The 144,179-nt window shown below is 42.0% G+C and overlaps 1 protein-coding gene across 1 annotated transcript; it reads right to left on the reverse strand.

Moving 5' to 3' along the window:
- Positions 1–18,857: 18,857 nt before the first annotated feature.
- TNFRSF21 (TNF receptor superfamily member 21) lies at positions 18,858–87,482 on the reverse strand. Its single transcript, XM_055330679.1, has 6 exons — positions 86,973–87,482; positions 67,177–67,828; positions 65,160–65,654; positions 41,122–41,387; positions 21,584–21,812; positions 18,858–20,304 (listed from the first exon to the last, which is right to left on the reverse strand). The coding sequence occupies exons 1-6, from the start codon at positions 87,060–87,062 to the stop codon at positions 20,075–20,077; spliced, it is 1,962 nt and encodes a 653-aa protein (XP_055186654.1). The 5' UTR covers positions 87,063–87,482; the 3' UTR covers positions 18,858–20,074.
- Positions 87,483–144,179: the final 56,697 nt, after the last annotated feature.

The following is a 144,179-nucleotide window of genomic DNA, read 5'->3' on the forward strand; positions in this document are numbered from 1 at the left end:
TCCTAGGTGTTGGAAATATAATGGGGACATGACTTCTGTGTTTAGATTTAGATGATACAATCAGTGAAAAGAAAACATGGTAAGTACTAATCTAGGAGGAGAGCTGGGCACTATGAGCCGTCATCTGGGGGCTCCTAACTGCACAGGGGCAAGATCTGGGGCATAGGGAAATAGGAAAGGTTTGCCAAGGGAACTGAGCTGAGAACTGAAGCTGAATAAGAATTATTCAGATATAATATGGGGGGAGGGTTGTCATTAATCCAGAAGGAATTGTATGTATACAGACTTGGGACAAGAAAGGATGGCCAGAGAAAAGGGAAATTAGAATAGAAATCAGAAGAAAGGATGAAAAACAAGGTGTTGCAGAAGCCAAAGGATGAGTGAGAAGGCAAGAGCAGACCACAGTTGCAAAGACTAGAGACAAAGACTAGAGTAGTCCATTGGACTCAGAGTGGAAAAAATCACTAGTGACTTGGCCAAGAACTATTTGAGCAAGTGATGTAGGCAAGGCTAGATCACAATGGAGAGAGAAGTGTATGGAAGGTAAGGCACTGGAGATTGGAATTCTAGACAAATCTTTATGGAAATTCAAAACGCACTACATCTTTATGCATTTGCTCATTCTGTACCAATTCCCTCCTGTCCTGCTTCTTTCCCTATTTGGCCTATACCGTTATTCCCAATTCTCTTCCCACTGAAATGCTGGCTCTTTTTCAAGGCCTGGGCTGGAGCCCCAAGTCAGGCTTCCTGCTCAGTGGGGAGTCTGCTTCTCCCTTTCCCTCTGCCCCCTCCAACTCATGTTCTCTCTCTCTCTCTCTCTCTCTCTCTCTCAAATAAATAAATAAAATCTTTTTAAAAATAAAAAAATTAAAAGACCAAATAAAATACTATCATATCTTGAACTTCCCTGTACTCCTGGCAGTTTGATTACTCAGTACTTGCCACATAAATCGTTGCTGCATTAGCAAAGTGTGTTCACGGATCACATGGAATTTCCCTCATACATCTGTTATAGCACTTGCTTCTTACTAACTTGTGGCCCATTTAGTTGCACACACCTGTTTCCCTGACTACATAACTTGATGACGAACTAGTTGTGTATTAGTCATCTTTGAACTTTCATAGTTCCCAAGTAAGTGCACTGGGCACTGCTATCATCTCAATTGAACTCAGTGGACTCTTCTCTCTTGCACTGAGATAAGCACAAGCTATATATGTCATGATCTTTGTTCGGAGAGACAATGATTTTTAATGGTATCTATAATGAGAATGGAAACTCTTAGGATTTGCTAGGGTTATCGTTAATCTCTCAAAATATGTCCACTATTATTCATGTTTTTGCGCATATTCCAAATGCCATAAATCATTATCAGCTTGGTTCTCTGTAGGAATGGATACCCTACAAACCAACTGTCTGATTCAAGTGAAGCAACCCACTCGACTTCTCAGCTCAGAGTACCAAGTCCCCTTTCCTTAATGAGGTTGACTTAGTATTCACACATATCTCTCTATTCAAAGAACAACCCAGAAAATTGTTAAACAAAGCCAAAATAGAAAATTAACATTGTTTATATGTTGGCAAATTGAACACCAATAAAAAATAAATAAAAAAAGTAACATTGAACTTTTGGGTTTCTAAGGACTGAAACCAAAAGAATAAGTCACATTCTTAAATTCAAAGTGCCTGATGATCAATAGGTATGCTAATTTGTGGAAGGCAAGGACAATCATTAGAATGATAGATGTTTTTGTTATCTTATAGAAGAAATACTTTCAAAATCTTTCATAACTTTTAGTGGCAGGGAAATTAAGGTCCAACTAAACTCTGTTTGATGAATACAATTGATAAATTCCATTAAAAATATTTTAGAATTTCTACTAAGCATATTTTATAATTCTTCTGCAACAGAATCTGGAACCTTAATCACCTTCCCTTTCTCAAAGCCCAACTTTTCACTGCACTTCCCAGTACAGAGATAACCAACTCATTCCTAAATCACATCGTAGAATTGGGATTAAGTACAAGATCCATTTCTTCAAAAACCAAAGTTCTGAAGCAACTATGGCAGAATATTAATATCTAACAAAAGTTAGATATTAATAATATCTAACTGAATGAATATCCAGGTTATTGCAATGTTACTCTCTATTCTTTTCTCTTGGTGTGAAATGTTTCATACCTGTAGAATGAGAGAAAAAATATCCATGCAGTCCAAAATTACTGGAGAACCCAATAAATGAAAGAATTTCTTATACTGATTCATAACTATCCCATTTCTCTACTGCTCCATGAATCCTTAGGTCAGAGTCATAGTTTTCAATTTCCAGAAGAAGAAACAAATTTAGTTAAGAGAAACTAAGTGACTCTGGAGAAAGAGAAGGACCAAGCTCAAGTCAGTTAAAAGTCCTGAGGTATCAAAGGACAGGAGGCTGCCTCCAGATACCGAACAGCACAATAGACATTCAATTAGTACTAATTTGATTAATGGGTTGCTTGTTTAACAGGAGCAAGAGCACAGCTCCTTGGAAAAGATGGCATATGTCACCTTCCATTCATCACTGACCATTGCTGCGTTGGCCCAAACTCAGGAGAATCTTGCGTGTGTGACTTCAGTAGTGGTGACAGTTTAATGTGGAGCCAATCATACTCTCAGCGGTCCCTGCATTTATCAAGTGGCTGGCCCAGGGTTATGGGACCGGTAATAGCCTTGGTGCCAAATAAACATTAATTCTCCTATTAATGAATACAAGACCGCAGAACCTAAGGACAAGAAAGAGCAAAATGATCTCCAAAGACATTGGCTTCCAAGCTCCTCCCTCCTTTTGTCAACATTTGTGTGGTGATGAGCATGACTGCATAGTGCTAACTTAGTTGGTGGAAGAGTCCACCAAATAAGAAAGAGAATATGGTGGTCCCAGCACAGCTCTATGATTCTACTGTGTTCTTGAGTTCAATACAGCAGCATTTATTAAGCATTAACATTTATGGACCATCAACAGTAAGACACTACACTGTCTTTTCTTTCTTCCTTTCTCAATCTCATTGTGTTATCTCTCTATCAGTCTCTCTATTAGTCTCTCTCTCTCTCTCTCACACACACACACACACACCTGATATTACTAGCAATTTGTCCTGCCCACAGGAAACCCATGTTCAAAGTCTGTGAGGCATCACTTTGAGCAATTATAGTTACTGGAATGGACAAAGGAAGGCCAATCTCACTCTAAGGCAAGATATTGGCTGAAAAAACAAACCGACCTCTTGTAAATACTCATTTCCTCAAAGTTGTCTTAGGATTACCTAGCAGTGCTAACTTCATAACCAAGTCTCTACAATCAACTGACTGTCCCATGAGAACCTTAGTAGCAACACACACACACATACACACACACACACACACACACACACACACACACACCTTTCCAGAGACAGACTGTTCAGCTTGTCCCCAGCATCCTTGACAGATGCCTCTTCTCTCTCCACTACTATCTCTTATTACCCATGAAACTGCCTCAAACTGACAAATCCAGGCTTGTCACTGACCTCCTCTTTCTAACATGCACACTGGCTCATGTTCTTCTGGGAAATCTCCCTGTGAATACTCCACTTATCAAATCCAACCAATCCTGCAGGTGCATCCTCTGGGAACCTTCCCTGTGCCTATCTGCTCCTCAGCTGAAAGGAGGACTCTTGATGCCTCTCTCCTCCTGGGGATTTACCACTAAACTTTTCTGTAGGGTTGAGGATTGGTACCTGTCTCCCTTAAACAGACTGAACTCTCCTTTCCCCATGAAACCCTGGCTTACACACATCTGAGACAGCACTGAGAATATGCATCTTCTGTTGACTGTTGTTGCTGTGGGCTAAGAACAGCAGAGAAGAGTTTGGCAACTCAAGGGAATGAAGCAGAGCAGAGGGATTAGGCAATGGTGTGACTTAGGGATCACGCAGGCAAACTCAACATAGAATTTCCCTGAACTTTGTCTCAACCAAGGGCCTTAACACTCGCAGGAGGATTAGTGACAAGGGCCACATAATTTGTTCACAGAAGCTTCTTGGGGAAAGTGTAATTGCATTCATCCTTCCTGGAGAGATTGGAGTCAGAGTCACAGGAGGCAAAGCTTGTGTGTAGGTTGGTCAGTGTCGCACACATGTGACTATAGGAGCAGTTTCTACATGGTGGTCATTTTTATGTACCCACACTGGGCAGCCCCAGCCCCAGTAAGCGCTGTGATTCTACCCAGCCCACATGCTGGGAATGGGAAGATGCTCAGGGAATCCTGAAGGCTGGGGATCCTGAAGCACCCCCAAATTGCACCAGTGGAGAAGCAGGACCTGGGGATGCTGTGGAGCCTGGGCCAGGCTCTGGTTGAGCAAGAGTTGCAACTCAGACCCACTCCCAACGTGCCTTGGGGTGGGGCACAAATGCCTGCCGGGAGCCTTCTTTGTCACCCATAAACCACTGCCAGTGAGGGAGAGCGGAGTGATGAGGCTCACCTCTCATTAAGTCCCCAACCCAGGCTTGGCAGTACATAGTGTCTTTCCACACCTTGCCGCTGAGCTGGCAGCACAATTTCTTCTCAGAGCTTCCAGAGGGTTGGAGAAGGCTTAAATAAGTGCAATGAATGAACAGGTGGGAGAAAGGGCCACACAAGAGGAGACAGGGTTATGAGGTGAGCCAAAGAGAAGGCAGGGTCAGCTGTGGCCACATGACCACAAAGGCCCCTGGTTGAGCAATGCATTTTCTCCTCTCTGCAGGAGAGGAAAGCCAGACCAGGCAAGTTCAGGGAGTTGCCTCTGAAAACCTCAGCCTGCCAACCTCTGGTCTGCATCAGCTAGAAATGTCAGGTGAGAGGATAGCAGAGAAGCAAACCTGGTGATACGACGAGTCCCAGAGACGTACATGGAGGTCCCTTAGATAATTCAGCCTTCTTACAAAGACTGCTGTCACCAAACTGGGAGACAAAACTGGGCTAAACCTCAGAATATGGTTTGAAGAATAGTTCCTTCAGGACTTCATGTCAACCCTTGGTCTGAACCTGCCTAAGACCAAGTCATCTTGTGCCTCAGCCAGCCTAATCCTCCTGAAAATGCTTACATCTCACCCCTCCCTGGATCAGAGCACTCCCCTGGCTCCATACCATCTCTTGCTTCAAGTCTAAACTGCTCTGCCCCTGGTCCAGCCCTGCCTCCCTCCCCATCCTTGGCACCCCCCCCACCTGCATGCCCACTTCAGTCAGAACCGACTTGTACTCCTCCCCGTGCTCTCTATGTGCATTTTTCTCTTGCCTCTTTCCCTCTTCTCTTATCTAAAGAAATTCTGTGTTCTCCCCCTGTCTAAAAATGATCCGTCTGTCCATCAAAGTGTGGCTTAGGCTTATTTCTTCCGTGAGTGCTTCTTCTTTACCAATCCACATTGATCTCTCCCTTCTCAAAATGTCATTGTAAAATCCAGCATACCCCAGGGAGTGTCAAAGCTCTGCAGAAAGTTCAGGCTTACCACTGGGGGGATCAAGACTCAAAGCTCCAAATGCCAAGTTGGCTGGGCATGGGTTCACACAGGGTGTCCACTATTCTGCATAGAACCTGGGTGCCCATCAGAAAGACCTGCACAGAGGTACCCAGCAACTCTTGTTGCAAATCCCTACTTTGCTGCCCACTAGCTGCGTGACCTTAGACAAGTCCTTAAATTCTATCAGCCTCCGTCCCTCACTTGTAAAATGCAGAGCACTGTGCCTTCCCCACTGGGTTGTTGTAAGAGCTAAGTATAAATGCTATAAAGTACTGGGCATTGTACAGAGTCCATTGAGTAATCACTAAATGTTTGTTGTTACTGTCATTAGCTTTCTCTACCTCTTCAATGAGCCGTCTTTAGAAAGAAGAAGGGGCATCAGTAATTTCTTAAGATAGCAGTTGACATCTTCCTTTCCCTCTTTGCCCTTTGCCATCATAGCACCACATCTTATAACTGGCAACGTCAAGGACCCCAGACCAAAAATAATTTAGCTATGGGGGAAAAATTACATCTGAGGACTAGCATAGTCATATTTAGCCTAAGGCAATCCAGGTTAAATGAAAGATAGAGAGAGAATTATCCTCTAAACTGGGGGGGGGGGGTTTTCCCTAAAGCCAGTATTTGAGAGTGGGAAGGTTTGAGACCAGATGAGGTAGATATAGGAGCCAGCACATGTAAGGCTGACTTGGACATTTCTTAGTCATTAGATGAATTGGCTTTGGAGTCTGACACCCTAAGTTCAATTCCTCTATCTGCCCCTTACCGCTGTGTGACATTGGACAAGTTACTTAACCTTCTCTGTGCCTTGATTTCCTTATCTAAGGATAGTAGATGAATGAAACCACATAAGAGATATAGCACGGTAGTAGTAAATGTCCCCATATTTTGTGGACGTTTACTATGTAAGAAGTCCAGTGGAGCTGTCATTGGGTGTCAGTGGCACCCAATGACACAAGAAAACGATGTCCATTTCTCAACTAGGAGGCCATTGATAATCCTTACAATCTCTCCCAAAATCATCCCTGAACTTAAGGCCTAGGAAAACCAGGATTCAGGTTAAGGAGGAAACATAGGGGCATTCACATTTATCACAGTAAATATCTTAGACTTCATCAAGTGTCTGACACATTCCACATGTACATTAAGATTTGTTGAAGGCATGTATAAATCTCCAATTAGGATTTAAGTTAGCCTGCTGAATTATTTAACTAGAGCAGAACTCATACTTCCTGATGAGCACTTATTTTGTATTTTTTATTATTAATAATTTACACACAAGTAGAAACGTTTAATAAGCCCCAGTGTACCCATCACCGGTTTTGAGAATAATCAACTCATAGCCAGGCATGTTTCACATACATCCCACTCTCTCCCTGCCCAAACCCAAATTATTTTGAAAGAAATCCCAAACACCATATCACTTCATGATGAGAATATTTTTATGATGAGAAAGGAAAGTGAGAAAGCACACATGGTTTTTACATGAATTTTACTTTTCCTGAAACAAGAGACAGGGCATGGCAAAGAGGAAAATAAGGCACCCAGTTGCCAGGATGGGCAGAAAGTGACTAATTCTACGCCATTTTAATTGCTTCTCCACCATGCATTTATTCCATTTATTCTTTGTCATTGTTGTTATATATGCTGCCCTGTAATTTGTAGCTTTAATAGTCTCACTTGGGTTTGTCTCACCAACTACAATTGAATTGGAAACACCTGCTAGCAAGAGCCACATTTCCTTCTCATTGACTTTAACGTTATATGTTCTAGCGCTCCATATGACATCTGGCCTACCTACTTCCTTCTCTTTTAATATTCTGTCTTCCTCCTAACCTCTTGAAGACTCTTTAACTTTCTATTATTAATTCCATCTATATTTACTGGGTACAGCTCCTGCCATACAGCCAATAAAAATAAGATGGAACCAGCTAGCAGGCCATTGGAGGCTGAGCAGTGGCAGGAAGCTGGCAAGTGCAGCTGAGTCTTCCCAGGGCAAGATGAATTCGCCAACAAAGGAGGAGGTGAGAGGCAATTGAGGATGCAGGAATTCCAGGCAGAGGAAGCAGCCCTGACAAAAGTCTATGAAGGCAATTTGGGGCCAATGTGGGGGACTGCAAAATACATCACTGGAGTGGACAAATAAATTTGAATGGATAGAGGGGAGAATAATGAGGATTGAAAATGTAGAATAAAGCACAGTCCAGTCCTCAGAGGACAGCACTGACTGGATTGGGATGGGAGCTAGTTGGAGTTGGGCTGGTAGGAGAGAGGAGTCCTGTTAAGTTGGAGACAGCCATGAACCATTCCCTAAGCATTTGGATTCAACCTGGAACTTTTCACCTTCTGCAACATCTCCTATGTGAACATGCCCTCCCGGGACTAGCATATCTCTTAGATAGTTTCCTAAAGAAGGATGCCTCCCCCACAAAACATATTTCCCTGATCTAGAACCTATGTGCCAAACTAGGCATATGATTCAAGCATGCACATTTATTTAGTTTGCAAGCATTTGTTTTCTCTGAAGATGTTTTCAAAACTGACAGCGGACCAGACCTTATTATTTTCATATATTTGTTTCACTTGGTGCCACAAAAACAACTGCTAATTGGAACGAAAGGATGGTAATGTAGATAAATTATTTTATTGTGCTTGTTATTAGGTTCACTGTATCTGTAATTGCACCTGTGCAAATATATTTGGAAATATTTGCTTCATAGCACAAGAACTATTTACTCATGTAGCTGAGACTTTGAGCTAGATTCATAGAACTCAAAATGAAATCCAGAGTTGCCATTTGGCAGCTGAATTGGAGTGCATAGATAATCATTGCCACGGAATTATCTATTCTGGCTATCGTCACTGCCCCAATTTGCTTGGCAGTTAAAAATCCCACACTTTGCACTTGAGTGGTTGCACTTGACTGGTTTCAGAGCTCAAGGGCTGGAGGGATGTTTATAAGTTTCAGGGGTCATGAATTTAAATTGCAGGGAAGTATGTGATAGAGAGTTCTGGAGTGAAAGTGTGATTAAGTGACCTCTAATGTTCCTTCCATTTACATAAGTCCCTTGTCCTTGGGCCCCAGATACCTGAAGCTACTACATTTATAATAATTTTATTCTCAAAGTTAACCGAACTTCAGGCAGATGACTCAGTGACCAGTTGGAAAGGTGGACGGGGAAGTTTGACCATTTTGAGATCTAGTTTCATACTTTATGAGATTTAGAACCCTGTTCCAGGGCAATACCAGGTCCCCTGCATCCACACATGACTTCACTTCCACTCATTTGTCCATTTGAGTCAGGGGCTCACTCTCCTGTTTTCCTGATTTGCGGACCATGGTTTTCAGCACCCTGACTGTGTTGTCTTTCTGGGCTTCCGCTTATCATCTCTCACCCTCATCTATAAGCTCAATTGGGCCTCCCAGGGATAGATCTAGTCTTAGAGATGGGCTGTTTGGGGGTACTTGGAGACTACAATCTTTTTTAATGCCCCCAGTCTCAGATCATCACTAGAGTGGATTTTATGCCTATTTCCAAACTTTAAAGGGGCTTCCCACCTGACAAATGCTGCTAGCTTTCGAGATACTAATGTTCTGCTCTCTGGGCCTTGGCTGATCTCCTACTCTTCTGCTCAAAGCACCACTGGATTTGAAACCATGAGGCCTAGAAAATTGTCCCTGTGGCCTACAAATTCTAGATCCCTGGGACACATCCAATCTAGAACCATGCCCCCATATATCTCTCAGCTGTGCTCTCATGTGGACCTTCAGGCCTGGCTTGACACCTTAGCTTGGGCTTGGTTCCCGAGGCTTATCCCAGCCCCTGCCAGCCCAAAGGCTCCACTTGCTCCACTTATGATCCTGGACTTTATTCTGACCAAAGTAAAGGTAAAATCTCTGGCTGTGCCAAAGCCTTGCCTAGTTAAAAGCACCACATTATCACTTTTTAATTGGCTTTGCCTGGTATTGATTTTTTTTTTTTTTCTTCCACGTCCCAAGGCTGGTCTTTGATCCAGAGTTTGACCTGACCATGGTAACAATGACCATTTTATGCCTCTTGCTTCCATGGAACTCTCAGGGCCTCTTTGGCCACCAGGTTATTATCTTACTCCCACAGCTGGCTCACATGTGTTCAGACTTTCCCAGGCTTAACCAACAGCAGCAAAAGGCCCCAATCTTCTGACCCTAAGTCATTGTTTTTTCTAGTATACCACGATGTTATGATCTATCTCAGCATTTTCTAGACTCTGCTCTGTAGAAAATTACTATTCCATGAGACAATAGGCATTTGTAAAACAAGCAAATGAATTCACTAGAAAGCATATGTATATGTGTATTTCATAGTCATGTGAATTTGGAAAATGCTGTGTTAAACAATGTTAAATGGGTTACTTCATTACAAGACTTTTAGGCCCTCTGTAGTGGGCATTGTAATATTCAAGAGGTAGGGGGAGAGAAGCAGAGTGCATAGCTTTTTCCAAATGCATTGGCCTATAGAGTTTTCTTCTGTGGAACATTCTAAACATGTCACCAGGCTTAAGCTCCATTCTTTTAACACTGACCTGAACAAATTTCTCTCAGACTTAACATAAATAAGCAGGGGAGTCAAGATGTCCCTAAAAATTAGAATAAAACTGGAGCCTTATCTTACACCATTCACAAAACCCTACTCAAAACGGAGTAAGATTTAAATATATGACTTGACACTATAAAACTCCTAGAAGAAAACATAGAAGAAAATTTGACAAATTGGTCTTGGCAATGATTTCATGTCTGACACCAAAAGAACAGATAAGAAAAGTAAAAATAGACAAGTGGGGGCACCTGGGTGGCTCAGTTGGTTAAGTGACTGACTCTTGATTTTGGCTCAGGTCACGATCTCAGGATCATGAGATCAAGCCCCACCTAGGGCTCTTCTCTGGGTATGGAGCTTGCCTAGGATTCTCCCCCTGCCTTCCCCCTACTTATACTTGTTCTCTTTCTCTCTTAAAAAAAAAAAAAAAACCATAGAATCAGAGAGTGGAAAAGTGGTTGCCAGGGGCTGGGAGTAGTGAGAAAATTGGGAGTCACTAATCAAGGGGCATAAATTTTAATTAAGCAAAATTAATAAGTTCTAGAGATCTACTGAATACATTGCACCTGTGGTAAATGATACTGTACTGTACACTTAAAAGTGTCATGAACTGCATCAAACTAAAAAGCTTCTTTTTTTAAATATTTTTTTTAATTTTTATTTATTTATGATAGGCACACAGTGAGAGAGAGAGAGAGGCAGAGACACAGGCAGAGGGAGAAGCAGGCTCCATGCACCGGGAGCCCGACGTGGGATTCGATCCCGGGTCTCCAGGATCGTGCCCTGGGCCAAAGGCAGGCGCCAAACCACTGCGCCACCCAGGGATCCCCTAAAAAGCTTCTACACAGAAAAGGAAACAGTCAACAGTGAAAAGAAAACAAATAGGATGGAGGAAAATATTTGCAAACTATTTATCTAGGAAGCAGTTAATTTCCAAAATATATAAAGAACTCCTACAACCTGGTAGCAAAAATACCCTTAAATAGACTAAAGACGTGAATAGACATTTCTCCAAAGAGAACATACAAATGGCGAAGAGTTCTATAAAAAGATGCTCAATGTCACCAATCATCAAAGAAGTGCAAATCAAAACCGCCGTGAGATGCCACCTCAAACCTGTTAGGATGGTTATTATCGAAAAGTTGAAAGAGCTAAATATTGACTAGACCTATTGTGGTGATCAGTTTGCAATATATATAAATATCAAATCATTATGTTGTACACCTGAAACTAACATAATGTAAGTCAATTATACCTCAGTTTTTAAAAAAGGCAAAAGATATCATGTTGTTGAGGATGTGGAGTAAAGGGAATTTTTGTACAGTATTACTAAGAACATAAATTAGTTATAGCTTTTACGGAAAACGGTATGGTTATTCCTCAAGAAATAAAAAATAGAATGACTATATGATCCAGCAATCCCACCTCTGGGACTTTATCAAAAAATAAGTGAAATAAAAAAAATCAGTGAAATCAGGATTTTTTTAAAGATTTTTTTTATTTATTCATGAGAAACACACAGAGAGAGGCAGAGAAGCAGGCCCCATGAAGCGAGCCCAACATGGAACTTGATCCTGGGTCTCCAGGATCAGGCCCTGGGCCGAAGGTGGCACTAAACTGCTGAGCCACCCAGGCATCTCTGAAATTAGGATCTTGAAGAGATACTAGTACCATCATGCTCACTGCAACCCTATTCACAATAGCCAAAACGTGGAAACACATTAAATTTCTACTGAGAGATGGATAAGGAAAATCTGGTATATACGTACAATGGAATATTATTTAGACTTTGAAAAGGAAAGGATTTCTGCCATGTGTGACAACATGGATGAACCTTGAGGACATGATGCCTAAGTGAAATAAGCCAGTCACAGAATGACACTGTATGACTTCACTTATGTGAGGGATCTAAAATACTCAAATTCAGAATCAGAGAGTGGAAAAGTGGTTGCCAGGGGCTGGGAGTAGTGAGAAAATTGGGAGTTACTAATCAAGGGGCATAAATTTTAATTAAGCAAAATTAATAAGTTCTAGAGATCTACTGAATACATTGCACCTATGGTAAATGACACTGTAACTGTACTGTACATTTAAAAATTTGTCATGAGGGTCAATCTCGTGTTTAAGTAACCAACAAATAAAATTTTTAAAAGAATGAAATTATGGCAATTAGGTAGAATGAACATCTGAAACGTAGCAGTTTTTTACTTTAAATTCTTATCTGCATGTTTCCATAACTATAAATTCAGATTTGTACTACTACACATGTACTAGAATGACTAAAATAAAAATACTAAAAATATTGAGGACTAGCAAGGATGCAGAGCTATTGGATCTCTTATATATCATTCTGGGAATACACAATGGACCCACCACTGTGAAAACAGTTTACTGTTTCATCAGTTTACTAATAAAGCTAAAAATACACTTTACATTTTATCTAACAGTCCTACACCTGAGTATTTATCCTAAGGAAATGAAATTTGTTTCTACATAAAGCCTGTACACAAATGGTCCTAGCAGTTTTATTTGTAATCGCCAAAAAACGGAAATACTCCAAATGTTTTCCAATGCATGAATGGTTAAATGCACCAAGGTACATCCCTACCATGGATTACTACTCAACAGTGAAAAAGAACAAAGTCTTCATAGGTGTAACCATTGGGTTAGATGGCAATGGAATTATGCTGTGAAAATAAGTCAGTCTCAGATTTTATCCTGCATGGTTCCATTTATATAACTTTTTAAATGACAAACTGGTGGTGGAAAACAGGCATCAAGGGTCAGAGTGGAGGGGAAGATGTCATTATAAAGAGGCAGCAGGAAGAAGTCTCTTTGTGCTGATAAGCAGTTCTTGGGGGAACCTGAGTGGCTCAGTAGGTTAAGCATCCAACTGTTGATTTTTTTTTAATATTTATTTATTCATGGTAGACAGAGAGAGAGAGAGAGAGGCAGACAACACAAGGCAGAGGGAGAAGCAGGCTCCATGCAGGGAGCCCGAGGTGGGACTGGATCCCAGGTCTCCAGGTTCACGCCCTGGGCTGAAGGCGGCGCCAAACCGCTGAGCCACCCAGGAGTCCCCCAACTGTTGATTTTGACTCAGGTCATGATCTCAGGGTTGAGAGATCCAACCGTGAGACAGGTTCTGTGCTGGCAGAGCCTGCTTAAGATTGTCTTCCTTTCACCCTCCCTCTAGCTCTGCCCCCATCCCACATACTCTCTCAAATAAATAAATAAATAAATAAATAAATAAATAAATAAATAAATAAATCTTTTTTTAAAAAGCAGTTCTGTATTCTGATTATGTAGAGGTTTCATGAATCCACATATGTGATAAAACAACAGTACAATGAACACATCAGAAAAAAATCCCAAAACTAAAGTGCATGTAACACTGGTGTGAATGCAGTGAATGCAGTCTATAGCTTAGTTAATAATATAGTGTGAATGTCAATTTCCTGGTTTGAGTAATACTATGGCTATTAAAGATGTCATCCTGGGGAAGCTAGGCAAAGGGTGGATAGGAACTCCCTATACTACTTTGGAATTTCTTGTGTATCTTAAATTATTTCAAAGTAAAAAAGAAAAAAGAAAAAGAAAAAAATTAACGAGAAAGCCATAAAAAGAAAGAAGAAGAAAGAAAGAAAGAAAGAAAGAAAGAAAGAAAGAAAGAAAGAAAGAAAGACAATTCAGCTTCAACTGAGTCCAGAGGAGAGGCTCTAGAAGGGCAGGCACCTTATTTGTTATTTAGGACTTTGCCTGACTCACTCAGTTCTATAATAGCCTTACTAGCTGTGTGAGGTGGGGGAAGTCACAATCTATCTGTGCATCAGTTTCCCCATCAGCAGGAGGGAAATTCTAACAGTTCCTGCATCATAAGATACAGGTTAAGATTAGAATTGATTATACCAAGTGCTTTGGATACTTTATGGGAGGAGGTGGAGTTCCATGAAGGTACACACACATTTTGTCTTTTGAATATGTGGTAAGTGCACAACAGTCACATGACTGGGCCTCATGTCTCATCCTCATGGTTGGCCAATGTATAAACAATATGAACTCCTTGTTTGAATAATAATGTCTACACCACCTCTGTTTTCCTTCTGGATTGCTTCCCCTTTTCAAACTCATTCCTTTGAAATGTATAGAACTACCACTGTCAGCCTTCTGCTTTTGGTGCAGTTTTCTTTGAAATTAAGACTTCCACTAAAGAACTTCATGATATTTTCCCTTAATTCATATCTGGTTTCTGACTCTCCTAATACTCTTTGTATTTACAGCAATTCGTTTAGATAGATTGGATTATAATGTCCATACATTTGTTTCCTTTCTGACATGTGAACTTGAGGTCAAGGCCTGCATGCTTTCCTTCATTTATTCCACATACAGTAACTGAGTACCTACCACGTCCCCGGCACTGTTCTAAATGCCGAGGATAGAGCAGTGAATAGACAAATGCCCTGATATCAATGGTGGTTACTGTCTTGCATGGAATTCTTCTTTGCATTCTTAGATTCTGGCATAGTGCCTGACCCATACTTGGTGCTTAAATGTGTTTGTGGATGGATGAGTGGAGCGATAAAATAAGCATTTCTGTTGGTGGGTACCCTATATTTAAACAAAATGAGCCAAAATCTAGTGAAAAATAGACTATCCCAATTTCTAAAGAGAATGAGAAAAGGTTGTCATAGGACTATTGGAAATAGTCCTACCTTTTTGCCTCTTCTACCTCCCTCATGAGATTTCCAGTTTGGTGTCTTGCCATGCATAAAACAATAGGTAAGAGAAAACAAGATACCAGTGCAGAACAGAGGTGTCTCCTCTGGAGAGATGAAGAACCACCCAAAGACTCTTAAATCATGACCTTTTTCCTCCTCAATTTAGTAATTACAAATGATTCCTATATTGAGAAGTAGAAAAAAGATTGGCCAGAAAATCGCTGTGATGTTCCATGTCTTTAAATTTCTAAGTTTGAAGTCTCTCCATTTAAATTTTTGCATTAATTAAGTCAGCTTTAGAGCCAAGTCCAGAAAAAGAATCTAAAATCACAGAGGTTGTGGTCGGTGGTGAGTAGAGCAGGATGCTGTCTCCCTTTGCAGATTTACAAAATGCCCCTTAGGACAAAACTATGACTGACATTTTAAATCTGGTTCGTGGAACTCTTACCTTGGTCTTTATGGGTATTCCAAGAGATGCCTTAGAAATATTCTAAAAATAATTTTTATTCATAATTTTTAAAAATTCCAGAATACATGCACATGGTGCAAAACTCAAAAGGCTCCAAAGAACAAATCATGAAAAAAACATGTCCTTCGTTTCCTCTTCCTGTCTCCTGGACAGGCTCTCTCTCTCCCTGGAGGTATCTATTGCGATGTTTTTTATATATCCTTGTAAGGCATTCTATGAATACCTGTATTTTGGAAATAACGAAGACTCTGGCATCCAACATGCTTCACATATTCAACTACTTGAAGTCAAATAGGGTAAAACCTGTTTTGGATCTCTAATTCAAATAATTCTTGTTCAAATCACTAACTTTATTTTCTACTTACTATCAAGAAAAGAGGCAAAATAAGGATCTTGGAACAGTGAAAGAGTGCTGGCAGGGACTAAGGTAACTGGGCTCTGCCATTATGTAGCAAAAATGAGCTTAAATTCCCACCTGAAAAACCGTAAGATTTCTCCATAATGTCCAAGTTTCCTTACAAAGGTAAAAACCAAAATTCTGCTAAACAAGAGATTAATCACATCTCCTTTTCTCAAATCTAGGCTTAAGATAGTTACCTAAGGCATCTACAGTTACAGGACTGTACAATGAGATTAATGCTATCAGAGCCTAGAACAATCTAAGATTCTATGACATAGTGCAGTTAATGACTCATCAGATCTTACTTTATTTTTTGAAAATTGGCAAACTTCAATCAAGTATATACAGACACACAAATCAGAATAACATCACATCCCAAATGTTCTTGAGTAATCATAGCATATACATTATGCTCAAAGCCACGAAGAATTGATTAGTTGCGTCAATTGTTCATCTATGCAATTAAGCTTTAAAATGTCGTCCAATCCATGCTTGGTAGTGTATCAGTTCTTAACAGGTACATAGAATTTTACAGTAGGGATATGGGTCCTAAAGCAAGTCTGTAGAGTTGAGTAGGACTACATATGGCAAAATCACAATTGGAGATTTCCAGGTTAACTCCCTGTTAAGATTCATCTATAAGATCCAGGGTGAGGATCGAGAAGCACTCTCTTCAGAAACTCTTAAACCAGTGGCCATCCAAGCTGGCTACACATCGGCATCTCCTGGAGAGCTTTAAAAAATGCTCATGCCTGGGTCCCAGGCCCTTAGACTGGTATAACTGGTATGGAGGTTAGCCTGGGTACTCGATTTCCCAAAGTTCCCCTGCTGATTTCAATAAGCAACCAGGATCAAGAACCACCAGGATCAAGGCCAGGACTGCCTGACTCTGGAAATCTCTCCAGATTGTCCAAAATTATTTATTTCTCTCATTTGGAGTTGGTGTAATCCTGTCCCATATTAGCACTACTCTGCATAAAACCAAGGCACAGTCGCAGACGACTCAGGGTGATCTAGAGACCAGTAGCACCCACATCACCTAGGTACCCACCCCCCTCAAGAACTGAAACAATCTGCATTTTAATAAGATCCCCAAGTGTTTCGTTTGCTCATTAAAGTTTAAGGAGCATAGCAAAGTGGCCTCAAATTAGACATAGTAACAAACTCCTACATGTTGTGGCAGCCCAGAGTGGCAAGGATCTTGAGCATTTAGCCCAAAATGAGTTTCCAGGGGAAAAAAAAAGGGTATGAGGTGCTGGTTCTCTACTTCATTGCAAATTTTCTGAATCAAACTCTCTGGGAAGTCGCCTTTATAATAGACTGCTCATTCCCATGTGATTATTTTCATGTAAAGTTGAGAATCACTGAAGCATGTCCAACTTTTCCCCAGAGTAGAAGTCATTTTCTCCTTTGAAAAGCAGACTGATCTAATTGTTTAAAAGCTCATCTGCATTTAACCTAAATTGGCCTAGAGCAAACAGTACTACTCTCTAAAGAAAAATAAATTGTCTCTTCCTTAGCCTTGGAAATAATAAGATAGTCTTCCCTCTACCCAAATGATCTTTGTCGTCAGGTTTAGATTTCTCAATTGCTCCTGATTCTGTTTCGTACCCTTCTGGTTATCCTTCCAACCCCCACATCAGGAACCTTCTAGTTCTGCCTAGCCCTCAAAGTAAGGCAGCTCAAACCAGAGAAAACCTCCAAAGTGAAACACATAACATATAAATCAGACTCTAACCCAAACATTATATACATATATTTAATAATGCAGCTTGGGGTTGCTTTTTTTTGGAGGGGGTAGGCTATGTATTATGTTAATTCAATATTAAGCTTCTGTTTAACCACCACTATGTCCCTTTCCCTTGGATCATCCGGAGATGCTACCCCATTCCTATGCTTTCACCTTTATTTACTGAACATAAGTATAAGGCTTTACGTCTAAGCCAAATAAATTTCATCCCTGTGATCTCTGTGTCCACTGCTTCAGCCCAACAAAGGAGCTCTGGTTATCAGTCCTGAGTAAACAGTCTTGGATTCAGATCCAATCTGACCTCTACAACTTTTGTTGTGAGCCTTAAACAAGTTCCTTAGGCTTTATAAGCCTATTCTTCATCTATAGAATGGGTACAATAATAGTACCTAACTTATAAGGTAGTTCTGAGGTTTCATTGAAATAATGTAAAAATCGCTTTGCAAAGTATAAAGCCGCATAAATGGTTAAGAAAATAATAATCCCCAAGCTATGAATAACTTACAAACTTAATAATCATAACTCTGATTTATTTGTTTTCAACTCCCCCAAAATAAGTGGCGTAAGTTTTAAAAACTGAAAAACACACTCTGTGTCCTCCCCTACTATCTCTGACCCATTCTAGTTTGCTTTTCTTCTGCGAAGAGTTTCTGTCTTCTGTTGACAAAAGAGGAAGGGAAACCTGGCCTGAGAACCATAAAAACAAATGCCAGAATGGTTCTCTAGAAACTAGCCACATGGAAGTGGATGAAAGCAGAAAACCCCTTTAATATCCACTCCCATGGGAGTCAAAGTGTTCAGACAGGCCATCTACTTCCAGTTTCTCACTGAAAGAGGAACTCAAAACTGCTGATGCCCTGGCCATTGGAATTTTATAGAGCCAGCGTACCCAAGCTAAGGGGGGTATGTGATCAAATACAAAATACAACATAACGTAAAATAATACATATGATGTGATGTAATATGTCCCATGAACATAAGACTTTATCTTGCCCTATTGCCATGAAAGCCCCTTAAAGTTACTCAGAGGGAATGAAATTTCACATCAAAGCCTGTAAACTGGTATAGACCACCCACGAGTAGTCAACTTCTTAAATGGAAATGAGTAAGAATAGACTCCAGGGTCTGGTCATCATTTCCACCTCTCCACCTCCAAATCCTCATTTCTTAAAATAGGGACAGTCTCCAAAACAGAAGCCTCAGATTTACCCCCAAAAGACCAGGAAATCCTTTATCATCTTTAACACTTGACCATCCTTCCCTGTGAATCTCCAGATACTCCTCCAGACACAAAGCTTTGTTAATTTGCATGATTTACAGATCAGAAATGCTGAGATTTTTAGAATACACACATTTTTTTCCAAAAGACTAATCAAAGAGTTATAACTTGAGCATATACCAGGCAAATAGGAAATACACTCAAACTACTCAAGTAACAAACACCTAATATTTATTAATAAATTAGTACACTTGAAGGCATTTTTCTCATATCAATCCCTCACCATGACCCACAAATCCCACCCACACAAAGGGAGTCCACACCACCTTTGCATTCGAGTCTGCCAACTGAGCATTAGAGAGAGAGCAGGTTTATAAATGGGAGCAGAGTTGCAAATATATCAGACAAGAGTCCTTACAGCTGCAGCCATTTTTAATTAAAGTGATTGAATGACGAAGGAGACCCACCAAGACCAAGGCCTTGAGGCGGATTGGACCTACGGACTACTTATATATAAAAAACAAGACATCGTTTAAAGCAAAGCTGGGCAAATTCCCTATGGAAAAAGGTGCCACTGGCACTCAGTTGGGACTTTCCAAAGTGCAGCAGTATGTTCCAGAACAGCTCAATTCCTAAAAGATGAAGTTCAAGTCCTTTGGTGGCCCAGTTGTCAAGCCACTTAAGTAGCAAGTTCTGATGGCTTGAGGATTTCATGTCTCCAGCCCAGAGCATATTAGCAGAAGAGAAGCACAAGGAATCAGGCATTCTACACGGTGCTCAAGTGAAAACCATACAATCAGCAACAGTGTGGTCAAGTTTCAGCCATGAATATGAACTATACAAGGCATTATTAAAAAGAGAACTCAAAATCTAATTGCATTACAGTAACTCAATGGGGTATTACATTTCTTCAAATCTTAAGAAAATTTGTAAATTACAAACAATAATAAAAATAGTAATAATTAAAAAAAAAAAAAGGAGATGTGGATGTCGAGACATGAAGACTGCTGATAGAATTCACAAGATGCCATTATACTTTTAAGAAGTTAAAAGCCTCACAATCCAGTGTGCAGGGAAAAGCTACACTGCATTTGTGGTATATTAAGTGAATTTAAAGTGCACAGAACAATTTTGAAAACACATAAGAAGTCAAAACAAAGAAAATATGGAACCTAAAAAACTTTAGTGGTGGGCATTTTTCAACAGTTAACACCTTGAGAAGGCTCATAAACTATCTTCCTAGAAGGGTTAAAAAAAGAAAAAAAGAACCCAAAACACTGGCCATATACTCTATTAAACACACACACACACACACACACACACACACGCACACACATCCCCCAAAAAACCAGAAAAATAAAGCCAAAACAAATGAAAAGCCACCCTGCCACTAAATGGAGTAATTTCCAGAGTGCGGTATCCCTCGTTGTTCTACAGTAGGTCGGGAAGGTGGCTATATACAGAGTCCAAGAGGGTCTGACTGGCTTCCTGGCTCTTGACTCCAATAATCTCAAATAGCCGGTCCAGCTTGTCCTCAGCCTGAGGAATCTCTTCAATCACCCGCAGCTCCTCAGGATTCAGAATGTGGAGCATGTCATCAAAAATAGGCTGCAAGTCACAGGGGTCCAGGCGTACCTGCCGCAACACTGTGTCCTTCTTTTCTGCAGGGAGGAGAGGGGAGAGAAGGGGACAGAGGTAAAGGGGCCGAACTGGGGAAAGCCAGGAGAGTTAGGAGGCACAGCTCCCCTCTCCCTAGGCTGTCCACACCCCCCACCCCCACCCTCAAGGTGAGTAAGGGAACCTCTGGCACATTTTCAACAAGACGGAGTTTTTATTTGCACTGCACTTAAGATAACAAACAAGATTTGGCTAATAGAGATCAGACAAAGAACCACTTGTATGGGTTGCTGATTGTCATTAGCATGACTTTTGCCTTGACTTAAAAAGACATCTAGATTCTTCTCCAACTTGGGAGAATGCTGAAATGCTTACAGGAACGTAAAAATCTAAAACAAAACAAAACAAACAGAAAAGCATTCTCCCCATCTGTCCTGTGTTACTAAACAAAGACATCAGTCCACCTTTCCCCTCAAACACTCCAAGCCAATGTAATCTGCTGATCTGACTTTCTAATTACACTGCCCTTGTTTAAAACTAAACTGCTAAGAGCAAAAGCACAGGACTAGGAAAATACGGCTTCCTGGGTCATACCCTTCAATGAGGTGAGGGACAAGAACTTTGATTACTATTATAAAAAGCTTTCTCTAAAATATAACACGTAACATAAAACACAAACTAAAGTATAAATCTTTCATATAAATATAAAATAGACAAAGATAGATAGGCAAAGTATGGAAAATAGGGCATATTTTATAAGCACAGACTGTAACATAACCTAAAACAGCACCCTTTCACTGAAGTATAACTGGAATTACCCAAACTGGGAAATTTCGAGCAAAAATCTGTCATCAATATAGAGCGCATGCTAATCCCTCCCCTGCTATTCAAAACTGCAAGTGGCAAATTATTTACCAAACACGGCAATCCCCAATGTTTAAAACATTGCTATTTGCAACAATTCTTAACAGAGTGAATTTTAATTTGAGTCACTGAAACCTACACTTCTGACTCTCAAGATAGGTTAGACTTTAAATCCTTGGATTCTCTAAACCTGGTAAATAATTTTCAAAATAAACCTGCCAGACTACATTTTATCAGACCTTCCCCGAAACTCCCACGATAGCATCATGAGGATAGAGGGTGACCCGTGCAGGCCCCCGGCCAGACCATCACAGCTAAAGCCCTTGCTGCGTCTCCCAGGCCTGGGGGCTAGGAGAAGGCTTCCCGGGCAGGCCACCCACCTCCACCTGACTCAAACCCCAGGGCTCCTCCGGGACGCCTAAAGAATGCATAACCTCGTGGGCGGCCTGCCAGCCCTACCTTTGGTAATAAAGGAGCCCGTCCTGCTCAGCGCCGACGAGCCGCTGGATGTGGAGTCACAGCGAAGCAGGGGCTCGGACTCATCCACGAAGAAGCCCTTGTTCTTATCCAGCGGGGAAGGCTCCACCGTCAGCAGAGCGGAATTCTCCAGTTTCGTGTTGGGGCTGGGGATGGGGCTCGGGCTAAGGGGGCTGGGGCTCATCGGGAGAGCCAGTTTGTCAGTTTCCAGCTGGGGGAGGAAGCAAACAATGTTTTTTCTTAGCTACTTCAAAAATTATAGAGGAAAAAAACCGAAATCGGGACCCCTTCTCAGGTGCCCTTTTTTGCCCCACGTAATGGCTTATGCATACACTCGGCCGTTCTGACAGGCCGTAGCTTACATTATTGCTAGGCACACACATACACATTTTTTAAAGCCTTCAAAAATAGACGTGGGGCTATGCGAAAGCGTTAGGAATGAGGAAGCATAGACACCAAGCTGTTACCTCACAGGACTAAAACTGGACAAGGGAGTGAAGGGGAAGATCTCCAACTCAAAATATAATTTGATAGGGGCACCTGGTGGCTCAGTCAGCACAGGGGCTGCCTTTGGCTCAGGTCATGATCCTGGGGGGTCCTGAAGCAGGCTCTCCACTGAGCCGGGGTCTGCTTCTCCTTCTGCCCCCCCCCCCGCCCGTGGTCTCTCTTACTTCTCTGTCTCTCAAATAAATAATAAAATCTTTATATTTCAATAGAGCTGGAAAAGGTCTTAGATAGCATCTAGTACATTCCCCTCTGCGTGGGTTGAATTATGTTCCCAAAATTCTTATGTTGAAGTCCTAACTTTCGTGACTTTCTATGTCCCAGAATATAACTCTATGTGGAGATAGGACCAACTAAGTAACTTTAAAAAGTGGTTATTAAGGAATAGTTGAGCCCTACTCCAATCCAATATGACTGATGTCCTTATGAGAAGCCATTAGGACACAGACACACACAGTGGGAAGACCAGATAAAGCCACAGGGTAAAGGCTAGCATCTTCTACAAGCCAAGGAGAGAAGCCTCATGACACCTTTATCTCAAACTTCTAGCCTCCAGAATTGTGACAAAATAAGCTTCTGTTGTTTCGGCTTCCAGTCTGTAGTACTTCATCGCGGTAGCCCTAGCAAACTAATACACCCTCTCTTTACAAGTAAGGAAACTGAGGTCTGGAGAAATGCTGAGACTCCCTTAATTATAGGCTCCCGCCCAGTAAGGGGCAGAACCAGACCCTAGGCAGCCTGACTCCCATTTGAAAGCAGCCAGGTGGCCAGAGCCTACAGGGCAGGGTTCAGGGAGTGTTAATCACCGCTCATTAGAACCCTCATGACTTCACTCACACACACGGACAAAACATTTTCAAGTTCCTCAATCAAGAAGACATTGACCCTCATTTCAAAGTATTGGATTGAATAGTTGTAAAAAGCACAAGGCAAACACAACTGCCTCTTTTACAACCTGCAAGGCCTGAGAAATTCTTACAATTGACTGCAGATTCCAAAGACCACCGATTAGTCTATCGTTCCAACAGCATTTTGCCTCTGTACAACCACCCACACCTCGCTTCTGCTTCCAGTGCAAGTTTAAGACTCGGGTAAAGCATTCCCAGCTGTCCCCTTTCGATCCACAGACGAGTTTTATGTATAGGCTTTAAAATTTATAATTCAATAGTCCCTGGCATGTGCCCCTCCTCTGTGAAAATGCACATGGCCATTCATGCCAATACGCATTTTTTTTATTCACTCAATTAGACAAAGAGCACTTGTCTACACTTTGGTTCTCAGGGACAACATTACATTGGACAGCATGGTCAGTCAATATAGTGCACTGTTCTTGCTTTAAAAAAAGAAATCCCTGCCCACAAATCACATGCCAACAGACTAAGGAGTCCACCCACCCGCTTCCTGAACTTAGTTCAAAACCTTAAATATTTAATTTTTTCCCCACTTTTGCCAAAGAATCCCATCCATGGAAATTAAGTACATGATTGCCAACATCATTCAGAAAGACAGAATGCTACAAGAATGCTCTCTTATAATTAACAATGAGTCAAGTGAATATGAAAATGCCCCTAAGAATGGTTTTAGCGTCGACACAGTGGGGCTAAGAACCATAGCCAAAGCCTGAGATCATGTGACAGTCATCTTTCTAGAAAATCTATTCAGCTACTAAGTATAGGTATCCCTTACTTTATGCAGGATACATAGCAGCCAGCTGCATTCCAGGTTTCTCCAGAGTTATTTGCATTTTTTTCTATAAGAAAACGTTGCTGATAGAAACTTAACTTTTTTCCTCCCTTTACCTTACTATTTATAATATCCATCCAAACTTCATTGCAACATAGCAACTCAAGCACTGTCTGACCTGTGATAGCTCTAATCGGAAATGAAGTCACCGGGATATGTGGAATAAATTAATTCTTTATTGATTCAGCAAGTTCATTGTGGGGTTCACAGCAAATAAAGAATAGCTGTAACAAGATTTAGATATGAAAAGACAAATACTCTAAACAAGAAAGCCAGAGAAGGGTCTCATCCTCTTGCAAAAGCTGTAAGCATAAACTTACCCAAATATTCAAAAAGTAGATTACAGGTGACTTAATTTATTCCTTATACATCTCCGAGCCTTCCAAATTCTCTACAGGGACATATTAACTTTTATAATTATAAAAACAATACATGTTATTTTTAAAAGCAGTTGCCACTGATAAGTATGTTTTCCCTTTGCGAACTTGACAATGTTATGGCTGCTGTGGCTCCTATTTATACGGGTAGCCAAGGAACAGGAGAGTTGGAAGATCACCGACTTGGCTGAGTGCCTCTCTAGACTTCTGTCAAGCATTCACAGGCACAAAAGGGGAACACTGTCCCCCAACTTACTGCAGTGAGGTAGATACAAAGCCTTAAGAGAAAGGCCTCTCAGGAAACGTGGCCAGGGAAGGCAATCGACCCACCAGATAATTAAAGTTCCTTTGCAGAAACCTATAAAATGTCATTCTTGGGGCATCTAGGTGGCTCAGTCGGTTAAGCAGCTGCCTTTGGCTCAGGTTATGATCCCAGGGTCCTGGGATGGAGCCCCACGTCAGGCTCCCTGCTCAATGGGATTCCTGCTTCTCCTTTTCCACTGCCTGTGCTCTCTCAAGTAAATAAAATATTTTTTTTAAAAAAAATATTCTTTTTGCCTTCCAGCCACGAGCTAATCACGCTAACTGGGAAGACTCACTGGGGAAATGAGGTAGAGACGGTAAGAAAGGGGAGGAGGCAGGGATAACGAGGGAGGGAGCTCCCCAAGCAGCCCAAACCAGGTTCTATCGTGTGAACTTCAAGAACATGCAATTTATTTTGGCCAAATGGGCCCCCAAATGTCCTCCTGATCAGCTTCCATGCAAATGCACTCAGTCCTTCCTGATACTGTATTTATTAGTCCCAAGTGAGAGGGAAAGAGAGATAAATGTTTCACCTTAACTCCATGGCTGAGTCACATCTAAAGCTCCACTGCTGACCTGACTGTTCTCCTTTCCGATTACCAGAACCACTGAGCACAAGGAACCAGCCAAATGGATGAGGTAAACAAGGCATTGACTGAAATGTGTGGGCTTGAACATCTCTGGGCTGCAGAGGTTTGCAGCAGCGTTTGTGAGAACAGCGCTTGAACTTGTATTTGGGCTACACTGGAACGAGCCATTTCCAGCTGCGTCCTGGCAATCCTCTGCTCTTACAGGTTCCAAAATACCCACTCAGGGCGCTCAGCTAAATTACAGCCTGAAGCTGAAGCTCAAAAATAAGTCTTCTCTTTTAATACCAAACCGAAAAACACTTTCACCGTTGCCTCGCGCTTCCTAAGGGGATACACTGTGTGGAAGACTGAAATTTTCTTGCCCTGGGGGATGGTGCAGCCATGGATGGTAAAGGAACACCCTTCCAAGCCTTGGTCATGGCAAAAGTGGTTTATAAATGAAACAAGGTCCTAGGACTCCCTTTCTTCCCTGCTACAAGCTAGCAGTTTTCCTAAGCATACTCTGCAAATAGGAATGGCCAGAGAACTCCAGCCTCAGAAGCAATCTTTCCAGCATGCATTGTATGTTCCTCACAGTCAACTCTTAAACCTGAAAGTCATTAATATCCTGGAATTTCACTGCGAGGGAAAAAAGGAAATAGACCTCTAACTAGCTGTGTGGCCTTAGAAAAATCCCTTCCCTCCTTTTACCTGTTTCCTCATTTCTGAGCAAAAAAGATTTAGACCAGGTCATCTCTATTCAACTTGTATCTACTTTATTGTCTGCCCTACTATTGCTATGTCATTCTCTCTGCCACCAACCCACCCACCCCAACTCTCTTTCTCTTTCCAAGTTACCCCCACCACCTGGTTCACTCAACTCAAGTTTACCACTGAGTTATTTTCAATTACTACCCAATTACAAACAATCTCCCTGTGGTTGCACAATCTATTTTCATAAAAGTAATTAACAACTTTGATGCATCAATGACCCCCTGAAATGAAGCATTAATTACCTAGCCGAGATGCTCTTTGCCAATCTGCTAAAATGGTTCAACTTAACCCCTTGGCTCCTGGCACCACCCAGTTGGATTCCCCAAGGCCCCTCTCCCCCCTCCATAGTCAGTTATGCCTGACAGACTCAAGAAGAAGCCTCCTTTACAGTCAAGGATACTTCTTCCACTGAACTTTCCCTCCATACCTCATCCAACACTCAATAAGAAGGGAGAATCCTATGCCACATTTGTGAAATTTTTCATCACTTTAATAATGGTCTTTAAAAGCTCAACTGCTAAATTCAATGAAAACTAATTGCTATTCCATCTGAGTTGGCCAGCTTGTTACTCAGATCCAATAAACAACAGGGACTTTAAGAAATAAACCATTACCAGTATATGTAAAATGATTCAGCATGAAATATAAGTAATCCATTTGCTCTTATGAGCATCATCTGACAGATGAGAAAACTGAGTCTCTAAGAGGTTTGCATAACCTGCCCAAGGTCAGAGTACCAGGATTCAAGATCAGGTCCGTCCACTTTCCAAATGATCCTCCTGGCTGAGCCGTTGTCACTTCTCTGCCTGGACCCACTACGTTTACAGGAAATGTCAACCCCCCGTAAACTCAGTGCAAGCAATAAGCCAGATGGCCACCCTGAGATAAAGATGAAAGATTCCATAAATATCAGATACCTCAACTATGGCCCAATAATTTAGTTTTGTATTTGAAAATATTCCAGGTCCCAATAGACCAGTGACAGTTAAGAGAAACAAACACATTCAATTTCTACTAAAGTTTTATCTCAAAGGAATTACAGTCACAAACAAATATATAACTAAAATGATTTAAGGATTATATTTTCTCAAGCTTGTTTCCCCTGCTCTCCCAGCTGCTCATGATATCAAAATCAAATTAGATTTCATTACCTCCTATAAGTCTAGTAGGTATATAAGACCGGGCTCTGATAAAAGCAAGGGCTATCTCCCTTGCCATGTAAATATCTAGATATCTGAATCTATGCAGTCTCTATGTTTAGAGAACAAGGATGCAGATGGTATAGTAAGGAAAGCTTTGTTACCTGAATCTAGGTAGTGCCAGGATTTCAGATATAAATGAGGGTTCAGATAATGACAGTTACCAACCATCTCTCAAAAAATTATCTGAATCTATTCAATTCCTAAGTTCAGGTAGTAAAGAATATCTGAGAAGTACAATGATTTCTCCCTTAAAAAAATGAAAGAAACACAGGGTGGCCCCTAATTTTAAAAAAAGGAAAAATGGGTAGGAGACAATGAGTTTACTCTTCTAGTGTAAATTCTTATTAAATTCAATTCAGTTGTCTCCCTTTAACTCAGGGCATGATCCTGGAGTCCTTTGATCAAGTCCTGCATCGGGCTTCCTTCAGGGAGCCCTGCTTCTCCCTCTGCCTATGTCTCTGCCTCTCTGTGTGTGTGTCTCTCCTGAATAAATAAATAAAATCTTTTTTAAAAAAAAGATTAAAAAATAAATAAATTCAACTCAGAGAAATAAGTCTTGGCAAGATAATCCAAATTTCCTCAGTACAAACTTTTTTCCAAACAAAAAGAAGAAAAGAACAACACAAGATGTTGATCCCTTAGCCCTCAGAAGAAGTGTTACAGTTTTAAGAAATTTGGAGGGCACTCTTGGAAATGGAAATAAGAATTAGAAATACACATGTGTGTATATAGATAAAGCAAAGATGTTAAAATGTGAACTGACTGTTCAATCTAGGTGGTAAATTTATGGGTGTTTGCTGTACTGTGTTTTCAACTTTTCTTTGTTTCATAAGCCTTATTTTTTATTTGGGAAAATAAATTTTACAAAAGGGCTAAGAGCCAAATAACTATAAGACAAAAATTCCCCAAACTTTTCCTAGGCTTCTGATTCTTTAGTCTGTGTTGTCTTTCCGTCTTTCTTCTCTTGCCACAGGAAAGGGAGACCAGAAGGTGCTTCCATTGCATAAGTAGGGAAAGGGCTAACACATAAATCAAATCATCAGTTGGCAAGTGGACATTGCTGCCCTTATGTGGTCTAGATCCCCCCAGGGTCACTGGAGGTCATAGGATGGAAGCAGAAACAGGAGTGCAATGCCAAGAAGCCCTGCTCAGCTTCCCCGGGAAGTCCTGTGTCACACGCCAGCGGTAGCACAGCTGAGTGGCCACCCAGCCATGCACTGCCCCCGAGAGCTGGGAGCCACAGCAGAGCCTGCAGAATGAAGGAACTCGCCCTCGTGAGGCTCAGAGGATTAACTTGGCCAAAAAATATCAGAACCACTGGGGAATTATTTTAAAAGGCACTTCACACCCACCCTAGTTCTATCCAAGCATAGCATAACGAGAAAGTCTTTTGTACCAACTGCAACCTTACTTAAGACTCTATTTAAACTTTATCCCAGGTTAGCTGGCTAGAGTGTGTTTATCCTTTAACTACCCCAAGCCCAAGTCAAGGCAGTTGCTAGTCTTGTGTGTATGTCATCCATCTATCGTTTATTTCTTTTTTTTAATTTCTTTTTTTATTAATTAATTAATTGGAGAGAGAGACAACTCACGTGCTGGGGGATAGATAGAGAAGCAGGTTCCCCATTGAGCAGGGAGCCTGACATGGGGCTCCATCCCAGGGCCCTAAAGCAGACACTTAACCGCCTGAGCCACCCAGGCGCCCCAATTCTGTTTATTTCTAAGAGTTAAGTTCAAAACTGAATCCCAAAGGCTACAAATCCACCCACATTTAAGTGAAGGTGGCTAATCCTTGCCCTAGGCAAAAGAATTGTTCCTCTCCTGGATGCAGAGGGGAAATGCCACAGGAAGCCACAAGTAGTGCTGGACAAAGCTGCCAGGGCTGGTAAGAACCAGCTGGCTCTGGAGGGAGAAGGAAGGGAGGGTGAGCCCCGCCCAGCCGCTGGCGCATGTGTCTGCAAGCTGTCGGGGCTGCTGACATCAACGGTAATGTTACAGCCCTGAGCTGACTCACAGACCAGCTTTCTCGAAAAAGGAAGTGATGATAGAGTAAGTGGGCTCTCTTGGTTCAGAGCTGGAGCCCACTCACATTCAAACATACTGCTGAACCTTACAAGAGCTCAGCCCCATGGACACACGAGGAGATCATGCTGTTGGAAATGACGTGGGTTTCCCTAAATTTCACTCGCTGAGAACCCACTAGGAAGCCTTTCCCACAAAAAAGCCTTTGAACAATTCTAACCATGAAAAAAAGTTGCATGAATCTTACAAGAAGCTTGCCTTAAGGCGGCGTGGAAGATAGAAAGTAACTTCATAGGAAACTCATGACATGACCTTGAGATAAGAAGGCTCAAGCTCATCTCCATGACTCAAGTGTTTTGAACTTGCTCAATTTGATTAAGTTAGTATTATTTAATAAAAATCACTAGGTGGATGCACGCCATTAGAATTAGAATATACCTGGTACATAATTCCAAAAGTACGAAAGGGGTTACCTTGAAAAATACTTCTCCCTAATTAACCTCTGACTTACAGTACTTGGCTTCTCAGCTTCCCTGCTGGCGGTAACTCTTACCAACTCTTCGTGTCCTCTTCCATACAGTTGATACTTACACCAATAAATAGGTAATATATATTCTCCACCCAATCCCAGCTCTTCTTTATTTTTTACATTTTTTTTACTTTCACTTTTTTTTTTAACACAACATGGCAGCCGAGTGCACCCACTGTTCTGCACCTTGCCTTTTTTTCACTTAAAAACCGTTCTTGAGGTTAGCACATAAATAGCTGGCTTGCTCCTTTGGACAAGTGTGGACTGTCCCTCTGTATGGATGTCCCACAGTGTACAGGACCAGGTCTCTGTTGAAGGGCATTTATGCTGCCACCCCTCTTTTATTACAAATGATGCTACGAGGAATACTTGTACATGCAACATTCTACACACATAAAGGAGGTATGTGGGACTATATGTAGGACATATTCCTGGAAGTGTAGGGTCAGTAGTCAACTGCCATATACTTCGGTAGATAATACCAGATGACTCTCTGTAAGGTTGGACTAATGTACACACACACGTCAACAGATACTGTTCGTCTTTCCCTACACCCTCACAACACAAAAATGGTATCATATCTTCCCACTTCTTATCATCTAAGAAGTTAAAATTGTATTGCAGTGTAGTTTCCATTTTACTTTTTCTTATTCTGAGCAAGGCTAGGTAATCTATATACCTTTAAGAGTCTTCAGTATTTCCTTTTCTGTGAGCTGTCTTGTTCACAGACTGTGCATTTTTCTTTTGGGTCATTGGTCTCTTAATTAATTCCTAAAAGCTCTTCATTTTTTAAGGCCATTAACTCTGTTGCAAACAACTTCTCCTAGTCATTATTCTGTCTTTTGATTTGCCTATGTTTCCTGGCTTGTGCATTTATTGTTAAGTAGTTGAATCTTTCTTGTACGACTTCCATGTTTCCTATCATTGTCAGAAGAGACTTACCTACTGTTGTGAGAATAAAAACAAAAAATAATTTCCCCATGTTTTTTTCTAGTTCTTTTTGGGGGACAAGTCATTTTAATGTTTGGTCATTCCAGACTGTCCCCTGACAAAGCCCAACTGTGGATAAATCAAAATTTCTCTGTGAAAAAAAATATTAATGGGAAAATCAGGAGCAACAGCTGACCCTCCCAAAGAATGAGGAATCAGCGTTTAAAATGTTGAAATCAACTGGCACATAATAAAACCTACTGCTAACCGTGATGAAATTTCTTCCTAGCAAGTGTATCTGCTAATGGCACGTGAGTTATAACAGATCAAGAGACAGTCTCATAAACACAGGATGGCGAAGCTGGGCCCAAACTGGAAGTTATTAAGCTTTATCCAGATAGGAGTATTAGCTTCAAAAATAAATAAAAATATAACCAGCACTGGTAGTTGATGGAGAAAATAAGCTTGTTTTCACAATACTGATTCTAATTTCCGCTCAGTGGATTCTTTGAGAAAGCCAGTGAGGGTGTGGATTAAGGGGTGAAAAGTGTCATCGGCTAATAAATTCGGCCTTTTCTGAACATGGAGACACTGTATCTCAGGAAAAACAATAAAAGCCCACTTTAAGTCCCCAGAATATCCTCTGAAGTGTGGCTCACATACCTATCCCTCCTATAGAACTGTCAGCTTCTTCAGGGAGGATTCCCTATTTGTGTGTTTCATTTTGTGTGTATTTTGTACACATGTGTTTTCATCTAGTATCTCTAGTGTCTGGTACAGGTTCGAAACATAATGAGAGTTCCATTAGTGCTTACTAAATAAGTGGCTTATGTTAATCCATCTTATCCTTAAAGGCAATTTTAAAAAGAAAAAAAATGTGTAAATACACGTTAGGAGAGAGTATCGATCTCAAGACCCAAAATTCTGCTTCTACACTTCTCCTTATAAACTGTACACTCAAACTCAACTATCATATTTGATTAATTCTATGATGTATTTTTTTCACATTTTAACATCTCTCAAATAAGGATATATTTTACAACCATAAATGGTACTGTTTTAATAATTTCCTTAACCATGTATATAACAGTGTATCGTACAATGAACATGTATTTACAACGAAATACAGAAATATGTTTGAATTCTAATACCGACCTATACCTCTCAGGACCATGAAAGCTTGCTAGGTAATCACAGATGTCAAGCACCAGACAAGCATCTGCTGAGTATCTATTGTGTCCCAAGGATACTCAGCAGATGCTTGTTCCCCTTCTCCTTAAAAGTACAGAGGGGTATCATTTGCTCTTGAGTTAAAAAAGGAGAATACAGAATTCAAATTTCAACACTGAAGATAGTAGTAACAATGTGTTGAGCCCCTACTCAATATCAAGTTCAGGATCAGACATTTACACTCATGATCTCCAGTATATACACTCGGTCTAATCCTCCCCAGATCCTTACAAGACAGCTATAAATTTACATTGAAAGTCAAACTGTTGAATCCACCAGTCCCTTCTATTAGTTCTTAGAGATTCAAAGTTCAAACTCTAGCACTTCCATGAAGTGAGACATTGCACCTTTATTCCTCTACTTATAATACTGCACAACAGTGAAAGCTTTCTGAAAAGCTTGAAAACTGAGCAAAACAAAATAAGGTTCTCAGTAAAACAAGTGTTCTTTGCAGAGTCAAAGGCCCGAGAAGATGTTAGTGTGATCAAGTACGTAGGGCTCCACAGGCAGAAACCCAAGGGAAGGGATCCCTGGGTGGCGCAGCGGTTTGGCGCCTGCCTTTGGCCCAGGGCGCGATCCTGGAGACCCAGGATCGAATCCCACATCGGGCTCCCGGTGCATGGAGCCTGCTTCTCCCTCTGCCTGTGTCTCTGCCCCTCTTTCTCTCACTGTGTGCCTATCATAAAAAAAAAAAAAAAGAAACCCAATGGAAAATCTCAGGGATGAGGACCAAAATCCAGTCTTGAAAGAAACTACAGTCTGGTTTTTTTCTTTAAAAATAGCTTTCAAAAAAAATGGCTTTCAAATGGGCAAATATATGTCTGCTATTGTTTTCTATGTATTATTTGGTGGGTCAGTACCCCTGCCTTCTGCTGTAACCTTGTAATTGCCTGTGCACCCTTCTGTTAGAACATCTGCTGATCACATTGAATTGTCATTATTTGCACAAAAGTCTTCAATTTGGTAAATGAGCTAAAGAAAGGCCCAGAGACCACTTTCCTTCTTTACATAGTACCAGACACACAGCTGGTGTCTGACAAGAGGTTGTTGACTAACTGAATGAAACCTTGGGATATGATAATAAGTAGAATGGCTTGAAATGACATTAAAAACCTAAAATCTGGGGCACCTGGGTGACTCAGTTGGTTAAGTGTTTGCTTTCGGCTCAAGTCATGATCCCAGGGTCCTGGGATGGAGCCCTGTGTCTGGCTCCGTGCTCTGTGGGGAGTCTGCTTCTCCCTCTCTCGACCCATTCCCCCTGCTTGTGCTCTCTCTTGCGCACACGCTCTCTCTCTCTCTCTCTCTCTGTCAGGTAAATAAATAAAATCTTAAAAATAAATAAATAAAAATACATTTAAAATAAATAAACCTAAAGGCTTATTCACAGGTCTCCCTTCTTTGTACGATGACCATCCTACACATAAGCACCACTCAATGGACCTGGGCCTATTGCGTGACAGCAATCTCATTTTAAAGTCCCCTTCTCACTATACCAAGGGTTCCCCAGAGCTCACTGCCACACCCAGCAAATCAAGAAACTTGACCTTAAATGATCCCTGAGGCTGTGTGTGGTAACATAGCAGAGGGCAGGCACAAAATACAGGCTAGTTCAGTCAACAGCTTGGGGCCTGGGGGTAATAATCCTCATTTTCTCAGAGATGACCAACTGGCAAATGGAAGACAAAGACAAATTCGAATAGTCAAAAAAACAGCAGTTAAACATACAGCTGGCACTTGCCTCCATTCGCCCTCACTGTATAAAATTTCTGAAAATAGCTTGTCTCAGTCAGACCATAGAGAAGACAGCTGTATCCTGCAGCTGGGAAACCAAAAAAATCAGCAACTGTAGTTCCCTCTGCAGCAGAAGCAGTGGTACTGTCCTTGCCAAGACAGACGGCCCAGTGCTCTCCATGCTCTTGAGATTCTCCCAGTTGATTGTACGGAGCAAAACCATCCAGTCTCCAAACAGTGTCTACTGTAGTTGGGGGAGAGGAGAGGACTGTCTCTGGGACATAGGTCTCCTGCATGGTTTCTAGAAGGGATCAAGAATCTCTAACAAAAGATCATTCTACTATACCACAGCCCACAACAACATTCGTTTCAGGTCCACTAGTTAAATTACAGTGTAGTTTTAATTCTAGCTAATTCAATAGAAAGAGGGAAGGAGTGATAAGATACCCAAATCCCTGCCTGAGTGGTCCCAATTCTCTCTTTTTATTTTTTAAAAGATTTTATTTATTTATTTACGGGGGGGGGGGGGAGTGAGGGAGAGAAAACCTCAAGCAAACTCTGCACAGAGTGTGGAGCCAGACGTGGGGCTCGATCTCACAACCTGAGATCATGACTGAGCCAAAACCAAGAGTCAGACACTTCACTGACTGGGCCACATGATGCCACCCAGCACCAATTCCTTATATTTGTGACAAATCTGGTCAAAGCAGATAGCTGAACATTTCTTTATATTATTAGGCAGTAACACTTCATATTATTTTAAATTATTGTGGTTGTTTTTAATATTATCATTTTTAATATACATAAAATTCCTTTTTCCATCCTTTATCAAAACAAGACAATAAAGGAATACTGAGATTCAAATCACAATTCTGCTGAACCTGGCCAGTAAGTGTCGCTTTATTACCTCACTTTCTTATATTCTCCAGTTTAACAAAACCGTACCTCATTTAATTCTGATAACCACTTGATTTCCCATGTTGAACAGAAAAATCTGAGTCTGAGAAATCATTTGCTCAAGGTTTCCTGTAGATAAAATAAACAAGTCCACCCCCTCCAAGCTGGGGGAAGGAGAGGAGAGGAGAGGAGAGGAGAGGAGAGGAGAGGAGAGGAGAGAGAAGAGAAGAGAAGAGAAGAGAAGAGAAGAGAAGAGAAGAGAAGAGAAGAGAAGAGAAGAGAAGACCTAGAAATTCAGTTGCTCAATTTTGTTACCCTTTTTCTGACAGCCAGTGAGAAAGCAGACTGTTATCTTCAGACATACCATCACCTTTGTTTCTTCACTAGAGAAAACATCCCCAGCCTAGGAACATTTGTTCAGGCAGTGAGGAATAAATATTTACTATCAGCGGGAATTTCCAGTTCTCGGGCACTGAACCCAAATGGCAACCCTGATGCTCAACCGTCCACTTTAACGGTGTTGGAACCGTCCACTTTAACGGTCTTGGAACTGGAAGTAGCCACCCCCCCGACAGTAAGTAACTAACTGCTCAGTGTTAAGGATTTAAAGGATCCATTATGTGTATGAGTTGGAGCTACTTAGGAACATTCTTCCAATTCTCTTGCCTCTAGAGCTGGGGAATAACTACAACTATGAATAATAAACATTCACCAAGTACTTATTGTAGGGCATACTCAACTAATTCTCACAACAGCTCATAGGACAGGCACTATTGGTGTTTCCATTTCCTTAGAAATAAACTGAGGCACAGAGGCCAGGGAACTTGCCAGAATGTTCCCAGAGTGACATGCTGCCAGAATGAATTTAACCTGGTACGCATCTCCACAATGATCCAAGACATCATTGGAGCTGTAATGGAGCTATTTGGAGCTGTAATGGCAGATGAGCCATACATCCAAGACTTCCCTCCTCCCACCCTTGTGGATTTATTCCCATTTAACTATGGAAGTATACAAGTTTCTTCCACTCAACCATAAGCTTCCTTGACAGCACGACTCTTACACTCATCATTGCCAAAAGTGTCTGGTATGATACTGTACACTTAATTTGTTACATAATATATATTCTAACATAGGATCACTTATCCCTTTGCTCTTTCCCAGGGGAAACTTAAATCCAGATACGAAAACATCAAAAGGAAATAACAGTCAAACTAAATTCTCTTTTCCAGCTATCCTTGAAAAACAAAGGACAAGTAATACTATTTATTTATTTATTTATTTAATCAGCACTTTCCAGACACAGAAAAACAGAATTTATCGCTGGAAACCTACACTAAGTATTCTTGAGGCCAAAGAAAAATGATCTCAGGTAGAAGTTGAAGCTGCAGAAAGTAATGAAGAACAACAGAAAAGCTCAAGATGCAGGTTAATCCACATGGATCTTGACTGGATAAAACAATAATAATTATGCCTTTGGGGAGCTAAAAAATGTGTGGTGTTAAAATTCATGACAATAAAAAACATAATGCAAGAGAAGGATAAACAGAATTAAAGTCCCCTAAGGTTCTTGTGCTGTTTGGAAATAGTAAGAAGTACACACCTATGAAATATCTTCCATAATTTAGGTGTGCAAGTTGTAATCTCTATGTGAATCATTAAAAGTAAAGTAAAACACATGTAACTAACAAGCCGAAAGAAGAGGAAAAGTGGAGTAATAAAAAAATACTTGATTAATCCAAAAGAAGGCAAGAAAGAAGAGAAGAAGAAAGAGAGAGAGGACAAATACAAAACAAATAATTGGATAGTAAATTTAAACTCAAATATATGAGGAATTCCATGAGAAATGTAACCACACTCAAATTTTCTAATTAAATGACAAACACTGTCAGACTACATTTTTTGAAACCTTAAATATATGTTACTTACAAAAGACTTTCTTTAAATAAAGCCTCAGTTTAAAAAAAATCAAAATAAAAGGATAGAAAAAAAGAGATAACATACAATTTGGAATGCTGTATTAGGATTTTTAAATAGCTCTGGCAAAGTCCCAATAACTTCCAACTATTGTCCCAATGCTTTGCTGCTTCTACCAAATGCTGATGCCCTGGACAGGAAGACTGCATATGATTCTGGAAGGCTTCAGATGTTGAACTTGAAAAATATGACTCCTACCTCAGATTAAGAAAGGATCAGAATGTGCATGGGGAAACAAACTGGTACAACCAGACAACGGGATATTATTGAGAGCTAAAGACAAATGAGCTATCAAGTGATGTAAGGACATGAGGGAACCCTAGCTGCACATTACTAAGGGAAAGAAGTCAATCTGAAAAGGCTACATACTGCATGATTCCCACTATATGACATTCTGGAAAAGGCAAAACCATGGAGACCATAAAAAGATCAGTGGTTGTCAGTGGTGGGGTAGGAGGGAGGGATAAATAGGCACAGCACAGAGGATTTTTAGGGCAGTCTCAATATTCTGTATGACAGTATAGTGATGGATATATGTCCTCATTACACATTTGTCCAAACCTACAAAATATACAACTTAGTAAGCGCTAAGGCATGGGTCTACAGTGATTATGACTATGTCAATGAAGGTTTGTCTTCAGTAAAAAAAAAAAAAAAAAAAAAAAAAAAAAATGTAGCATTCTGATAAGTGATACTGACAGTGGGAGAGGCTCTGCATATGTTGGAGCAGAAGATATATGGGAAATCTCTGTACCTCCTTCTCAATTTTGTTTTATTCCCCCCTTTTTTTAAAGATTTTCTTTATTTATTCATGAGAGACAGAGATATAGGCAGAGGGAGAAGTAGGCTCCCTGCAGGAAGCCTGATACTGGACTCGATTCCAGGACCCCAGGGTCACGACCTGAGCCAAAGGCAGACACTCAACCACTAAGCCACACAGATGTCCCTCCCAATTTTGTTTTAAACCTAAAACTGCTCTTGAAAACTTAAGTTGTTGTTTTGTTTTGTTTTGTTTTGTTTTTTTTAAAAAAAGGACTCAACAGCATGCCAAAAAGTGAATATTACTATAAAATTTTTTTAATACATAAAAAAAAACTAAAAAAGAAGAAAAAATCAGGCTTTGGATGTGTTTAATTAAAAAATGGCTAATAGGCCACCATGGTTAATAATGGACCAGCTGTTCTTGACAAAGGCAACTAGAAGGCACACTAGGCTAATCCTTTGAGTAGAACATAACGTGGGTGCTCTCAGGTTCATGAATAGGAAAAAAAACATTAACCATTTTCAAACATACACACACAGTCATTTTTACACATTAAGCTTCCATTAACTCCGAGGGCAAAGTCTCAAGTCCCCAGCAGGACCACAATATACAAAGAATACAAATCCATCATAAGTGGAAAGTATAAGTCTCAATTATGCCCCCTGCACTCTGTGTCCTGTTTGACTCAACTAATCTCAGAGATAACCTGCAGACAATTATATACTGTGTGATTAATAAGAGCTGGCAGGCAGAAATCCATGCTCATTGGCTTTTAAAATTAGAGTCAGAGTTGAGTCCACAGTGTTGCTAGACAATAATGGACATTATTAAAACATGGACCGAGGAGCTTATTATTGGCTTCTCAGCCTTCATCATCACACACAGTTTGCATGAGAACCACAGAAAAAGCTCTAGGATGCATTGATCACACTGTTCCTTAAAAAATAAATAACAAAATGGTTATTAGAATCTTGCTGGATATAGATAAGAGGAAAGAACTAAAGGGTACGAGAGTTTGGCACTTGGGGACTACATAGTTTACTTTTTCTTATTCTCTGACTCCATGATTTTTTTTATTATTTATTTATGATAGCTACACAGAGAGAGAGAGAGAGAGAGAGAGAGAGTGAGGCAGAGACATAGGCAGAGAGAGAAGCAGGCTCCATGCACCGGGAGCCCGATGTGGGATTCGATCCTGGGTCTCCAGGATCGCGCCCTGGGCCAAAGGCAGGCGCCAAACCGCTGCGCCACCCAGGGATCCCTGACTCCATGATTTTTGTTAAGAGTCGCTCTCCTTGACATGCAGCCTCCTCCACAGAGTCCTAGGGCCCACCTTTCCCAGCACCTGTGACAGTGCCTGGAATAAAGTAGGTGCTGAATAAACATTTATGGACCTCAACAGGATCATCAGAGAAACATACCAAGGTCATTTGTGATAGTCAATACCCCACCACCATCACCACCACCCCCAAAAAGAGAAGTATCCTGAAGACTATGACCAAATTCTAAATGATTGCTGAGTGTACACAGAAAAATGAGATGTGCAGAAACCAGAAGCAAAGTAAATTTTACCAATTTTTTTCTTTTTTTTTTTTTTTTTGGTGAATCTGACCCAACATCATAAACCTCAGTCGATCTTAACAAGGAAGAATGGATTGCCACACAAACTACTGTCTGCTCTCTCAAAATTGAAATGAAGAGAGAATCCCAATTTAGCAGAAACAAAGCCCTATCTATCCTTTATCTTGTGCCCTTTCAGCTTAGTCATTTGAAAAAATACTTTAAATCACAAAAGTCATGTGTTTTCATGACAGAAAATAATTTTAAAAAATCACTTCTAATCGTAACACCTGGATTTAATAATATAACATTAACATTTATGCTTTCTCATTTTCCTATGTTTATATTTTCCTATGCTCATATTTGTTTTTTTCTAATGAGAAACCACCTCCTTTTCCTTTAAGAATTCATCATAATCATCTTTCCACTTTATCAAATATTCCATTTATCCAAATCCTAACATTACGTCAATCATATTTTACCTTTCTTGTAGGTATCATCAAAAAGATCTAATGGCTTATTCTCCAATATCTGAATCCTTCTTCAGGTCTGCTGCTTGTCCGATCAGCTCTTAAAGTTGACATTCCAAGGAAGCCCATTCACGTTTGCCTCTCAACTCCCTTTATTCAAACTGCAGTCATTTTATTTAATTAGAGATTACACATCCTCCTTTCCTTTCTTCAAATCCCGCTACCTGACGCCTAGTTTTAGTTGTGAGCCACACTTCTTTTAAGATTTTATTTATTCATTCATGAGAGACACACAGAGAGGCAGAGACACAGGCAGAGGGAGAAGCAGGCTCCCTGTGGGGAGCACGATGCAAAACTCCATCCTGTGACTCCAGAATCACGCCCTGAGGCCAAAGGCCAATGCTCAACCACTGAACCACCCAGGTGTCCAGTAAGCCAACATTCTGGTATCATTCTTAGGAAGTCACAAGACACTGGTGTGTGCCTTTAAATGTTTACCACTGCAACTATTCATAAATATTTTTTCGAAATTCCCCATATCAAAGAAGTTAAATATACACCAGGAGTTTAATGACCACTTTTGGCATCGATTAGCACCTATAAATTTTATCCAGTCACTTAAATAAAAGATGCACCTGATGTTTACTTCCATAGTGAAGAAAGACTACACTGTTAGTATAAAAAAATAAAAGAAAAAAAATAAATAAAAGCACTTGGATCTCTTAAATATAGAAAATTGAGAATGGTAGTGAATTAGAGTTGATGGGGTAAAAGTTTCTCTCCAGCTCTTTAGGTAATAAGTTTAGAGCACTGGAAAAATAACACCGACAGAATGGCCTTTTAAATTTTAAGTGGGTTTTATCACTTAAAAAGTCGGTTTTTATCACCGAGACCTCTCGGTGGCCACATTTTCTTTACTTTGGGAATACATTCAGAAACTTTCATCGAAATCTTCTGAGACATATAAGTCAATACTCAAATTTGTACTTAATTCATGGCCTTTCAGGGAAGCATGCTATGATTAAGGAAAAGCTAAATAAAATCAGTTATGTTATGATCATAGCTACCATTTGTAAAACACTTTCAATGCATCGAGTATCCTATATACTTCATTTCTAATCGTAATTAGCCCTATAAGGCTGGCTTACATGTGAGAAAACAGAAGCAGAGAAAGCTGAAGGAACTTGCCCTTGGTCACCCAGCTAATAAGTGTCAGGGCCAGGATTCAAATCTGGTGCTGCTGCCCGGCTCCAAAGCCAAAGCTCAGTGACCAGAGTCTATAAATAAATGACACTCCTAGGTCCCCTTGGTTCCCATCTGATGTACAGGTGGAACAAGCCCAAGAAGGAATGATCAATCCTGCTACCCACTGCTGTCAGCATATCTGGCTGTATGCCTGATGCTAGCTAGATCATACCCCAAACATGATGATTCTCAACTGTGCATCTTAGGGAACTTTTTAAAATACTGATTTTTGGTCCTCCCCTAGAGATTCTGATCTTATTGATCTTCGGGGTAGGGGGGGGTCTAAGTATCAGAATTTTTTTAAAGTTCCTAGTTGAGGGGCACCTGGGTGGCTCAGTCGGTTGAGCGGCTGCCTTCAGCTCAGGTCATGATTCCAAGGAACTGGGATCGCGCCGGGCATTGGGTCCCTGCTCGGCAGGGAGCCTACTTCTCCCTCCCCTCTGCCCCTACCCTCGCTCATGCTCACTCTCTCTCTCAAATAAATAAATAAAATCTTTTAAAAAATTAAAATTAAAAAAATAAAGTTTATAGATGATTCTAATGGACAACCTCTGTGAACCATTGCCCTAGAAGGGGAACGTGTGTGAACCCAAACACCTGGTAGCAGTTTTTTTCCTTATTACGTATACTTGGTAAAATCTGAATACAGAAACCAAAAGGTTAGTTGGAAAGACCAACAACCCAGGTACATTACCTGGGCCGTATCTTCCATCAGCCCCCGAATCTTCTCCACAACATCATTGCGCCGGTGCTGGCGGAGGGCACTGATTAGTTGGGCAAGGCTGGCCTCGGGACCCCGGATGGTCCAGTGCTGCAGAGCTGCGTAGGCCCGCTCATGGTCCGCCGTGTACCCATTGGAGAAAGCAGCCACTTCTCTCTCACTGGCATTGCACAGAAACTGATAGATGTCCTTCCACTGGCTTCCAACTTGGGCTGCTACGAGTTTCAGGATGTCAATCCCTAACCCAGAGAGAAAATAAGATTAAAGACAAACACACACACATACACAAAAAGACAAACACAGGCATGGAAGGAAAGGTCTTTATATATAGCCATTCTGTTCTAATAAACTAAAAAAAGCATGCTCTCCCATAGTTACATGCCAAAGGAATAGACTGCCTTCCGTAAAGCACTTAGCATAGGCAGCCCATCCCGGGGAATAATTAGGTACCCTCCTATAAATTTCACTTCCTGAATGTGGAGCCAAAAAGAAGGAGTAATCCTGGAAGGACAATAAATTGCCCCGATAAAGCTGTTTTGAAAGCCAAACCCAAACAAAATAATCAGTGATTCTTTTATTACTGCTAAAAACAAGTGCCACCAAAGAGAGGCCCCCTAGACTAAAAAAGTGGTGACTTCATGAAATTAAGAAAAAGGTAAGCCATGGATTAAAACTGCAGTGGAGTTGACCCACCACTGTCTGGGTAAAGGATCTTCAGATTCTGGCAATAGTATCCTTCAAGTCAAACAACAGTGTGCCCAGCCATTCCAGCCCAAGGCATTCCTGGCTCTAATTGTATGTTCAACAAGCAAGTTTCTGATCTATTATTCAGTCTTGTAAGTTGACTTGTACAGTTATAACGGAGACAATAACCAAAATGCTAGTATAATAACAATCACTATGATCTCCTAGGTTTTATGTTAAGGCATTAGCTCACGGAACGTCTTTATAAAGCATTAACATTCCAATTGCACAGACAAGACAATAACACCTAGAAAAATTAGATAACTTGCCCAACATCACAAAGGTAGCTGAGTGGAAACAGAACCCAACTTACTGGACAGTGTATTATATTGTCATTCCAGCTTATCAGTCACCTATAAACTCGGTGGATGTGGGTCTGCAGTATGCAGATCTGATGAAAGCAGGGCCAAATGCCAAGTCAAATCTCGAAGCTTGGAAGCTGCAAGCTCAAGATGACAGGGACCGTCTGTGAGGGGCAGCTTTCCCTGAGCAGCACACTCTGGTGTCTTCCTCTTCACAGCACCTTCTCTGTGAATTTATATACTGGCTTTGCCCAAATTGATAAATGGGGTCATACAGAACCTCACAGTATGGGACCTGGCACTTTACCACAACAGGGATGGGTGAATCCTCTCAGCCAATACCCTGTCTCTGAATGGTATTCCATATCCACATGCCCAGATACCAGTTATTAATAGTTAACAATGTCTTTAAAATACTACTTAAAAAAAAAAAGTCATTTCCAAGTGAAGTAGGAAAACAAAAAAACAAAAAACAAAAAACAAAAAAAAAGGAAAAGAAAATAAAGAGGAGCTTCCTGTTACAGAAAATCGAATTTTTCAATTAACTAGAGGTTAACCAGGAGGGAAAAAAATCTGTGTTTGCTCCCATCAGTTTTTGGGCAAAATATTTCTAAAATTAGCTCTCAATTTTTGCCTAAGAAAAGAGCAATACTCATCCCAGAAGTTTCTTTGAAAATGGAGGACCTGCTGTTTCCTCAACATAAATCCTTACTCCACCATGCAAACCTATAAAGACAGATGAGCTGCAAGACTGCATACACATCCTGAATCAACCATCCACAAATGGCTTTTAAAAAATAAGTTCCTAGTAGAAGGCTGCTTTCTTGTCGACTCTGAGTAGAATGCCACATAATGAGGCATTACTGAGCTTCTCACATGATTTTCCCTGGCAGTGTGAAATACACTTGAACCAGTTGCTTTTCAATTTTCATGGCAATGTTTAGCCAGATACAGAGCTTTTGATTTCAAGCAACAGACTCCTCGGGGAAAAAAAAAAAAATTCCATGTCCTACTTAAAAACCCTGCAGGTAATTTTAAGGAGCAAGCCAGCTCTTTGTGATTTGGTAGTTTCTTCCAAATACCAAAACGCGTATTATTTCCTGAATCTTAATTGAGGTTAATTTAACGAAAGCCCGCAGTGTCTTACATGAAAACATGACTGCATTTTCTTGTACATGGGACCTTTGCTTAAATCTTCATAATGCTGATGACAGTGTGGCTTTGGGCAAACCACTAACTGTCATGTCCATTTCCTCATTTGTACAATGGACATACTCACTATGGTCCCTGGGGATGAGCTGATTAACATTTTCTATAGAGTTGATTTATTTTTGGAAGTACCCCATCATTATAAATGTTCCATATACTGAACACTAAAACTTAAGACTAAATGCATTTCTGATGCAAATATACAGCCTCTATAGGGTAATTACAGAGTTTTAAAGGCTCAAACATAACAACAGTTTCCTCTTCCAAAACCGGTTTCCTCTTCATACTTTTCCTTCAGCCACAAAACAAATAAAAAAAAGGAGGAAAAAAGAAAACCACGAAGAATGGATACAATGAGACTTTCCTTCAACTCACATTGACTGGAAGCTAAATTTAAGGTGGGAAACTTTTCTCTGGAGCTAACAAGTTTATTTCTTTTCTTTAAAATTCTGGCATGGTACGCTTAGGAGGGAAAAAAAGAGAGGTCAACAAACTTTTTCTGTAAAGGGCAACAGTAAACATATTAGGTTTGGAGTGCCGCACGCTCTCTTGCAATTCCTGGACTCTTGCAATGTGAGGGTACCCACAGGCAATACAGCATGAGTGTGGCTGTGCTCTAATAAAAAACCTTATTCACAAAACCCAGTAGGGGCCTGAATATGGTGCCCACACTGAAGTTCACCAACCCCTGAAATTGTTGCAGTTTAGAGGGACTGTGGCTAAATTATCAAACGGCATAAAGATTTAGAAAAGCATTTTGTTAAAAGAAACACCCCTACACACACACACACACAGGTGTGTGCAGGCGCACGCATGCGAATACACATACACACACACGAGACAACGCAAGTTTCTACCCCAATTATTAATGCGACATCAGGGTAAGTGAAACGGAGACCAACTCTCTGGCTGACCAAGTGCCCCAGTCACCTGTCCCATCAGAGTTCCAAGTTTTCATCCAGATGTGTTGAATATATCTGACTCACTTAGCTGAAAATGATGCCAAGTCTCTTTTTTCTTAGGTTGAAAAACAACACATCCCTCAACCCACCGAAGCGTTGACAGGGGTATGGAGCTTAACTCTGCTTTTCCTGTGATGTCAGGTCCTAGCGCTCTGAGAATGAAGCTTCCAAAGAAATCGTCACAGGAGTCAAGCAAGCCCTTATCCACCAGATGCTGTTCTTGCCAGGAGCTGTGTGCAAAAAGTTGGCCCTGGCCCCAGGACAGAGCTTTTGAATTTTAAGGTATAGGTTGTGGAAAGATCATGAACTTAGCCATCACAATTTATGGTTTCATGCCATGACTTGTCAGTTGTGTGACCCTGGAAAATGACCACTTCTAAGATTTCAGTATCCACGCCAATAAAATGACAATACCACCTCTCATTCATAGGGTAGGTAAGGCAATGTATGGGACCAGGTAGTAAAACCGGCAAGCCAGGAGCCTGCAAGCACATGGGTTTTGCTTCCTCCGTCCCCTCCATCTCTACACGACAAGTCGTGGGGGCAATGGACCTAAAAGGCGGCAGGGGTTTTGCAGAGACATAGGTTTTAACACCAGGACTGCAGGTACTGAACAATGAAGGCAAGCACCACAGCTCTGGCTCCTGCGCTTTTCAGAATCTCACTGGTACATGTCAGAAGGAGCACCGTCACACAGAAGGGCACCATCCACAGAAAGGCAAATGCCAAAGAAAAAAAACATGCAGGGCGTCCCATCAGTACCCACTGCTGACACCGCCCAGATTTCCTGTCAGGGAACTCAGGAGCAGAGGCATGAGGTCATCGACTGGGCTACTGTGGAAGAAGTGACATTCTCTAGTGCATTCTAAAATCCTGAATTGGATATCATCTGGGTGACAACAGTAATTTGAGGCTCATTTTTTTTAAGTCTCATGTCAGCTCCAGTATGCAAAAAAAAAAAAAAAAAAAAAGAGTTCCACCTCTTCATAAAAACCTGAATCGACCTTTATAATCAGAGAGGGTATTAAAGCTCTTTCCTTTTAGAGAGAAGTATCAGAAATGAGTGCATCATTAAAACCCACATGAAAGCCTCCCTGGACGAGGTATGAAGGACAGTGGTGATGGAGCCAGAGGAAACAAAGGCTGTCTGTAATGCACAACACAGAACCCGGATTCACGCTCTACACCTGGCTTCGCGCAGAATGGGTGCGTGGGAGAGATGAGTAGGTTATAACCTTTGTGATGGTACCAAGTCCTCATCACTTAAAAGACTCAGCAGGGGCACCTGGGTGGCTCAGTCGGTTAAGCGTCTGCCTTCGGCTCAGGTCATGATTCCAGGTCCCTGCCGAGCAGAGAGCTTGCTTCTCCCTCTCCCTCTGCCCCTCCCTCTGCTTGTGCTCTATCTCACTATCTCTGTTGCTATCTCGGCCTCTCTCTCAAATAAATAAAATCTTAAAAAAAAAAAAAAAGACTCAAGCATTCCCACTGCATCTCCCATACTCATGAAATGTAATATCCCTTCTCGTTACTCTTCAAGAAAGAAAGGTAGAGGGACTAATACTGAGATAATCCCCATCAAGGTCATTAATACACAACCTCCTCCCAGGACAGATGACTCCATAGTTCTCCCTATGCCGGTTTCTCTACACACCGCAGTCTCTCCTGTGAGTACACAAAAAAACAGGAGACATGAGCTCAGTATTATCTCCCTTCTACCATCCCCCTAATTCCTGCCCCCAGACATTACTCTCTGTTAGTACGTGCTGTGATCTCAGCTTTACAAACTGCAGGTACAGGGGTGAAGATGGGTACAGCACGTTCAACGTATGTACAGAGCAACATACGTCAAGTTCGAAATCTGAATCAAAGCGTGGCTTTAGCATACCTAGAATTGAGCTTCTTCCCTCCACTACGGTCATGTCCTCGTTGATACCTTTTCTGACCACCTTCTGCCCAAGCCCCAGGTCGACTTGACTACCATTATCCCTAGCCCCTCCCAGAGCGAAGCGCATACTAGGTATACGGTGAACATCTTGAATGCATGAACGAACAAATGAATGAATGACAGCCTTTTTTGACAGCTTTCTCCTCTTGCCTGACCCCCCTTCCCCACCTTTTATCATCTCATTAATCTCTATAACTGCAGCCATTGAGAAACTGAGGAGCCACGTGCCAACACACCCTTGCCATGAAGCCATGCCAGATGTCCTGGGATCACCAATGAGTGGAAGCTGGGCTTCCCAGCATAGGAACCCCGCTCTTAGGCAAGAGCCTCTCCCTCTGGCGCCTCCCTCTTCCCCATGAGGGTGGCCCACCACATCCATGTCAGGAGCCACAGGAAAATCTCCCGGATTCTTCCCCTGCAGGGAGAAGCTGTCTAGACCAAGGTCTGTCTGGCCCAATTACACAGTAAGTGCCTCTAAAAGCAACAAACTCAAAACATGAGCATGTGTTTTGTAGTAACTAGTATATCATAGGATGATTAAAAAATGAGATAGCAACAGGGATCGCTCCCAACACATTACACAGGAAACTGCTTTATCAGTGATTGGGAGCTTAGAATGCCCCAAGTTAAAAACACTCCTTCCCTAGTTGAAGAATAAATGTTAGAGGAACTGCTTAGACTTCATTTTAACCTAAAAAGTGACTTCTGAAGCGGAATTAATCACTATCTTATTGAAGGTTCAGTGGGCAATCATTGTGAGCTCAGATGAATCTCATTAACTACTAAAAAAACCACTGTGCAAAGTGTTCTCATAAAACTAATGATGGACTGTTTACCATGACAAGTTCTATCAAAACAGTAGACAACTCTCCAGATGGAAAAAAGATATCACTGATGCTATGAGGAAAACTAATAACCTTTCATTTCATTCCATGGAGGCAAACAAAAAGCACAAAGCCAAAAATGTCTCCTTCCTCCTGGTCTTAGTCTGTGTTTCACGCTGTTTGCTCATTTATTTATCCAATGAAAAGTTCTTGAGCGGTTATCCCATACATGACACTATTCTAGGCCTCGGAGGCATGGAAAAACACAGAGCAGAACAAAGGCCTTTCCTCGTGAAGCCTGCATTCAATATTTCATGTGAGAAGTAATGAAATATTTAGTGATAGGGATGCCTGGGTGGCTCAGTGGTTGAGCATCTGCCTTTGGCTCAGGTCATGATCCTGGAGTCCTGGGATCGAGTCAGCCTGCTTCTCCCTCTGCCTATATCTCTGTCTCTCTCTCTCTATGTCTCTCATAAATAAATAAATTAAATCTTAAAAAAATAAGAAATATTTAGTGATAGATAGGGAGGTATACTAAAGAGAAAAATAGAGCAAGGGCTGGGGATGCAAGGGTATTTTAGATACAGGGCCTTCTCCCTCAATGTCTGAAAGAAATGAGGTACAACATTTGAATCAAGACCCACAGGTGGTAGGACAGCAAGTCATTCAGGTATGTGAGGGAATGTAACCCCAGGCAGAGAGAACAGCAGGTATGGAGGAAGGAAGGGTGTTGGCACACACAGGGAGGAGCAGAGAAGCTGATGTGGTGAAAGCCAGTGGGCAGGGGGCAGAGTACGGGGGTCATAAGCTAAGAGACAAATGGTGAAAGTGGAGTGCAGACAGATATGGGTCTGTAGGCTGGGACTGTGCATGCAACAAAGAGTCACTGGAGACTTTTAAACAAAGTCTCAATGTCTCAGTCTCGAATGGCACCATCTAACTTACATTTGAACAGGATCATTTGGGCTGTTATGTCAAGAATACATGGAAGGGGCATGAGCAGAAGAGGAGCCACCAGTCGGGAGGCCACAGCAATCATCCAGAGGAGGGGATTGATTGGGTGAGAGAGGTGATGAAAGGAAATCGTCAACTTCTGTATATATTTTGAAGGAAAAGCTGATGGGATTTGCTACTGGGTTTGCTAACTACGGGGTGCGAGGGAAGGGAAGGAGTCACCCTCTGCTCTGGTCTGAGCAACTGGAAGGCTGGAGTGGGCACCTCTTTCTGTAATGGGTGACTGATGTGGAGGTGTCGTTTGGGATTTATACATCCTAGGTGTCGTGCATCTAGACATCCCGGGTCTGTCAAGCAAGGGTAAGGATATTTGCATGTTGCATTCAAGTACAAGATCCAGGCTGGATCTCCGCACTTGGGAACCACCAGCAGATAGACGGTATTGAAAGGTCTGGGTCACCCAGGGAGGGGGCGTGTGCAGGAAGAAAAGAGGTGCAAGTCCTGAGCCCTGGGGCTGTCCACTGTTCACAAGTCAAGTTAAAGAGAAGGAACCAGCCAAAGAGATGGAGAAGGAATAGCCAGGGAAGTGGGAGGAGGACGAGCAGAGAACAGTGTCCTGGCAGCCAAGGTAAGGAAATGTTTGGTGGAAAAGGCCATCAAGCACGTTAAATGTTGCCAATAGGCCAGGCAGAGAAAACTAAACCCAACAGTGCAGTTAGAACCATGTTGTCAGACTCTAAGGAAAAGACGCAAGATGGTGGCTAAGATACTGCCCATAGTTCACGGATTCTAAGACATCCAAATGCGTTATTTGAGTCAATGTCTTTTCATAGCTTGGTTACAGTGGGTATATAAAAAACTGTCACCATCAGTGATGTCTTAGATTTGATAAAATATAGTAAGATTCGGGACACCTGGGTGGCTCAGCGGTTGAGCGTTTGTCTTTGACTCAGGTCATGATCCTGAGGTCCTGGGATCGAGTCCTGCATCAGGCTCCCAGTACGGAGCCTGCTTCTCCCTCTGCCTGTGTCTCTGCCTCTTTCTCTGTGTCTCTCATGAATAAATAAATCAAATCTTTTATATATATATATATATAAGAGTCATTATTTTTTGAACATATAAATTTGAACCCACCTATTTTCTAAAATTCGACATACTGAATATGTCAAATTCTATGCATACCCTGCAATGTCAACAACCAGTTACTCGTCAAGAAAGATCACCAGCAATCTAGAAACAACTCCTCCTTGGCAAAATCTGCTTACGTGACACCTGACCAGGTTGGATCGAAGGGCACTGATTTTAAGGATTTTTTGTTGTTGTTTCTGTTTGTATTTTCATCCTATGTGGGGGAAATGCTCATTTGTTTTTCAATAGCCCAAACAGCTTAAATATAAATGCTGTTAGTTAGATAAACTACAAAATAAAACACGCTGAAAAAAGAAACACCTCCCCCCTAAAAGCCTAGAGGAAGAAGTCATCAGTGGGCGAGCCTGAGGAGGACAGCAGCCGGTGACCCCCAAGGGCAAAAGCCCATCTCTGGCCACTTTGGTCACGAGAAAATGCTTTTTAGGCTACAGTGATAAGAGGTTTTCCTCCTGCCACAGTTCCGTCTGCTGCACAACCCTCAGACGTCCTCAGAGGTTAACCAGAAAGGTGTTGTCTGCTGGAAGTGGCATCGCTAGAAGCAAAGGTGGAAAAGGCAGTGGGGCGAGGGGTTAAGTGGGAAAAAGCCTCTTCCCCTGCTAGAGAATCACTGCAGTAGGGGGCCCTGGGGAATGGAGCAAAGGGCCCAGCAGCCTCCCCCCTGAAACAATCTGCTGCTCCCTTCTGCCCAGCCTCCTGGTGTTTACACTTCAAGTCTACTTCCCATAGGAAATTTGGGCTGACAGAGAGGTGACCGTCTGGAATTTTTAGTCAAGGAGGCTTCAGGCAAAGAAGGAAGGTTTCTTTGGTTGCAGCTGTCTGCTGTCTGGGGCTGAGAAAACCAGCACGTTCCACAGATGCGACTTCCGACTTGCAGGACTCCAGCACCTCTGACTTATCTGTCACAGCCTTTATTTTTAACACAGCCTCCAGAGCCTTGAGGCCACTGGGTATGTGGCTTTAGAATGTTCCCCTTTCAAGCAATCCAAGAAAAAAAAGTAGGAAGTCAATGTGACTTCTATAAAGGACAACTCCTCACTGGCGACAATTTTGTAGTTGTTTTACTTCAGAACAAGCTAGGCTTTGCTAAAGGAAAGAACATTTTCTTTTCTTTTCTTTTTTTAAGATTTTCTGTATTTATTCATGAGAGACACAGGCAGAGGGAGAGGCAGGCTCCCTGCAGGGAACCTGATGTGGGACTCGATCCCAGGACCCCCGCGGGATCACGCCCTGAGCCAAAGGCAGACGCTCAACCGCTGAACCACCCAGGTCCCCCAAACTAACATTTTCTTAATGGAGTATCACACACACACACACACACACACACACACACACACACACACAAAATCAACCATAGAAACCTAGACATTTCTAGCCTCAGGTGATTCATGGGAAATTCAGATTGTAAGAATCACAGGGCAGTATCTAGAGTCAAACTAATGCCCAAGTTTAAAACCAGGCATTGCCACTTCCTAGCTGTGCGACCTGGAGCGAGTTACTCCCTCTAACTCAGTTTCCCCATCTGTAAAATGGTGACTATAGTGGCCTGCCTCCCAGGGTTATAGCAATTAGGTTAATATTTAGAAGATACTTAGAGTAAGATGTGGCGCTCAGTTAGCATGAGAGAAGTCTTTGTTGAAGAAAAGTAAACAAGACTTAATGGGAACAGAAATCTTTCTTGTAAGGTTAGAAAAATAGTTTTCGAGGATCCCTGGGTGGCGCAGGGGTTTAGCGTCTGCCTTTGGCCCAGGGCACGATCCTGGAGACCCGGGATCGAGTCCCACGTCGGGCTCCCGGTGCATGGAGCCTGCTTCTCCCTCTGCCTGTGTCTCTGCCTCTCTCTCTGTGTGACTATCATAAAAAAAAAAAAAAAAAAGGAAAAATAGGTTTCGTAGTGACAGAGCAGCAGGTCATCTTTGCATCTCAGAATCGCTTGACGATCTTGCCTATGTCAATACCAAAAAAAAACAGCCCACAATGTCACTTTAGGGAGTGGACAAGTACTTATTATCAAATTCCTAACACACTTCATTTGTTCTTCTCTGAACACTGCATATAGTAGTTTTCGTAATTCAGTTAAAAATGTTTAAAGTCATTTCCGAAACCTGATGGAAGAGAATATTGATGCTGTTTCAATACACTCGGGGCTCAGCTTCCAGTTACCCAACATCTGTCCCCTAACCATCCACTGCAACCTTCGGGATTTATATCAGAAAACACCATCCCAATTTGACTGCACTGCCATCCCAGTTTGGCTGACTGAATCTTACTGCTTTCCCGGGAAAGAGGAATAAGGGCTGCAGAGCTGGGTTTCCTTCACCACCCCCAGAAAGACCTGACCCACCCACAGGGGGAAGGAAACCACAGTTTGGGAAGAAAGGAAACATATTTCCTAAGCCTAGATCATTGGGATTTGTAAGGACCTAGACCCAAGAGTGTTGTTCCCCAGTAAAACCTAGAGACAATGCAGATGAGAAGGGATAGGTTTTGCCTGTTTGCTAGGTAGGTAATGTGGGATGATGTCATGTATTGCTTTGCTGGAGCGGTGGGTGGTAGAGAGGAGACAGGACGGAAGAAACAAAAATTCTATGACCAGAAATTCTCAACATCTAAAATGTAGCTCGGTTCAAGGACTGTGTCTAAACTTTTCAAATAAGAACACAAGCAAATTATGTCCTGGTTCTGAAGCAGCCCTGTTTCCCCAAAGAACAGCCTTCACATACAGATTAGGGTATCAATCTCATACAAATAAAGTTATGTAATCAACTATGCAAATAAGAGGTTTAACCACCAACCCAGCTGGTCTGCACTTTAACTTCATCTTTGGGTTTCAAGCCTGAGATCCCGAAGCAGTTTAGTTGTGGGTTGTTTTCAACTTCACCGTTCCGTTTCTGCAGCACTGAAGGATAGGGTTTAGAATGGAAGACGTTGGAGATACTTGAATCCCAGACCTTCATCGTACCAGTGAGCACAACTGGGCTGCACAAGCTCCTTCCCTTGGCACAGCTTCCCTCAGCCAACACTGCACCTGCCCCCGCCGAGTATGGTCTGTGCCCCTCTCCCATGGCCCCAGGCTGCACCATCTCCTCAGCAGTGCTCCTCACAGGAGCAGGTGGGAGCGAGCAGAATTTCTTCCTCTCACCCTTGAGAACATCTGACAATCAGATGCCATGTGCCACACAGTCAGTTCCTCTCAAGCTGTCTTTGTACATCAATTAGGCTGAGACATGCTACGGCCAATGTTCTTAGTAGAGGTGTTTTCTCTGCAGCCATTTCTCCTGGCCTATACGACTCATTAAGTCTCACCTCTGATGGAGTTCTACTTGGGTTGAAAATCAGATACAACCGCCCCTCCACCCTGACCTTAGTTCTCCAGGAATGCTTAGTACACCTCAACGTCCTGACCTTTCTATGAGGAAAGAGATGAAGAAAAAAAAGGCGAGCAAGCAGCTTTATCAATATTACATATTATCTCATTTGAGCTTCATAAACAACCCCATGAGACAGGATTATGTCCACATTCCAGATAGGAAAACTGAGAAGAGGTTCAGTAGCTTGGCACAGTTGCCTAGTGAGGGCACAGAGTCAAAATCCAGGTCAATCAGACTCATCCCATCAGCCCTTATGTCTCTGCACCATGACTAAGCAAAGTGTTACCAACCCTGTCTTTCTTGAGTCTTGGTTGCTTCTTTGAACATAAATCTTTTTTTTTTTTTAAAGATTTCATTCATTTATTCATGAGAGACACAGAGAGAGAGAGAGAGGCAGAGACATGGGCAGAGGGAGAAGCAGGCTTCCTGTGGGGAGCCTGATGCAGGACTTGATCCCAGGACCCCGGGATCACACCCTGAACTGAAGGCAGATGCTCAATCACTGAGCCACCCAGGCATCCCTTGGTTGCTTCTTTGAACATAAATCTTTAGAATATGTCTTCCACCAACCCATACTCCCCTTCATGCGGGTCATAGGAAAGGAGACAAATGGAAAGAAAAATCTGCTATAATGATTTGTTTTCAATAGCCTAGGTTTCAGCTGTCTGCCCACACCCCACCCTTCCTCCTCCGACCAATGGAGAGACGCGGGTGAGCAGCAGTGCCGCACACTAGTTACCAGCTCAGAATCCAAGGCTGACTGCCTGAGGGCCAGTCCTGGCTCCCCACGGACTTGAGATGTGACCTGTCAGGTCATGTAATCCTTCTGTGCCTCCGTTCTTAATACGAAAAACGGGCATGACCCTGACATTAGAAGGTCATCATGAGAATTAAAATAAGAGAGTACATATAAATCCCACAGAATGCTGCCTGGCATACAGTAAGCCTTCAATAACCATGAAGTGTCATTTCTCTCTCTTCCCCCAAACTAGTGTGTCAGTAATAAGGCCTTCCACAGGTTCCCTTGGAGCAATTTGCCTATAGAATAATCTTGGACAAGGACATCTGCAAATAAAACTGAGTTGAAGTCTGAGAATGTCAAGAGCAACCAGAAAGGCACTAAATGCCTGAGAGACGGGTTAAGAGAGTGTAAAGAAAGGATAAGTGAAGAGGGGATGATTTTGCCTCTCAAGGTCAAGGTGGGAAGGTTCTGTGTAGACTGTAAGAGCCTTAAGCATTTCTCTACTTTCACCTGCAGCCAAGATCTGATTCATCTCCAGCCATCGGCTCCTTCACCTCCCCTAGTCTGAAATCATCCAATTATGATGGTGGGCAAAGGCAGCCGAGAACCACCATGACCTCTGCCCCCCAACCCTGAATGAGCACCTAGGGACAGCACCATTCCCATGAAGGCAATCCAGGGAGAAACAAGCCAGAGGATGTCCCCCTCCGAAACGAGCCTCCATCTCTTTCTCCCTCATGCCCTCCTCAGTCCCTGAGGCCAAACAGCTAAGAGTTCTTTTGCTCCCCCAGCCTCAGCCCCCAGTAGCCTCACAGGCAAACCACCTCTCCACTCTGTCTTTCAAGAGATGGAGTAATTGCTTTCAAACCACCACACCCTCTGTACTGAGCAGAACCCTGTAGTCCTTTGAGCAGAGAAGCAACATGGGAAATCTAAAAAGCACTGTCCCAGGAGTCAGGAGACTCAGCCCTAGTCTCTTCTCTAACCCTGCTGGCCATGTAACCTTGGGCAAGTCACGGTTCTTCCCTGGGACTCAGTTTTAGCTTCTGTAAAAGGATGGGTTAGGGACACCTGGGTGGTTCAGTGGTTGAGCATCTGCCTTCGGCTCAAGGCGTGATCCCAGGGTCCAGGGATCCAGTCCCACATCAGGCTTCCTGTGAGGACTGCTTCTCTCTCTGCCTATGTTTCTGCTCTGTCTCATGAATAAATTAAAAAAAAAAAAAAGGATGGATGGATTAGAAAATACACACACACACACACACACACACACACACACACACAATTCTCCATGATCTCCAGCTTGCAGCTCTCCCCAAAGAAAACTAAAACAAACACCCTGTATGTTACTAAAGCCTAGTTCTAGGACAGCACCTTGAACTCAGTGTTCACATACATATAATTAAATGAAAAATAACAGAAGTTAAGCAGTTTAATAATGAGTCATGCTTGAAATTTCTTAATCTTTTCTTTCTTTCTTTCCTTCCTTTTTTTTTTTTTTTTTTTGCCTTGGAATGCCTTAAAGGTAAACCTGGCCACAAACAGGTAAAGTTTATCCAGATCCTATTGTCCCCTATTTCAGCCAAAGTACACCTAATTCAGAATCAGGGAGATTGGCCATTGAGTTTCTCTTGAGGAAAATAATTCACCATCTGGACAACAACTCTCACATAGGAGATAATATAGCAAAAGCCCAAACAGAGAGGGAGAAATATGTAAACTAAGATGGAGAATAGCTCCTCTGCAATCTAGTATCTCTCGTAGCAACTTCTTTTCCTAGAAGAAATTCATGGATGTCCTGGCTAAAGACAAATCCTGTGGACAAGAGCTCTTCCTGGATCTCGGAGGGCCAGGCTGGACACCTGTCCTATTCCCCGCAGGTGAAACCGGACTTGAATATTGCTCTCGGGAAGTGAAATAATTCTTTCTGTAACTCCAGCCTTCCACTCTTATATGAGTGACAGTTCCCCCCATCCTCTAGGATTACTGTTAGATTACCTTGTAAAGTTCCAAGCACAAAGTCCCCAATGAATTATAAAGATACATGGATCTGTGGTTCAATGTGTCATTTAAGAACTTCTTTACAGGGGGGAGTAATGCTCACACTAACGAGCTAATAACTAATGAGAATATAGGAGAGCTAAAGAGGGTTTCAGTATAGCGAGTCTGAACCTCTTTATTGATATTTAGCTAGAGGGAGAGGGGGCCCTCATCACATGTATCCTAGAAGCTGCCCACTCTTGAGCGGTTTATATGAGCTGCTGGCCTCCCGCCAGCCAGTGTGAGTTGGGTAATTTTTCCAAAGCAGGAAAGCATTTCCCAAGTATGCCCTCCCTTGTGACCCATGCAATGCTGTCCTCAGGAGTTCCATTTGTGGCTGGGGCTCCCTGGCCCATATGAGGAAACCAAGGTACCCCTCAGCACAAAAATTCAGAAACGCACGAGAGCCTAAAGCACAGCTTCTCCACTGCAATCAAGGTGACACGCTTGAAGGAACTGAAAGACTCAGAAGTAGTCCTATAACTAGCTGCTCGATCTCTACCGTGCTACAGAAATGTCTCCTCTCTCCCTAAAAGCATGCACACTTACTGCACGTTCTCCTGGGCCTCCCCACCCACCTGTCCTGACTTCAGTGGAAATTTTCGCTGTCCTGACCTTACTCTATGGGAAGCACGAGGGAAAGCTCTTCCAAGTGGCGGTGAGCACACAGACAGTCCTTCTTTGGCATCAGTTTGGGGTTAAGCCTGGCCTCTCTAATCCCTGCCTGGGGCCCCTGTACCCCACTCTACAGCACACTGCAGTATCAATCAGGGCAGTGTTTCCCAGGACAGACAAGCAGCGTGACAGCAGTGGACTTGGTTACAGTGAAATGGTCACATGGATCAAAATCGGGTGACCTGTTGTGAGGGGTTCAAGTTTCCTCATTTTACAAAGTTGAGATTCAAAGAGAGCAAGTCTTCTGCCCAGGATCATGCAGCCTTTTAGTAGAAGAACCAAAGCTGGACTTCAGGTCTCATAGTCCAATGTCGTTTCTGCTGCCAGGGCTCCTCCTGCAGACTGGGATCCAGCCTTTGAAGCATACCCCCAGGGCTCTGCTCAACCAGCTCATACTTATCACAGGACTGGATTTTGGATCTCCTTACCCAGCATGCCTCCCTTCCAACTGTCCTCAACAGCACTTGAACTAAGAAGATACAACAGTTCACTCTCTAGGCTCCTCTCTGAGGACAGCAGGAGTGCTCTGGAGGCTACAGCTGGTTGCGTCTATCTACTGCTCCTCTTGGCCCCTCTCTCCATTCAAAGTATAACGGTTCTCTGAGCAAACAGACAGAAGTTAGGCAGGCCAATTACACCCCAAGCTACTCTCTCTCCCCCTCTTCTATGGCTCCAGTTTGCCTGAGAGACAAGTTGTGACAAGTGTGTGGCAGGTGCCCCTGTGAGATAGACCCAGGAGAGTAAGACTGAGGTCTCCTGGATAAAACTAGTATCTTTCAGGAGGAGATGGGGGAAGTACGGAGCAGCAATTTTTAAGCAAAATACAGGATAAACTGCCACCTTTCTCTCACTCCCACACATATCTGACAGTCCTGTTTTGTAACTCATCCCTCCAGCACTCGGCAGACTAGGAAACAGCTACTGCTAAATATAAGGTGGAACACTAGTGGCTAGAACTCAAGAAGCTCTCCAAGGAGAACCAGACTGCTTCTCCAAGCCATACGAGCCACGGGGAAGCAGGAGACAAGAGCCACTAAGAGACGATGCTATGGTACACAGATCCAGGGGCTGGCAAACTATAACCTGCAGGTCAAGCCCCTGATTTCTAGAAGTTTTATTGGAACACACCACATCCATCATTTACATGTTGCCTATGGCTGCTTTCATACTAAAGCAGAGCAGAGTACGGTAACATAGACTGTACGACCTTCAAAGTTTAAAACACTTCCTAGCTGGAACCTTTGGGTGACTCAGTCGGTTGAGTGGCTGACTCTTGATTTGGGCCCAGGTCATGATCTTGCGGTCCTGAGATTGAGTCCTGTGTTGGGCTCCCACTCAGCACAAAGCCTGCTTGAGATTCTTTCTCTCTCTCTCTCCGCTCCTCTCCTGGCTCCTGCGCTCTCTCTCTCTCTCTCTCTCAATAAATAAATAAAATCTAAATAAATAAATAATCAAATTTCAATAAAATACTTCCTAGCTTGCTGACCCTGATACAAGTTAGAGACTATATTACTACAGAAAGGATAAATCTACATCCAACTATAAAGCCAATAAGGAATTTTATTCGATTATCTAGGAGGCTTTCTGCCATTTGAGACAGCATCACCTACAATAATGGATTAATTAAACCAATAATACCCCATCCCCGGCTTGGAAGAAAAACCACATTTCCAGTAGGCTCTTTTAAGGTGGAAGATTTGCCCCTCAGTAAGTACAGCTGTATGCATTATAAAGGAGACTACTTCAGCTTTTTTCATGGTCATTCTTTCTGTGAATGAATCAGGAAACAAACCGAGAGATTACCAGAGAAGACGGAGGTGGTGATGATGAGTCATCTCTACCACCCTCATCAGCACTAGTATTGACGGACCACTGGCCATGTGGCCAGCAACATACTGGGCACTGGGTACACTTAGTTAACTCTCACAACAAACCATGTACTATTGAGTCCGATTTTAGACATAAGGAAAATGAGGCACAGAGTGGTTAAATAATTGGAACTTGGGGATCCCACGGTGGCTCAGCAGTGTAGCACCTGCCTTCAGCGGGGATGTGATCCTGGGGGCCTGGGATCAAGTCCCATGTCGGGCTCCCTGCATGGAGCCTGCTTCCCTCTCTGCCTGTGTCTCTGCCTCTCTCTCTGTCTCTCATAAATAAATAAGTAAAATCTTTAAAAATAATAATAATAATTGGACCTTGACCACGTAACTAGTAAGTGAAACCAGATTCCCGTCTTTGCTCTTAAGTGCACATGATAATACCTTTTTTCTAACCTTATAAACAGAGACTCAGAGAAGTAAAAAGCCTTAACAGGGAATGGCAGGGAATGAACAGGGAATGGCAAATCTAGAATTTGAGAACCCAGCTTTATTGTTGCCATTTCTAGTCTGTGGTGTCGCTTTCTTCCCAAAACCCCCTTAACTCCACTACCCCTGCCACTCTCACCTCTGACCCAACCACAGGACTCCCCATATGCTTCTCTGCAGAAGGCCACCCACCAGACTAAGCCATTTCCATTTTGTTTACACACAAGCATGGAGGCATTCATGAGTTAGCTGTTTTCTCTCTCTTCACATCACCCAGCTCCCCAGTGTCCATGGGCCAAAGTGTTCCATTTTGAAGAAGCAAATCAAATGGAAGAATATTGGTAATTTTTGGTAGCTGGTTTCTGCATATTTTAAAGCATTGCTGTCACAGAAGGCCCTTTTACCTCTGAATAATAATTCTTGGCATCTATGGCAATTTTGTATAAAGAACCCACCTTAAGATCCATGTTAAATCCCTAGCACCAAATACCATTATAAGTCAAAAGGGAAAAAATCCAACAGTTCAATGGGTTGAAAACAATCCAACCTTGAAAAGGATTAAGTAGATTAATTAGTTCATAGTTGCTCTAGATTAGTGTTATCTAGTAGAACTTTTATGATGAAAATGCTTTATATCTGTCCTGTCCAATAGGGTAATTACTAGCCACATGTAGCTCTTGAGCATTTGAACTATGGCACGACAGAGGTCTTGAGTTTTTAATTTTCGTTCACTTTACCTTTAAATTAAATAGCTGAGGTGGCTACCATATGGGCCAGCTGGGCTCCCAACCACCCTTCCTAGATCCCCATGCTACTGACCTGGCATGGGGACACACAAAAACCAAGGGTCTGCTCTTTAAGAACCTATAAGCAATGTGAGGAAGCAAACCACATACACACAAACAGTTAAACGGTGTCAGACAATAAGAGCTATGGGAATTAAGAAATAGCATCGTAGGGATTCCTGGGTGGCTCAGCGGTTTAGTGCCGCCTTCGGCCTGGGGCGTGATCCTGGAGTCCAGGGATCAAGTCCCGCATTGGGCTCCCTGCATGGAGCCTGCTTCTCCCTCTGCCTGTGTCTCTGCCTCTCTCTGTGTGTGTCTCTCATGAATAAATAAATAAAATCTTCTAGAAAAAAGGAAAGAAAAGAAAAGAAAGGAAAGAAAGAAAGAAAGAAAGAAAGAAAGAAAGAAAGAAAGAAAGAAAGAAAGAAAGAAAGAAATAGCATCTTAGAACCTGGTTCTACAGATTGAGTCCTTTACCCTTTGGCCACTGGGTTACAAAACAATCTGCTTGAGAAAGAGCACAACAGCTGCTTCCACTATCACTTTTGCAGTCCATTCAAAGGAGATACCATTGGGGTATCTACCTGGGTAGTGAGTGGGTTAAGCGTCTGCCTTTGGCTCAGGTCACAATTCCAGGGGCCTCAGATCAAGCCTTGCATCAGGCTCCCTGCTCAGCAGGGCATCTGCTTCTCCCTCTCGCTCTGCCCCTCCCTCTGCTTATGCTCTCCCTCTCTCTCTGTCAAAAAAACAATATCTTAAAAAAAAAAAAAAAAAGGACATGCTGCTATCCTGGTATGTCACGAGCTTGAAGTAGCTAGACCCAAAGGGATCACTGCCCCTGCCAAATGTTTAGTATCCCCTCAAGACATGGAACTAAGGACGGGCTAATCGGGAACTAAGCTCAGTGAAAACAATATCAATCCAATTCCTTTTCCCCTCATTTAATTTTATTCCTCATTTTTCTGAAGTCTAAGAGAAAAAGGAAATATGATCGGGGAGACATACTGCTCATCGCTGGCCCCTTGTATCACCTTGCAGGGCCCTCCTCTTTAGCGATTTTCCTCTTCTCTGTACAACCATTTTCAGAGTGACTACTACTCCTCAACCGGCTTTTCAAATTTCCCCTCCAAATCCCTTGGGCAATAGGTTGCCCAGGAAGCCAACTTCACACCTTCTGCAAAGAGTTGAAGAGAAGGGGGGGAACGAAGGAAGAAGAGAGAGAAGTAGGGAAAGGAGAGAGAGAAGAGGAAAATGGGAAGGAAAGGTAAATAGAAATGGCCTGTAAAGGAACAGCAAAGAGAGAGCAGCATCCAATTGCCATTCTCAACCATCCGATTCTCGAGGTGGACTGGACCACAGTTCTTGATCTTCTGTGGTTACCAGAAAGTGAAGGGCACAACTATTTTGAGATCATCTGAGCACTATGCATTGCAATGTGTGGCCAGTTGGGTAAAAAAAAAAAAAAAAAAAAAAACTGAGTTTCATTATCTCTACTTTTGTGCCTTTTGTGACAAAACAAAAACTATTGTTTCTCATGTAACCTCCCAACTAAATGTGAACCCATACTCTTCTTGACTTTAAATGGAACTTCTTGGACCTACCACTTGCTTCATTGTGTTGGGGTTATACTACAGAAAGAACGTTTTTAAAAATGACAAAAATATGGCAAATGGAGCCTTAACAAGACTTACGTCTTGATGATGCTTGGACCCGGTAATAAACTCCTACATAGACTTTTATGTATAAAAATTCTAAAGGAACTTCTAAGTCTGTTACTGCAGTAGATATATTATAGGAAACCGCAGTGCAGTACAGTCCAGACCTACCAGACATAAAATTGTTATAAGTTTAGAAAAGAAGGAAGTATACAAGGTACCCCAGCAGCTTCACTCTTCAATCCTCCTGGTCACGTAGTGTCTCATCTGATGTTTCCAACATTAGCATTCCATGAAAGTAGGATTGCAGTTTTGTAGAGTTCAAACTTTAAAAGCCCTAAGTCCATGGTAGGTGAAGATGGGTAAGTGGGGCCTAATAAAGAAGAGTCTCTTGTTGGTGACAACGATGGGAACCAATGGCCCAGCTTTAGAGTGCTAAAGGTCTATAAGGCACTCAGGGCCATGCGTGGCCAGGTCTGCCAAAGGTAGGAAGGGTTAAGTGAGGTCCTCCATGACCTCTTACGGAGCATGCCCCAGAGCTAGGTGATTTTATCCCCACTCTCATCCTCATGAACAATTCGGTGTGAAATGGATGAGGATCACAGAAAAGATCTTTTTATACAAGATCATCTGCTGCCCAGGACTCACTATGATCAGATCAAACGGGTATTGTTTCTAGAGGCGTCTCCTGATCCCCTGGGACACTTTTTATTAAACAGAACCTCTCTTTTTAATAGGATTTTACCTGGTTGTACCTTTGAGAATAGCAACTAGGAAAGAGGAGACTTTCCTTAGAAAAAAACACCTCACATATAAACCTGCAATGCAAAAACCTGGGATAGAAGGTTAAACTATGGGAAGAGCTCATTGCACCTGAATGAGACTACTGTGATTTAGCTGGAAAAGCATACTGCCCAGGTACTGCTATCATAGGAGGGATGGTTGGGCTTTGTTTGACTTGGCACTTCGATTCCTTTTACGAAACAGGATATGGTTTCAAGGACACAGGCACAGTTTACAAGGTGAGGGTGGACACCAGAATGGCTCAGGTCATCGTATTAGGCTGCTTTCTGCTGCTGGACCAGCTTTACTTCTACAACTCATGGTGTTCTCAAGAATTCTGACAACTCTGACAACTCTGCTGTAAAACAGCTTTTAGAAATAACAGCTGACTGAGATCTAATCCGGTAAGTGCAACCACTAGAGAAAGGGAGTCACTTCTTTAATAAGGTGGGAGGAGAGTTTCAGACGTTTACAAATCCAGCAGGATGTTCTCTGCTAACTTTCTCCTAATTAGATCAGACGAGTGTTCTGACTGGCCACTTAAAAGGGCAATTCAGTGAAATAACTGATCCTAGGCTGATCCTAGATCAGAGGATAAAGGGATGCTATCGATTGAGGGCTTTAATTGGTCAACTGGCAATACTGGAATATGGACAGTGTATTAAAATATTGTATCCTGGGATGCCTGGGTAGCTCAGCGGTTGAGCATCTGGCTTTGGCTCAGGACGTGATCCCAGGGTCCTGAGATGAAGTCCCACATCAGGATCCCTGCGAGAAACCTGCTTCTCCCTCTATGTCTCTGCCTCTCTCTCTCTGTGTGTGTCTCTCATGAATAAATAAATAAAATCTTTAAAAAAATAAAATATTGTATCCATGTTAAATTTATTGGGGTTAAAATAACTATGTTTTTTAAAGAGACTGTCTTTATTGTTGGGAAATAAATACTGAAGAATCTAGGCATTAAAGGGTCAGCCATGAAATGATTCAGAAAAAGTATTCTATGTATACAGATCTTTCTAGACTTATGATGGGGTAACATCCTGATAAACTCATTACGGGTTGAAAATATCATTTAATACAGTAAGTTGTAAACACATTTGATGCATCTAACCCATTATTCTCTGTTACAAAAAAATACACCTCAGGATGCCTGGATAGCTCAACGACTGAGCGTCTGCCTTCGGCTCAGGGCATAATCCTGGGGTCCTGGGATCCAGTCCCGCCTCAGGCTCCTTGCGTGGAGCCTGCTTCTTCCTCTTCCTGTGTCTCTGCTTCTCTCTCTCTGTATGTGTCATGAATAAATAAATAAAATTTTTAAAAAAATACACCTCATCTACCAAACATCACAGCTTTGCCTAGTCTTAAACTCATGATTAGCCTATATTGGGCAAAATCATCTAACGCAAAGCATTTATTATTTTATAATAAAGTGCTGAATATCTTTTTTCAAAAGATTTTATTTATTTATTTGAGAGAGTGTGTGTGAGGGAGACAGCACAAGAGGAGAGAGGGTCAGAGAGAGAAACAGACTCCTCACTGAGCGGGGAGCTTGATGGGAGGTTCAATCCTGGGACTCTGGGATTATAGGGGGGACTCCTGGGATCGAGCCCCAAATTGGGCTCCATGCTCAGTGGGCCTCTCCCTCTCCCTTTGCCCATCTCACCTCACTCATGCTCTCTCTCTCAAATATATAAATAAAATATTTTAAAAACATTATGTTACATATACTATATATACGTTATTATATACTACATATGCTACATAACATTATATGTAACAAACTAGTGTATGTTATACATGTCTTAATATGAAATTTGTATATATTTTTATGTAAAAAAGGCAAATAATAAAGCAAAAGGGCAAAAGTTAACAATACTTCAATCTGAAAACAGGTATATATCGTATTCTTTGTACTATTGCAAATTTTTCCAAAGTCTGAAATTATGTCCAATTCACTAAAAAGGAGGGGAGAATTGAAGCATTCCTTCCCCCGCTGAGTTGCCAGCAAAGAGCTGTTTTATTCAAGTCTACATAGGCTCTATCACAGGTGGGATGTTGGCCTCAGTCTGATTTTCACCTGGTTTGGTCATTCATACAGACTAGCAAAAGGAGCAAGATAAAATTGTTGTTGTTTTTTTTTTTTTTAACTTTCTCTAAATTTCTGATTATAAAAATCTCATATCCTTATTATGGAAAATTTGGGGAAAAGAAAACTAATGAAGAAAAACACATACATAAATTCCACCATATCCCACCAAATTGGAAGAAATATTATTTTTATTTTGGCATATTTCTTTTCAGTCCTTTCCCCAAAGATTTAAGAGAATTAGGATTACAGTGTAAAAAGTGCGTAGCCTGGTTTGGTTTTGTTGTTTTTCCTTTAACCTAGTATTAACATTTTCCTGTCATGGGTAAAAAGGGAAAAAAAAACTTCATTAAATCTTCAATATCAACACAGTATTCCACTATATGGATATGCCATTAATTAACTTATTCATTTTCCTAAAACTGGGCCTTTGATCATTTCCAATTTTTATTTATTACACATAGTGCTGAGTTAAAAGCTTAAGATCTCTGTGCTTAAATCTTTCTTTTTAGTATTTCTGGTTTATACCTTTGTGACGGATTCACAAAAATTAAGTTCCCGGGGCAAAGGGTCTAAACATTTTTAAGACTCAATGCAAAAAAGGCCAAACGACTTTTTTAGAAAGTTAGGTTTATGCCTGTATCTTTAAGGAAAAAGATAATTGAAGGGAATTATCAAAACTTTGGGTTGATATCTCATTGAGGATTTAAAGAAAGGGAATTAACTGCCACAAGCTAAAAACTGCGGTCTTCAGACCAAACTTGGCTATTGGCACAAGTTCTGTAAGCTATTTTTTTGTCTTCAAAAAAGGAAAAATTGAAATATTCTAGCCTGTATCAACACACTCTGATTGCTAGGTAAAAGATGTATGGTCCAGCCTCAGATGATAACCAGTACAGTAAGCTTTGGGTTTCTATAATCTAAAAGACCTTCCTAACGTCCTGGGAGAAATGAGATCCCAAAAACACAAGGAGGGGAAAAGCACATGTGAGAAAGTGATGGGAATCGAAAAGCAAGGTTCAGATTCAGAAAGGCAAACTTAATGAAGACAAGTTGGGGTTTTTACCCTCTCATTTTTCAGGAGTCTAGAATTGGAAGAGCAAGGCACCCAACAGTCAGGAGATGTGGAGTCAAGCCCATCCGTCTGAATGAACAACCAGCCTGGATCAAGGACACAGGCAAACCTCCCAGGACTCTATCTCCTCACTTGTTAAATGACAGTTAAACAAAGTCCCTAAAGGTCATTCTCAGGTCTCTGGTTTGTCAACAGTCTCTTTTAAATGTGCCAGGGGAGAAAAGGACAGAGTAGTTATGCTCTCCGAATGGATTCTATCAAATGCTGACCACCTCATTTTTCATAACCCAACTAGATCAAATAGCACTTGGTAGACAGGAACTTCTAGAAACTTTGCATTTCCCACTCCTTCAGCCAGCAAGGACTAAGGCAGGGTGGGGATCTGTGAGCAAAGAGGAAAGAAGGCTCACCGTGGCCATTGCAATAGTAGATCCACTTCTCCCGGTTCTGGGTTGGGGTCACGGATTTCTTCAGTCCTGCCTTTTCCACAATGGTGCTAGGGTCCTGCCGGGGCCCCTTTTTCAGAGTTCTTGAGCTTTTCCGGATACTGCATACCACTATCACCACAAGCACCAGCAGCAGAAAAAGCACAATCATCCAAGGCAAATGTTCATTGATGTCGAAATGCTTGTGCAAGTTCTGTCTGGGGTGAGTCCGCTTGAGGCCTTTGATGGGTGTGCTGGATTTCTCGCCCCCAGTTGCCTCCATGGACGGCAGCAGCTTCAGGATGTGTCTGTGGTGAGGGCCTTGCTGGTGGTTGACTACCTGGAGGTTTGGGAGGGTCTTGTTCATGCCTTCCTCACCCCTTGCCGAGCTTGTGTTGTCAGGGACTGTCCCTTCCTGGATGCCACTCGGTACCTTTGGTCTAACAGAGGCAGAAGAGTTGGATTCTGTTGAGTTCATGCCTAGAAAAAAGGAGGGGGGAAGAGCTTTTCTATATCTGGGGATCTGTATATTCCTCCACTTCCTGCTCATCTCCAAGCCAGGCCAGATAATGAAAGAAGAGATGAACTTTGGAGCTTATGGATAAATCATACTGCACATTTTCATAAAGATTCTAACAGCACCTTTATGTGGAAGATAAAAACTAAACTTCACAGCTAAACTTGCATCCTCAGGGCAAAACCAATGTCATCCTTACAGATCCAATGTCCAAGCTTCACAGCAGCTCCCCTATGTTTCACATACAGAGTGGACTCATGTATGTTCAGGGTTCTAGTCAACTCTTAAATGTGCTGATTGTTCACAAAACCAGTTCAAATGTGATCCCTTTATTCTCCTTCTCCCACCTTTTGGCCATTTCAAGATACAATGGTAAAAACTGGGAATATGATAAGATAGGGAAAAGAACTCAAACCCAAATCCAAATTTGACCAGCAAAAGCTTTGGTGAAACTAATCAGTGAATAAAACAAGGCAAGACTTTCTTAGGATCTATTATTAAGAGATAAGTTTTGGGCTGGCAGCTGAGTGTACTTCCTTCAGAGAAGTTTCCACAGGCAGTCTTCATTAAGGAGTGTGAGAGCCAGGGATTTCAAGTCCCAAGAGACAGGACCTGGATTACATTAGTCCCTGAGAAAACCTAGACAGGTCACTGGAGCTCTCTGAACCTGTTTCTTCATTTCAAACTGGTGGTTGTAAGGCCCTCCTTATAGAGCTATCATAAAGGTCCAATGTAATTACATGTGAAGACTATGCTAGAAAGCACAACTCCAGTTGGCTATCCTTTCAAGAAAATTAATCAAAAAGGATTTGAAAATAAAGAATAAACTTTGTATTCTTCCTGAGGCTCAAAATCCTGAGGACAACTAGGATACTCGATGGAAGAGCATAAAATTAAAATCATTTGAAAAAATTAAACATCATTTTCCAGATGCAAATGCTAGTTATCTTCAACAAGCTACAAACTTGTTTCCTGAAGCTTCTTTCTTTCTTTCCCCTTTTTCAACCCACCTTGGTTTTAATATTTAATCCCTCCCTTCCAGGCATCATGGTATTTTCTCCCCTTTTCCTTCCTCCTTTCCTTCTGGCTGTGTCTATCCAGGATTGATTCCATGTTGGAAAGCTTTTAATCTGGAAGGAAGCTTGAACATCTAAATCACCCATGTATTTGCCAAGTTTGAAGCCAAGGCCTGAAGAAGTGACTTACATAAGGCCATGTATTGTCCTTATTTCTCTCAGTTCTTTCTTTTTAAGCTCGATGTGACCTAGTTTTTAGATATTTGATCCCCCCTAACAGAAAACCTGAGTCTAAATGTTTCTAATACATCCAAAGAAGACAGATTAACCACAAAATGGAGGCCCCTTCTTCAAGGGGTGACTTTGGAATATACAAAATAAAGAAAGTATCCTTGGTACAAGCCCATTTTTGGTAGTTCCATTGGGCTCAAAGACTTTTTCAAATAAATAACTCATGAGGTTAAGTTACCTTTGGGAACATAAGTGGAGGAAGGGACTTCATGGGATTCCATGTGCTCCGGGTGTGAAAAGATGGTTGTACCAGGGGTAGGTGAGGTCGTGCTGGAGAAGGGCGGAAGTGTGCCACAGACATTGTCTGCTTCCTTGGTCCCCGGCTTGATCACCACCAGGTTCTGACTCAGACAGTCTGTGTATGCTTTGCATTTCATCACACTAGAAGGCACATCAGAGAAGGTACCCCGAGCACACTGCTTACACCGCACGTCCTCGGTCTCTGTCCCTTTCTTCCGCACACCCCACCCCACGGGACACACCGTATGGGGGGCGCAGGTACCATTAAACTGGAACATGCCAGGTGGGCAAGCACATTCTCGGTCAGTCAAGGCAGCACAAGGTAATTTCTCAACCATTGGCCATGGGCATGGCTGACTACAGGCATGGCATTTCTCTATGCCATTCTCATGCCTGGTAAAGGTCCCCACAGGGCAACTGCTACAGACACGCAGGCTCGTGTTGGTACAGTGCTCAGACACATAGGTTCCTGCTGGACACTTGTCACAGGTTAGCACCTGGCCGGTGGCACGGTCAACATGGTGGTATTTGCCAATGAGATTTGAGGCCTTCTGTTCTAGCTGAGCTGTGGTGGTGCTAAGGAATCCAAGCTGAAAGAAATAAAAGGGGAGGGAAAACGAACAAAAATCAAGAATGGGTTATACAAGAACAGAGGAGAAGAAAGGATGGAACAATCCCAATATCACCACCACCATCCCCATTAAAGATCTTAATGGTCCTGCATTCTTTTAACCCTGTCAGAGCAACACAGTAGAAAGAGAGAAACAAAGACTATGATTCCATCATGGGGCCTGACCTACTGGCTATGAAGCTTTGGTCTTATTGTATGACCTTTGCTTTAACTTCCTTTTTTTTCTGTCTAGTAAGTGAGGTTGACAATACTGCTCAACTCAATTATAAAGATCAATTGAGAATATGAACATGTAAGTACTTTGTTGTTCAAAACGCTATACATAAAAAACAAACAAACAAAAAAAAAAAACACTATACAGGGGGACCTGGCTGGATCAGTTGATAGAGCATGCAACCCTTGATCTCAGGGTCATGAGTTCAAGTCCCATTTTGGGCAGAGAGCTTACTTAAAACATTTTCTCAAATTTAAGAAAAAATTTTAAATGTGTATAGAAGTGAAAAATCCGGGATCCCTGAGTGGCGCAGCGGTTTGGCGCCTGCCTTTGGCCCGGGGCGCGATCCTGGGGACCCGGGATCGAGTCCCACATCGGGCTCCCGGTGCATGAAGCCTGCTTCTCCCTCTGCCTGTGTCTCTGCCTCTCTCTCTCTCTCTCTCTATCATAAGTAAATAAAAATAAAAAAAATTAAAAAAAGAAGTGAAAAATCCTAATGAAAGAAGAAAATAGCTTGCTGAATAGCTGTCTTCCTTCCCATAATCCAAATGTTAAGTTGCCATTTCTTAGCACCAAGACAAAGCAACTGAGGATTGGATGGCATATATTCAAGCTCCTTCTGCTATAGCACCAGATTACCCATGTGGAGTTATTTTTTCAAAGCCTTTCTCTATGCAAAGCCAAACATTTTTTGGTTTTGGTTTTGTTTTATTTGCAAAACAGAGGCAGGTCCTTGGCATTCTTAATTTGCTTTAAGTAACAGAGTTGATGTTTTTAGAGGTATATTCTGTTCGCTGAGCCTCTAAAGGCCATGGTCACTGGAGCAGGAACCTGCAGACACCTGGAGGTCCCAGCACAAAACCAGGTTCAGCCGGGACTCCACAGAGGTAAATTTAGTTCATAGGACAGAAACTTCACCCAGCTAGACAGGATTTTATACTCTCTTACACTGAAAACTTGGGAGAAGGGAAATTATGTTTGTGGTACTAAATCCTAAGGTCCTTCTGAGAGCTGGGGGGAAATATTTAATAATGAATAGTGAGAGAGTTTTTCTGCATGAATGAAGTTTGAGAGGTCCCACCGAGGAAGCTTCTACTGCCTTCTACAAAATGGAGAAGGGTTAAGTGTCAAGAAAACAGTGGCCGCCCCAAACTACCAGATGCCCATCAGGGCAAGCTCCTTCTAAAATGAGTACCAGGAGCTAAGAGAATAAAACAAGAATGTCTTTAAAAATTGATCATAGTTCCCGACTCCTTGGCACCTTGAAGGTTAATCCAAGATTCAGTTCCCCTCCCCTCCCAAAAAAATTTAATGATTTGAATCAAAAGTATCTCCCTTGGGACTCTTGGGTGCCTCAGTGGTTGAGCGTCTGCGTTCAGCCCAGGGTGTGATCCTGGGATCCTGGGATCAAGTTCCACATCGGGCTTCCTGCATGGAGCCTGCTTCTCCCTCTGCCTCTGCCTCTGTCTCTGTGTGTGTGTGTGTCTCATGAATAAATAAATAAAATCTTAAAAAAAGAAAAACAAAAGAAACTTTAATGGCATCTTGGACTGAAGAAAAAAAAATCTGCTTCATAATGGTAAATTCTGTACTATCTCTGTCTCTTTCTGGCTTTCTTTCTTTTCTTGGTCCTTCTGTTTGCAAAATCAGCCCAGCCACCCCCTTCTGCCCTGGCAATGTGGATTAGATTGAGGGCAGAAAGCGGCCACTATCCATGTGGAGCACAAGTTCCATTTGGCAAGTACAAGAGGACAAATCTCATCCCAGTCTCCCTGGCGCTAAGGACCCACCCAAGGGGTTGCGACAGTGGCTCTGCTTCTGTATTTCCCCGAGTTCCTTTACATCTAGTTTCTAAATGCAAAAGCCCTTTTAGATGGCCACAGGGTTCTGGAGGTTTGAAAGATGTATAAATAACCTAAATGGCAGGTTATTACATTTGCACAAACAAGATAAAAGCAGAGAAGGTAACAGGAGATCTGGCCAGAGAGCGGTGGTTGGGTACGAACATCATCACCCTGCTGTGCCATGGGCTCTGAGTCTGGCTCCCCCATCCCTTGCAGGCAGGCTGGGCAGGCAGCCAGGCACACACCCCGACGTGGCTCTGCAGAATGACCACAGGGGGGTGGTGAACAGCCCTGTGTGTGTGTGTGTGTGTGTGTGTGTGTGTGTGTGTGTGTGTGCTGGCATCCAGGGATGGGGTTAGGGCTTGTCTTCCTACAGTTCACTTCTCTCCCTAGGGCACACACTTGTTGGGGATCCATCAGCCCCCTGACTACCCAATTACAATGGGTCCCCCCAGTAGCACACAAAACCTGCCTCCAGATCCCACTGCACCCCACACTCTCCCCCACTCATTGAGTAGATTTTTCAGTTCTTGGCTCATTTAGAATAACCGGTGATGTTTCTAACTAAGGCAAAGCTCAGAGCTCTTTAACTCTCTCATTCTAACTAACCCACTTTAGACAATGGGGCTCTAAAAATGGACCTTTCATTACCTCATGTTACAGGAGGCAATTCCAGCTCTTACATACAGAGTTAACAATGATGCCTCTACATCTCACCTGGACTGAGCACTAGAATGAGATCTGTTCAAAGACTAGGCATTATGAATGCACTGGACAAATAGTTATTGAAGACCATACAAGGCACCATGCCACAAGCTGACAACGTCATTTGTGAACTCTATCCCAGCCACATGGAGTATACCTTCTAAGGCAGGACAGACAGAAACAACTAATTAATCAGGAATTACCTAATTAGAATTGAGATTACTGCTGAGGAGAAACACAGAGTCCTATGAGGGGGAGGTTAGCAGGTGCTTCCCAGCAGAGGGATGTTACAGAAGCACTTAGAGTCACTCTCAAGGACAGAGAAGCAGAATTTAATTCTGGTCAGGGAGAAGGGAATGTGGATTAGGCAGAGGGAACCCCACAGCAAAAATCTGAAGCCGAATGAAGCTCAGCTCGGGAACCAAAAAGTTTATATGGTTCTCCCAACCAATGGGAGAATGTAACACAGTGGCCGTAGTTAAATTTGGAGAAGCTCCGCATTTTGATCCTAACCCAAAAATGCAGTGAGAAACCACTCTTTGTTTACACTGGGGGGCTGGAGGGGAAGAGACACAATCACATTTGTGAATAAAAAAGTTAACTGGCAGTGGTTGGGGGGAGAGTTGATGGAAAAACCCACTTAGAAGGTGAAAGTCCAGGGTGACTTTGATTTAGGGGTTGGCCATGGAAGGAGAAGGCAACAAGATTTGAGAGGTCAGAGCAGCTAGAGCTGATGAATGATTACCTATGGAAGGAGAGAGGGAAAAAAATCAATCATCTTCAAATTGGACTCTGGAGATCACAGGATGGAACAAACAGCTTACTCAAAGCTACCCCTCAAGCCAGGAGGGTGCCCATGTGGGCCCATGGCAGGGTCAGGAGGTAGGGCTCCAAACCTCCCATTTCTGCAGCAGCTCTGATCTACCAATTTTTTAATAGGAGGACCAAGTCTGAATTCATTTGAAGGAAGGATTATGAGGGATTACTCCTAAAACAAGTTTAAGTCTACTTGTCCCTCTTTCTCTGCTCCTCCCCCCTACTCTCTTTCTCTCTCTCTCTCTCTCTCTCTCTCTCTCTCTCTCAAATAAACAGATAAATAAAAATATTTTTAAAAGAAAAATATTCCCTACAAAATGTAAAAACAAGTTTAGATGATACCTAAAAGTTAATGTTAGGAAAACACCTGAATCAGGAGACCTGTCATTGAAAACTGCGAGTCAGGGAAGCAGAGCACTTGAGGCTGGTTCCATCAGATCAAAATCTTTAATTCTCTCCTTTGCACAGAGGGAGAAAAACTAAATCAGGGGTTCACCCAAAGTCTCACACTTCAAATACAGCATCAAAGTTACCTGGGAAGTTAAAAAAAAAAAAAATCCACATCCACAGTCCTATCACCTGAGACAACTGTGGGTCTGCAATAGAGCCAGGAATATATTTTGTTTTTAAGCTTTCCAAGTGATTCCAATGCCCTGGCCAAGTTTGGGACCCCCTGAACTGAGGCAAGACCCCTCTGGCTCTAATCTTCCCTGATTCTGAGAATTCCTTTGGAGAACTCCCAGGTCCAATGTCAGAGTCCCTCCCCCTGCCTCCCACACAACCTGATACTTTTTATTGTCTTACAACAAAAATCAGCCTTCTTATAATAATTCCAACAATGGCAAAATAGAGTAAAATGTTGAAGTCCATGCTTAAACCCACTCATCCTCAGAGAAACTCACAGGTAATTCTCATGCACATCTTTCCAGACCTTCACCTGAGCTTTCACGCATAATACATACACATGAACTTCGAGTTGACTGTTTCAGTTGCTTTGGGGTGTTTTTGTCTCACACATTGAAAAGGAACAGGCCATACAAACTGTTCTTTGATTTGCTTTTGTTCATCACTGAAATCATCCCATATCAGAATACAGACTACTTTCTTCCTTATGATGGCCCAAGTGCTCTTCAACAGGATGGATATGCCCCAATACAGGGATTTCTCCTACTGAGAGCATGTGAGTACTTTTCCTTATCCATTCTTCTGCATTTCACATTCCTCTCCTTGCTTTTCCACCCCACACGTTTTTTTTTTAAGATTTTATTTACTTATGAGAGACACAAAGAGAGAGAGAGAGAGAGAGAATGGCAGAGACATAAGCAGAGGGAGAAGCAGGCAAAGCCTGATGTGGGACTTCATCCCAGGACCCCAGGATCACGACCTGAACCAAAGGCAGATGCTCAACCACTGAGCCACCCAGGTGTCCCTCACCCCACTCCTGTTTTCCTTTTCTGTCCTTCCCACCCCAAATGACAGACACACTCTGTCCACTCATCCTGCTCTCAGTCTCTCACGAATCACTTCCTTCAAGGACAAAAGAAGCCTCTAACCCATAACTTGGAAGCTCTCACTCACATACCTTGTCCCTATTCATATGAATCTGCTCTCTTAAGTGTTCTCAGCCTGTGGGAGGACCAAACCTGAATAAGGATATGTGGGCAAAGATTTAGAAAACAGAAGACGTGTTTCTGTCCAGGCTCTGCCTTAAGATCAGTAGGACCCTGTCTTACCTGCATGTAAAATTAGTATGTTGGGCTAGGTCGGACCGAACTCTAACCTTCAAGGTGTCTGCAATGATAGGTCCACTTCCACCTTTTCCATGAAGGCTTTACAATTACTCCTAGCCACCCAGATTCCAAGCAGATGAGCAAACTCTTCATCACATTTCCTGTTTCTATTCTTCATTTCAGTGCCTAATTACATCTTGCTGGTAATGTTTGTTGATGGTCTCGTAGGTGTATATATTTATCTTCCCATAATGATTCTGAGCAGCTCGAGGCCAAGGACAACCATGGAGATTGCATTTCCTTCCTTGCTCAACCACTTCAATAATGAAGACCATGGAAATCATAAACAAAGCGTACTCGGAGCCAGGGATCAACCAACAAATTTCCACATGCCACTTATTCTTGTATATGTTTTATTGGAATGCAGCCATTTATTTAGGTATTGCCTATAGCAGCTTTCACACTACAAAGGCAGAGCTGGATAGTTGCAAAAGAAACCATATGGTCCACAAACTCAAAATATTTACTACCTGGCCCTTGACAGAAAAAAAAAAAAAAAAGCCAGGCAATACCTTCTCTGAGCAGTCCAAAAAAAATGTCAAAAATGCAGGGACCAGGAGCCCATTCACTGGAACCCTCAGACCTCCTCTAGAGTCTAGCAATGAGTATTGAGTTCTTGACCTCCCCTACTGACACTCATTCCAGCTCACACACCAAATCTGATCCTTTTATCCCCTGCTTAAAACGTTTTTCCTATATGACTACCATAATTTTGTAGTCATACATTTATTGGTGTACTGTGTCTTCTCGTCTGCACCACAAGCTCCATGAGGGCACAGACAGAGTCTATTTTACTATCCTAGCCCTCAAGGCCAGTATCCAACTCATGACATACCCAACAAGGGTTTGCTGACTGAATGAATGGATTTGCAGACCATAAATAATTAGAAGCAACAAATGAAATGGTGATGGTAGAAGAGTTTGCTGGAGCACAGGTATAAGACCACATGTGAGAAAGCCAAAGGTCTCCTCAATATAGCCATAATAATTCAAGGGATAAAGCCGTCTGGCACCCTTCAGTGGAAGGGCAAGTAGTGTGCTTCACCTCCAAAGACACTGAGGCCACATCACTTTTTTAATAGAACCATAACTGGCTTCCAAGAATGATGCTCAGCATGGTGCTTATAATTACAAGCAAATGTAAAGAAGAATTTAAAACATCCCCCCTCGTTTTATTAAAAAAACAAATGACACCAACTTGATATTTGGAATTGTTAGAAGTATTATGGGATTATCCTTCAAAAGTCATTTAGGTGCCATCCTAGTTTAAACTTCAGTTATATGGAAAATTTCATTTATCCAGGACACCAATTTCACTGAAAATAATGGATAAGAGCCAAGTATCAGTGTGCCATCCCAAACTGTACAGGATATAGGGGTGCTGTAAATCCTTATTGAGTAACCAAAAGATCCAAACCCCAGGACAAAGCACAGTTCAGAAGAAGGAAGAAGTAGTTCTCAAGTAACCCGCTACAAAGGCTTCCAAGACTTCCACGCTCACCTTGGTGGTCAATGTCACACTGGTCCTGTTGTCACTTCTCCTCTAGGGCTTTGGGATGGGACTGAGGACAAGAAGCACCCAGATGTGCTAACACATGTGAGACTGCCGATGCCTATTTATCTTTAACGATTCTCATCCCCTGACCTCATCCTTCAAACAAGTGGGAAAAAAATTCCCTGCAGTTTACGAGCACAACATATTTATGCCATTCTTGTTCTGTATCAAATTCCAGTAATTTTTCATGGAAAATGAGTAAACTCAAGGCAGTGATAAACCTCTGTCTTCTCATAATGGGCAAGCAGGAAGACTGACAGTGAGTCTGCTATCGAAAATGTTTAATGGTCCAAAAAACTAATATTTTAAGAGGGATCTCATTACTGTGAGATTATAACAAAGCTACAGCAAGCAAATTATTTCTAAGACGGTGACCGTAAAACATGCCAACTAATAATCAAAAGGCAAAAGCCAGGCATAACAAGGCAGCCCCAGAATTTCTGACCATTTTATTATGAGAATCACATTAAATTTACAATCACAAGACCCTGACTGCTGGGAGTCCTACAGATTTGAAGGGAAAAACGAATGATATAAAGAGGAAAACCTCCATGGGTAAAGCTTCCACAAAACACAGAACTGTTCCTAGGTATGTTATATAAATACGGTCAGCTCTTGCATTTCCTATTATCTTCCCTGACTTAAAAAAGTCTTCTGTTGCTAAGGCAAAAGCAGGGACTGCTGCTAATGCCGGAGAATATAAAGAACGCCAAGGCTAGAATGTGCTGACTCCAGGACTGAAGAAGGCAAGCTCAGGGCACAGTGGGAAAAGGAAAAAAAAAAAAAAAAAAACAGGCACGACTTAACCCAGATGCTGTGTTCCCTGGAACCTGCAATGCAGAGGAGCATGTGTGCGCAGCACACAGTCCTTAGACCAGAGACTTTATCTCCTTCCACCCATGCCCACTGCTACTTCTGTAGGCTACGACCCCCACCTACATGGAGAAGCCACGTTAGAAACAAGACAGTGGCAAAGGTGTAGGGGGCAATACTCCTCTGTGCTCACTGAGGTTTATAGAGTCTTCATAGAAACCAAGGCAAAACTAACACCACCAGCCAGTGTAGCAGTTCCAGCAAGAAAGCATAAACAAAAACCTATTTTAGCCTCTTGTGTGCTCAGCAGGCTCCGCTCTACCAGGGGTTCTTGACAAGTGACCCAACCCGTGACTCAGTTTCCTCATCAGCATAGTGCAGATAATGGTAACACTTACCCTCCTAAGACTGTTTTCAGAATTGTTAATACAGATAAAGCAGGTGCAACATGGGGACACAAGTCTCCCATATACTTTAGTTATTTTAACGATCACTCCTTCAACTTATCATATTACTATGGTTTAGCTTCATTCCCTTCGGATCAACCTTTTTTAAGATTTTTTTTTTTTAATTTGAGAGATAGTGAGGAAAGGAGAAGCAGACTCCCTGCTAAGCAGGGAGCCCAGTGCAAGGCTCGATCCCAGGACCTGGAGATCATGACCTGAGCTGAAGGCAGACACTTAACTGACTGAGCTACCCAGGGGCCCCGGTACTAGACAATCTTTTAAAACACCCCAACTGAAGTGCAAATGCCCAATTCCTGAGAAGTGTATCAGAGACCCCAGATTTTAAAAGCTGTAGTCCTGAAACATCCCCTACTAGACTTGGAGCATTCTACAAAACAAAACAAAAAAAAAAAAAACAAACAAAATGCAGACTGCATGGTGATACGTTAAAAGACAAATAAGAACTAAGCAACACTTCAAAACAAGCTTAACAAGGGCGCCTGGGTGGTGAAGTCAGTTGAGCGGTGGACTCTTGAATTTGGCTCAGACCATGATCTCAGGGTTGTGGGATTGAGCCCTGCCTCCGGCTCTGCACTCAGCTTGGAGTCTGCTTGTCCTTCTCCCTCTGCTCCACCCTCCACAACTCTCTCTCTCTCTCAATCTCTCAAATAAATTAATAAAGGCTTCAAAAAAGGCCTAACATATAAACAACATAGAACAAATGAGAAAACCAGGAGAGGAGAAAGGATTTTCTATTAATAAAGTGCACTTTAGGGATCCCTGGGTGGCGCAGCGGTTTGGCGCCTGCCTTTGGCCCAGGGCGCGATTCTGGAGACCCGGGATCGAATCCCACGTCGGGCTCTCGGTGCATGGAGCCTGCTTCTCCCTCTGCCTGTGTCTCTGCCTCTCTCTCTCTCTCTGTGTGACTATCATAAAAAAATAAATAAATAAATAAATAAATAAATAAATAAATAAATAAATAAAAATAAAGTGCACTTTAGACAAATGGAGCAGAATTTCAGCAAGCACTTTCCAGAATGAGTTTCCCTGACGGAGTCCCACAGGATACTAATGGCCTTGGATATAAAACACGGGGTGAACCAACCAGTTGCCTGCTTTTTTATAGTCCACAAGCTAAGAATGACTTCTACATTTTAAAGAGCTGCAGCAGGGACGCCTGGGTGGCTCGGCGGTTGAGCACCTGCCTCGGCTCAGGGCGTGGTCCTGGTCCCGGGATTGAGTCCCACATGGGACTCTCTGAGGGGAGCCTGCTTCTCTCTCTGTCTATGTCTCTGCCTCTCTCTCTGTGTCTCTCATGAATAAATAAATAAAATCTTAAATAGATAAATAGCTGCAGCAGGGGGTGGGAATCAAAAGAAGAATACAATTTTGTCAAAATTTTGAAATTCAGATTTCGGTGTCCACAAACCTTAAGTTTTACTGGAATGAAGCCACACCCCTTCTTTGAGGCACTGCCCAGAGCTGTGTTCGAAGTACAAAGGCAGAGGTGAGTTGTTTCCGCAGAAACCACATGGCCCACAAAGCCAAAAATACTATCTAGCTCTGTACAGATGAAGTTTACCAAACCCTGGCCTAAAAGTTTAGGAAATGCTCCTGATGGCAGCCCTCACAGAGGCACAATTAATATTAGCCTGTTGATGGCTCCAGGAGGCCCAGCAGGGGGCCCAGCTGCAGAAAACAGTGACTTTGTTGAATCTGGCATTTCCCAAATTTATATGGCCATACAATCCTTTACTCACGCAAGATGTATGAACATCTTGCAGAACACACTGAGGCAGTCTCCACCACCAACATGCTGCTGATGTCCAGAAAAGTCAACAAACCCAACCTTAAAAAGATCAAATATAAAATTCAAAGTAACCAGAATAGTTTAAAGTATCGGGAAAGAGATCAATTTCTGACTATTAAAACAAAACCAATGGTGGGATGCCTGGGTGGCTCAGTGGTTGGGCGCCTGCCTTCAGCCCAGGGCGTGATCCTGGGGTCCTCGGAACAAGTCCCACTTCAGGCTCCTTGCATGGAGCCTGCCTCTCCCTCTGCCTGTGTCTCTGCCTCTCTCTGTGTGTCTCTCATGAATAAATGAATAAAATCTTTAAAATAAATAAATAAATAAAACAAAACCAATGGCAACAAAGGATACTCTCAGACCCAAAAAAAGGATACTCTCTGACACAAAAAAAGAAGAGGTTTAAGAATATTAACCTAATTTTTTGTTATTGAATGTAATATTAAAAGTAGAATATGAAAATGTATGCCAGGGGCACCTGGGTGGTTCCGGCAGTTAAGTGTCCAACTCTTGATCTCAGCTCAGATCTTGATCTCAGGGTGGTGAGTTTAAGCCCCATACTGGACTCCACACTGGGCAAGGAATCTACTTTAAAAAAAAAAAAAAATTAGGGGCACCTGGGTCGCTCAGTGGTTGAGTATCTGCCTTTGGCTCAGGTTGTGATCCCAGAATACTGTGACAGAGTCCGCCATCGGGCTCCCTGAAGGGAGCCTGCTTCTTCCTCTGCCTATGTGTCTGCCTCTCTGTCTCTCATGAATGAATAAATAAAATCTTCAAAAAAAAATGTATGCCATACATGGCTAATAAAAGCTTATAAACAAAAATGCAAAGAATTAATGGAAATGAGGTTAACATAAATTCCACTCACTAGTTGAGGCAGAGGATGACATGAGTAATTACAAAGGTAATTATCACATGGATAAATATACGACCATCCCTAGTGACTACTGAAGTACAAATGTGCACGACCAAGGACCCTCACATATCTGTATTAAAGCAGCATAAATAAATGAAAATTATAAACTCCAGTGTTGGCAGCCTGGTGGGGTAAAAGGCATATTAATAGTTCCTGGTGGCATTCTAAATTAATTCAGTCTTTCTAAAGACAATCTGGCAATGCACTGCTGGAGCCATAAAACCATTCATTCATTTCCTGTGACCCAGCCATCCACTTTGGGCCATGCACCCCAAATATACCTCACTTTTGGGAACAACCCAAAAAGAAAAAGAGCAATTGATCTGTACAGAGACAATGTCATCAGCGTTGCTCCCTTGCAGAGCCATGACAGCACCTAAGCGTCTGTCCGACAACAGCAGGATGGCTCAACACGACACCAACCCAGAGGAGAGGTGGCATGGCAGGCCCGAAGTTTGAACTGCAGGAATCACAGGCCCCTCAAAGTCACTAACGTGTACCCAAACGTTGGGGCCCCCAAGCCCACCCAGGCCTCCCCCAGCTTTGCCCTTCAAAGTCATCAGGCCACCAAAGACTCAACTCAGGAACTAAAGAGTCAGCCATGACAGACAGTTGTCATGCTTTCCTTCGACCCCTGCCCTCTCACATCTCACCAGCAGTAGACCTTCTTCAAAATCTTTAAAATCGATCTAGTAATCCCCATCTTCACCGCCACCACCCCAGAACCATCATCTCCTGCAATCTCCCGCATCTCCACTTCCCCTTTTCCAATCCATCCTCCACAGAACTGCCAGAGTGATATTTAAAAGAACTCTCATTAAAACCAAGGTTATAAAACCTTGCCTACAACTGTATGCCCAGCAAAATCCTGACATGTTCAGACCTTAAAGGGCTCATCCAATCTGGTCCCTGCCTGCTCCACCTCAATCACACTCCCTTTGTCCCTGTTCACTAAATGCCAACCGCAATGGCCTTCTTTCTCCTCTTTGAACATGTAGGCTCTTTCCTACCTCTGGGCCACTCTGCATGCTGTTCCTTCTCACTGGCACATACTCTTCCTTCTGCTCCTTTAGAACATTACCCTTTCTGTCTTCCCTGATAAACTGTTAACTCCAAAAGGCAAGGACCACGAGTGGCCTTTTACTGTCACATACCTAAAGTCTAGCAATGCCTGACATTTTGCAATGTAATTTAGCAATGCACCAGAAATATTTTTTTAAATGAATTAAAAATATATCTCTGTGAGAAAAAAAAAATAGCTACATAAAGAAAAGCAGAACATAAGCAAGTACATTCACATAGTTTTAACTGTACATAAGTGTTCATATAATGTCAAAGAATAAAAATGAATTGGGAAGAGAAACCACACCCACTGAGGCCCTTCTAGTTGACAATTCACTTGAGTTTAAAATATCCTTTGTTAATAACTCAAATACCCTTCAGTTGTAGCTCAAAGTATTGAGATGTAGCTCCAGATCCAACTACCTTCTAACCTGTCTAGAATGAATGGTCAGTTTAGAGCAAGATCCTTCTGGAATTTATTCAACAATCATTTACTGCTTAACTACTCTGTGTCAGGGCATTAAGCCAAAAACACAAAGATGAATAGCACATTGTATGTTGTCTTTAAGAAGCTGAAATGGAGTAACAACATTGACCCCTGAGCATTTCAAGTGAGGAGTGAATTACACGCAAACCTTGTCTGATTTGGTATTTTTTTCCCAGACCAGATACACAAAACTCAAACCACAGAGGAGAGAGGGGCCATGGACTCGCAGAAATAAAAGGAAGGGCAAGGAGTGAACAATAACCAGTTAAATTATTCTGGAAACCTGTCACCATTTGCCTTTGAATCTTTTTTTCCATCCCCTGCCCCCCATTTCTCTTAATCCTGGTTAGGCTGACCTGGCCATACCTAGGATGAAATCAAATAATCATCGTCTCATGAGTTCTTTGGGAAAGCAGAATTTCCAACCTCTTTCCCAGAACCAGTGATTAAATTTCTTTTCACTCTTTGCCTCGCTTTCGTCCACTCAGCATCTACAATCTAGGGAGAGCCATGTTTAAAAGCCTGCTTAAGAGAATGCTAAAAGTGAGTGGGATAAACCACACACAAAAACATGACTTATGGGACCATGCAAATCAATCAGGGAGTTAAACCAGTTTCTAAGAGACCTGAAAAGTTAACAAAATAAATACTTAATAGCAGATGATGCAAACCTGTGCACTAATCCTATACAAATAATCAGGCTGGCAGCAAAGAAAAAACCCTACCCCATCCTCAAGTTCTCAGAATAAGTGAGTGAAAACTACTTACTAAGCAGAACCCATGTCACACTGTTACTCACTAAGCAAATATTTTTCAAAATGACCCAAGTAGCAGGAAAGCAAAGCACCCATTCCCTATTTATAACATTTCAATTTGCAAGAGTATCTTTCCATCTTAACCATGGCACCATTGCCCATCAGAGTCACACCACTGGAAAATGTTGGCCAAGGACTCCACACCCTCTGCTTTCAAGCCACACACACACAGGTTGCTCTTACTTCCTAATCAGCTCTCCTGGCTAAACTTCCAAAGCGCCATCACGGAGCAGAACTGCTTCCCAGAGAGAAAGGGAATGAGCAGCTCTCGGGTAAAATCATTCCCTGCACAAGAAACAACATTCCAGTAAATCAAGCTTATTTGTCCCCTGCCCACAACGTGGCAGAAAAAAAAGCAGTGTGTCTGAAACCACACGAACCTAGATCTGAATCCTCTCTCTGGCAGCTGCCAGTTGCTTGACCACAACTCAAACCCTTATCGATAAAATGGGGCTAATGCTACCATATCGTGGACTTGTAAGGTTTCCTGAGATCATTTGTAGAAGATATTCAACACAATGTCAATGGTAAATAATAAATAGGAGCTTAGTAATTCAATATAAATGATTAATATTAGCAGGCATTAATATTTCCCCTCTCTGGGCTCTCAGTGCTGAAGCCTTCTTGAAGCTACAGCTGCTCTCATTTGATTCCAGGACTTCCGGGCTCATTCCTCTCCTGCCTCTTAAATCCATTAAAGTCATGTTTCTTCTCCCAAAACAGCTCCAAAAGGCTGATCCACCAATCCCTTCTGGCGGCAGAAGGGCAAAGGGAAAACGGTGTAAAGATCAGAGAGTGAGCCTGGCTATGACTCAGCTTACAAAGCCCCCTCTCCTTTTTGTTGTGTTTGATTTGTTCTTTAGTTTAGAACAAAACCTTAGACATAATTTTCAAACCTTCTGAAGATTTGAATCTTCTTCAATCTTCTAAAGAGATGGGACTACATAGCTCATATACACCTGCCTGAGGTCCCTCTGGGCAAACTCCCATCACTGCAAGCATCTGTCTCTACAAGGCCAGACGCTGACATATGTGGGGGGGGGGGGATCCAGATAGCCAGAATCCAGAGAGAATGGACCATTCCTGGCGGACTTTCCACCTCTCCAGAAGAATGAGGTCAACAGCCTAAATATCAGTGGAACCATGGCTTTGAATCAACAGCCTGAATACCAGTGCGCCCCACCTCTCTGCAGGCCCAAAGTGAGCACACAGTCCCTGACATCGGCCAGGTTCCTCCCTGGTTATAACCTCTGCCCGGCTCCTCTCTCCTGCACTCGGCCTGGAAATGGGAGGTGGAGGAGAGCCAGGTGGCAAGGATACAAGCCAAATTAAGATTCTTGTTTATTTTTTGGTATTTGACAAATACAAACACTGGGGCAAAGCAGGTATCTGGCCCCCTCTTTTTCTAAAGACTCAAAGCTCAATAGCTGCTATCCCAGCAGCAACAAAGCCCAGTGTCCTCATGCTAAGCGGGGATTCAATTTCGGGGAACTCCCATTAAGGCTTCTGTTTTCATTCCATCAAACACACGTATCCGTGCCTGATGGTCCAGACTGAATCTGCTTCCAATGGTCATCGGGCATATGCCCAAAGGCGATGACATACCCTGGGCTCCTCCTGTCACAGAAGAGCAAGCATCTGAGTTTTCCAGGAAGTTGCCAGTGACCTGGCCTCCCCGGAATTTGCAGGCCTGTTTGGGGGAAGAAGGCCAACAGTGTTTAGTGCTTACTGGAAAACAGACATTGCCATTTATGCGGTGGAAAGTCTCCGGATTCATACTGGCTCCTGAATAGTCTGGCGATGCATCTGACTATTTCCCAGCACCAATCAGTCAGTCAATCAAGTTTCCTTAGGCCAATTGTGCATTATAAAGGGCTGGCGAAATACAAAACCAATTTGCAGCTTGTCTATGGAGTCACCAAAGCTTTACCCCCCAGGTACAGCTCAAGTGTGATGTCTCCACATTCTGATCTACAACCGACAAAGTACACAGACCATCTGTTGGAGCCTGCCCTGTAAGCCATGCCTCCTTGCGTCTCTCCAAGAAGGCACACCTGGAGCAGGTACCTTCTGCAACCTGTCCCGGAATAGAGGGCATTAACTGTTTGGACCACACTCGGCGTGGTAGCCTTTGCACAGATGTAACCACACGAAAATATGTAAGTTAGCTGGTTGGTGGATCCATGTCTATCCAGTCTTGGGTTTTTTCCTCAATGTAAGGGAGTATATAGTATACAGTCCATGGCAAGGAATTTTTTTTTTCTTGCTGCTTTTGTTTGCTTGTCTATTTTATTTACACTGGAGGTCGGTCTGTTTGGGGCTAAACCTGAGGCAGGTTTAGCCATATGTCTCCAGAAACCACTCAGATCGAGAAAGCTTGATCCTCTACTACACATTTTGACAACAAGAATGGGAGATTCATGGGGTAAGTCAGAAATCCTGCATTCCAGTAGCAGTCTGCCCTCCCTATACTGAGCAGAAGTCACTTTCCCTACCAACCCCAATGTATGTAATTCTATTTGGAGACTTGGGAAGGTTTTTCTTCTGCTGGTTTTCCAACTGATTAAACTAGCCCAAGTTACTTGAAGTGATTTAAAGATTTTAACATCAACCACATTTCGGGTATTACTCTGAGTACATTTATCCACTGACTCCATATAAGCTCGTGAAACCCAACCAGCACTACTGATAGCCAGGTACGTTTTACATACCCTATGATCTGTGCCTGCAGGGCAAGATCCACATCCTAATTCACCCCTGGGTTCCCACCACCTGGTGCAGTGCCCCTCTCAGAACGGGTGCTCCGTGTAGGTTTGCTAACACAGAACCTCACGCACGTTAGCATCGATTGCCAACATTTTATGGGTCCAGGCAAAGCAAGCTCCCTGAGGGCAAGAGACCTCTCTGAGTGTGTCCTGTCATGCTGGACATTAAGGGCATTCCTTAACACTGGCACCAACTTAAAAGCTTCCCTGATCCTCCCTCCAGATTTTGCTTTTGGTCTGGAACACATGACATTTTTATCCTTCAGTTTGTGGTCTACTTCCATGTATGGTGCAGACACCCGGACTCATCAGAAACAGAAGTACAAGGAGCAGGAACACTTCTTCCAAAGGCACTCATGTAACTCTCGTTAATTTTCTGCCACACACCAAACCACCAGTCTCACCTTGGCTCCAGTGAGCCTTCTCTGTTGCTACATTTCATCGTCTAGCAAATCGGAGTTGTGAAATAGGTAATGTGGCAAAGGAGGGAGCAAGGGTATGAGCAAGGGTATGAGTCAGGCCCTCCCAGCTCCCAGCCCGAGAACCACCACTGGCCAGCTGTGCAGCCCAGGCACAAACCAATGAAGTTGGCCCAGCATCCACCTTCTCATCTGTAAAACGGAGATAACTCCTTCCTGCTTCACAGACAGGTGGGGAGTAAATGAAACACTGTATAGAAAGCATCTGACACACAGTAATTTATGGCATTATGTTAGGTATCATGATTCTTTTAAAGCTTATTAAAGCCTTATGAGAGTTCTCTTTCGACAGTGAGCCAGTCCTCACAAGAAAAAAAAAAAGTGTCAGAAATGATGACAGTCACAAATACTGGCACAAAAAGGAAAATACTGGAAAAACAATTGTAACTGAAAGCCGTAATAAACAGGACCTCTTATTGAGTTTATTCTTTTCTAATCTAACTGCAATATATGAGTAGGACACTAACTTCCCCACTGCCCCCCATAGAAGTGTTCTGAGCACCTGCCATGTTTAGCTGGGCTCTGGCGCCTGGCGTCTGTCATTTTCACATAGCTGAGAATCCCATCTGGATAAATAATCCTTATATCAATATCATGAGAGCATTATTTTTTTACAGGAGCAACACCTATCCTGGGGACTGGAGCTTGCAGATTGGGGATGGGAAAAAAGAAAAGACATTGCCTGCACACCCTGCTCGGAGGTTACAGCCAAATCCCTGGTGATCCGTGGTACACCGTCTCCGTCAGCCCTGAGGACAACAGGGTCAACCCCAAGCCATTCCATGGTCTGAAGCAGAGCCTTTCTATTAGTTACCAAGAGAAGGAGGACTCTTGTTTTCCTTAACAGCTTAAGATTGCTTCTGAGCTCCTTAACAAAGTTCTTTAAAAAAAAAAAAAAGAGAGACAGCCAAACTTAAATTCTCAGGTCTTCAGTTGCAAATCCAGTGCACAATTTTTAGATAAACTGAGTTTAATGGTTTAAGAAAAGGAATTGGGCTCTCTCTCAGTTGGCTAAAGTACCTACGGTTTCATTACATGGAGGCCTTACTTGAAAACACCTGTCTCATACTCAAATGTAAAATGAATGAAATATCACACGGACTTAAGATTTCATCTAAGGGAGTAGACTCTGTGAGGCATGGAATAATCGGTTCTGTCTGAGGGACCGCATAGGCATGGGGTGGGTAGAGTGTAGACGGAAGGAGGAACCTCAAGGAGAGATCTACCTGCACTGATGTTAGGGTCGGTGTTCACATGAACTGAAACGGATTTCTCTACACGGCAACACTGTCAGTCCAGGTTCATTGCTTGAAGGGACCCCCTTACTGCACAGCATCCCCCACACTTGTTTCAAGGATACGGATCTTGACTTTGCCATTACTATAAGTGGGCAGAAAAGACTCTCTGAAAGGATCCTGGGACTTGCCTCATTATAAATGCTAACAGCACCAAACTTTTCTTCAGTCTCTTTCCCCCTTAAAATCCACACTCACACAGGGAACCAGAGCGTCTGTAGGGTGAATTCCCAGGCCATAGCAACTGCAATGCCCCGGGATCTAAGAGATCTTGGCCGACCAGGCATCAAGCCCTTTTTGGGAAGGAGACAGCAAGCCTGCCTTCTCCTTACACAGCCCTGCCGTGAAAACAGGCTCTTGTCTTTTGTTTTTGTTTGGGTTTCAGCTAAGAACCTCTGTCCTCCCTTCAGAGAACCCCCCCCCCAAAAAAAAAAAAAAAAAAAAAAAGATGGGCATGGGAAGCTTACGGTGGCTCAAGGGTTTGATCTCAAATACATTTTCTTCCCCTAAGCCGGCTCCTCCCCTCTGGCATTTAGGAAGGGGAAAAGGATGTAGGGGAAGTTGGGGACAAGTTTTGGGTCAAGGGTGGTTTCAGGCTTTGCCCAGGTGAGTGAGGGAGGACTAGGTGGGGGGCACGCCCCGGCGCTGAACGCTGCTCGGGTGCCGAAGCAGGAACCTGCTCCGCTTTGCGGGGTCACCTGCCTGAGCCCCGGTGACCGAGGGATAGGAGACAGGCCTGGAGAAATCCATCTTCCTCTATGTAGACCCCCCTCCCCCCCCCCCCGGGCCAGCGCGCTGGCTGGCTGGGACCCGGGGCTCCGGCGACGCCTGCGAGTGGGTCTCCGGGCTCTGTGCGCGGCTCGCGCAAGCCGGGACCCCCGCCCCCCCCCAGCCGAGGCGAGGCGAGGCGAGGCGAGGCGGCGAGGGGGAGGGCACCGTGCGGCTGCGGTAGCATCCGGCATCCCGACAGGTCCCTGCAGCTGCAGCACAGCGGCCCCGCCGCCCGCCGCCCGCCGCCCCCCTCGGCGTGGTGGGGCGCGGGCTGCCGAGCGGGGGTCGCGGCGGGCGGCGGCGGCCCCTGCGGCCCGAGGCGGGGCAGCCCGGGATGCGCAGGGCGCCGGGGGCCGCCTCCCTCCAGCGCCCCCTCGGGCGCGGCCAGCCCGCGCGGAGCCCACCCGCGCGGAGCCCAGCTCGCCCCCGCCCCGAGCCCGCCCGAGCCCCGGCCCCGGCCCGGCCCCGAGCCCCGAGCCCCGGCCCAGCCGCCCCCCGCCCGCCCGCGCCCCAGCGCGCTCACCAGGAGGAGAGCGCCCGCCGCCACCGTCGGAGCGCCGGCCGCACGGCCGCAGGAGGCGGGCGCGGAGCTGCTGCTCGCGGAGGTCCCCATGGCCGAGCCGGGGCTCGCAGGGGCGCCCGGGGCGCGCGGGCCCCCGGCAGCTGGAGTCGGCGGCTGCTTCTGCCCAGCGCCGCACGCGCCGCCGCCGCCGCCGCCGCCGCCCGGGCCGGGCGCCCATCTACCTCCAGCCGCCCATGTGCACTGCGGCAGCGGGCGGGCGGCCGCGCAGGGGAGGGGCGCGGCGCGCGGCTCGGGGGCGCTCAGCACCTGGCCAGCGGCGCGGCCGCCCGGGCGGGGAGAGGCAGCGGCCGCGGCCGCGGCAGCCCGCGCCCCCCGGTGCTGCCCTCGCACAGCGGCCGCGCAGAAGCAGGCGGGAGGGCTGCGCGCGGGGCGGCGGCGGAGCGGCTTCCCATAGCGGAGCCTCCGGCCGCGGCGACCCCCTGCACCGCGGCCCGGGCCGGCCGGCGACGGACTGAGTCGGCGGCCGCCGGGCGCGGGGACACACGTGGTGGCGCCGGAGGGGCGGGGGATCGGCCCTTTGTGATGTCACCGGGAGGAGGCCGGGCTCTTTGTGCGGTGGGTCGGCGCCGGGAAGGCGCTCCAGGGCGAGCGGGGAGGGAGAGGGCGCCCCCCGGCGTCGGCCGACGGAACTGCAGCTGCCGGCTGGGCCGCGGGCCGCGGGCCGCGGGCCCCGCGCCGGGGGGGATCACGCCCTCGCCCCAGTCGGCTCACGTTGCCTAGCGCGATGCTGCTTAGTGTACTTAGTTGCTTCACCAAGGTACTTAGTCACTTGATTTGCTCAAATGGTTTCTGCGACAGGCACCGTTCTGCCGTTTTTGACGCAGTGATTAAAAACGGCCCATGGCCACAGAACCCCGAGGTCCACTGCCTGCCAAAAGCGCATCATGACTTGGTTCCCAAACCTGGCTGGGCTTTAGAGGAACCTGGAGAGTTGAAAACGTGGTAGGGTGTGTAGAGCTCGTCTCACCCACCCACCCACCCACCCATCCTGAGCTTCTAATTTAATCGAAAATGGGGTGTGGTCCGAGCACTGGGATGTTTAAAGGTGCTCCGGGTGATTTTTAATACGGAGCAAAGTTTGGAGACCTCTGGGATAATGAATGCAGTTAAGGAAGTCCAGACTGAAGGGTTCCAAACTCAGAGTCTGTGGAGTTTGGTCCGTGGGTGGTCTTTGAGAGGCCTTGGAAATCCTTGAAATGTGTAGGCAACTGCATCTTCCTAATTAAAGATCCAGTGTTTTGAATTAGATTATCACAGAGACTTAAAAAAAAAAATCCTTCCCCCTAAAAAGCTTTAAAATTTTTGAGTTGAGTTTCGGATGCCTTTGTGGGTTGTGGGTGGGTAGAAAGGAAGTTATCACACTGCTCCAGAAGAAAGAACAACCAGAACAGTAGCTTGGATGGTCGACATCTCCTACATTTCTGAATGTCAGATAGGACCTAGCATTCCTGTCTTTGTTTCGCCTGGAGGGAGTCAGTCTCCCCAGGGTCCCCCGTGTCTGGTACAGGGGTGTCCATCCTCTAGGTACTGACAGTTCACACTATGCTATATTGGAAACTACCACTTTTGCCATGTGGGCCACACCACTCATTTGTGAGCCCCGGTGGTGCTGCACTTATTCTAGCTTTCCGGGACCCCATCTATTTCATTATAAACACACTTTCTCGGGGATCCCTGGGTGGCTCAGTGGTTTAGTGCCTGCCTTTGGCTCAGTGGTTTAGTGCCTTTGTGATCCTGGAGGCCTGGGATGGAGTCCCACATGGGGCTCCCTGCATGGAGCCTGCTTCTCCCTCTGCCTGTGTTTCTGCCTCTGTGTGTGTGTGTGTCTCTCATGAATAAATAAACAAAATCTTTAAAAAAAAAAGTAAACACACTTTCTCAATTACCAGCTTTGACCCTCACCACCCAGTAGACCTGAAGATAACCCACTATAAAATACAAGTGTGAACTATTCTTTTTCTGATTAATATATTGTGTACACTTTGTTCTGTGCACACTTAGAAGATGATAAAAATATCAAGATTCGTTCCAATTTCTTATTTCAAATATCTATTAGTAAAGAAAAGAATTATCCATAAATATTGGATGGGGGAAAAGCCATCACATATAATCTCTGGTGAAATTCAAACAAGTTCTAAAAAATATTATCATTACATATGTAATGGGAGGGGGGCGGGTAATGTCTGGACTTGAGTCTACTTCCAGAACTTCAAAAGAGTAAGGGTTATCTATTGTGTCTCCATATGTAATAGTTTCAGTTATTTCTTTAAAAATTCAACTGACTGCTAAATATCATCATATTTTTAAAAAAGAAGTTACAGAGGTGTACCAAAAGGGGAGCAGTGAAAGATAAAAGCCTTTGTTAGCTAGTTCATTTAACTGCTTACAACCAAACCTACTCAAAGTTGGATCTGACTGATGTGCTCCATGAAGTGAGCAAAATTCAAGTTTAGAATTTGGGTTACTTTGCAGGCATGAGGAGTCCTTTCATAATTATCTCCCTTCCTAAAACCTAAAAGAAGTTTGAATTGTGCTCTCACTACTTGCGAATTTTATCGTTTCCTGGTGTGCTATTGATCACATCAAGTTGAAACTGAATGCCCATTTTAAGGGAGGATAAATCCACTCAATCCTATTTACCACTAACACTTAAATTCATGTCCCTCTGAGTCATAAATGGATTACAAATAATTTGAATCTAAACAGGGTATGAAACTTTATTACTTTGAATTGCAATTTACAAATGCTTTTATTTCACTTCATAAAAAGTCCTCAACTATTGATTAACTCATCACCACATTTTCAGTATGGTAACTTAGCTAGGTTTATTTTCTGGGAAAGGATGGAAATCCAATAATCCATAAGGATTAGCTTTGTCATATCTTTGCCATTATATTCATTCCATCTCCTTACACACGTTCGAGATTTGGGCTTTTTTAAAATTTCTGTCACTGCTATACATTCTTCCTAATATTCCAGTTTCATTCATCGATTGCTTTCCCTCCCTTAGTGCTTTCCCAGCCAATCTGTTTTTCTGTCCTCCAATTTGTCCATTTTCTCTATCTAAATCCTTATTACATATTTGGATGCTGGAGAAATCACCAAAATTACCGTCTTGCCTTCAGTTTTGCCTTATACTTTTTATTTCTCCTGCACACCGTGGGCAGTTGTAATAGAATCTCAACTTTCAAAAATGTGAGTACCCAGTTTTTAGCATGAAAACAGCAATTGTCCACATTCTGAGTAGTGACTGCTTTATGGCCAACATCCTGAGCTGATCCTTGAACGGCAGAAAGCGACAGGAATAGCTGTGAGCCTGCAGAAGGCACAAGAAGCAGCTGAAGCCAAGTTCAGAGGGCAGGAGAGGATGAAACTTGTCTAAGCAACAGCAAGATTGTTTCATTGCAACATGTACCAAGTATCTCTTATGTGTCAGGCAGTGTTGAGTACTGCAAAAACAGTAATAAGAAGTGATCCTGTCTTTGAGGAGTCACAGTCTCAGGGAGAGGAAATAGTTCAGCGGGTGTGAGTGGTAGAGACTGCTATTGTACCCCCATTACAGGTACACACCTATTTCAACTCCCATGTGGCTGCCCAGAATAAAAGATCACCTTTCCCAGACTCCAGTGTTCCTAAGCCTGCACGCAACTCCTGTCTCCACCAAGCAGAATCGAAATGTATGTCTTCTGAAAAACATTCCCATTGGCTAGAACTTAGTTATCCATCACCCCTCCTATGCAGACTTTACTAAGACCTGCTAATTCAATGTCAGTCACTTCTGATCTAATTCTGTGTCAATTGTTTTCCCTTTTCTCCTCCTCTAAATCCCTTCCACCTCTTGCTTAGATGATTACACAAACCTGATTGGCATCCCCGCCTCTAGTTTTGCGTTGGACTTCTCAGTACCACAATAAATCTCTTCTTTACATCTTAAGGAAAATGAGCTTTTTAGAACCTAATCTCATCATGTCATTCCCTTGCCAAGAGCCCAACAAAGAACCCTCGTTATACTCAATTTGAAGTTCAAAGTCCTAATAAAATTATTCATATTCTGAACTCTCCTTATGATTCAACCCTCACCACTGCCACATGGTTGAGTAAACATCACAAATATGATGCACAGAGCCTTTACTTCCTATATCCAGCTCACTTTTCCATTTCCCATTGCTGCCAATCCCCACAGACCCCAAGGTCTATATTCTAATCGTATTAGATCACCGTGTTTCTTAACTACTTCACCTTTGTGATTCTTCCAGACTTTGTTAGGTTTTGTTTTCTTTTCATTTCCTCTCCTCTGCTTTAGAATTCCTATGAATCGACCCTTTAAGACCAACCTCAAGTGGTACTTCATCCAAGAAGCCTTCCATGATGTCCTCTCTTCACCTTCTCTATCCCATTTGGATAGACTTAGTTGTTCCTGCCTCTTGTTTTTTTCCCAGATGGTTCTGTTACTGCATGTATGACATCATACTATGGTTCGCTTACCTTTCCACATCCCTGGCCAAACTTTGAGCTCTTTGGGGCCAAAGTCTATATCGCAATCATCTTTATATCTCCATAGTCAAGATTCAAGACATTTACCTAACTAACTCAGTAAATATTAGTTGAGTGAAAGAAACTTGGAAAATTTGACAAGCAGCGTAATAGTTAACACACCTGGTTGTACATTTTCTTTTTCCAAGCCTTAATTTAAACATCCTGAGTTGTGTTATGCAACAATAGGGTTTAATCTTGTATATCACCAAAGTGCCACGTCCCACACTTGGGTTAAACATTTTGTCCGCAGCTCTATTTCCTTCAAAAACTCATTTATGAACTTGCTGTTCTTTGGCCTAAGAAGGAATATCAGCCATTCAGCAACAGATTGCAAGATTAAGTGCAAGAGCATGAGTTTGATCAAGTCTCCATGGTGACATTCTACGAAGAAGGCACTCTTGGATAAGATCAAATGGGAATAGACTTGCAAAGCAGGCGCAGTTCCAGAAGCTTCCTTCTCTCTTGGGTGATAAGAGAAGGATGATTCGAAAAATACAATACACAGTCCTTTGAAGGTATGACACCTTTGTTTCACTCGCAAGAACAATGAGGTGATTAAAATTGTTCATTTCCCTGAAGGAGAGAACCTCAGCATGAGGAAAAGTGGGGCTCACCTTGAATTGCCCATAACCCATGCACTTTAGGAGTCCATGCCTATAATGGTTTCATTTTGCCATAAACTTTTTCACCCAGGGCCCTAAATAATTTTTCACTTCATGTGAGAGTTGATGAGAAAGTTTAATAGTTTTATATTCAATTTGTTTCTTTCTTTTTTTTAATTTTTTTATTTAATTCAAATTGCCAACATATAGTATAACACCCAGTGCTCATCCCATCAAGTGCCCTTCTTAGTGCACTTAGATCACCCAGTCACCCATCCCCCCACCATCTCCCCTTCTGTAACCCTTTGTTTCCCAGAGTTAGGAGTCTTTCATGGTTTATCTTCCTCTCTGATTTTTCCCCACTCAGTTTCCCTCCTTTCCCTTAGAGTCCCTTTCACTATTTTTTATATTCTGCGTGTAAGTGAAACCACATGATGATTGTCCTTATCTGATTGACTTATTTCACTCAGCATAATACCCTCCAGTTCATCCGCGTCGAAGCAAATGGTGGGTATTCATCCTTTCTGATGGCTGAGTAATATTCCATTGTATATATATTTTTATTTGTATATTTATGAATACATTATTATATAATTTTATACATCATGTATTATATATACTTATATTTGTAGACTTAACATTTAATAGTTTAATCAAAAGACAGGGAGTTTGAGGAGTCACCTAATATGGGGTCAAATCTCCATTATATCACTTTCTAATTCGGTGGGTATGAGATTAATATTAATATTAATATCTTTGAGCTTCTCCATTTGTAAGACGTAAGAACTATCTCATAGTGGTGATATGAGAAATAAATGGAATAAAATATGTAAAATCCCTAGCACTGCATTTCTCCTTCAGTATGTACTCAATAAATCAATTCCTCTTCCCCAGTACCCCTTTTGAGAGGATAATCTTTTTTTAATTGTTAATTAACATATAATGCATTATTGGTTTCAGAGAGTAGAGTTCAGTGATTCATCAGTTGTATATAACACCCAGTGCTCGTTACATCACATGCCCTACTTAATGTCCATCACTCAGTTACCCTGTACCCCCACCCTCTCCTCTCTAGCGACCCTCAGTTTGTTTCTTATGATTAAGAGTCTCTTATGGTTTGTCTCCCTCTCTGATTTCATCTTGTTTTATTTTTTCCTCTCGTCTCCTATGGTCCTCTGTTTTGTTTCTTAAATTCCACGTATGAGTGAGATATATGATAATTGTCTTTCTCTGATTGACTTATTTAAGAGGATAATCTTTTTTTAAAAAAAGACCTTATTTATTTATTTATTTGATTATTTGTTTGTTTGTTTGACAGAGAGAGAGAGGGCGTACAAATGTGCACAAGCAGGAGAAGCAGCAGGAAGAAGGAGAGGGAGAAACAGGTCCCCACTGAGCAGAGAGCCTGGCATGAGTTTAAATCCCAGGATCCTGGGACCATGACCTGAGCTGAACGCAGACACTTAACCCACTGAGCCACCAAGGCACCCCAAGAGGATAATCTTTTATAAGCTCATTACGGAAAGATGGGAAAGTATAATATTTCTTCATAGACACATTAGGATTTGGGGTTAGTAGAGATAGAAAAATTATTTCTTCTGATATAATGCAATGCAGTATCAAGACAGGTACAACAGGCAACCTGACTCCTGATCTTAGTTCTGGCATTAGCCAACTGTGCATATTTGGACAAGACACCACACTCCTCTGTATCTATTTGGGCTTAGTTAAGCTTCCTAATATGCAAAATGATAAATATGGATTACTAAAGTGATCATTTATGCTTCTATCTACTACCAAAGTCCTAGGATTCTAATTGGCTCTGATAGCATACTTTCTCCTGGCCAAGAGGGTTCAAGTTGTTTAAAGTCAGAAGACAGGGAAGATTGAAAAGGAAAGTATTTGGGAAGGAGAAGTCCAAGCAGATGCAAGGAGGTGTGGAAGGAGCATGATGGAGAATCATTAGCTTCTGTTCAGGAGTTGCTTGTCCATTTTGGGATTTATCAGGTCATGGGCTTCTCTCACCTTTCCTCACTTGACCTTTCATCCACTTAGTGACTAGGTAATTATGGTGAGCATACTCTGGCTTGGTCCTCACTGCTTGGTGACAATCAGGCTTTTTTCTTTTATTTCTATTTCCCTCAAATCTTCTCCCCAGAACCTTGGTCCCTTTACCCTCATCAGATCCTCCTGATGGTCATTGTTCTGCAAGGTAATCTTCCTGTGTTCCCCTCTTCACAAGCCTGAATTGTTCTCTGACTTTTTGCCTCCTTTTCTTTCTCTCCTTCCATTTCAGTGCTTTGAAGCACCTGTCCTTGCCAAGGCTGATGCTTCCTTTTATGGTCTTGAGTTCACTGCTCCAGCCTTTAAAATCATGACTCAAATAAAATAAAATAAAATACAATAAAATAAAATAAAATAAAATAAAATAAAATAAAATAAAATCATGACTCTTATTACCCCTGCATCTCAAAAATCTGTCTTTTCTGGGTTGCCCCATCCCTATAATATCAAGGACCTTCATCCTTAAATAAGTACAAACAAATAAAGAAACTCTTCTATTTCTTCATTTCTTTCCTAAATAAAGCAATGCTTTTTGCAATCACTGCTTTTTTTGTTCATGGCACCACATTTTTCTAATCCACAGGCCTAGATTTCCAGTCCATCCCTGACTCCTCCTTTTCTTTGCCTTCTCTCTCCCATCTCCCAATGCTCGCATCTACCTTGCTGCTAAGACCTGTACTTTAGCAAAGTCTCCTGTGTCTTTTAATGTCTTTCCATTTCTCTCTACAAACAATCCAATCGAAGTTTTTAACATCTTTGCTTAGATGAATTAATTAGTTTGATTATTGGCCTACTTCTTTTTAGCTCATCTACCCTAATGCTCTTACACACCATGGCCAAAGTCTGCGTCCTAAATCACAGGTTTGGTTATTCCTCACATCTGCTGAAGAACAATCAATGGCTCCCCATTGATTAAAAAATTAAGTATAACATTTTCATTTTGGCCTTCTCTACAAAATGGCCTCAACCTCCCTTTTCTGCAACTTCCTTCACCACTCCCTTAGCTATACAGAATAAGAACTTCTCACCATTCCTACCCCACACCATGCATTTTCCTAAGTGATTTTGTGGAGTCCATTTTTCTCTGCCTGGAATCCTTACCAATTAACATCATCCACCAAGACTCATCTTAGTATTTCACCTCTCTTATTTAATTCCATTCAATTCAGCAAACATCTGTTGAGGCCTGGCTCTATTCAATTCATTATGCTAGGCAATGTGAGTCATACAGTGGTGAATGGAGGTGACTTCTGACTTCAGGGGCTGACAATATTTTTGAGAGACATGTTATTGGAAACATATTAAATGCACTGTGATTTTGACACTCTGCCTTAGATACCTAGCTAGAACCCGGCACACAGATTATGCAATGCATGTTTGCTGAATGACTAAATAATTGTTGTATGAGATGCAAACGTAGTGCAATAGTAGAGTATAGGAAGTAAAGATTCATTTTTGAGTGGGAACCCATATGGGAAGGTCTAAAGAAAGAGATTTCCAGCGGAGGGAGGCCCTGCAGTGTAGAAGTTAAGATCGGAGCACAACACAAAGTTAGATTACATGCTTTTGTTCTGAAGTTACTTTGCCTGTTAAAGGAAGCCAGAGTGAAGCAACCTTCTTTCTCCCACCTTGCTTCTTGGCCCAGCCCTCTCTACAGAGTCCTCTATAGCACTCCCAGCCTCCCTGCACTTCCCCCAAACCTTTCTAAGGTCTATCCCAAGAAAACCCAAAATTATTTTGCATGGAAAAACTTATGCATCCTAGGGAAGAAATATTTTACTTTTTATGTATAGCCCTTCAGCTTCCTTTGTCTTGACACTGAGAACCTTGCCTTTCAATTAGGCATTTTGCAAAGCAAAGGAGCAGTTTTCTCCTTTTGCCAGCCTCAAATGGAGAAACCTGATTCCATTTATGATGGGAGCAGAGGCAGGGTTTGGAGCACTGTAATCAGGGTAACATCAAGAGTCAGCAACATGTATTGAACACTTCCTATATGCCAGGCACCATGGAAGCCCTTTACATGCATTATTTCATTTGATCCAGACAGCAGGCTTCTGGTATGTATTATTAAAATCACCATCCTCCTTGTTGTTTTTTAAGATTTTATTTATTTGAGAGAGAACAGAGCAGGGGCAGAGATAGGAATACACACACAAGTGGAGGGAGAGGGAGAAGCAGGCTCCCTACCTGGCGTAGGGCTTGATCCCAGGACTCTGGGATCATGCCCTGAGCTGAACACAGATGCTTAACCAGCTGAGCCACCCAGGCGCCCCTCATCATCCCCCTTGTACCAGTGGTCAAACTGTGTCTTATAGAGGCTTTATAACTTGTCTATAGTTACATACCCAGACATTGGTGGAGACAGAATTTGAACCCAAGTCTTGTGGCTTCATAGCTCTCCTGCTTTGCCAATACATAGATTATCTCATGAGAGTAGGTTACCAGTTGTAGAAGATCTTGGATAGATACTGCAGCACCTCTCATGAGCCATGCTTTCAGCTTTTATAAATGATAAGGGCAGCATTAAAAGCCTCTGCCAAATGGATGGTGAAACACCTTCATCAGCAAGAGAAAATTGGATTCATTTAAGCGATGGAAATGTCAGTAATATAATCTCATATCCCAATCCCCCCACCTCCACCCCCGCACTGCTTCACGCCTTTGAAGGCCTTTACGGTTTTCTAGATGATTGGTCTTTGGTGCCCTGCCTGAAGTCACTGAGCTGAAGAAAAGGGGATTTTTTTTTTTTTGAGAGGAAATTTCCCCTCTGATTAAATTTCTTTTGCTTTTATTCCTCACAGCACTTACTGTATAGAGCGTTTTCAAGGGGTGCCCCAAGGGGTAAGTTAAAAATTTACCAAAAACATTTGAAAGTTTAATTTTAATTTTAATTTTTTTAAACCGAGACACCTGCACCCCAATGTTTATAGCAGCAATGTCCACAATAGCCAAACCATGGAAGGGCCCTCGGTGTCCATCGAAAGATGGATAAAGAAGCTGTGGTCTATGTATACAATGGAATATTACTCAGCCATTAGAAACGACAAATACCCACCATTTGCTTCAACGTGGATGGAACTGGAGGGTATTATGCTGAGTGAAATAAGTCGATTGGAGAAGGACAATCATATGGTTTCACTCATACAGGGAATTTAAAAAATAGTGAAAGGGATTAAAGGGGAAAGGAGAGAAAATGAGTGGGAAAAATCAGAGACGGTGAGAGAACACGAGAGACTCCTAACTCTGGGAAATGAACAAGGGTAGTAGAAGGGGAGGTGGGCGGGGGGATGGGGTGACTGGGTGATGGGCACCGAGGGGGGCACTTGACAGGATGAGCACTGTGTGTTATACTCTATGTTGGCAAATTGAACTCCAATAAAAAGATATACCCAAAAAGTTAATTTTTTTAAAGATTTTATTTAAGAGACAGAAGTAGGAGAGGGAGCACAGAGAGCAGGGAGGGGGAGAAGGGGGAGGAGAGACTAGGGGAAGGGGGAGGGAAAAGCAGATTCCCTGTTGAGCAGGGACTAGATCCCAGGACCCTGAGACCATGACTTGAGCCAAAGGTAGACGCTAAGGTAGACACTTAACCAACTGAGCCACCCGGGCTCCCCTGAAAGTCTAATTTTTAAGCTTTTTCTATATAGTTGCTACATTTTTCATCTTTTGGGATAATACACATTTCATTTTAATCTTTGTCCCTCTAACTGAAGGGGGTGAACATTGACCAAAACAAAAAAGAAAAGATTGATTATTCAAAATTCATAATTTCAAAATAATTTAAATAACATTTTCAAATGATTTGTTATTGTTGTTTGTAACATCTATACTTCTCTAGTCATTAAAGCTTGCATCCTGCACATATCATGCCTTAGGCTCAGTTGAAATAATTTGCTTGAACTGAAATCACTTTTCAGGCAACATAGACCACCAGAGTTTGCTTGAAAAACAATCATTTCACTGAAATATTTAAAATATTGCAAAGGCTTAGTTTAACCAAAAATGCTGTTTCAGCCATCTCTCTTCATAGCACTAAAACTAATGCTACATAAAAAATTCATAATGATGAGCACAATAGATATTTTATCCTAAAGCAGTCATTTCTAGAAATGACTTATGAATGATGTTGTTTGAAAGCCCATCCTACTTACACGTCTGCTCCACAAATCAGTTAAGCTCTGTCTTTAATCTAGAGCTGTTTATGATTTTAAAAAGGAAAAGTTGTAAATGATTTTATGGGTCGCTAAATTGGTATTTTATGCAATTTTTCTCTTTGAAGTAATTCTTAAAATGAGTTTGATTTTAAGGCATTAAATTACTGTTTCCCTGATATATCTATTTACAAGCCATGGGAAAAAACCGTACTCTCATTTCTATTACTTCTCTTTCAAACTCTTCTGTCAGTGGGCAGAGGCAGAAGGACTCGGAAAGCAGATAACAGAACATAAGTCTGGGAAAGCAGGGTGAAGGGGTGGGTTGTTATCTCTGTAGATCTCTGAAAGGGGTATAACTTGAAATTTCATGGGTCAGAAACTTTAGCTTGAGTGAATACTGTATACCCGACATTTTCACAGATACCTCACATTACTCCTGTGAGGCAAGAATCCTTAATCATATTTTACAGACAAAAACAAATTTCCAAAGTGGCAAGCAACTGGTCCAAGCTCACGTAGCCAGTTGATAAGGCTGGAATCTTTCCCAGTCACTTGTGGAGGACACCTGTTGGTAGCTCCTGCAGGTGGAGGAGCGCTATCCAGTTAAAAGCAGCTAAGATCAGAGAAGAATCTGAGATCTGTCTCCCTTGACCAGTTGACCCTTGCTGATGACAGCTCTCTAAATTCACGATGTGCATTGTCCCCAGGCATTGCATATCCAAACTATTGAAAGATTACTTTGGCTTTCTTGTCTATTCCTTTACTACCTATTCATTTCAAATACTAATTAATCAGCCACTATGGACCTAAGAACTAAAAAAACCCTCAAAACCTTTTTAGTTCCAGGTAGGGGCAACAAACAAAACAGACAATCTGCCATCTTGGAACTTACTAAGAAACAGGTAAAAAACACTTAAGCTATTTTCATGGGCTGAATTTTGTTCCCCCCAACCCAAATTTACACATTAATGTCTGACCCCTGACTATATTTGGGGATGGAGTTTTAAAGAGGTATTTAAGGTAAAATGAGGGCATTGGCTTGAACCCTATTCCAGTATGACTGGTGTCTTCATACAAAGGGGAGGTGAGGACAAAGACACCTACAAAGGGAAGAAGACCCAGTGAAGATACAGAGAGACAGCCATTTAAAGCCAAGGAGGGAGACCTCAGGGGAAACCAATCCTGCCGACACCTTGATCTTTTACTTCCAGCCTCCATGGCTGTGAGAAAATAAATTCTGCTGTTGAGCCATCTAGTCTGTGGTATTTGTTATGACAGCTCCAGTAAACTGATAAGAGTTATACAGTATAATAGTGGCAAGACAAGGCAGAGAGAGAGACAGATTGCAATTTCTAAATAAGGTGATCAAGGAAGACCATATTTGTGTCAAGATTTGAGGAAAGGGAGCCAGGGAGCCAGGCAGATGTCTCAGAGAAATAAGCCCTTCAGAAGCCCTGGTAGCAGTGTTCCCATTATTTTGGAGGAACCCTAAAAAAGCCAAGTGCTAAAGAATGACAGGAGAGTAGACAAGGGACAACAGGGACAGGATTCTGGAGGGCCTTGTGGACCACGGATAAGATACTGGCTTCTTTCCCAGTGAATCAAGAAACCATTGAGCAAGAGTTTCATGGTCTGATGTGTGTTTGTCTGGATCGATCTGGCTGTTGTGTTGAGAATAGATTATGGGGGAGTTGACATAGCAGTTAAGAGGTTGCTGAAATAACCAGAGAGGGTGGTGCCTTGGACCAGGGCTGGTGTCAAGAGTGCCAACTTTGCCCCACATCCTCATATCCTCTATAGATAAAAAAGTAAATAAATAAAAACTAAAAACCCCTCAAGCACATATAGAAAGGACAATTAGGTTATTTGGTTCTAACACATGCTTTTTTTCATGCATGGCTATCTGCATTGCATTATAGTTATTGTACTTCCATAAGATGATATGTGACTATAGCTAGACCACTAGCCACTTGAAAGCAGAACTTTCTTATTCATGTTCCTATCACCTCATAGCATGGAACAATGCTGTCCATTCAGAGGCTTGGAAAACTTTTGTTTATTCAGCTAATTCAAGATTAGCAGTAAATCTTTTTTTTTCTGGAACACATTACTTGTGTTGATATAAAAATATGCTTGGAAAACTTGCCCCCCAGGAATTTGTATTCTGAGGGGGGGTGGGGAACGAGAAAGAAAGATTAGAAAGAGGAGGAGGAAGGAGGGAAAGGAAATTATGTAGGTTTTTCCTTCCTTTTTTTTCTCTTCCCTCTTCCTTATCATTGCTTTGGGTTTCTAGGATACCTGCTATAAACACTGACATATTTCCTTAGAAAAATACATTTTCATCAAAAGTTTTTTTCAGACATTTGTGCTTTCTAAATATCTTTGAAATGCCATACAGCCCTTTAAAAAATCAAAAGGAAGACGGGGAGAGAGGAAGGGAGGAAATAAAGTTAAGAAGAAGGGAGAATGGGCCTTCCCTACAGGTTAGGTAACTTGCTAGATATATCCCATTAGTTAATCTACGTATTTGTAAGCGGGGCATTTCTATCCATATTTACACCCAAGAAAAACTCTGGTATGAAGAAATGTAACCATATACCTAAAGTTATGCATTTGTTAAGTTTCAGAATTAGGCAGGCCTACTCTCTGCATTCTTTTTAAAAATAAGCCAGAGTGATGAGACCTGTCAAAAACAAAAAAGTTACATTTTGTTTTCACTGTAATTGTTATTGTTAATACCGGGTTTTACCTTTCAGTCCTCAATTTTGACCAGTGTAATGGCCAAATTTAAAACGGGAGGCACAAATATATACAGATATCTGTTGCATTTCTGTAACAAATTATCAAAGAGAAATTAAGAAAAAATTCCATTTATAATTGATGGGTTGGTTGGCTACTTGACCAGGCAAACCTTAGTATTTTATTCTAAGATATTAAACTTCCAGGGATGAAGACGTGGACATCTTTGGGGGACATTTTTCAACCACCACATCAGGAAATGCAGATTAACCCAATTTAGGATCTGTAACCCGAATCCTCCCCTTCAAAATCTGGCTTTAGATTCCACATCTCGCGTTACGATATGCTTTGTCCCACTGCCACACTGGCCAAATTTATCAGAAATTCAACAATTAATAGTTAAGCAGTGCCTACTACATGCCAGTCACCATATTAAGCTCCAAGGATTCCAGATTTTGCATGGTATGCCTAGAACCTGCTCTCCCATCATGCATGGGAAGCAGAGGAAAAAGGAATAATAATCAATGCAAATAAGTATTTATGTAAAAGAATATTTACAGTATCATTGCAATAGTGAAAATTTGAAAACGACCTGAATTTCCACCAAGAGGGAAATATTTAATTTATACAATATATTAAAGTGATAGAATATTATGTAGTCCATTAGGATAACATCTTTTGAGAATAGTATCTTTCCACATGTTCAATTACTTTAAAATTCCTATAATATGAAATTAAGATAATATAATATTAATGTATATATATGGATATACATAACACATATGTATTCTCAATTTTATTTGAAACATGAATGAAATAAATGTAAAAATAAAAATATTTACAGTGGGTATCTCCAGGGGAGGTACTTACTTAGTACTGGGTGCTAATTGGCACTTCTTAAATATTTCCCAGTCCATAGTGGGCATTGGGATAATATTGTTGATTAATAACTCTCCAGGAATACAAGACAACTGATTTCAGGTCTGTGAATGACAACATACCTCTGCCTTGCAGGAGAGTGCTGTGGGTAATAAAAAGTTTGAGAATTCTTCAAATTAGGAAAATTTTCCCTTTTACAGGGACTTTCCATCGTTCACCTTGTGTTGCATAAGCTTCTTTTGGAACATAAAAAGTGGTTATATGTGCCAGTCTCAACATCCCTAATCTGGATTGTGCCCAGAAAATATATTAACTTCTTAATCTTCATCAGTGAAATAAAGGTGGTGGTGACAGAGGAGATGATGTATGTAGAAGAGGCTGGAAGTTTTATTTATTGGCATACAGAATAAGTTGCTGTTTATATGGTAATTGGAGCAACCGTGGAAAATTTGCTCCCTCCCCAATTCTTCTTTCCTTCCTGAACAGTCTGAAATGCCACATTAGAGGGTAATTTGCTCAGCTTAAGGCATCATTAAAATGTAAATACACAAGCAAAGAAACTAAGCCATTCTTAGTTATAATTACTTTATCGGGTCCTTTTCAAGGATTCCAGCATCTAAGCGTGGGCCTTGCTCTATGGGAGAGTGAATGCAGTAGCATGTCATGCTCAACTTGAGAAGCTAATGGGTAGGCAGGTGGTGCAGGAGAAATACACAGAATCATCGAGAACTCAGGCGAGCTTGGCATAGTGGAAAGGGCACTAAACTAGGAGTCTGAACCTGAATTCAAGCCCTATCTTAATCACTAATAGTTATGCAGAGTCTACTTGGAGAGGAGGTACAGCACTGCCACCTGTGCAGTCCCATCTTATGAAAGCAAACTCCTGCCACCCTGATCACAGGTGAAGGGCCCAAGGACAGCTGATCTACAAGCCAGGTGGCAGTCTCCAAGAAGGGCTAGCACAAGAATTTTGTCCACAAAGAATAACCATGAGACTAAATGAAACAATCAGTCCCTCTCTCTTAGGGAGTTTGAAGGCTACACAGGAAAGAGAGTTAGCAACGGGCACAAGCTGAATAATCCACAGAGAAAACCAACCAGCAGAAACCACAATCAGGAGCGGCCAAGAGTCAGCATAAGTCATAAAGAAGACAGATGAGGTTTTTCTCAAGTCATTGTCCTGAGATAGCAGAAGCAACTGGAATAATAGAACCAGAGATTGAGAAGAATGGGGATATTACAAGGTATTACCCTTAAGTAGGAACTAGGACTTCTTGATGCTGAGGACATGGCCAGATGGTCTAGATGTGGTGCTCATTCAACTCCTGCAGAACCTAAAGAATGTTCCAGCATTGGGAAGCTTGGCTGTATGGCTGTTGGGATTGAGTCTTACCTTTTCAACTTTCCCACATAGCCCCAGGGCTTCCTACCACGCATTCCTCTTCAAACACACACACAGACACACACACACACACACACACACACACACTCATACACACTCATGTGTATACCCCATTGTTTAAGGAACCAGTAAGTGCTTGTGTTGCTTTCAACTCCAGAGCCTTGTTAACTTCAGATAAATTTCTCTGAGACTTTTTTTTCTAAAATGAAGGTGGATTTCACCAGTTAGTCTCTAAGATCCTGTCCAGATCTTGCCTTTACAGTTTCATGAATCTAACAAAGGTGTGAGGAGATGAGGATCAGACCATGTTTTTTATTCTAGTGCCTTCCCCTACATATAGGGAGATAGGTCCTAAGAATTTACCCCATTCCTTGCTATGACAATCCAGTGAATATTATGGGTTACCCTAATAAGAATTAAGACAGCAAGAAAGAGACAGAGTTGTGTGAATGTGTGTGTGAGGGGCGGGCAGGTGATGAGAGGGTGGGGAGATAGGGAAGTAGAAATTCGATAGGGAGACAGACTGAGCAGGAAAGTGGGCTAAACCAATCAGAACTGAATCAGAAAGGCCTGAGGTTTGCTGCTTTCAAACTATTCCTAATCATGTTATTTGAGTGTGTGTAATGGGTCTGGTGCCTTTACTCCAAATGATGTTGACACATGTCTGCTCAAATAAATTAATGCTTCCATCTCCAATGACTCATTTGGTGGGAGTGACAAGCATTGATGCTGACTGGAATACAGAGGAGGAGAGGGCACAGCAGTGGGGAAAAAGGAAGGCAGAGACATTGCACAATTAATTAAACCTTCCCCGCACCACAGGATAATATCCAAGTTCCCAGCTATGTGCCTGATTGGCCCTGCCTCATCTCTCCCTATCTTTCCAATCCCACTGCACATCTTATGAGCCAACCATATTAAGTTTTTTAGGGGTTTAATTATATTTCATGCTATTTCTTGCCTTTGTATGTCTTATCCTCTCTATGGGATAGAGAAGCTACCTTCTCCCTTACCTCCCTGCAAGACATGAATCAAAATTCATATCCCCCTACTAGAATATAAACCCTGGTAAGGCATAGCCCTTGCTGTTTTGTTCATGACTAAATGTCCAATGGCTAGACCAGTGTCAATGTTGGATAGATGGATGGATGGATGGATGGATGGATGGACAGATGGGGAAGATTACTCATACAGCTTTCCCTTAATCCTACAAGTCCTTTTGGGTGCAAGTGTCTTTTTTCCTAATATCCTTCCAGCACTTTGCATGTATCCTTATTAGGTCTTATTCCCAAGAGACTAAAATCTCCTAAAGGAAAAGTATATGTGCAGTAGAAGTGCAGAATGAAGGGATTCGAGGGGCACAAGAATGTATTTACAACCACAATTTCCCATCTCAGAAGGCTGGATTCTGTTCAGTTTAGATCACCTTCAGTGCTATTGAGCTCTTGAACATCCAGTGGGTCTGAAAGAGTGGGCCGTTGGGACCTTTTCTCGGAAAGCAAAGAGAAGAATTTCAAGGGGGCTCTGGGAGTCTGTGCTGAGACATGGAAAGTCACTGTCAGTGATAGGTTGAACAACCTTATAGATTTGAAAATATTTGCCTTCCTGCAATATACAAGCTCCCTCTGGATCCCTAGGTCTTTAGTGAGTCCTATATTCCTGCCTAGAGTGAATGGTTAAGCAAGAAGAGACTCAGAATTTTTCCAGGTGATTCATCAACCAGAGAAAAACCAGAGAAAAACAGGAGCTTGGATCAGAACACGCTGTACCCCTCCTGGGAATAAAGGTATCTTAGAGTGGGCTTTGAACTATTGGGCATGGAATGGGGTTCTAGCCAATCAAGTCTAGATGTTTGAGGGCAGGGAAGTACTAAGGGAAGTCATGACTAACAGAAGCCTCATTTGTTGGGGGAGGGAGAGGGGGGTGCTGAGGATAGAGGAAAGGAAAAGATGTAAATATTTGTATCTTATTTTAAGAACTGAGTTCTTTTTTTATAGTCAGATCTTTATTTAAAAATCTCATCTGCCAATGTGGTGTCTTCCACCAACTCGGGGAGCAGAAACCTTTTGCTTCAGTGCTGCCTTTGTGGGAGCCGTGTGGGAGCCATTGCTGTCTTTTTCAGGTGGTTTCTTAGCCTCTTTTGCTTCCTTGCCAGCCCGATTAGCTTGTTCTCGGTGAGCTTCTGTGATTCCTCTTGGCCACTATATAGCAAGAGATGCACTCAGATGGCCCTCTGGCATCTGAGTGTTTCATGGGTTCCTTTCTCTTGAATTTTTCAGGCTATCCCTTTCTGTGTTTTTTTTTCTGTAGAAGGCAGTCCAGTTTGCCTGTCAGTGATTCCTCCTGGAAAGGATTGCCAAGTTTTGATTTGCCTTAAGAAATTGGAAACCTCCCAGTCAATCCTGGTAGAGCCTCCCATGTCCAGGGTAGATTCTATTCCCAGGTAGATCTTGACCTCTAATTCACTTCCTCCTAGATGTCAGACATTCACCCAAAGGCATCTGCATTGCCAAAAGATAACTTTCTAATGCTGGAAGACCTCTAAATGGAAGAATTCTATGTCTGGGAGAAGGGAGAGAAAGTTTTATGTGCAGGAATTTTAAGATTCTCTTCCTTTTCTCTGGATTCATGGAGCTGCTACTAGAGTCGGGAATAATTAGAGAGATCCAACCTTACACTTTGTGCCCTTTCCCACTGTAAGTCCTCCTGCCCAGTAGAGAGCTCTTAGAAGGACTTAGTAACTAACTGCATGTTCAAAGTGCACCTATTCTCCACCATCTCTCCCCACCTTCCCTTCCCCACACTCATGGCCCTAATTTAGGACCCCAGTGTCTCCCATCTTATTCTCAGGTTGCTATAATAACTGCCCAACTGGACTAGCAATTTATCTCCTTTCAATTGATTTCCACCCTACCACCAGTTAATCTTAAATTGCCGTTTTGAATCTGCTTTCACCTGTGTGCCCTATTATCTGAAGAATTAAGAATAGACTGCACTCACCACATTTCCTGGGCTTGTTCTTCAAGTCTCTACTACCTTGGGCAGACTTTAGCCCTTTCTGTTCTCTAAACAGTGTTTTTTTTACACTTTCCTACTGTTAGAATTAATTGCTTATGTGTCTGCATTCACGAAAGATGGTTATTCCCCCCAGGACAGAACCATGCCTTAGTCCTCTGCAGTTTTATGGCTGATCCACTGCATGCATTCCATGACTACTTGTTGAGTGAAGAGTGGACATGAAATAAATATTTTTTAAGTAGTTTGAAAGCTACAGTGTTCAAAGCTCCCTACAATTTGGAGTGAAACAATTGTGATATAGTGGAAAAATCAAGATTTGGGAATAGAGGAACTCAAATTTCAATCTGATCTTTGTGACTAAGTAGCTATGTTGTGCAAGTTCCATACACTCAGATACTTTGATTTGGTTGTATAAGGATGGGATACAAGCCATCTATTTTCAAATCCTGGCTTGACCACTTGCCAGCTACAAGATTTTACACAAGTTATTCCATCTCCTTGCACTTCACTTTTTTCATCTACAAATGAGAAAATGGTGGTGCCTACCTCACAAAGTGGTTTGAGAAGATTAAATAAGATGATACATGTAATACACTTTGGACAGTGCCTGTAAAAGCAAAATAGCATTAGCTCTTCTTACTACAATAACCAAGCACACCCTATACGTTTAAGCCTCTTATCTTTGTTTATGCTATTCCCTCCTTACTATTTCTATAGAAATCCTACACATTTCCCAAGCCAGAATTTTTAGCTAGCTTATTTTTTATTTAACATTTATTTAGTGTTTATGAGAAGCACCATAACAACCACTCTCAAACTTGGATGATCATAGAAATCATTTGTGGCACTTGTAGAAAACACAGTCACAAAACTTCTGAATCTGTAGAAGTGCATTTTTTAAAGATTTTATTTATTTATTCATGAGAGACAGAGGCAGAGACATAGAGAGAGAAGCAGGCTCCATGCAGAGAGCTGGATGTGGGACTCAATCCCAGGACTCCAGGATCACGCCCTGAGCCAAAGGCAGACGCCCAACCGCTGAGCCACCCAGGCGTCCCTAGATGTGCATTTTTAATGATGTACCAGGTGGCTCTTCTGATGAGCAGATTTAAAAGGCTTTGTCATATAGCATACCTTGCAAATACTCTGGCTTTTAAGTCAGACCCATCTGCTTCTTGAACCTCTCTCTTTACCAAACTCCAAGATCTCAGTAAGTTTATCAACTTAGACTCTAAGTTTCAGCTTAAAGCCTTATCCAGTTTGTAAACTAGGAATGATCATTATACATAATTAATAAGATTGTAGCAAAGATGAAATGTGATATTATGTAATGCATTTACTTCAGTGCCTGGCAGAGTAAATGCTCAATTAATGTAAGGCTATATCAAGTGCCTACTGTGCGCTAATTCTTGGCACGCTACCTCTACCCTTCCTGCCAAGGTATCATTATCTTCATTTTGCAGATAATACTAAGCCACATATATACTGAATGCTATTATGAGAAAACAGGTTCATAAAATTTGGCTACCTTATCCAAGATCATAAAGCCAGCCACTGTCAGAGCCAGGATATCAATTTAAACATTTGCTGCTTCAAGCCTACCATCTTGACACCGTGCCACACTGAGACACACACACGATCTTTTCTTCTTTAAACTGCTAAGCATTCCTTTTGTATCTCTCATGATATTACTGTGTTTCTGTCGAGTTTTCAACTTATTTCTCTCATGTTTTGTTGCCTCTATAGATCATTGGTTCTCAACTGGGGCTAATTTCCCCCCTGAGGACATTTGATAATGTCTGGAGATAATTTTGATTGTTACAATTTGGGAGTAGGGAGAAACAGTGCTACTAGTAGATAGGGGCCAGTGATGTTACTAAACACCATACAATGCACAGAAGACACCTTCACAAGAATCATCCAGTTCAAAATGTCACTAATGCCTAGATAGGGGCAGCTGTAGACTATAAGTTCCCTAAGAACAGGCACTAGGAACCACCCGTGTTATATCCTCTGCAGCAGTCCTTCTCAACATTCTGCATTCCAAAACTACTTGGGGAGCTGCCTAAATCCTCCCAAAGTCTGACTACATGGGTCTGGATGGCCTGGGCATCAACATTTTTTAAGGCTCCTGACTTGATGGAAATTTTCCAAAATTGGGTTGTGACAATGTTCACACAATTCTGCAAATGTCCTATAAACCATTGAATCATATCCTTAAAATGGGTAAATTCTATGAGCATGTAAGTTAAACCTCAACAAAACTGGTTTTAAAAAGGAATCTAAAATCTCTCCAGGTCTTCTTATATTCCCTCCATGAGTGAGAACTGCTATTCTTAAGCCTTTATATAATGCTTTGTTCATAGTAGCCACTCAGCAAATATTAATAGTGTAAACTGAAATATAACTAAATTGATATAAATGTGTAGAACAAATGGCCTCTATATTAAAGCCAGAATATAATTACTTTAAGCTCTTTTGAGGGTTATAAGCTCTTCATAGAAATTTGTATTACATAAAGAGGTGTAAAGACCTTTGACTAGAGAGTCTTGGCAATTGGACGCCCTGGAGCTGGCTGAGTGACCGCCTTCCTGGGAACCACTATGGCATGGAAATTGAAAAGGCACCCCATATGTATTCCCATCAAGCAGGGCATCCGGCTTTCTGCACCCAGAAAAATAGGGAGCATCTTGAGGATTCACCAGGAAAATTCACTGGGAAAATAGAGAGCTATGAAATAATCCATATGGCTTAAAGATTTTTTTAAGATGTATTTATTTATTTGAGAGAGAGGGTGCATGCATGCAAACGGGTAGAGAAAGGAGCAGAAGGAGAGAGACTCTCAAGCAAACCCCACCACCACCATACTGAGCACAGAACCCAAAGAGGGCTTGCTCTCGTTACTCTGAAAAGTTTAAACTGCTTCTTTAAATTTGCAGTTCAATCATGATCTGAGCCACCCAGGCACTCCTGGCTTAAAGATTTTGTAAGAAATTTAGCTATCACTACCCTCTCTTACCAATTAAACTCTATTTTTCTGATTGGGAGCAGTAGGATGAAACTGACCTATTTTAGTGGTTTGGTATGTCATCATTGGCCCATGGGAAATTAGGAGTTTAAATGAACTAGAAAAAGAGAACCCTTTTGGCTCTGAGTGTTGTCTTATTATGTGGAGAAAAGAGTGATTATCTACTTTAGATTTATCATAGAAGAAATAAATTGTCCACCTCCCTTTGTGGCAGCAGAATAAGGAGAAGTTGGGGTCATTGGAGAGGAGAAAAGAGAAACCAATTGGAAAAGGCCTCTGGTTGCCTGAGGTTGGTGCTATAAGAAGTAAAGTGACTCTAGGTACACACAGAAATACTTGGCACTTCCCTCTGCATTGAGTGTCACTGTCTGTCCAAGAGTGACATTTTCTTTCACTTTCTGATAATGAGCTTTTCCTGCACACCCATCCAGATAGTTTGCACCTGACCAAGATGTTTTCCTGGAGGCCTCTGGGAAGGCTGGGAGCATCCTCATCATGATGTCCACAAGTGTTTAATAAGTACCAGGTCTGCTAAGCACAGGAGAGGGGAAATGGAGAGAGGAAGCAGGGGGTAAGGTGAAAAGAAGGGAAAGAAAGTTCATGCCAAGTTCTTCCTGGTGAGTTAAGACTTACATCATGAAATGAAATTACAATCAAGATAGAAAAGGGACGCCTGGGTGGCTCAGCAGTCGAGCATCTGCCTTTGACTCAGGGCGTCTGCCTTCAGCTTGTGGCGTCCCACACTGAGCTCCTTGCAGGGAGCTTGCTTCTCTCTCTGCCTATGTTTCTGTCTGTCTGTCTGTCTCTTTCTCTCTCTGTGTCTCTCAGGAATAAATTATATGTATGGTAATATATAATTTATATAATAATATATATATATATATGGAAGTTACTGAGTTGCACCTATATGCGTTGGGGAAAGATGGACAGGGACAAGAGTAGTCAAGGCACATGAGGAGAAAATAATATGTCAATCTTGATTCGAGCATCTGCTCTGATTTTTTTCATTCTCATGATAACTTGAAAGTTAGATATTCCCCCCACACCCCTGCCATTTTGCTCAGGAAATCACAGCACAGTGAAATTTAAAACCTCATGACCAAATGGGGTGCCTGGGTGTCTCAGTCTATTAAGCATCTGACTCTTGATTGTAGCTCAGATCATAATCTCAGGGTTGTGAGATTGAGCCCATGTTGGGCACTGCACTGGGCATGAAGCCTGGCTGAGATTCTTTCTCTCTCCCTCTTACTCTCTCTCTCCCTCTCTAAAATAAACAACAACAAAAACACCTCAAAATATTAAAACTATGTCCAAGTTCATGCAGCCAATAAGAAGTTGAATCTAGATTTGAACCCAAGTTTGTCTGTATCCAATGCCCTTGCTTGTTCCACATACTTTTGGACTTGAAATGAAATTTGAAGAGTGATTATGAATTAGATGGGTGGCAATAATCAAGTAGGAGAACTCCCAGATCTAGTTCAGTAAAAGTGAGTTTAGTTTAGACTGGTGTTTTATGAAGGAAAATCCTCAATTTTTTTGGTGTGGGAATTGCTATGCAGAAACAAGGCAAGAAGAGTGAAAGTATCCCAGCGGCCTTCTCCCTTGGAAACACTCCTGATGAGCTAGTGCCACAGAATTTTGTGGAGACAGTTCAACCCAGTGCTGGAAAGTTCCAAAAGCCTCCCATGATTTTATGAGCAGATGGCACCATTTGGACCATATTTCCAGACTTACAGATTTTGTCCAGGAATTTGTTGTTTTCATTTTCTGTGTATACACCTTGACCACTTGCCTTGCTAAAATATTTTCTTTTTAAACTCTATCCTCCCAGTTGATCTCTGTCTGACTCAGCTACTGGCCAATTTAAATGAATGAATAGTCATTTTTATAATAGTAATTCATGCTTAATTCTTACAAAGGTAATCCCAACTATAATTTTTGCAGGAATCTGCAAAGTCTATCTTGAATATTTACCTCCTTCATTCTGCTGCTATACCCGTGAGGTAGTCAGAAAGTGACAGAGAAGTAGCAAAGGCCATAGCACTCTAGTTACTTACACACACATTATCTCATTTTGTCATAAAAAATATTATGGGGGACACCTGGGTGGTTCAGTCGGTTAAGCATCTGCCTTTGGCTTAGGTCAGAGTCCTGGGGTCCTGGGATAAAGCCTGGCATTGAACTCCCTGCTCAGTGGGAAGCCTGTTTCTCCCTCTCCCTCTGCTCCTCCCCACTTGTGTTCTCACACTCTCAAATAAATAAAAAAAAAATCTTTAAAAAAAAGTATTATGGGACTCATAGGCACACAGAATTGCACTAATGGGACCAATCATACTCCTTATTTTGGGGCGTATTATTGACAGTACTACCTGCATAGACTTTTTTTTAAAAGATTTTATTTATTTATTTATTCATGAAAGACACACAGAGAGAAAGGCAGAGACCCAGGCAGAGGGAGAAGCAGGCTCCAGGCAAGGAGCCTGATGTGAGACTGGATCCTGAGACCACGGGATCACACCCTGAGCCAGGGGCAGGTGCTCAACCGCTGAGCCACCCAGGTGTCCCATCTTTTTTTTTTTTTTTCTGGTGCCCTTTCATAGTCCATTTTTTGTTTAATTTTAATTCATTTTTTTTGTCATCTTCACCTCCCTTACCCCCATGCCATTTGCCATCTGATCTCCTATCCTGCATGCCCATGCTCCTATATTTCAGGTATATTATTCCATCATCCATATCTTTATTCACAAATTTATGTAACAATGAAAAATACAGAATTATATTTTATGTTCTATTATGCCAAGCATTGCATTTTGCTTTTCATTTTTTAAAAGATTGAGTGAGACAGAGAGCATGAGCAGGGGCAGAGGGAGAAGCAGCGTCCCCTACTGAGCTGGAAGCCTGACTCAGTACTCCATCCCAGGACCCTGAGGCACCCTTATACTTCTCATTCTTGAACAAAAACCTTTTATTCTAATATTAAAAATAAATAAATAAATTGTCCCCTTTGTGGTTTTGGATTTTTAATTTAAAAAATCATTACTACTTCCACTCCTAGGATGATAGCATGAGAAGCTCTGTGGACTCACTCCACAGGGGACAGCTATAATTTGGTGAAAAGTTATATAAAAAAACAAGCACTCAGAGTTTCTGAAAGTTGTCTTAATGGCATACAACAAATGAAGAAATACTTATTCAAGAAAATCTGCTAAATCTCAGTAATTTCAGTAGTTACATCAAGGATCTGTGGCACTTGCACCAACATTGCTCCTTTCTTCTCTCATCTGTACCTCGGTGCCATGACAGAAGCCCCAATCCAAATGGGTGTGGCCAAAAAAACAAGGCTCCCTTTCCTCCTTGCTTCCAAACAAGGAATATGGTAGTATACCAGAAGGAACAAAGCAGCGTTTCTCATCCCCTTCCAGCTCTAAATTGCTGAAGTTAAATTCCTGGTGAGTGTGATCAAAAGATAGGGGACTCCCTTCTTCCATCCATCTCACACTTACGGGGCCACAGGCTTAGCCCCAGATGTGACAGGTGGAAAACATTGCGGCCCTGGACACCCTTGCCCTAGCTCATTCATAGGGCAGAGATTCTATGGTAGGAGAGGCAAAATAAAATGACCAGAAGCTATTACCCTCATCCAGTACTCTGTTTGTTGTTTGTTTGTTTGTTTTTTAGTTCCTGCTTGTTAAGCTGCAGTATTACTACAGAAGAAATGAACCACTGTTTCCACATCCAGAGCAGAAACTCAGAGATTTTGACCAGGGAGAGAGGCAGTCCATAAGAACAGAAAGTTCCAAAGCTATTCCCAGAGGAACTAACTTTATTTGAAACAGAATATGGGGAAGTTCAAGCCTAAAGTCACTCTTAAAAACATTGGAGGTTTGAGGACAGCAATTAAGAGGAGGCCGGTGGTTCCATTAGAGTAACAAGTTAAACCATCGATCAGCTAGTTTATCAAAAAGAACCACGAAAACACATAGCTGAGGAGAGCCCTTCAGGGGTCAAAACAAACCTCAAAGACTTGCCTCAAAAACTACCTCTGTAAAGGACTCAAGTTTAGTTGGATCTGAGGGAAAGCAAGTTGACAATCAGGGCATTGTCTAAGCAATAGAGCAATCAGCCAGCAATCAGAGGAGCAGGAAAGCTGGATGTGAAACCCCCAAAGGCAGTCAGCTTAACGGGGTCAAAGCCAGTCCTAACGAAATCACTTACCATCCCAGTGGGATAATTCCATTTATAATAGTTATCAATAAAATAAACAAAAATTCTTAGGAAAAGACTTAACCAAGTTTTTGTGTACACTGAAAGTTACAAAACATTACAGAACGAAGTCAAAGACCTAAATAAATCTTCATGGATTGGAAGACTTAATATTAAGATAGCAATACTTCCCAGTATTCTGATCTTTAGATGCAGGGTGACCCTTATAAGAATTTCAACTGTCTTTTTTGCAGAAATGGACAAGCTGGCCTTAAAATTCACATGGAAATGTAAGGGACCCAGAATAGCCAAAATAGTCTTTAAAAGGAGACTTGGAGCGCTTGGGTGGCTCAGCCAGTTAAGTGTCCAACTCTTGGTTTAGGCTCAGGCCATGAGATTGAGCCCCTGAGTAGGGCTCCATGCTCAGTGGCGAGCCTGCCTAAGATCCTCTCTCTTCATCTCCCTCTGCCCCTCCTCCCCACTTCTCTCCCTCAAAAGAGAAAGAGAAAGAGAGAGAAGAAAACTTCTAAAGTAGCGCAAAGGCACAGAGAAAATACATTTGCAAACCATTCATCTGATGAGTCTAGTATCCAGAATAATAAAGAACACATAATTTAAGAACAAAAGGAGAGACAACCCAATTTACACATGGGCAAACAATTTGAATAGACAGTTCTCCAAAGAGATACAAATGGCCAATAAAAATATGTGAGCACAGATGCAATCTTAAATTTTCTAACAGTGTCATTAAAAAAGGTAAAAAGAAACTAGTGAGATTCATTTCAATAATATATTTCATTTAACTGAATATGTCGAAAATATCAATATTTTGACATGTTACTAACATAATAAAAATTATGAGTTAGCTTACTTTTTTTTATGAAGCCTTCAAAATTTGAATAACCACAATACAAATACTCAGCAGCCACATGTGGCCAGAGGCTGCTGCATTAGACCACATAGTTAGTTCCAATGCAACCTGTGCTCACCCTTGTCATAACTTACCACACAGAACTGTTACTCTGCTTTACTAGACCATCCTTCCTTAGACTATAAGTCCCTTGAAGGCAGAGATGTTCACCACTGTTATATCCTTGGCATTTGGAATAGGGTTTATATGTTTGCTGAGTGTATTTGATTAGAAGGTAAGTATCCCAACCTTATTCTACTTGAGATTTTCACCACTGTAGTCCTTCTGCCTCCTCAGGATACTCAGAAAAATGAGGATTTGAGAGCCCTTCACTGGAGAAGTGCCGTGTGCGCCTTCTCTGGCTAACAGTAATATTAACCATTACTACTCACAGTCATGTTCAGGTTTTCATTGTTATTTGACACAAAATCCCTGTGAGATCGGTAGAATGTGTCTCATTCTTGACTCAAAGATGTCAGGTTACCTGGTCAGTACCCAGTGGTGTGCTGATAAATATCTGCCAACAAGCTCTCTAGGGAGAGAGTGGATAAGAAAGTCCTGAGTGATGGCATTTGCCAATTTCCATGGTGTAAATAATCCCACCATAGCAAGCTTCAAGCCACCAACATGATGTCCCTGAACATAAAGTAGATGAGAAATGCATGCCATTGATCCTGGCTCCAGTGTGAGCCAACTCCAACACCTCACTAAATAAGAAAGAGGATCTGGAAAGGATGTAGCAGCTGATCTTTTTTAGTGCCTATTAAGTACTGGGTAATCTACAAGGTATTTCACCAACATTATCCTACTTAATCATGGTAATAAACATTTGACGTAGATATTCATTATCCCCATCTCAAAGCTGTAGAAAATACGACTTAGGTTAGGTAACATGTCCAAGGTTGTTTGCTAATATATGGCATGATATCTTGGCTAAACCAATGGTACAACCCCCCTCCTTCTTCTTTACTTTTCACCACTCCCCTTACATATTTGGGTTCTCCATTCTTGGCCTTTGTAAAAGTCTTATTTTTACCTGGACTTCGATTCTATGTTAGCTCCCTCAAGGCTCTGCCTAACACCTGTTTGTCTCACAAGATTCTGATAACTGCAATTCTTGCTAGAAAACTTTATGTGTTCTTCTAAAATATCTTAAGTTTGGAGCACCTGGGTGACTCAGTTAGTTGAGCATCTGCCTTTGGCTCAGGTCATGATCCCAGGATCCTGTGATGGAACCCCGCATTGGGCTCCCTGCTCAGCAGGGTGTCTGCTTCTCCCTCTCCCTCTGCCCTTCCTCCCTGCTTGTGCTCTTTCTCTCTGTCAAAGAAATAAATAAAATCTTTCTAAAAATAAAGTATTTTAGGGTTTCCACAGAACACAAAGCTCACAGACACTGGAGTGAGGAGCTCTCAAGATGGCAAATAGAAGTGCTTGTGTGGCCACTGTGGCTCTAGAACATCCTTCTGCAGGCTTGAGTCCATGGCTAGGGTCTGTATGAGCATAGGACTTGGGGCATAAGACATCACCACCAATGTGCTTGGGATGGGAGGAGAAACCCACCAGGATGAGGCAAGTTTACATTTCGTTTTTAATTCGAATCCAATGACCTCAGCTACAGCCGAGGGTAAGTTTATAAGAGAAATGTTTCAGGAGAAAAGCAAAACTAAACAAAACTGATGAGTAAGGGAGGCAAGGGACTATTTTTGAAACAAAATTTCATCTTTAAAATCTATCTACCAGTAACTGGTAGGTAATAGTTTCTCAATAGCATGTAAAAGAACAACTGGCTACTTTCTTCCACCTGAACATGCAAGGGAAGTTATCAAACTATCTTCTCTCTCCCCAGACCATCAGAAACCGTATCAACTAGTAGTTATGGAGTGGCATGATGAAGCATTTGGTTCACATACACATCTCTGATTCTCGTGACAACCCTAGAATGTTTGCATGATGATCCCCATTTTAATCTTGGAGGTAACACTCAGACATTTAAGTAACTTACAGAAAGTCGCTCCTCTGGGACTTGAATCTGAGCCTGCCTAACCTCCAAACACTCAGACCAAAGCTCTGTTACTCAGCAGCCTCTCTTGGGCTCCTTTTCTGCTTTTTATTTCCATTGTTCCATGTTTCTTTCCTTGGTTGGTCGATTTGATGCCAATCTCAATCTGAAAGCTGGATGAGTAGCATCTGGCATGTGAGCAGACACATAATTAAAAAACACTTTCCACCTCTCCTATGTTCTCTTTGGTTAGGCAAACAGTAGCTAATGAAGCTTGCTGACGTCAAAGTTACAGTCCTTTGGGAAGGTGTGGTGTTTGCACACCCATTTCATAGATCAGGCAAACAGAGGACTAGGGCAAGAACCAGACACACTCCAAACAAATAGGTGGGGAAAAGCCTAACATTTTTTCCCATTGCCTCATCGTTACATTAGTACATGTTCACATAGATTACCTTTGAGATAATGTCATTATTCTAACACTTGATATCTAGAGGTACATTTCAGAACTTTTCCTGAGGGACTAGATTATCTAGTCTAGATGAATGCTTTTTGCCCAGATTGTCCAAGACCTAGCTGATGTGATTCGATGTTCTCTTTCATAACAAGTATTTATCCATGAAAGGGAATTCAGATATGTATTTTTGCAAAGAAATCTAAAGATAGCAGTGGCACTAGAAAACTTAAAGAAGCAGATAAGAAAAACCCTTCCCAGGGAAAAAGAAAGATGTTCACAAAACACTCAATGATCCATGAGGATGTACAGCGCAGTTTCCAAGATGTAGTGGTGATATAGCCTGTGACAAAGAATGGTATGACATCAGAGTACGAGCTGTTCTCTGATTTCTGTGTCAAGTGCAGTTCTGTATTTCTGTGTCAAGGAGGCCAAAGATGTATGTTTTCACCCATCTCTGGTGACTCTGAACCATTTGGCTTCAACCTCCTTGGGACTATAAAGTGAAACGTGTTTCATTTATTCACTGAAACAAGTGTTTGTTGAGTATCTGCTATGTGCAACATGCTCCATTTCAATCTGAGGATTCAAGAGAGAACAAGGGCAGACAGTGTCTGACCATATGTAGAGTTTATGGTCCAAGGGAAAAGACAGATATTCAAGCAGTCACAGGAATACTAAGTTTGCTAAAGATAGCCACACCTGATCTAATTAGGAGAGGGAGAGTAATCATTTTAGAGATGAAAAATCAAGACTCAAGAAAAATCTGAGCCACAAATCTAAAAAATTGAATTGACCAAGACTTGACCCAGATTTTTGGACTTTTGCTTCCAAGGCTGTGTCCAAATGTGGGGAAATTGGGTCCAATTTATATCAACTTAATTGACAGATGATACTAGGAATGTACCTACAAAACAAATGAAAGGGCTGCACTATTAATTTGTTATGTTAGGTCAGGATCCCAGGGCCTGCTCAGGGTAGCAGAGCATAGCTGAGATCAGTAGGTGGAGGGAACAGAACATGCCACTTAGCCTGACTGCAGATCAAAACTGGGTTTGTCCTTCTCACTTCCTTTCTGGGAAGGTAATTAAGTGGCGCCCATCTGCCACCCTCCAGGTGCTCAGAAAGAGATGGGTAAACAGAATGAAAATGTGGACTGGAAACTCCACCCAGACCTGCTTCTTCTGCTTTTGATTCTGTCTGCATAACCAAAGCCCCAAGTGAGACTCCTAATCTTAGACATAGCTTGATTGAATAAGGCATTTTATGGCGACCTACCAAGTAAAGTTGGCAAGGGAAGTAGCTCAGATCATAAGCCACCTAAGGCCTAGAATGCCCTTTCTCAATGCCTTCTCTCCCTAATCCAGCCCCTGGTCCGTCATTTAGGACACAGGCTAAGTATTTCTTGAGAGAGTTTCCTGACAATTCTATGGAGCCCACATTGATCTCTCTGAATTAATTTTCCTTACAATGAGTACAGGCAAGTCCTTTATTCTGAGTCTCCATTTATGAGTTGAGCCAAGGAAGCAAAAGCAGTTGTAATTTGGTAGTACTTACTGAAGCGTGAATCGTTATATAAATATAAATCATTATATAAAATTAATCTTCACCTAATCACCCCATCTCGCCGATAGGAAACTGCTCACATCCCAAGCAAAAGCCCTTGGTGAACAGAATCTAGCTGGGCACTACTGGTTTATAATAGAAGAAAAAAAAGATCAACACTAATGGCAGGATCAACCTGTCAAAAGAGATTGATCAGAATGCCAAAGGATTAGGAAAGGCTCTTAGGAAAATTGATGGCAACTCACTTATTTTTTAAAAAGACCCTCTGGTACATGCATTAGTTTCCTATGGCCGATGTAAAAAATCTTCATAAGTGAGGTTGCTTAAAACTATAGAAATATATTTTCCTACAGTTCTACGGGCAAAAATCCAAACCCAAGATGTCAGCAAGGCCACACTCCCTCCAGTGGTTCCAGGAGAGGATTCATTCTTTGCCTCTTCTAGTTTTGAGTAGCTGTTGGCATTTCTTGACTTGTGGTCCTGTCACTCATTGCCTCCTCCTCTCCTGGGTGTCTCCTCAGTGTTTCTATGAGGAGTGCATGGGACTGCATTTAGCGTGCACTTGGGGACTGCCCAGGTGGCTCAGTGGTTTAGGCCACCTTCAGCCCAGGGCGTGATCCTGGGGACCCGGAATCGAGTCCCACATCAGCCTCCCTGTATGGAGCCTGCTTCTCCCTCTGCCTGTGTCTCTGCCTCTCTCTCTCTCTCTCTCTCTCTCTCTCTCTCTCCTGTGTGTCTCTCATGAATAAATAAATAAAATCTTAAAAAAAAATAGAGTGCACTTGGGTAATGCATGAAAAGCTCCCCTCTCAAGGTCCTTAACTTAATCATATCTTTTGTCATAAAAGGTAATAATAATCGCAGGTTCTAGAGATTATGTCATAGAAATATATCTTGTCCACCATTCAACCTATTACAGTGATCATGCTGCAAAAATTGATCACACAGTAAAGAATACTTTTATTGTTCTAACACAAAATCCTGTGAGAAAAGAAGTTTATTTTATTTTAAAGATTTTATTTATTTTGAGAGACAGAGAGAGGGCATGAACAGAGAGAAGAGGCAGTGGGAGAGGGAGAAGCAGACTCCCTGCTGAGCAGGGAACCTGATGTGGGACTAGAGCCCAATGCAGGACTCAATCCCAGGACCCTGGGATCATGACCTGAACTGAAGGCAGACACTTAACGAACTGAGCCATCCAGGCACCTGAGGAAATAATTTTAAAAACAACACTTGAAGAGTTCATCTCTTCTTATTCGGAGATGATAATTGATACTGTTAGCTAAGTTTTACCAAAACTGAGATAAAATATGTCAGTGAATCTAAGAATGTGACAATAGGACTCTGAATTATTCTGCTGATAAGAAAAATTGTGAAAGAAAGGCATATACATAATAAATTTTACCAGTAAAAAATTTTTTTTAATTAAAAAAAAAAAAGAAAGAAATTTTACCAGTATTGAGGCTCCTAGGTGACTCCGTCAGTTAAGTAACTTCTGATCTCAACTCAGATCTTGATCTCAGGGTTAAAAGTTCAAGCCCTGTGTTGGGCTCCATACTGGACTTGGAGCCCAGAAAGGAAAGAAAGAAAGAAAGAAAGAAAGAAAGAAAGAAAGAAAGAAAGAAAGAAAGAAAGAAAGAAAGGAGAAAGAAGAAAGAAAGAAAGAAAGAAAGAAAGAAAGAAAGAAAGAAAGAAAGAAAGAAAGAAAGAAAGAAAGAAAGAAAGAAAACTAACCAGTATTACTTTCCAGAGTATCCTCTTGCTCCCTCCCCAATGGTATTGTTCCTTCTTTTTTTTTTTTTCTTTTTTTTTTTAAGATTTTATTTATGTATTCATAGAGACATAGAGAGAGAGAGAGAGAGAGAGAGAGAGAGAGAGAGAGAGAAAGGCAGAGGGAGAAGCAAGCCCCATGCAAGGAACCCGATGCGGGACTTGATCCACAGTCTCCAGGATCACACCCCGAGCTGCAGGCGGCGCTAAACCGCCGCGCCACCAGGGCTGCCCTGTTCCTTCTTTCATTCAGGGATTCATTCAAAATATCTATTGAGCCCCAGCTATATGCTAGACACTGTTCTAGGTCCTAAATACACAGAGGTGAGCAAGAGAGACAAGATCTCTACCCTCATGAACTTATAGTCTACTGTCTAATAACCAGTAATTACACTATGATAACCGGTAACCACTGTTTTTCCCAGTACAGCATAATAAACAATTCAGGGAGTCCACGTTCCCATCAACTGCTGTAAATCTCCTTACAATATGCTATTAATCTTGTCCATGTTCAACGGTCTATAGTTGCAAAATTTACATAGTGAATTAGCTGAGTCATGTTTAGAGGCCTTCAAAACCTAACTTACCTCTGTACCCAAATTTCTAACTAGTTCTTTAAGCCATGACAAGCAAATTGGCTTAATGCAAATAATCAAAGCTGATCAAACAAAGCTATCTATTAACTATCAAAAGGATATTCATGAAATGAAGCAAAAATAGAAGGTAAATATCTTGTCCCTAGAGAAGAGTATCATTTACCAATCATCATGAAACATGCATGAGGAACACATGAATAAGTATCAACCTGGAATTCTAGATCTGATAATATATTTTATATATATATAAATTTATATATTATATATTATATATATAATTTAAGAAAGAATGAAATGCATCCAGTCAACAAACATTTATTGGGAGCTCACTATATACTATCCTGTTCTAGGCCTGAAGGATAAAGCAATGATGTAGGCAATGTCCCTGCTCTTATGGGTCTTATATTCCAGGGGAAGACAAAAGCAATAAACAAATTATTGAATAAATTTAAAATATGATGTCAGGTGTTAAGATAAAAAATAAAGTAAGGTAAAGGAATATGATTGTGCTATTTTATATAAAGAAATCAGAAAAGAAGGGTATATGACATATAAAATATGGGGCATGAGAAAATATCCAAAGAGAGAAATTTCCAAAGAGAGATGCAGACAATAAACCATGGTTGACCTTTCAGGAAGCAGGACAAGGACACTGAAGGACAGAGGGCAATGGGTGGGGAGGAAGCGGCAGGAAGTCAGATTTTGTCATCTTTTAGGCTGTGGTAGGGATTCCATTTGAAGGCCACCATCAACCAGGAGCTGCATCTTTCAGGCCCTGGGTTCCCTTGCATTCCTTTCCCAATTCCTTCAAAAGATATTGTTTGGACACTCAATCTGAGAGTAGGAGAACAGATGTTAAAAACATAGGTCATAGTCTACCATTAATGGAGTTAATTATAGGAGCGCCACTGGAGAATTTGGTTTTGAAGTATAGATTATTATCCTCCCCCACCTTCTTAGCTCCGAATGCCTGTACTTGTAGGCCGTGGAACAGAGAAAGCCATCAGCCTTGATGAGCTTTCCTTCTGTTCAGAGGGTTCTGACTTCTCAGTATCTCATTAGTATTCAGGTACATCCTCATAATTTATTTGGGGACATTTTAATTAGATTAACCTTTAGATGACAATCACTTGTATGACATATCTGATTGAAAAATAATAAAGAATTTTAAAAAATTTTTTAAAAGAAAAATAATAAAATTAAGTTTCAGAGAAGCTGGTCACCATGTTCCAGTGCCACCCAACAGGACTGTGGAAGCGGTCTTGCTACATAGTACTCTGCTTCCCATTCCAGCAGTGCTAGATGGTTTCTAAGACACCGCCGTGAACTATGGTTGGATCCAAGAATGCATCACTCAAGGAGAGGCTGACTATTGTAATTACTTTAGGAAATGCTAATAAAATACTACCAACTAGAAAATTTACTTAAAAGATTTGAGAAAAATACCTTAGGGGAATCTTTTTTTTTTTTCTGTGACTTTCCATTCTATCAGACTCAATAACTCTCCTTTATAATAAATATTTTATAATGTCCCTTTCACTACTCTGAAATAAAATCACAGGTGATCTAACCTCCTTGTTTGTAAAATGGAGTTATGTTCTCAACTCTGATAATGACAAATAGGTTCTTCACCTACCTCAATGTCCTAGGGAACATATGCAATTTGGGTAGAATTTTGAAAAGTTGTATAGAATATGGGTCAGTTCTTCTTTTTTTTTTTAAAAGATTTTGTTTATTTATTCATGAGAGACACAGAGAAAGAGAGAGAGAGAATGGGGGGGAGAGGGAGAGAGAGAGACAGAGAGACACAGGCAGAGGGAGAAGCAGGCGCCATGCAGGGAGCCCCACATGGGACTCGATCCCTGGTCTCCAGGATCATGGCCTGGGCCGAAGGCGGCACTAAACCACTGAGCCACCCAGGGATCCCCAGGGTCAATCCTTCTTTATGCAGGAGTGTCCCACACATGGCAAGGCAACGAGCATTCCAAACCCTTGCCCACTGTACCAATAGTACCCCCAATCATTTTAACTCTAAATTTTCAAAACTGCCCTCCTAGGTGACATTACATTTCACATCAAAGTTGTTTCCTTTTGAAAATTAGTATATTTGATCTATGTAAGAAAGCTGGAACATTTACCTTTAACCACTTATAAGGGGTTAAAGGTGGCTCACCTAAAGACACGTCAATGTTTTATCCTCCAGAACCTCTGAATGTGAGCTTATTTGGAGAGGTGTTAAGATGGCAGAGGAGTAGGGGACCTTAATTTCTTCTGATCTCTGGGATTCAGCTAGATAGTTAGCAAATCACTCTGAACATCTGAAATTAACCAGAGATCTGAGAAAAAAATTCTACAGATAGTAAGCAACTACTTTTTACACACTATTTTCTTATTTTGTCAATTCTTTTTTTAAGTCTTTTAAAATTTTTATTTTTACATTTATGTTATACATATATTTCATTTTTTGTTTCCTTTCATTGTATTCTATTTTCTTTCTGTATGATTTTCTTTCTATCTTATTTTGAGATCTAGTTTCTTCTAGAACAAACAGACCAAAATATACCCAGGATCTAGCTTATTGTGCTCTGTTCTACTTCTGGTTTCCTTTTCTCTCTCTCTCTCTCTCTCTCTCTCTCTCTCTCTCTCTCTCTCTCTCTCTGTTTCTGTTATCTTCTGATTTGTTTAGTGTGTATTTTTCTGGTGTTATTGTGGGTTTATTTGGAAAAAGGGTCTTTGCAGATGCAATTAAGTTAAAGAATTTGAGCTGAAATCATTCTGGATCATAAGAGTGGGGCCCTAAATCCAATGACGAGTGTCCTTATAAGAGACAGAAGAGAAGACACAAATGAGAAGAGAAAGGTCATGTAACAAAAGGCAGAGATTGGGGTTATGCTGCCCCAAGACAATAAATCCTCAGAGCCACCAGAAGCCCGGAAGTGGCAAAGAATGATTCAGCCTTAGAGCTTTTAGAGGAGACAGCCTGCTGACACCTTGATTTCGGACTTCTGGACTCCAGAACCATGAAGACCCACAAAGAGCCCTCAGCTCCCAGCTGTCTTTGATACCAGCCTTCTGCTGAAAAGAACTGCTTCAACCCAACTCATATCATTTCTACAGTCCACACCCAAGGACAGATTGGCATAGGCTATAAACTCTGGCTCCCTTGCTCCAGCTTGGGACAACTCTGAAGAGCCATCTTAATTTTGGACTCTCCTGTGGAATTGACTGGCCTTTCTTGAATCTGAATCATACTCTGACAACTTTTCCCTCTGCTTAATCCTCCTTTCTTCCATTCCCTCAACAACATTCCCCAGGGTCAATCCTTCTTTATGCAGGAGTGTCCCTGCATAAAGCACTCCCTAAGTGGGGGGTGGTGGGAGAGCACACAGACACATAGACACAAAACAGTACAGCATCTTCTCCAGATCTGCATTTCAGAGAATGCCAACTGCAACACAGAAATAAAAGTCTTTTCATACACAAAAATTAGTATGTAGTACTAGAATTAAAAGTATATCAAATGAACCAATTTCTCAAGTTCTTTTTTTGCTGCAAGAGTAATGGATTTTATTTGTTTTTAAGATTTTTTTTATTTATTCATGAGAGACGTAGAGAGAAGCAGAGACACAGGCAGAGGGAGAAGCAGGCTCTTCACGGGGAACCCAATGCGGGACTCGATCCTGGAACCCTGGGATCACGACCTGAGCCAAAGACAGACCCCTGAGCTACCCAGGCATCCCAAGAATAATGGATTTTAGACCGAGGTCTTCCTATTGCAACAGTGAAACAATCATAATCCTGAACAAATAAACTTAGGTTTACTGAACACACATTTACAATATATTAGACACTGTAGTGATTTTCAATCAAGATTGGACCATCTTTACAAGGAAACTTGGAAATTTATAACAGCATTTTTGTGGTCACCATGATATACAGATGCTACTAATATCTAATGTTGAAGTTCAGGGATGCTAAATGTCCAGAAATAATCAGAAGAGTCCCAACAGTGGATGAATCTTCTTTACTGAAGAAGACATAAAAAGATATAAGATACAGTCTTTTTTTAAGATTTATTTATTTATTTGCTAGAGAGGGAGAGACAGTGAACATGTGCAGGGAGGGGGCAGAGGAAGAGGGGCAAGCAGACTCCCCACTAAGCAGGGAGCGCAGTGTGGGGCTGGATTCCAGGATCCTGAGATCATGACCTGAGCCGAAGGCAGATGCTTAACTAACAAAGACACCCAGACACCCCAGATAGTCTTTTCTTTTTTTTTTTTTTCAGATAGTCTTTTCTATCTTCCCTCATGGAACCTATTTTTTCATCATGGAAAAAGGAAAAAATACAAAATGTAGTAAGTATACCAATAGTATGTATATTATGTGATGGTTAACTTTATAGTCAATTTGACTAGATCACATGGAGACCAGATATTTGGATAAAAATTCTTTCTGGGTATGTCTGTGAGGGAATCTCCAGATCAAATCAGTATCTGAATCGGTGGACTCCATAAGTTGGTCCCCTCCCCAGTGTGGGTGGGCGTCACACAATCTACTGAGAACCAAAACAGAACAAAAAGGCAGAGGAGGGAAGAATCTGGCTTTTGCTGCCTGATCGCTTGAGCTGCAACATCAGTCTTCTTCTGCCCTTGGCTCCTCTGCTTTTCAGGCCTTGGAACTCAAACGGAGTTTCACCACTGGCTTTCCTGGGTCTCCAGCTTGCAGACTGCAGATTGTGGAACCTCTCGGCCAATTTCCTTATAATAAATCTCTGCCTATATCTACCTGATTGGTTCTGTCTCTCTAGAGAATTCTCACTCATTTATATTAATAGCCAAATGGTTTATGTAGATGGTAAATACAAAAATGATTTGAAGGTTGAAAATATTAACAATGGGTTGGGGGCACAGGAAGAGCTATGATATTTTAGAAATTGACAGAAGAGTGAATTTTTAGGGATTTTGCTCAGTGAGAACTTTGTGGCTCAGAAGTTGTGTCTCATAATTTTGCGACAAATTATATATGACTCTGTAATTGGGGAAGCCAAGGCTTTAGCTCAGGGCTGATTCCAAAGCCCATCCATGCCTTCTCTACTCCACTCTCCTGCCTTTATTTATGATATTTTAGTCTTTAAAACTCCCACATTGACTAAACAGTGAGCCTGTCCCCACTCCAAGTTAAGAAGTAATTGTTCTTCCCATTCTTTTCTGTTGGCCGCTGTAGAGGATGCCAGAGGCCAGCGCTCCCTAGAATGCACTGGCAGGAAGTGTCCAGCTGTCAGCTTGGCTGCTTGCCAGGTCCTGCCTCCATGATCTCTGTAGGTATCTCCTGTCCCCATAGATATCATGGTGTTGGAGGGATGGCTACTTGGGCCTGTTCTTCCTCACAGCTAGAAATCAAAGTCATTATGGTTATTCTAGACTCCAACTTCCCACACTTCTATCCACCTGAATTTAAGAAAAAGAAGTTGCTAGAATAACAGGAAGAGCAAAGATGCCTGAGAGTGGGAGTATAGCATACCATTATGCCATATTTTTAGGTTGTTAACCTAATGCGAGAAAGGTTACTTCCTCCCATGCTATGTTGCTTACTGAAGGTCTCTAGACACCAGGAAAACAGTCATGGGTTTGGTTAAGCTCCTGGAGAAACAGGAATCTTTTTGCCATGGACGTGGTTTGCTCGAGTTGGAAATTTGGGCCTAAATAAAATAAAAACAAAACTACATCTAAAAATAGCTAACTCCATCAAGTATTACTAAACTATACTAAGTCTGTCAACAAGGGATTAAGAATAGAAACAAATATTTTGTCTTGTCTCCACTCATTCTTACTAAATTCTTATGATCCTAAATCATTTTGCTTTGGTTAGCTTTCCTCTTTAGGTTCCAAAGAAAAATACTTAACCCTTTGTTCTCACTCATTTGAGTTGATTCTCAGAATATTCCTCAGTTCATTACTCAGCTCTGTGGAATTCTGGGGAGTAGAAACACAGATTCTCTTGAGCCTTCACAATGAGCTAGCCCTCAGTTTCTCCCTCCCTTTCTGGCAGTAGATTTGCTGGGATAAAGACATTGCCTCTCCTCTGTGACTCTCTTTTAGCCCTTTTTAAATTTTCCTTTACGTGACAGAAGCTAAAAAGCTAACAGACACGTAGTGCACAGAACACAGAGGCACATGGGGTGCCTGGGTGGCTCATAGGCTGAGGATCTGCCTTTGGCTCACGTCTGATCCTGGGCCCTGGGATCGAGTCCCACATCGGGCTCCCTGCAGGGAACCTGCTTCTCCCTCTGTGTCTCTGCCTCTCTCTCTATGTCTCTCATGAATAAATAAATAAAATCTTTAAAAAAAAAAAGCCTTCCTTTAAAAAACGAGAACACAAAGGGACAAAAGATACTAGGCTATTTTCCTTTCCATGGGTTTCCTGACAGTGTGCACCTTGGAAAGAATCAAATGACTCCTCTTGTCTTAAATTTTTAGATGCCATTAAGGGTTTATTGGTCATGAGGATACCGGGTGGCTCAGTCGGTTAAGTGTCTGACTCTTGATCTCAGCTTAGGTCTCGATCTCAGAGTCATAAGTTCGAGCCCCTCATTGGGCTCCACGGAGCCTACTTTAAAAAAAAAAAAATTCCACCAAATGTCATTCATAGCAAATCATTCTGTTACTCCAGAAACTATAAGCAATGCCTCATCATGAACTGGCCAACTTCTACTACGGCGTAGGCCATTCCTTAACTCCTCTTCCACTTCTGCCCTGGAGCGATAGGCTTACTTTCCTCCTGTTATCTGCAGAATAGTGCTTTATTCAGATCCTGGAGGTTCACCTTCTTTCAGTGGCTTTAATCAAGCATTTTCTCAACAGTGGCAGATCTCACCCTATAAAGAAACCTGTACCAGCTGTTATAAATCTGCTATAAAAATAAAGACCCTCCAGCTCACTGTAAAAAGTGAAAAGGTTCCATGATGGGAGTGTCTGGATATCTCTGTGTGAAGTAGAACCATAAGGCTCCTTTTCATAAGACTGGATTGCACAAATGTCGGGTGTGTCTGTAGATCCCAGCTTCACATTAAAATACATATATAATAATATATATAAATACATGTAATAAATTTATAATACATGAAATAAAGATATAAAATAGGGTGATGCTGGGAGCAATAGACCAAAATCTATGAAGAAGCCCCAGCTCTCCTTGGCTTGATGTGTGATGACAGCAGGAAATCTGGTGATGTGCCTTGGCTTTTTTGTGTTGCCCATGCAGATCAGATGCACCATGAGGTAGTTAACTGCCAGTCTTGAGCCATCGAAGCTGGAATGGAAATTTCACAGTGGGAAACAAATACTGAAGAGAAGCTAGAACCTCAGTCTGGAAACTATTGTTTTATAGTCCAGAAAGTCCGGGGTTTTTACACCTCCTTCCACTCTTGCTGTGCAGGCAGGAACCACCCTGAGCTCAGAGGCAGGAAGAGTACTTGGTCATGATTTTGTTGTGCATCCTTCATTCTCTATTTACTACACTTGTGCATCTGTGAACCGGACACTCATAAATGAACTGAAGATATCGTCCTGCCACTTACTATTTTCATTCAGCACTCTGCTCTTGAGCTCGACCAATGATGACCTAAAGAGTTCCATCCCATTTTGTGTAATGGAGCTATACAGTTCCATCATGTAAATACACCACTGTTTTTTATCCACCTCCTTATCAGTGGTCACTTTGGTTAGTTGCAGTTGTTTACTGTTTTACTATTTTTACTGTTTTTGTTTTAAGGAGGACTAAAATGAGCATCTTTGAATGTTTTTCTTTTTGCGCACACATGTGAGAGTTTCTCCGGAAGCATATATTTTTCCCAGGAACTCTCAGTTGGCTTCCAAGATGTTTGTAGTTTATGTTCTTACACTCAATCCCTGAGAACTAGAGAGAGAACTGTAAAACTTATGTTAGATTTTCTAAAGAGACTCTTCAAGTAATACTAAGTTGCAGACCCCCAGGCCCTTTGAAGGTTGAATATGAGGCTTAAGTTAGCCCCAGAGACTTCTAGGTTAGCCACATGAAGCTAGGAATGAATACAGCCGTTAAAATTAGATTTCCAAATACTATTTGAAGTATAGAAAATGGTAATAACACGTTTAGCTAAAAAAATGACGCAAACCTGTCTTACATTGTGTCCCAATTTTGTGAATGCTTATGTCTGGAAAATGGTAAAAGAACTAATGACAGTGATAACAATAATAGTCTTTCTTTCTGGGTGATTGCTTTTTCTTCTCTATTATTCAACCTCAGCTGGGAACATGTGCATCAGGTGACTCAAAGTTTTCATCTTCTCTGTGTGTCTGCAAATGACCACACAAGCTCTGCGAATATTGATTTGGGGGTTACAAATAAACTTTACCAAATGAGCAAATTGGCAAACACAGAATCCATGAATAATGAAGATGAACTGTATGTACTTATGCAAATCAGCGACACAAATTATAAATGGCAACAGTATCTAAACAAGACCCTATTATTAAAACCCAGTAATTTGGGGGATCCATTCAAGTGATGGGCATCAACTGTCTTCCGTCCTGGTGGGACCTGTTCTCCCGATGGCACTTAACTGATCACGGCACTTGGAGACCCCATACACTTGGCATGTACTGGTTTTGCACCTCTGTCTAGAATACCCCAAGCCTTGTGGGTCTCTCCTTTCTCTCTCTTTCTTTTTTAAAGATTTTATTTATTTATTCATGAGAGACACACAGAGAGAGTCAGAGACATAGAGGCAGAAGCAGGCTCCATGCAGGGAGCCCGATGAGAACTTGATCCCAGGACCCTGGGATCATGATCTGATGATCTAAAGACAGATGCTCAACCATTGAGCCACCCAGGCATCCCATCTCTTTTCTCCTTCAACATAAAATACAACCAGGATATTTTGTTTTCAGGAGCCTTTTCCTACTTAGAGAAACCAAGGCTGTATAGGTTGGTTTTTGCATTGGTTATTAAAATTCCACTTGACTTATTTTTTGTTGCAAACAATCTCTGAATTTTATTTTTTAAAGATTTTATTTATTTATTTATTTATTTAACAGAGAGAGAGTACAAGCAGGAGGAGCAGCACAGGCAGAGGGAGAAGGAGGCTCTCTGCTGAGCAGGGAGCCTGATGCGGGGCTTAATCCCGGGACCCCCTAAGGTCATGACCTGAGCCAAAAGCAGATGCTTCACCGACTGAGCCACCCAGACGCCTCCAACCTCTGAATTTTAAAGTGCAGAAAGTATCCTGTGTGTACACTTTGAATCGGTTTAACTCATCCTTGTATAAGGGAGAGTAAATTTTAAGAGAAGCATTTTTAAAATGAAACGTTGAAGAAAGGGGTTAGCATACCAAAATCAAAAGGCTTTAAGCTTAAAAGCTTTAAGACCTCCTATCTACTATTTTCAGGTGTAGCCCTCAAAGATAGATACCCCAACCACTCTGCCAAGAATGTGAGCTAAGAGACGTGATTTGGAAAAACCAATCATTTTCTCACAGCTGACCTCTGTGTATCTGCCAAACTAATAACAAAACCTCAAAAACTGTATTTTCTGAAATTTTAAAAAATTACCAAGTGCTTGATGAAAATTATCTTTTAAAGCCAGCCTAATTTTTAATTATTTTAATCATATCCTAGATGGGTAGCTCTTTCTTTTTTTCTCTCTAATGACTATTCCCAAGTCCTAAATCATTCCAAGATAAAATTGCAGGAAAATACACTGGCTCCAAGAACCTTGTGGAAAGTCTCCTAGAAACTCGTTGATATGGAAAGGATGAATATTGAACACGATGAAAGCAATCACTTTGGTGGAGTCCCAGAAGATTTAAATGCATAAACATAAGCCTTGTGATGTTTGGGAACTACAATAGCCAATATAAATAAGTCATCTGCAAAACGGTAACCTGAGGAAAAAAATACAAAAAGAGATACGAAAATGAAAGAAATTACTTTTGCCAATGTGTTTCTCGGATAATGGGAGAGAAGATGAGGAAATAAATAATAGATTGGGTGTTTTTAAGAAGGCTTAGTAACAATTTAGTACATCGTTTTAAATTTCTGAAATTTTTATCACAGAGAATTAGAGCTTATACAATCCATGTTGGTGATTTACCTGCCATCTGAATTAACACACACACACACACACAAGCATACACACATGCATTTCTCAAGCCAGGTCTTTTTAAAATGTCTTAAGAAGAATTTGTAAATGAAAAAACATGAATTATTGGCTTACTTTCTTCAAGCAATGAAAACCATGCAAAATGCTTGACTTTTTGGTGCGGACATATTTCTTTTTTTAAGTTATTTATTTATTTATTTATTTATTTATTTATTTATTTATTTATTTCAGAGAGAAAGCATAAGCAGGGGAGCAGGAAAGGGAGAAGCAGGCTCCCCATGGAGCAGGGAAACCGATGTGGGACTTGATCCCAGGGCCCTTGGGAACACGACCTGAGCCTAAGGCAGACGCTCAACAGACTGAGCCACTCAGGCACCCTGGTGCAGACATATTTCTGAGGTGAGGGTGTCAGGCCCTCATCCTTAGATTCAATGGCATCAGTGCATTTCTCTCTACAAAATCTCAAATAGGACATGGGCAATAGAATTAAAGAAACGAACTGCCTTTGACAGCAACATCTGAAACTGAAAAACACAATGACAATCTCACTTTTAAATAGATACAAGGGATCCTGGGTGGCTCAGTCTGTTAAGCATCAGACTCTTGATTTTGGCTCAGGCCATAATCTTGGGTTCCTGGCATCAAGCCCCATGTCAGGCTCTGCACTGAGCACAGTGTCTGTTGTGTCCCTCTCTCTCTCTGCTCCTGTCTGCTTTCCCCTCTTTCTCTTTCTCCCTCTTTTTCTATCTCATAAATAAATAAATAACTCCTTTTATAAAAAAAATAAATAGATAATACCTATGATTTAAAAGTGGGACCACGGCCATGTTTTTCAGTTTGAGAGAGAAATAGTAAGGTAGGAGTGTGAATGTAGGAAAATGAGTATCCAAAGAACCTAAGATCATGGGAACTGGGGATCCCTGGGTGGCGCAGCAGTTTGGCGCCTGCCTTTGGCCTAGGGCGCGATCCTGGAGACCCGGGATCGAATCCCACATCGGGCTCCCGGTGCATGGAGCCTGCTTCTCCCTCTGCCTGTGTCTCTGCCTCTCTCTCTTTCTCTCTCTCTGTGACTATCATAAATAAATAAAAATTTAAAAAAAAATTTAAGATCATGGGAACTTTATCACTAAAAGAACACAGGTCAAATGAGGACCAACAACTATAATGTAGAGTTGCAGGGTCAGACCTTATTTATAAAAGATGTAATCCTGAAGAATCAATGCAAAGGAACCAGAGCTGAAGGGTCAGAAGTGTCAGACAATGTCTGGGATGTTCCACAGTCAAATTGCTCTCCTTCCCCTGTTATTCCCTTAGCTCTGAAAGTTGGTTTTATTAACCCAGTTTCAGTCCAATTACCTTTTTAATTCTTCAAATTTACTCTTGGCTAAGGTACTGAAAAGCTTTAATTTCTTTCTAAAATTACCCCTTTTTTTAAAAGTGTCTTTAAAAGCTCAGTGTCTTTAAGAGATCTGTGTGAACATCAAAATGTCTCTCTGTTTTGCAAATCTGCTAACGAGTCTTGGGAAATAGCCCTAAGTTTATAACTATCAATGTGACCAGCGTAAGCAAGGCACAAGTGCTTGGCCAAGTGCTCCTAATGACATGACAGGCCACTGGACAGCAAGTCAGCATATACTTTGGAATGCTGATCATACTTTACATCTGGAAAGTATGCTTAGTGTCTACTTTTATGGATCGATTTTAAATTACAATGCAGGCTCATTTTAACAAATAAAAGCCTATAAAAGTATGCTATAAAAGTATAGCAAAGTAATAATCTCTCTCTTCATCACCTCCATTTCAAGCCCCCAACCAACACACCCCACTCCCACTTTCACATCAACACATTGAATGCCAATCAATCCAAGTGCTCTTGAGCACGTGCAAGTATCACGATAGAAAGGAAGCAATTATAAGAGCCCCCTCTTCCCTTCCGTGGACAGATAAAGTCGGGCTGGGTGCAGCTAGACACGCCAGGGGGCTGTGCTCCAGAAGAGGGATTCCACTCTTTGTAATTCTTCCTTTTTTATGGGGCAAATATTGAGATGTGCTTGCAAATAAGGAAAAATAGGCTTGAGCTTGGGGACCCAAAGTGTGAGTGTGGGTGCCAGTTCCATCACAAGATTCTAGGACCATTATTTGCTACCAACTGATAGTCTTTTGAGAAATTGAGATGGAGTGCAGATTCACCACCCTATCCCTGGAGGAAGAGCAAGCCTGGCCCAGCCAGCTTATTGCCAGTAATGAAAAGAGAGGCTCAGGGGCCAAAGAGCCAAGCATTCTGTGAAAAGCTTTCTTTGTGTTTATTCCATGTATGTGTATCTATATCTTAATGTAGATCTAGACATATATATAAATGTGTGCGTATATATACATATATACATCTATATAAGTACATTCTCCGTATATCTATATAGTATATGTTTGTGAAACTCATAATACAAATAGAAAGAGTTTGTTTTTTACATTATCAAAAACAAATAAGGAAATGAGATCATACATGAAACATTATTTTGCAACTTGGTTTTGCACTAAATGTCTATAGCATGACTTTCCCTGATGGAAGTTGAAGAAAATAAGAATCAGAGAGGTAAAATGAGTACTCTATAACTGGGACACATTTAATGACTGAGCAGGACTGAAATCTTTATGCCTGCGTCCACTACATCGCCTGACCTGGACTCTACCCTCACAGCAGGGCAGACCTTGCCCGAGATGGGTTTGGTAGACATGAGACTCTTTCCCGTGCAAAGCTCCATAACTTCTGTGGCCCTGCAGAAGTGCAGTTTCATTTCAGATCCTGCAGAGCTGAAGCATCTGACAAGGCAAGCCGTCCTTTTTGTTCTTATTTAGCAAAAGGAAGACAAGTGCCGGGGAGGGTCACTACACCTAAAGGTATCAGATGCTCCAGAGGCAAATTAAGTAAGTGGTATTGAAGAATTGACTCTAACAATTCTGTCCTCTCTAATCCTGCTCACAAAAGTGTGTGTGTATCTAATACATACACCTATTTATCATAGCGGAAGATGACAGCTTTGTTTCATGAACCTCAAAGGTGATAATACAATGAATTTGCCTATTCTTAGCACAGTGCTATTTCTCAGTTTACGGGAGTGTTTTCTCAGTGTCTTTATCTTATTCTGTATAATTTACACCAAAAAAATTAGAGGACAATTGTCAGTACATTATATTTCTCAGGATTGTTTAAGAGTAGAGGCTGTGTATGTCCATAATGAACTCCAGGTACCTATCGTTAAAAGGATAATGATATTAACATGTATACAAGATCTTCTAAATGAACTGTGAATTATTATATTGCAACCAGTGAAAACAATGTTCTATCAAGAACTAATCTCCTTGCTTCTACTTTCATATCTTTTCAATATATTCTCAACATAGTAGCTGGAATGATGCTGTTAAAACAGAAGACAAACCCACCCATTGACCCTCAACTATGTTATAATGGTGGCAACGGTTAGTGCTTTGGAGAAAACCAACACAGGGAGAGGCACCATTCCAGATAGAGTAGTCAGAGAGAAGGCCTCACAATAGGCATCATTGGGACAGTCTGAACCAAGTAAGGGAGTGAGATGTGGCAAGAAAAGAGGCTGAAGGAAAGACAAGATTTGAGTCCATTGCAGACAAACCCCACAATCCCAATGCCCTACTTAGAGAAATGTATTTCTCTATACATGGGCACTAGGTACTTTCCTTTCCTACACAGTTAGCCACACAATTGTATCCTTCATATTCACTCACCAAAAATGGTATTAAATAAAAAATTCAGGGCAGCCCAGGTGGCTCAGCGGTTTAGCGCCACCTTCAGCCCAGGGTGTGATTCTGGAGACCCTGGATTGAGTCCCACATCAGGCTCCCTGCATGGAGCCTGCTTCTCCCTCTACCTTTATCTGTACCTCTCTCTGTGTGTGTCTTTCATGAATAAATAAATAAAACCTTAAAAAATAAAAAATAAATGAAAAATTCCTATATAACTGACGCCACCAACTCCCAACATTCTTTCAGTGACCTAAGAGTCCTCCCTCTCTGTCCTGCCTCCATCCTTCTCACCCCCTTGCCCAATTTCCTTTCTGACCCTACTTCCTCCTACCTTCCCCTTCCTCACTCAACTCATCCTGTCTGGCCTCCTGAGTGTTCTTGGAACCTTCTAGATTCAGGATCTTTGCACCGTATTGTCACTGGCCCAGAATGCTCTTCACCCACCTTGCCTCTTTCTGGCCTTGACTCTTAATGTTGCCATCTCAGGAGTCTTTCCCCAGCTAACCTTTCTAAAATTGTAGCCCTCCTCACCACACACACTCAATTCGTATCTCTCCCCACTGCCTTATTTTTCTCCTTATGGCTTCACATCCTCCATCCAGCATACTACAGTCTGTATTATCTAATTTTCTTATTTCTCCATGAGGTCAGGGATTTCTTGGGGTTTGGGGGGGAGTGGGTTTGTTTTTAGCTTTTTAATTTTTTTTCTCACTGCTTTGTCATCAGCACCTAGGACAGTACCAAGCAATATGTAAGGCGCTCAGTAAATACTGGTTGGTTGAATGAATGAATGAATGAATGGCAACTGTACTCAACAAAGTGATCAGCTTTTTGACACTACTTAGCATTTCAGTGAGTTACATCAGAGTCATGGAGACTGGAAGGCAGTTCTTCCAATCAAAAGCACCACAGGTGACAGAAGAGTTAACCCAGCTTTTGTTTAGGACAAAGTCAAATGCACTGTGAATATCCCGTATCAGGGATTGCCAGGATCCAGGAAGGTTACAACGTTGGGACATTAAGCCAGCCAAATATTCCAAACGGAGCAAAGCTACAAATAGACAAAGCTCTTATACTGAGTAGTTCTAGCTGTGGGGGTGTGAAACTCACTAGGGAGAAGGCCTCCAGTCTCTCAGTAGAGACTTGCTGGAGAGCAGGCTAGACACTGTTATGCTGGCTTCCAACAGAGCTGCTCTTCAAGCCTTCCATCTAAGAAGGAAAGACAAGATTTAAGTCCATAGCAGACCAGCACCACAATCCCAATGCCCTACTTAGAGAAATGTATCTCTCTATAAATGAGCACTAGGTACTTTCCTTTCCTACACAGTTAGCCACACAATTGTATCCTTCATATCCACTCACCAAAAATGGTATTAAATGAAAAATTCTGGGTAGCCTGGAACTTCTAAGAACTTCCTTTGTAGTGGGTTCACATCTGCCCTGTTTCCTTCTCCTCCGTGCTTTACAACCAGAATCCTCTCCACTCTGCTCCCCTTAAGGAACTTGTTGCTGTCCTCCAGTGGAAGGGTAGATAAGACCTGTTTGTCTTTATTGCAATGTGTGCAGGGCAGGCCCTGGTAATCCTATGGCTTTCTCACAATCAGATAGAAAATTGGCCCCATCCAGCCACTAAGAAAATCCTTTGATAATCTTCAGCCCATTGTTACCATCCTGTGGCATATCTAACACTCTCTGGTTTCAATAAATGCAGGTTCATGAGTTGCTGATCTATTATTTATGTTTCTGGTCAGTGTAGAACACTTATTCCAGAGTTCTCTGCAAGACTATGGGCATTATACCTTGTTGGTAATTAGATTCTGCTCTAGGGATCTGTGGATAAAAGTGAGCCTGTCTCAAATGTCATGTTTCAGAATCCTAAGTATAAAAATCCATAACTGGCTGTCTCCTTAAGAACAAAGAGAATGATGGCTTGTCTGCTCCAAGAAGGATATGCAAGCGGAACACAAACAAAGAATTGTTGCAGTAGGAAAATGAGATTTTAAAATGACCTGAGGAAACCTGATAGAAGGGTGCACTGGGGTGCACCAAGCTGGGAGCATGGCTAATCAAGCTCATGCAAATACTCTCAGGAAAGCACTCTACAACTCCTGTCGGCTCCCTCAGGATGCTGAAGAAGTTTGAAGATAATCACCTGTGACACTCACCCTTTCCTTGAGACACAATTTTAAAACAACTGACCTTATTTCTGAGCTGAATGGATGCCAAAATTGAATTTCTGCTCAGCTGGAACCAAATTCATTCCTAGCCATCTCTCAAGTGAGTTGGCAATAGTTGCTTTGAATTCTTTGTCCCACTTATGCAGAATTAATTTGGAGTCATTTTGAAGTCTTTCCCTTTGGACTGGGGAGTGTCGAGGAAGCCCCGGGGTTCGGGCAGGTCTCATGTTAACCTCTCTCTGTATCTGCTTGGCTTTCTGTTTCCTTTGAAGTCTTGCTCTCTGAATATGGGGAATAAGGTCCCACTGGGGTTCACCTCAGTTCCACCGAGTATGTGCTGAGTAAACACACCATAGGTCGGGTAGGGCACTCTGTGCCACTCGAGAGCAGTGGGGCTGGAGTTTACGGAGAGTGTGATGCAGGAAATAATCCAAGCTCTGGAGTCAGAATGGCTTCTAATTCTGGCTCCAATACAGACCAGTGGGGTTGAGGCAGAGCCTGGCTGGCTCAGTCAGTGGAGCCCGTGACTCTTGATCTCAGGGTCGTGAGTTCAAGTCCCACATTGGATGTGGAGATTACTTTTAAAAATAATAATAAAATTTAAAACAACAATAACTCTCTTCAAAAATATATATGCACCATGATCCCCCATCATCTATCATCCAAGCCTCAGTGCTCACATAATTAGAAAATGCAGGATGTTTTTATTCCCTCATGGTGAGCATGCCTAATTTAAATTCCATTGCATTCCAGTCCAATCACACGAGATCAATATATAAATTAAAAGCAGTTTGAATCTCTGAGATGAGATGTAACTTTTGACTTTTCTAGTTGAAGGAACACAACAGTATCATTGCCTACTGAATAACCAAAAAACGAAAAAAAAAAAAAGCTTCCCCCCCTACAGGTACATACTCCCATGGTCTGGAAAACAAAAAAAGACAGGGAAAATCATGCCTAAAGTTTGACAGAGGAGTAGCCTGATTTATTAACCAAATTGCTCCCAGGGGCGCTCAGGTGGCTCAGATGGTTAAGTGTCTGCCTTCAGCTCGGGTGGTGATCCCAGGGTCCTGGGATGGAGCCTCACATCAAGCCCCACATGAGGACTCCCTGCTCCGTGGGGGGCTACTTCTCCCTCTCCCTCTGCCTGATGCTCCTCCTGCTTGTGCTCTCCTCTTTCTCTGTTTCTGTCAAATAAATAAAATCTTTAAAAAAATTAAAATAGGGCAGCCCAGGTGGCTCAGCGCTTTAGCACCTGCCTTCAGCCCAGGGTATGATCCTGGAGACCTGGGATCGAGTCCCATGTCGGGCCGCTTACATAGAGCCTGCTTCTCCCTCTGCCTGTGTCTCTGCCTCTCTCTCTCTCTCTCTCTCTCTCTCTCTCTCTGTCTCTCGGGAATAAATAAATAAAATATTTTTTAAAAATTAAAATAAAAAAATTAAAATAAAATTGCTCCTAGTGGGTACATGTAATAGTCATACATGTATGTAATAATGTATATGTATGTATATGTAAGAGCAATCTGCATATGTAATGATGTATATATGTATGCACCTATGTGTAATCATATATTAATGTAGCAACTATAGTCAATGGGCAGTCTATTTAACCTCTACAGTAAACCTTTTGCCCACATGAAGTCCCTTAGGGTCAGTCACCCTCTAAATATAAACACAGTATATGCAAAACCCCACTCAGAGCTCCAGGAAACAGGTGACATGTGAGTGAAGCAGGTATTTAAGGAATCGGCTATCCTCCATAAATGAGCATTTCTGGTTTTCTGACTTAAAGATGTAGATATTTTCAACCTTCTCATTCTAAGCTGCCTTCTGCTTGGTCTTTCATGGTGGGGCACACACCCTGTGAATAGGGCCTGTCTCAGCCAAGAAAAACAGCCTTGGCAGGCCACTTCCTCATATCTCACCTGGGGCAAGCCAGTTTGCCTATCTTTGGCTGACATCCACACATTGAAATGTAAGCAAATGATCAGTTTACTCAAGCTCTTAAAATGTCTATTAAAAACTATTTCTTTCTTAATTACACCAGTCTCTCTTTTAAAACCAGTTTCTGGTCAATAAAATGCTTGAATCAAATGATTGTGCAATCAAATTCTTTCCATTTTCCTCTAACACAGCTTGATGATTTTAATTAATGATCACTTTTAACCCTTTCATGTATTTTTTTTTCTCCAAAAGCATTTATTATGCCAGTATTTCAATTAGAAATTTTCCCTTCGGGGATCCCTGGGTGGCGCAGCGGTTTGGTGCCTGCCTTTGGCCCGGGCGCGATTCTGGAGACCCGGGATCGAATCCCACGTCGGGCTCCCGGTGCATGGAGCCTGCTTCTCCCTCTGCCTGTGTCTCTGCCTCTCTCTCTGTGTGTGTGTGTGTGACTATCATAAATAAATAAAAATTAAAAAAAAAAAAGAAATTTCCCCTTCGGGACAGCTTTGGCAGACCATACATATTTTTTTCCTTCCAAGGTAAGCTTATGTTGACTGTGATTTCATATCACTGATACGGTATTCCCTTTATAAGGAAGTGGATTAATTGAAGGTGAGGGAGAGTATAGGTGTGTAAAGGGGAAAACATTATTTTTTATATAGTTCTTGAGTAATTTGCAGAAATCATCTACATCTCCTCTCTTAAAATGAGGGGGCTGAATTGAATTTCCTTTGTGTCTCTCCCAGCGTTAGCATTCTGTGAGTCTACTACCCACTGAACTTTGAACTCCTGGGAGCAGTCAATAGGTATTAATCATCTCAGCATTTCCAAAGCATCTCCCAAGGTCTGGCACCCAGTAGGCCTTCTTTGTTAATAAATGAATTAATCACCTTGCCTTTTTATGTTTTACTCCAATTCCTTTTGAACATAACAAGAATCATATGTTGCCATGAGTGGCTCACAATTCTGTTCTAAGGATCACAGAATCTTAAATGTAAAATCTTCCTACTTTGTGATTTATTCTGTTGCCTTAGGGCACATACATATCAATTATGTGTGTAATGCTGATGCTTTTGCTCAAGGTGAACCCGTTTATTAGTTCACACAATAAATATTTGCAGAACACCTGCCAGGAAATATTACAATGCTGAACTACACACAGTTCTTTCTATCAAGGAATGTCCAGTGTGATGAAGAAGTCAGACAAGTTAATATAAAATAAGTGCTATAAAGAGTAAGCACAGGTGCTATGGGAACTGAAGAGCTGACCCAGTCTGAGGACTTCAGGGAAATTTTCCCAAAGGAAATAATAAAATCAGACTCACAGCTAAATAGGAGTTAACAAAGTGGGAAGGAGAGTGGATGGCATTGAAGCAGGGAGTACTGCAGGTTGCTGAGTTGGTGTTTATTGACAGGGCAAGCAAAGGATCCTGGGAGGAAGTTCAAGCAGGGAAGTGACATAATCCAAATTGTATTTTAGAAAGATCTCTCTAGCTGAAGTTAGAAAATTGGAAAGGTACAAGACCAGAGACCAGAAGTATAGGAAGGCTTTTATGAAGACAGTGGCAGCAGCCATGAAAAGAATTAGGTGGATTCTGGATATATTGAGAAAGATAGATAATGAATGTATATGTGTGCATGTTGGAGAGTGATCAGGAAAAGAAAAGCCAAGTCTGATTTTTGCTCAGAGAAACTGGGTGGATGGTATATCATTCACTCTGAAAAGAAACATCTTCTAAAGCAACAGTACTTTGGGAGGTGAAAGAAATGATGATGAATTCCATAGGGTAGCCAAGGAATATTCAAGATGAGATGCCCAACAGTCAATGGATCAGATGGTCTGGATCTCAGGAGAGTTTGGGGTTGAAAATATAGAATTGATAGCCATTAACACAGGTGATGGAAACTGAAATTACTAGAATGGCTTGAGGAGGAAAAGAGGGCTAAAGAGCCCTAAGAAATATCAGTATTTAAAATCATTCAAATTATTTGCATGCTGATTCATGTCACCTGCTCAATCCCTAGAGCTAAGAACCAGGTTGACTCTAGGTCTTTTTTTTTTTTTTTAAGATTTTATCTATTTATTCATGAGAGACACAGAGAGAGAGGCAGAGACACAGGCAGAGGGAGAAACAGGCTCCACGCAGGGAACCTGATGTGGGACTCAATTCCAGGTCTCCAGGATCATGCCCCAGGCCGAAGGCAGGCGCTCAACCACTGAGCCACCCAGGCGACCCGATTCTAGGTCTTAAAGGATGGCAAGTGGCAAGTCAATTTCCGCTGTGATCCCAACTGGGAGCTCGCTCTGTGGAGGACAAAGCTGAGTCCTAGTCATTTGAGGATGTCTTGCATACGTCATCAATTATTCAACCAAAAGAATTTGCAAATATTGCTTGGTCATATGAATGTGGAGAATAGGAAATATTGCTATGAAATATATGGGAGCTAAAGCATGTTCCTGATCTTAATGCAAGAATGTTTTTATTGATTTCATCGAACAGTACAGACAGAAGGTACGATCAAAAAAAAATCCATCTAGGGTAGAGATCACTTGTGTTTGTCACTGGGCAGTTACTGGGGTAGGGGTAGGGCAGAGGCAGCACAGTTTTCTGCTTTAACCAACTTCCCAAATCACAGACACAATTGAATCTGTGGAAAAGAAGGAAAGAAGATGACAGCTCTGATGGATTGGTAAGAATGATGTCTACAAAGAGCCACAACCAGAAAGAGTTAGACCCCTAATAAGAAACTGAAATCAAGAGCTTTGGCCTAACACTTTGAGTAACATATGTATGATGTCTTAATAGTCATACTGCTTGTTTTGGAGGCATTTTAGTAAGCAGGATTAGGGAGAAATTCATAACCAAGCAAATAATAATTCCTTTTATAATTTTATAAAATCCTGGGAAGACTAGAGTTATTTTTGTAGTTTGTTTCACATAATCTGAAGTATTCCAGAACCAGTTAAGATCCCATCTGTTGAGAATTTCCAAGCTCTAGTCAACTTTAGAACAAATATTTTGATTTACTTTGGAGCTTGGATCAGATAAGAGACTTTGGGGATGCAGAACCATCCAAAAATTGTTATCTTAAAAGACTTAGTTATTTTCTTAATCATGCATCTGCTACAAATTCACATTTTAAAGAGCTAGCTTTTTGCAGGCACTCCAGTTCTGAGGATATAATGAATCCCTAAGATTAGACATCTTGGTAAAAATAGACATGTGGATTAGTGGCAAATAATAAGGTACCGAAAATGGAATCATACATCCTGCTTAAAAACCACTCATAGCCTTGAACTCTTTGAACTTTAACAGGAATCTGGACATTATACATTGGTCTAATGATTTTGTAAATAAAAATCCATCACTTTTAATTTTCTTTGTGGAGGTGTGATCTAGCTGAAAAGAAGCTCTATTTTTTATTGAATATTGAATATATGTTATATTTCAAACACTTTACATTTATCAACTCATTCAATCTTCACAGATTTATAAAGTAGACACCATTATTAACTCCATTTTCCAGATAAGTAAACTGAGATACAGAAATGCCAACCAACTTCCCCAAAGTTGCATAGGTACTAAATAGTAGTATTTAGAGTCTGGTTTCAAAGACTTCACGCTTAGTTACTACCATCCTAGCGGCAAGATTTCCCTTCATGTTGTCCATAGAACCCATACATCAGAGTCACTTGGAGACCTTGTTTAAAAATCCCAGTTCCTAGGGAAAACTGCCTCTCCACACTCTACCTCATGGGTGGGCCTCTCTTCCCATCACCTTCTGAAGCCTGTGGATCTCATACACCAGTATGTCTCAGACTCAGGGCTCATCAGAATCATCTTTAGAGCTCGTTAAAAATGCAGGTTCTAGATGTTAATTTTTTTAAGTCTATTTATTTATTTATGTATTTTAAGTAACCTCTACACAACATGGGCCTCAAACTCATGACTCTGAGATCAAGAGTTGTATGATCTTCCGACTGAGTCAGCCGGGTGCCCCTAGATGTTAATTTTTGAAACTATTATGGTTAGAATGATGGAATGCTTCCAATGTTTTCCTGTTTCTTCAATGCCTCTGTAACTGGAGAAAAGAGGTTCTGTATTCTTCCAGTATTCTTCACAAGCAAGAGTCTAGGTCTGGGTGATGGGATGGAGACTCTAAGCTACTATGCACAGTGACACAGAAGTTTGTCTTAATTGCAAAGGGAGTTGCAACTCTGAAGATGTGTTTTTCACGGAGGTGTGGGATGAGGTCAAACAAAAGAAATATCAAGAGGTCTGATTTCTCCATAGGCAAGTCTTACTCAGGTGTACTCCTACAGAAGGAAGATACAGTGAATCTGCAACCCTGTGGCAGAAGTTTAAGGAGGGAGACAGTCCTTGGAGACACTGTCCAGATGTCTGCTTGATGGATTCTGAATTAGCACCACCATCTAGTTTTATGGTGACTTATCTCCACTATTGCTTAATAAAGTTACAACCTTTTTCTCTTCTTTAAGATTTATTTATTTACTTGAGTGAGAAAAAGAGCACAAGCAGAGGGGAAGGGGCAGATGGAAAGGCAGAAGCAGGGAGCCCTGCATGGGGCTGGATCCCAGGACCCTGACATCATGACCTGGACTGAAGGCAGATGCTCAACCATCTGAGCCACCCAGGCAGCCCTGGTTATATTGTTTATAAAACTGCATTAGTGGTTGGGGCGCCTGGGTGGCTCAGTGGTTGAGCATCTGCCTTCCGCTCAGGGAGTGATCCTGGGGTCCTGGGATCGAGTCCCACCCACATCGGGCTCCCCACAGGGAGCCTGCTTCTCCCTCTGCCTGTGTCTCTGCCTCTCTGAATCTCTCATGAATAAATAAATAAAATCTAAAAATTAAAAAAGAAACAAAAAAAACTTGTTGCATACATCATTTGGCATTGCAGGTCTATCTATCTTCAAATAACATAGTACCACTTCATGTATAGTGTGAGAACTTTACGAAACATACTTTCCAATTCCTTTTTCCTATCCTCTTTGCTATTGTTCCCACACATTCTACTTCTCCATATATTCTAAACTCCATTGCACATTGTTGGCATTTTCACTTTCAACAATCACTTTTAAAAGTCATTAAAAACTAAGGGGGGAAAAGGCTTTTCTTTTCAAATGTTTTCTGGTGTTATTCGTCTGTGTGAATTCAGGCTTCCATCTGA

Source organism: Nyctereutes procyonoides, unplaced genomic scaffold (genome assembly GCF_905146905.1).
Source record: "Nyctereutes procyonoides isolate TBG_1078 unplaced genomic scaffold, NYPRO_anot_genome, whole genome shotgun sequence".
Classification (NCBI taxonomy): domain Eukaryota; kingdom Metazoa; phylum Chordata; class Mammalia; order Carnivora; family Canidae; genus Nyctereutes; species Nyctereutes procyonoides.

What these genes read in the sequence shown, in the direction of transcription:
- TNFRSF21 (XM_055330679.1), bottom strand. Translation starts at nt 87,062, where the DNA reads ATGGGGACCTCCGCGAGCAGCAGCTCCGCGCCCGCCTCCTGCGGCCGT. An exon ending in CTCCACTTATGTTCCCAAAG is followed by an intron (nt 65,655 to 67,176) that starts GTAACTTAACCT and finishes CCTTTTTTCTAG; the next exon opens with GCATGAACTCAACAGAATCC. An exon ending in TGATGGAAGATACGGCCCAG is followed by an intron (nt 21,813 to 41,121) that starts GTAATGTACCTG and finishes TTCCTCCCCCAG; the next exon opens with CTGGAAACTGACAAACTGGC.